The sequence below is a fragment of the Saccostrea echinata genome, unplaced genomic scaffold (assembly GCF_033153115.1).
Source record: "Saccostrea echinata isolate AGI-Se365-2 ecotype Australia unplaced genomic scaffold, CSIRO_AGI_Sech_v1 ptg000029l, whole genome shotgun sequence".
Classification (NCBI taxonomy): Eukaryota; Metazoa; Mollusca; class Bivalvia; order Ostreida; family Ostreidae; genus Saccostrea; species Saccostrea echinata.
This window is the reverse complement of record NW_026889778.1, coordinates 7,550,110-7,694,288: the sequence shown is the minus strand read 5'-3', so window position 1 is coordinate 7,694,288 and position 144,179 is coordinate 7,550,110. Positions and strand designations below refer to the sequence as shown.

Genomic DNA, 144,179 nt, shown 5'->3' with positions numbered 1-144,179 from the left:
TGTCACAAGTAATAGCTTTTCAAAAAGCTTGCCTGACTAATCAGTCAATATCTATGGAACGTATAAGCAAGAGAGGTGCTAAACGTTTCCGTCATCAAGGAGCGACATAGTTGCGATACTTCATTACACAAGATGTACAATTGACTTTCTCAAATCTCATAACCAAATACTACAGATTAACTAATATCTAAGACATGCCACTGTTCAATCGTTTACTAGTTAGCCCACGGGCTGACAAGTTACGTTGGGATGAAACTCTACGTGCACTAGCGTAGATTATAATTTTGGGAAAAATAGTTAGATGATTCTAAAGAAATTCATATTACATGTACTCTCTTACTAGAGGGCGCGCTTCTCTGGTTAGTGATAGATTGATGAGACGGCCTCTTTTTATAGACTGGTAGACTGGTCTGTTTTCCGTCGTTCTCGACGTCGAAGTAAATTATGAACAGTTTTAACTGCCTTTTGTTGAAGTGTTTGAGACAAAAATGCTTCAATGTTGCTCTAGAACTCAAAGTAAATGGACTGTACACTTTATAACTAGAGCAAAACAAGATACTAATAACACCCCCCCCCCCCCCCGCCCCCGGACGAAACTCACGCGCTGATGGTCTTACCATATACATGTACATGTATTATAAATGAGTTTAAAAATACATCTTTATGGGTAGTTTTAAAATTGTCTAGTTTTTCTTTTCAATCGATTTCAGGACCTTTCTCATAAATATAATAACATGCTTTTATATGAAATGAAAACTAGTACAGATCATGATGTCTTCTGCATTTTGCCGATTCTTTGCTTAGAACATTAGGGGAGTTAAGCCCATTCTTCTATGGGTACTGACCTACTCTTGTCACTATCCTTGCATGTTCATCACAAAGCATGAAATAATATGCTACTGGCTGACTTTCTAAGCTTTTTTAAAAACCTAACCTTGTAACGTACATCATTAATAAATGGAATATTGAAAGAAAAGGTGGAAAACAGACTGAATCAAGAAGGGATGTCCCATTTACTAGGTCGAGGGAGTTTGTTTATGATTGGACTAGTTCACTTATGGGATAAATAATATGAATAATAAGCAAATCCATTGCTTTAGCGTTGCCTGCCCATATACAATGTGTTCTTTTAAAAATGAGATAAAATTTACTGTTAATAAAAAATCTGAAGCTTAAGAATCAGGTTAAAAGTTATTTATTTCCATAGAAGTTATCACACCCATTCAATAGAACAATCCAAGAAAAAGGCGCGAAGATAATTTACGTGACATTTGGCGCGAAATGATTGTGTCACTCCTTTCGTAGAAGGCAAATGGACTGATACAGTAGTTTAGAAATGCAGAAAAAATGTTACGCGGACATGTCCGTACAAAGAATCACAAAGAATAAACATGTGCATGCAAAAAACTTAAGGAATTAAACATAACATTATTTTGCATCAGTAATATGATTCTTTCTTCTGCAAACTGTATTTGTTTAAATGCAGGTAACAAATTCCTGTGTAAATCAGCTTCCAGAAAATCTAGTTCATTAAGAATGATCGCTTAGTTTCGGATCTTGAAAAAATTAATCCTTATACTGCCTGACGCACGTGGCGTCAGGCAATAAGCGGTCTTTTTAAAAAAAAAAAACAAAAAACAAACAAAAAAACGGCATAGCTGGTGACTTCACAGGCACATATTTTTTACTTGAAACACAACTGATTCTTTAGAATATTGAAACGAAACAATCAATGACGTCAAATGTAAATACGACTGCTACAAAATTATAGCTATTGAATCGAATTTTGATGTAGCAATGGCTATTGCTTGTTCCAACAAGAACTCCGTATGTAGCGTGGGTAAGGTCGGTGAAGTTATTAAGAAAAAAACGAACTGGGCAGACCTTGAAAAGAAGGTACTAGTGGAGGAAGTGAACTCCCGAGAGAATATTTTGTTTGGAAAGTTAAAGGGCGCTGTTGGTGGGGAAGCTGCCAAGGAAGTAGCGTGGAAAGAAGTAGCCGACGCAGTCAATTGGTATGTTCAACCGGAATTCTCTCCATTCATCATGTTTAACTTTTTTAGGGCGATGAATGTCAAATGAATGGACTATATAAATTGAATAATGACGTTCTACAGATGTGATGGAAAGATAACAAAAACGGAAAGTAGACAATTTTAATTTTGTTGTTTAAGATTATAAAATCGAAAAATTATAACTTTGTAGTGTAATGTTTCTGTGTATCCAATGTATTTAAGAATGGTAATACTGTGGTGGTTTGATTTCTATAAAAAAAAGAATTGTTTTCATAAATTATAGATTTTGAATATTTGACAACTGTTTATCGTATTTTTGTAGTAGAGTTCTACTTATCTTACCTTTTCAAATTTTACCTGCGAGGTTTTTTTTATTATTTGTCTTTTGTAAATTATGTTAACATTCCACATTTTTAAATGATTTGTCAAAGTGAACATCATTTAAGATTTTGATTGATAAATCACCCACTATTTTGCAGAACTATTGGATATGGAATAATGCGAGCATCAACAGAAGCCTGTAAACAATACAGTAACCTGAAACAGAAAGGTTATAAACAAGAATCAGATTTTGTTTGAATGATTTATGTATGAAAAGAAAATGCAATGATATGCATATTCTACCAAAGGCTAAAGGAATGACATATGTTTATTACATGAAAAGGTTATTACATGACAACTGAGTTTTAAAGTTACATACTACAAGATCAAATTGAAAATATTCTCTAGCATCTAATTTAGTCTGTAGAGTCTACTCAGTATATTTAAGGAATGTTTTGTTTTTAAATTCTGTGAGTAGGCCTAATATTGGTATGTAAATCACACAGACTTGTCACAAAGGCATATTCCATGAATCAGTCTATTCCTACATGAATAATACTCACAAAACTAAAGAAATATTTCTCATATTCACATTTTACATGGAAAGCAAAAAGGAGGAATGAGTAAAAATAAATATGGCTGAACCAGGAATCAAACCTGGGACCGCTGTATCACTAGTCCGGTGCTCTATCCACCAAGCTAGACAGGCCGATATCAAATGTTCATATAATTATCTTAATCTACTACACATGTTTAATTTGGACAATTTTAAAATACAGTCAGGATTTGAATTTATTGCTACCTCATTATACATTTTATATCTTTATTACATATCTGGATTCAGTGTGACATCACGTTAGCTTACATTTCTCCAAAAGGATCCTATTCCATTTCTCCTGAAGCCCTGTACTTAGAACGTGCCCCCGGGTTTCATTCAATGTTACACAGCATTATATTATATAAACATTTGTATATAAGGCAATGAAATGCAAATATGTAAGAGATTTGTCAACATATTTTGACACCAAAGGTTGATTGTAGGCAAGAAATGGTTAGCACGCATCTGCCTTGCTGGAACTCTATTTGTCACCAAGTTATTTAAAAACAACGAAAACACTTACATAAGTTTACATGTTATGTAAAAGAAAACTTTTTTTTTTTTGGTCCGAAAGGTTTGTCGAAAATTAGGTTGTATGCAGATCTGTAGGTAATTAGATTATTTGAAGATTTATTTTGAGAGCAATGTTTACCGGCCTGTTTTAGCACCTGGAATAAATTAACATTAATTTTCTATAATGTGCATTTAAAATTGTCTGTTTTTCTTCAAAACTATTTTGCTTATTTTTTATGATTAAGCGTAAACAATTGATAAAATTATAAAAATAATAAAATTAATCGAAATGTTATTCGCTGCACTAAGTATCAAGGATAAAGGGAATTAATCCAAATCTCTTTTGTCTCTTTTGTCTCATGTTTATAGCTCATTCATCCCTGATATAATTTGATACACTCTAGACATTTGGTCATTTATGGCAAGGCTTGTGAGGAAACGTGCGCCCTTCTTATTACATTAAAAGTTTAAAAGACATTTTGACAGCAGAGACATGTACCTCTCTGGTCATCTTATTTTTTTTTCAAATAAGCGCGCTACAGATGTTATTTATGTTAAAATAAGTGTAAAGAACATTTTAATATACTGAAGGACAATTGAATTAATGTATGAAGTATGTGTGCATATACATGCTTATTTCGTAAATCTTATCTTCTTATGTATGACATACATGTAGATCTACATGATCTGCATTTTGTTTGAAACGAAATCGGATTTTAAAAAAGGAAGGGATTCAATTGATCCCCAAAAATCGTCACGAATGCTACATGTTCTGTATATGCTTTTGTCGGTCGTTATTTTTTGCAATTGTTTATAAATTGTGTATTGTTTTATTTTTTGGCAATTGTTTATGTGATTGTGTTGATGTTAACAATTGTTCATTTCACCCCCACCTGAATATTTACGATTTCCATTATTATGAATCACTAGTAATTCTGAGATTCTCCTTGAGCTACATCAATAATGGTACATGTAACCTTAACATATGATATTTGAAATAAAATGATTTATCAGCATATATCAGCATCAAAGGACAAAATAAATAGCACTTGTAAATTAAAAATCATATTTAATCAAGAAAGATGTCAAACTCATATTCCAGAACTCAAGGAAGAAAGAATATCATGTTTTTAGCTCAAAACGTGACTATATCGACGTAGAGATATATTATTTGACCATTCAGAAAATTATGTCCCATAAAAATATTTGGGAGAAAGGTTGTTCCAGAGGAAACCGTGATATACATCAGATTTTGTTTAAGTTTTAGTCAATTGCAGAATTTGTAATGTAGATCGCTAACTTTTCGTGTAACAGGGGTATGGAATAACACAAAACTCCTGTCAGGGTTCTTGCAAATATTTATTCCACAGTGGAGTGACATCATACATGTAACTATTTAGAGCCCTGTAAATATCATAAAACAACAATAAATATAATGTAAATAATTATCACACACAATGTTCATTATTTTACATGAAGATAATAATTGAATTATCGTCGTTTATATTTACATTGTCATCAAAGGGGGATAACTCTCGAATATATGTCTTTATATATTTCTCCCATTGAAGCCATAAAAAATATTCAAAATTAAAAACATATAAATCTCAATCTCACCATTCTATGGGAATAGGCTTTCCCACAAAATTGTCTAATGTACAATGTCTATATACTAGTAGATGGTGATCTGTAATTTAATACAATGATATTTAAAAATACTATCTCTTTAAAAATATATCAATTGCTTACTTTGAACAATATAATCAGAAATATATTTGATCATCATAAAAACATATAATCTGATTAACATCAAATTACTTCTATCAAATAATTCATATTGAATTGTAATCAGTAATAAATAGACATCATAAAATAACTTTCTCTCAAATTCATTCATTCACTTTAGTAAGTACAAATGGAAATGGCTTTTGCATACTATAGGATGAACATTTAAAATATGAAATAATATTAGTAACTTACCAGAGATGGAAATCTGTCTCAAATCAAAATGTCTTTTGTGAATATATAAATCTGGCCTGATCAACCATTGAACAAAGAATAGTCATAATAAAGCGGGAAAACTCCAACCCAGTCAATAAAACCAATCGAATCAGACCTTTCAAATCAATGACCAATAAAAACCAAAATAACAATGTCCACTTCAAAACACCTGGCCAATGCCCTTAGGTGTATATATATAAGAATGTACAGGTAAGGGAGAACTAAGGGGTGGATCTAGGTTTTGAATAACAAATGTTAATAAAAGTTAAAATATATATTCTGGCAAGTTCTGTTACTTTATTTTAAACAAATCCAACACTACTACATTCGCGACACCTTATTTCCGCGAGATTGTTGTTTGGTATTTTTAAGCGAAACGAAATTTTTTTATGAACAAAAAGTAATATAAAATATATGAACACTTTTTGCTTATGTTTAAAATTGGCCATTTTAAAGTCATGGTAGGCATTGGCACGATAAAGAGCTCTGAGTTCCTAGTAAAGGTTTTAATTTGAAGCCCATCACAGGTATATGGTGATGTCTCATATGAACGGATAATTCTCACAAGGGAGGTAAAACAATCAACCAATCAATCAAAAATGTTTCCGATTTTCTCATCAAAAATATTGTTTAACATAAAATATCTAATCAAAAATATATGCTTTTTTTTCAAGTTTTGTCTTACTTTTAAAATAGCATATAATCGGTATTTTCTGCGGTTGGCGAACGCATATTTTTTTTTTATGAATATAGAGTAAGGAGATATGAAATAACATTACATCATGTTGATTGACATACACACCACTAATCAAAGACTTACATGTACAGAATATTTGAATCAATATTTAAGAAATGTGTAGCGATTTTTTCTGTCCAAAAAATTCTGCATAAATTGGACAATTGCAGGAAATGCCTGGTATAATAGAGTTTTGTTTTCCTTTTAGTATACTGTCAAGTACTAGTATATTCTGTCCAGTGTTCAAGTACTTTGATACTTTTTAAAACATTAGTATGACATCATCCTTTGTTCTTTTCATACTTTCTATTCCTTGAAAAGCCTAAGACAGTCCAATAAGTTACCTGTAACCGTCCAATAAGTTAAAAAAAATCTGTCCATTATTAAAAATAATGGACAGAATTTAATAACTTATTGGACGGCTACAGGTAAGTAAATGGATTAAGAAAACACAACAAAGACACAAATAAATATTTGAAGTAATGAATCCAACATGTTTCACAATATAATGAAATATATATTCCAAGTCACAGAAACAAAAATTGAAAATGATTAAATGTATATTCCAAAATCACTGAATGTCAAAACTTAACTTTGAAGGAAATATCTCCGAATTCTATGTAACTTGCACCAACAACACGTCGGGGATATCACTTCTCCTTTTTTAAAGCCTTCCTGACAAGAATCAATTGCTACTTCTTTCTCACTAGAACTCCGAATAATTTTGCTCACTTTCTGCAGGAGCACATCGGTTCTTCTGTTATAGGAATGCAAGGGTGTTTGGTCAATAGCCTTTGTCCGATTCGTTTCTGACTTTAGCGATGAAAAAAATAATATTTTTGTTGATTTCTTTATCACCCAGCATCGTGATGTCTTTAAGCATGAAAACATCAACGTTGGGTACTGTGCAACATTTTCCCTGACAGTTAAGGAACACAGTCCCCATTTACATTTCTCCGTTTTCTGCAAAAAGCCTTTTCTAAATCATCTAAATATTGTTGATTTAATTAAGGAAATCTTTCCACGTCGTTCCCTGTTTTTCTGCATCCTTGAATAGCATTGGCCGAAAATTGAGAAATATTTGGAACAAAATGTCCATTTGGTGTTCAAAGTTCATTATCTTGACAATCCTAAGCTCAAAATCCAAAAATCACTTCAAAAATGGCATCTGTATTATTAGTAGATTGCCCATCCTATCTGAATATGATTTGCATAAGAAATATGCTTTCTCCCTCGGAAGAAGACATGCTTTCAACATTGACAATCACAAGAAAAATGATTTTGGAATCTCATAGCATTGTGGTTAAATATTCTTAATTCGTTTATTTAGAATTAGCACTTACCTGTAACTGTCCACTAAGTTAACAATTACAGTGAATGTAAGTTTCTTTTGATTGTAAGCAACCTTTACCTGAGACAGTCCAATATGTAGACAATGCTTACTTAATACAATGGATGAGAAACAATTCTAAGAGAGTACATTATGAACACAATAGAGTAAATGTTTTAAGTAGGTTATAGGCCTCAAACTGTCCATTCTGTGAGAAGAAAGAACTATTGTCGGGCCTTACGGCCCTCCAACAGTTCTTTCTTCTCACAGAATGGACAGTTTTCGGCCTATAACCTTTACTTAAACTACTATTCATGACAATGTATGAGATTTCGAAGTGAGTTTTTAGTGAGTTTCGAAGTTAATCGAAATGCAGATTGTGGGCATCGACACATCTACCTAATATAGAAAAAAATAGTGGCTGGTTTAGGCAAAATGCTCATTAATGAAATAAAATTGGGAATAAAAAGAATCTAAAACAGGTTTAATCGGAGTCAAAGCCATGGTCTTTCAGCAAGTTTTGTCGATTTGTCAGAAAGCTATGAATGTGTGCTAAATCTAAAATTTTGCAACCGATGTTACTGTTTTTTTGAAAAATGAAATGTATGGAGAGAACGAAAAGTATTCAAGCTTAAAAGTCAATTAAATAACACAAATATTGGAGCAGAGCAAACACGGACCTCAAAAACATCAGAGGTGAGATCAGGTGCCATGCATGGAGGAGTAAGCATCCCCTGCCGACCGGACACACCCGAAGTTTGCTCCTTGTCAAGATCGAGAAATAACAGAAAAATCCGCCGACAATTCAGTGTGTAAATAATGGCCTAACAATTAGTATGAAAAACGTCAGTCAGCAATTGACTTAATGATTAATTGCATTTGCTGATAATAATATTGTATCGACCATAGAACTTACGAAATGACGACTTTAAACGAGACTGCCGACATTCTTGTTTCATCAGCTTATTTGTTAATAGCTTAGAAATTGTTCTTACATGGAGCATGATCTTGCGTATCAAATCAACTGGGAGATATTAACCCCATATGCAGGTTATAAAAGTATATTGCTACATAAGTAAGGGAAGTTGACGAAAGAAAAGTCAAGGTCATCACGTGTATCATAATTTTTTTGCTAGGTTACCATTAACGTCTTTTTCTAGTAAAATATCCAGATATAAAACAGATGTGTCAGACTCTGTGGAATTTTTTTTCAGGTTCACAGGGATAGATCGAGTCGACACATGAATGGTAGTAACTTTAGTTAATTGATTGTCCTTTGTCGATATATGTGAATGTCGAGATGAAGGCCACAGCAAGTGTTTTCTTCTCAATTATACGTTTTTGAATAAATTCTGTTTCATATGAATGCAAAAATGGGTCTGGTAATAACGTGGCGCAATTGATACCCATGGATATACTTTGTATTTCTATACTATGTTACGAAATAATAACCCATCACTTTAAAGAATTTCATATAACTTCAGATTACATGTATAAAAAGAAATCTATGTAATAAAAAGCTAATTTCTGAAAAAAAGTTGTTGTTGTTTTTTATCCCTAAAATCACTAGCTTTTGAACATTGTTTGAGAAATATGCTTTGTAGGATGACAATGAAATTAACTGCTTCCTATGTCTGCATGAGAAAAATAAATCTCAATTGATGACGATATTAAAAAACCAACTGATTTAACGAACTGAATTTTCCCCGTTAATGGAATGATCAAAATATCAACTATGATTATTCTTTATTTGAATTATTTTATATCAAAAACTTCTTTATTTATTAGTAATGCTTTGAAATTTGACCATTATAATTACTTGTTTTGTTGATGAAAATTTTATGGGTTATGTTCATAGTTAAATAGTTATATTGTGGTTTCGTTAGTTCCCTGGAAATTTCGTGTGTTTGATAAAATTACAAATTCGTTGATATGTAAAGGTGTGGACATTTTTCTCATCCTTTTTTTTCTATAATAGAAATTTGCTATTATGTTCATCACTCAATTTGAACAAACATCCGTTGGCGCTTTACGAAAAATAATGGAACCAAAAATATACGATAACCAATCTGAATTCTACCTCGCTCATTACTAGAACATTACTAGTATCGTGTCGTACTAATAAAGAAATATACAAATTTGTTGGCTGTTTATTGATTCAATAGAAAGCCAACAACAAAGGCGGAATACTTATTGAATTTCCTTCATTCAAAGCATTTTCTAAACACACCTTGAACATTTAACTCTAATTATCACTGTTAGTTTTCCAATATTTCACACACAGTGGGTTGGGTAATAAATGTATGTCTATAATGTGACAAAGGAGTATCACACATGTAAGTACAGGTGTTTGAGAAGGAATACCTGTCCTATTTTCACCGGATATATGTATTTGGAAAAATACACTTAGATCAATTTATATAAGTATATGAGTGGTAACCTTCAACAGTAACCTAAATAAAGCTATAGAACAAATAGAAAAGAATTCAAATGGACGGCATTAGCCTTGAAGAACTTTATTCCATTTTTACAGCAAACCCTCCCAGTTAAAATAGGCACAATGTTCAACTTCATTATCAGGGGATTTTTTTATGCATGGCCACTTATTTTGAATTCCAGAATACAAATTTCACTTTGTGACCATTAAGTCCAAGGAATTTTTTTTACGCGTGGCCACTTATTTTGAACTCCAGAATACAACTTTCATTTTGTGACCCTTTAGTCTTATTTCTGTGACCACAAATTGTTAATTTCTACCCATGTATAAATACATGTAATATATAATCAAATCCCATGTCCTACTCAGGTATTTGAATGCAGCACACAGATCATTTTCAGGAAATTCACACAATTGATAAATCATTAAAGCCACGGATAAAGCATTTACTATTACAATACATTGTATAGAAGTCAATGAGTCTTAGGTTAAAAGAGGCACTCCTCTACGACGTCATCACGTGACGTCTATAAATAGAAAAATATGCCTTGACGAAAAGTGGAAAGCTCACCACTACCCCGGGGATAATTCATTTACATTTGTAAAAATAATTATTTAAAAACACATCTGGGTAATGTAAAGTGCTGATGGAATCCTACTCTCCTTGTTCCTTTTGTAAAACTTCATTTATGGTATATCGGAGATCAGTAAGATCCAAAAATTTAAATATGTTTTATAGGCTATTTCCATATGCAGAATTTAAGTTTAAAAATGTTTTCACACATGTATCTTACACATACGTTTATCATATTAAGAACATATTTAAAAAAACATATCATACACTGTTTGAGAAACATATCTAGCTCATAAAATGGGTGAAATAACGAAAAAGTATTCGATTTAAAAAAAAAAACAAAACAATTAATACAAATCTGTGAACATATCATATCATAACACAACACGAACTTCCGTAAATTCCTGAGATGAGATTAGGTGCCTAGAAGATGTTAGCATCCCCTGTCGACCGGTCACACCCACCGTGAACCCTATGTCATATGAATATAAAGAATAATTTAATTTTGCAACAAGCCTGCAATCTGATATTAAATTTACAAAAACCTTCATCTTACAATCAATTTTCTCTTATATATTCCTATGTTAAACTTTGATCAACTATTGTAGCCCGATCCTAACCCCGGAGGTCATGAACTAAATAACCTGAGTCTACACTACCTGAGGAGGCTTCCATATTCATATGACTAAAATGGTTTTGCTATTCTCTAATAGATTTTTGGAAATTTTTTCCCAGTACAGTTTTTTTCCCATATAAAACTTTAGTCTCATATTTTGGCCCTATCCTTGCAAGGGGTTACTGTCATGAATTTACGCTACCTAAGGAGCCTTCGATGTAAATATGAAAAATCATAAGTTTGCTGTTCTTAAGAGGATTTTTCTTATCTGTTCCTATTTAAAACTTTGATGGCCTATTGTGGCGCCACCCTAGCCCCAGGGATCATGTTTTAAATGAAATTAAATCTGCTCTATCTGAGAAGGCTACCATATAAATAATCACGGTTTGGCTGTTCTTGAAAAATGAAATTGCTTTTACAGTATATACACCTGCATATGTTGTTTATATCTCCAATTTGATTCGTTACGCAAGAGCATGTTCACGTACGAACAATATCTAAAACAAGGCAAGCTACTGATAAACAAGTTGATGAAACAAGGATATCAACAGTATGTTTGAAGTCAATATTTCGCAATTTTTATGGTCAATACAATGACCTTGTCAGTAGATACAATTTATCATTAAGTCAAATGCTGAGTGACGTTTATTCTTACCAATTGTTCGGCCATCATTTACAAACTGAATTGTCTACGCATTTTTCCGTTTGCTCGAACATGGCAAGGAGTACAAGGCGGGTTTGACTTGTGGATATTGGGTGCTTACTACCTCCATGGCACTTGATCCCTTCTCTGATGTTTTAAAGGTTCGTGTTTGCTCTGCTCCCGATTTGTATTGTTTCAATGGACTTTTGAGCTTGAATACTGTTCGTTATCTCCATATTTCATTCCTACGTAAAACTTTTTTCGGCAGGCCCTAGCCCCGGATTCATTATTTGAACAAACATGAAACTACCCTCTGTATTGAAGCTTTCACAAAAGTTTTGTCTTTTGTTGTCTAGTGGTTGTTGAAAGGATTTTTAAATGATCTCACTCAATTTTTAGTACTTCTTTATCATCTTATCTTATCGAATATATTTGTCCTGTTGAACCAATTGTGATTCCCTTCACCCAAGGATCCTCTGTACCAAGTTCGGTTGAAATTTTCCTATAGGTTCTGGAGAAGGCGTGGAAAATGTAAAACGTTTACGACGACAGCAAGTGCGACGTAGACGGCGACAGAATGCACAGATTTCGATAAGAAAAACTTATCTGAGGTGTTCAGGTGTAGTTTCTCTCAAAAGTTATTTCTTAATTTGCCATCACTTTATTAGCATTGTCAAATGTGTTTGCGAGACCGTACTAAGTTTTGCTAAATAAAATTTCAACAAGATAAAAAGAAAATACACAAATTACGTTTATTTTACATTATTTAAAAAGATTTCCATGTTTAAATGTAAAAACATCTTTATATCCACTTTGCAATTATTCTAAGGATATGACGGATCTTTTTCTTTTTCTAAAGCACTAGCATATTACTTTTCAATAAGTGAGTTACCATGTGGAAAGTGGAAAGTGGATTTTTTTTTTATCAAACTGAGGTTCCGATCAAAGTTTGCAGATATAATAAAATAATTAAATCGCACTGGAAGCCAGGATATTATTAATCTCTTTTAAATTTACATTTGCAGTGTCTTCAATAAAACATACACGTGTTTAAGAATATATTTTAAATCTATGTTATTTTAACTTGGCGAAATTTCTACAACGTTTCAAATACAATTCAATATCAATCTAAAAAATAATTAATAGCGAAATTATTGTTATTCAAAAAACAAATTTTCCATAAGAGGATCAGGAAACCCTTCATATTATTATTGATTTCCTTCTATTATAAAAGGATTTTTTTTTTCATTTTTCCTAGAAACTGAATACTATATACTTAATCACTCTATATCAACTCTAAGTTCATTACAAACAAAATTTCAACAATCCTCAACTTCAATAAGCAATCTTATGTGACTGCTCTTCTGCACTCGACAGTGGAACTGGACAATTATCAAACTCATTCTATGACCAGACTATTCTGAAAACGAATTTTTCTCGTGTGGACTGCTCTTACATTCACATAACGTGGTACAACGATATACAAAAATTGAAATTGTCAAAACAACAAAATTTTAGACATCTTAAAATTGATCATTCAAATTGATTTTCAATTAATTTTTACAGCAAGAAGAAATTGCTATTTATTCTCAAAAAACACTTTATATATTTATTCATATATTTATTCAACCAATATCTGTAATATCTACACCTTTCTATTACAAGTTAAAAACTGGATACATATATGATATCAAAGTAATACTTCTTTCAGTTCACTGAGGTTTAACATAATCCTAGAACGTAGGCGTCAGTTTTGTACAACATATGACGTAAATATGTTTCCTGCAAACCCATTGATTGTAGTTCAGCCAATGCAACAGCTTTCTATAAGTAAATATTAAATTAGCATAGCGATAATAACTCAAATTATCAGATTATTTTTTCCATGGTGTAGGTGTTTGCAATATTATTTTGTCTGTCACAGCCGTTTTTTTTTTTTTTTTTTTTTTTTTTTTTTTTTTTTTTTTTTTGGTATATTCATTTCAGAATTCCACATAAAAAGTCTGGGACATTAATAAGGCCAATCAAAGTTTCGTCTATTCTTAGCGTCCGCGGACGAATTGGTTTTGAGGTAATGAGGTAACATTTTTTATGGTTTGTACCATATATTTGGATTTTGAGGTAATGAAGATTAAAACACACACACCAAAACATTAAAACAGTAAGTTATACTGATTTATTAGGTTCTACTTAACCTCAAGCCTGTGTAAAACAACTTAATAACCCTAAGGCCCAATCTGAAAAAACTCACAAAGTATCAATTTGTTGACAATGTAATCTTAACTTTTCATATATTGTGAATGGTCATCTACAATTTTTTTTGTTAACGGTAATTCTAAGTTAACAAACAATACTCTTAAAGTTGATTTTTAAAAAGATACTGGATCTCTTCATTGACATTGTTACCGTTCAATTTAGAGACCAGGTCCTCGAATAAAAATTTATATTGGAATTTCAATGGGCAATAATTATGCACTTTTATTAGACGACCTGTTTTTATATTCCTATGATGTCGAATTTATTTTTAAAAAAAACTATACGTGAGAAGAAAACTCTTGATGTGATCTTCAACTCAACATTTAGCGATCTCGACGATTTTTTATTATTTATAAATAGCTGTCGAAGAATCTTTTGTTCAGTTTAACTCTAAATAGAAGACACCACAGAGTTTGCTACATCTGTTTCATGTTTGGATGTTTTACTGACTATAGACGATAATGACCAACTAATAACCTAACTGTATGACAAACGGAATGACTACATACAGCTCTTCCATCGTCATCTTCCCTTATCAATGTAATTATAATCCACTTTCCTTTGCATATGGTGTTTATTTTCCCCAGATGATTTGGTATACACAAGAGTATGTTCTGAGTATGATCAAGTTTTAAGCAGAGTTAAGCTTCTGACAAATAAATGTATGTTACAGGAATTTCAAAAACCCTGTTTTATGCCATCATATCACAAATTCTTTTGTAGTATATTGGACTACTTTTCAAATATTTATTTTATCTGATATTTTCATACCGTTAGTTAGGGGGTTGTTTCTATATTGAATTTCACATCGGATTACTCTGACTACCAGGGCTCAACACATATATAGGGATCATGTTTATACTTAAAATTTATTTAATTCCAAGTCTTTAAATATCAAGACTCATTTATCCCAGAGTAGTTCTGAATGTTCAACTTTTTCAGAATAAAGTCCCATATCATTTGTTTATATCAACAAAAACGAGTTCCGTGACAATGGATCATAAGTAAAGCGTTCAGACTAAAATACAGTCATTTCAAAGAAACTAACTTAAGATTTAACGAAATGCCAGATGATTCTTATCCTTGGAAAAGGACAAAATTGTTTCAGAAATTATCGTTCAGCTGCCCATCGACTACAATGCATGATATTGCATCATGATACAGGGTTTTATAACAGTGAATTTTAACCTTGGAAATCAACTTTGGATACCTTTGTCCAGAGTTTATCTTTTGAACAAATTACGAAATTACTAACTGTACTCAAGACGGAATTATGAGTGTTGCGCTTTCCCCTGCCAGGAATATGGAATATTTCCGACATTCTTTCATATTGTATAAATCACTGGATACTCCTGTGCGGAAGCACTATAAACTGCAAGCGGCTTTGCTTCAAAAATAGCAAGAGTCCATTAATATATTGGCACTCTGACAACAGGGGTGACACTATTTTTTTGTTCTGGAAGGCATGGTTTTTGAATGTACGATTAATTTCTCAAATTACAAATGCTTTTATATTGTTTTTCGTATTATAACAAAATTGTACAATTTCTTACTTAGAAATAACTAAGATACTTTGCTTTGTGTATAGTTTTGCATTTTTTGTCTGATAATGCTGTTACATGTGGTAAAACAAAGAGGCACATTATATTATGAAAATCACTGTATTTTTTTTTTTACATTGGAATATTTAAGAAAAAAATCTTTAAAAACAGTCTCAAGAACAACGAGGTAAAGATACGTTATATTAATATGAAAGTACCTTTATAGATAGTGCATATTCAAGTCTGTTCAAATAATGTTTCCACGATTACAGAGTTGCGCTAAAATTTGGGATAAAAGTTTACAGAGAAATATGTAAAATATATATATATATATATATATCTTTAGAAATCTACTTCCTAGGACAACCAGGCCATGATAAATCATTCATGTAGTGATATACAAGGATCCCCAGGTCAAGTCAATAATTGGAGTTTTAATTTGGAATATGTAGGAAACAAAATCCTATCTCTTAAAAAAAGAAATAAAAAAATAAAGCAAGTAAAATATAAATAATATGTTTTGTAAGCATCCTAAGGCAGTGTACATTCAAATCTATTCTAGCCCTGGTCCATGATTAAGGTGGGGCCGCAAAGGAGATCATATGGAGTATATATATATATATATATAGAGAGAGAGAGAGAGAGAGAGAGAGAATCTCTTGAATAATAGACTATGGAGTTAAAGTGAGCTAATATTGGACATCAAATTTAACTGTATGTAGGAAACATTCTTGAAAAAAAAAATATCTTCAGAAAAGCAAAATAATATTAATCATATGATATTCAGAATATCCATGTAGGCTGGAGTCAAGTTGAGTCATGTCAAGACCTCTTTGGAACTTGGTTGGCATTTTAATTAAATTGATATGTCTCTACAGATAGAACACATATTTTTATTCTCAACTAAAGAAATGAAAAAAATGGCTTTGCAGTTTTGGAGAAGATTTTTAAAGCATTACCAGATTCCCTCTTGTGGCCCCATCCTATCCTCAGGGATTAGGATATGGACAAACTTGAATCTAGAGTATGTAATGGAGCTTTCACATAAGTTTCATCTTTTCTCGCCCAGTGGTTCTGAGAAGATTTTTAATAGATGCCTTCGGCTCAGGTGAGCTAAAAAGCTTCAATTTTAAAAGACCTACCGTACATTGAATTTATTTGAGACCTCTGTTATTATATATTGCATATGAAATACTGAAGTGTAAGTAAAATCTATATAAAATGGCACAAATCTCTGATATCATGCATCCAAATTATAAGCAAATTTTGAATTTCATCCTTTCCCTCAATAAAATATCATTCTCATTTTACATTCATATTCAGTATACTAACACGCAAGATCAGGACGTCACTCTAGGATCTTCTCGTATTACGCCACAAAAATACCATTGTGATGTCACAACAAAAGTTTTTTTTTTCTTTGCTGCTTTTTAATGATACTTAAAACATCAACTTCTGTTAAGCTGTTAGGTACAATGCATATTATTAGACAATATTCAGAAAAAATCAAATGCCCCAAGTAGGAAAAATAAAGATTAACTCAATAGATATAGGAATGTTTATAGAGAAAAACTACTTTCTGAAACTACCCGTTTTATCCATCAGTGGGATGCTTCGCTTTCACGTTAGCATATCTGACTGAACGAGACCCAATCTAGCTGGAAATAAGGAAAATGGACAGTCATATGTTTTTGAATTTTGGATATATGTTTGATTGTACTATGGTCAGAAAAATAAAAATGCAATGTTGTTGTTTTTTAAATATATCGTCCTCTTTATGTCTATAAAATTTCGTTTAATGATCTGACTTTATTAATGAGACTTTTCTTGTTTTCAAAAACAAACCTGATACTTCCGAGTTTTAAGCTGCATACCAAAATGATGATGTTCTTATGATAATCAATAATTAAGTGATCATAGTCAACGCAATACAACCGATTAAGTGATTATAGTCAACGCAATACAACCAATCAGCCAATCAAATAGCCTAATAGTCAACGCAATACAACCAATCAAATAGCCTAGCTAATATCCATCATTGGTAAAAATCTTAATTATAACACCGAATCATATAAATAATATCAGACCGCAAATTTTACCTTGATCTTGTTAAAAATTTGTGCAAATATAATAATCTTGTCTCACACATACGACTGTATTACACTTAATAGGTTTAAATTTACTGAAATTAAATTATCAGTGACTTTTCCAAAAGCTTAATTCTTTTTCTAAGTCAACAAGAATAATTTAATCGGGAAACCCTGCATGGTTTCATTTCCATTGCGTCCATTTTTGCCCAATATTACAATCAAATTCAGCAATTGATATTAAAATCACAAGCAGATTTGATTTATTTTCTAAATGTAGCCTGAATTTGGTATGAAACATCATTGTATTGAAAATGGTTAACACTTTGTGGTACACCGGAAAGTCACGAAATAAAATCAGCTTATAAAGAAGAACCCCAAGAGACTTTTGTGCATTAGGGGAAAATTTTGGTAAGCATAATTAACTATTTGGAAAACATTGTAAATACGTGACACATTTTAAAGATAATGCGGTGTAAAACTGTTGATATTGTCTCTATATAATATATGAAGGCAATGGTGTGTTGTGAGATAATTCCTACAGTAAGTGTTAATACGACTAAAGGTGCGGTCACACGATGTGATTTTTCATTCGACTTGCTCAGGTAATTAGATAGGTTTGCTTCATTGTATGCTTGTATAAATGTATAAGACTTGTATGCTGATATACCTGTAGTCTGCTTCATGTATTCTCCATTTAGAGGACTAATTTATGTATTTCGTGCTACAACCAAGTAAATGCAAAGGCACACTTATGGAAATGTGTTTTGCTTTTTCTTCGCCTCGTAGCTTATGACTATCCGTTTTTTTCTCCATGAAGCAAGCTATTGCATTTCTATGGCCGCAACATTAAACCTCCTATTGACCTCTAAAACCTGGGGATTTTTTCCTGCTGAACTTTCCTCATTTCTGATGTTACTTCCAATGAAATCATTTTTCTTTTCTGATGTTACGAATTTAGGCTAAATTTTTCCTCTTTTACATTTCTTATATCAAGTTTTACTTCCTTATAAATTTTCCTTTTATCTTGAAATCTCTTCTTGCTAAATCTTTCTCCTATCAATTCCTGATGCCATTTTGTTACAAATTTTTGATATGTTGCTAACACTTAACTTTATACTTCCATTTTTTTATTAATGTCTTCCCACCCACCCCCACTCCTGAATGTCATGTCTGTTTAATAATTCCTCTATTGTACGAGGGTTGATTCAAAAGTTCGTGGAATTTCTTCATATTTTATTTATTTATTAGTGAAAGAGGTTGAAAATTACAAATAATAATATAGACACTTGTTGAATTTTTGTTAATAGAAAAATATTTCAAAAATTTATGAAAGTAACTCTATGGCAGTTGCCATAGAGACGGATGTTTGAAAATGCAGGGGAGACATTTACTCGTTCATTATCATTTTAATACATAATACGTGAAATAAGAAAAAACTTGCGCTAAGTGGCAAATAAAAGGACAATTATGTCATTATTACGATTGCTTGACCACTAATATACCTGTATGTGAGAGTTTTACTGATTTAACTTGATATTTAGGTTATTAGAGGATGACTTATTGTTCATCTTTTAATTGTTAGAGAACGTCACATTTCGGTCAAGTTATAAGTTTTGTTAAAATCTTGGGAACACTCTGACTTAAAGGGGTATACAACTGATACAGGCTGGAGAAAAATGCACTGAGCAACTGGTTTTCCAGTGGCGTGAGAAATTTAAGAAAAATAGAACTTCCATTGAGATTGATCAGAGGTGTGGCCGCCTTTGGGAGGGTCTTTTTTTCTCGTAGACAAATTAAGCGTTGATGGACGTTGACCGCTGATCATGACGTACTGTGCTTGACTTTGCTACTAAAATTGAAACATCAAATGGAAAGATCGGGAGTATTTTTTGAAATATGAGTGTAATATGAAGATAAGTCGTTCGGTGCGAGAGGATACCCAGGCTTTTCTTGAGAGAAAGAAGGAGAAAAAGGCAGAATATTCCGTAGAATTACTCGAATAGAACATGAGGGTGAGATGCTTCTATAACGCTCCTATAACGTGACATGACATACTTAACTTGACGTTATGTCGAAGTCTTCCCCGGATTTTCCAACTATCAATGTTCAATGTGACCTTATTGGTAACTGGAACGTGGGGAAATTTTCCAGTATTGTTGCATAATGACTCTATATTATAAATATGCCTATTATGTGCTTTCATCAAATCACAATAAAATTTTATAAATAAATTCCACGAACTTTCGGATCAACACTCGTATAGTTACTTTCTCGTGTAAACCTATCCTTTATCCTTGTATTACCTCTTTTTTAGTATGACTTCTCATTTCTTGTTATCATTCAGTTATGTTAGTTTCCGACATTTCTTGTTATCATTCAGTTATGTTAGTTTCCGACACTTTTATTGAAGAATTGGACAGCAACAAAAATTTAAGGTTGAAAAAGGATTGTTTAATTTGGATTGATTGGTTTTTTTCCGGAATAGGTATTTTATAAATGTTATCAGGTTTCTGATCTCATTATTAACAACACATTATATATGTTATGTAAGAGGTGTGAATTATTTCTCTTCAGAAAGAGCAACTTATGCTGGGCAAACCACAATACATTTTAAGCTAATGTATAAACCTCAAAAGTTAGCAAAAACAAAATTGTATTTGTGTGTAACTTGAATTAACTTAAGCCTGCAAAATTATCCAAAAAGATGTTTAGATGTTTAGACATTTAGATATATCAACGACGTATTGTCAATTAACAATGGTTATTTCCATTCTTATGTCGATACAATATATCCCAGTGAGCTTGAAATAAAAGATACCACAGAGTCTGACACATCTGTTTCATATTTGGATAATTTACTAGAAAAAGACATCAATGGTAATCTAACAACCAAACTTTATGATAAACGTGATGACTTTAACTTTTCAGTCGTCAACTTCCCTTACTTATGCAGCAATATACATTCATCACCTGCATACGGGGTTTATACCGCTCAGTTGATTCGACACGCAAGAGCAAAATAATTTTGAAAATGACCAATGACAAGGTAAGTAAATTTACGAGTTCCATTTTTTATTGGAAAAGCAGCTCTCAATGATATCGAAAAGCCTGGACTTTAATTTACCGTGGGGAATGGCTGTGTATAAAGTTGAGAAGTTGTTGATTTCAAATTTTCCAAAAGTTCCTGGGAATTTTTAAGTATCCACATCTGATTTTTTTACTGACTTTATACATAGTCAGCGTATGTTTGTCTATTGTTCTCCGTTTAACAGTAGTTGTATATTTGCATTAATAATGTGTCAAAGGTAGATTAATAGACAAACATGTGCTCATTGTTTAAAAGCGAAAAAAACTGCTTCTTCTTACATTCGCTCTCTCTGTTCTAACCAAGGCTGTGGAATGTCGAATATTATAATTCACCACATGATTTGTAAGATAGCATGTTTTATGCTAACTATAGGACACCGTGCTCAAATACGTTGAATTTTCAGGCATCGATTGAGAATATTCTTTACTTACATGGACATGCTGATATTATTAATTTTCGTTTTGAAACCTTTGTAAATAGTGTACTTGTGCCATACAGAATAAAGGGAGGGGGATGAGAAAGAGTAATTTCCTATTTTTATACACATCATTGTTATTTATTTGGTCTAATTTTAGACCCATTCTTACAATACTTATATCCACCTAGCTCTCATGCATACCTAATGTTTAATCAAGGGCAGGTACATGTAAGTGTATATTCCCTATATTTGGAAAGCAGTACTTAAGGACAAAAAACATAGGATTATTTTATTGTATTACAGTCTAAAATCAGTTTAACATTTAAATTCGGTGCCAAATTGACAGGATTCTTTAGAAAATAAGATTAAGATATAAAAACAACAGAAGCAACGTAAAAGACCCAAAACCCAGCGTTAAGTGCAGTTATCCTTTTAAAATATCCGTATTGTATGGATATTGAATTTTTACATAATTTTATATTGTAGCGTGTAAGATAAGAAATTCCGACCGTAAATTTGGGCTGGTATTCCATTTGTGAGAATTTATATAAATTCTTGTTAACTCTGTCTACTATCTTAATGTAACCACAGGTACTTGTGGACAGGACCCCCCCCCCTCCAATATGCCCCACAGGTCAAAAAATATTTTTATGTATTTTTTCCATAAATTATTCTTCTAGTACACATTTACAATGTATTCCATAAGAAAAATCCAAAAAAATAACGCAGAATTACCGTTTTACTAAAAAAAATCATACCCGCGGTATTATAAAACAGAGGTACTTGTGGACAGGACCCCCCCCCCCCCCTCCAATATGCCCCACAGGTCAAAAAATATTTTTATGTATTTATTTAAAAAAATCATACCCGCGGTATTATAAAATACCGCGGGTATGATTTTTTAGTAAAACGTTAATTCTACGTTGTTTTTTGGATTTTTCTTATGGAATACATTGTAAATGTGTTCTAGAAGAATAATTTATGAAAAAAATACATAAAAATATTTTTTGACCTGTGGGGCATATTGGGGGGGGGGGGGTCCTGTCCACAAGTACCTGTGAATGTAACTTCCGTTTACATGTAACCCTTTCTCCTAGCTTCCGCTTTGCTCTTCCATCCTTATGTAACCTTTTGCAAAATCTCCTATCATTATGTAATTCCCTTTTAAATCTGTTTGCTATTTTTTATGAGCATTTTTTCGTATCTTGTCCAGGATCAAGAAACAGGTTAATTTTGAACAACCTTCAAAGTTTGAGACTTCTATATATGTTTCGATTTTAACTGTTAACTGAAATTAAAAAAATTCAGACGGCAGAATTTTGGAAGTGTTGTTCTAAACACATTTTTTTTTGTTTTGAACTACATGAACATGACCTCTACAAACTTTAAGCAATACAGTTTTGACTTAAGTCTAAGATGTTTTGTGTTCCCAGAACCTGAAGGCAATGTGTTACATAATTATATTTGTTAGAATATTACATTATCACATTTTGAGTTCAGCACTTGTTATATGCCATTGCTTTCAAGGACATTGGAAAATACGTTTTTTTTTTTAGAACAAATCATCCGATTCTGACATTTAATTCAACAAATGAAGAGATAATTGCAAAAAAATATGTTTTCTACTGACAAAATAGAAAGACCTGAATTACTTATTTATCATAAATAGAATTTCTGAATTAAATCGCGTGTTTAAGCATTCTCTCTGTGTGTGTGTGTGTGTGTGTGTGTGTGTGTGTGTGTGTGTGTAAATATACGACAAATTTCTTTACCATTCTTCTTTCTTTTGCCTAATGACAAATGTGCATAAGCCTGCATAAAAATGGTAACATTTTCTCTAGTTTCTAGTGACACCTTTTCTTCTTTTATTTCAAAATCCTACCTCCATTTTAAGGTGGTTCAATCCTGCTATCAAAAGTCTGAAGAGTTTTTATTATTATTATTTTTGAAGAGCATGGGCAGCGGACAGGATAAATTTACGGAATTTTCATTGTTGAATTCACTTCACTTTTATTATTTTTTGCGCAGTTCGGGGGAGGGGGGGGGGGGGAAGGGGGTCACAAAACCGTATTTGTAGAATTATTAAATGTATACATGTATATTGAAGCAAATTAGAAAAAATGCCAATATGGATATAAAGATTTGATTGCTTATTCTTTAATATGTGTGTAGAAGATTCTTTTTAATATACAGAATATTTATCACACTGTTATAATGATTTTATAAGTTTGTACACGCCAGACATCATAACTTTTTCATTTCACATGTTGAATAGTATCATTTAGTAAATCAAAAAAAAAAAAAAAAAAAAAAAAAAAAAAAAAAAAAAAAAAATTTAAAAAAGAAGAATAGAATCGATCGGGGATTGAACCCGGGCCTCTCGCTTGCTAAGCGAGCAACATACCTGTAGACCACGGAGGCACTTGATTATACAGCAAATTAAAGGCAAACGCTAGGTCACACACAAAAATCAGTAATGATAATGTCGTAAGAGTTATGCTTCTTTGACTATGTAACAAGACGTTGATCTACTCATTTCCATAATATGACTCATATTGAGTTAAGTCTGATAAAATGCAAACATTAGGTCACATATAATGTTTATATTCACGTTCGATATTGTCAAAATTTTACACATTACGTATTGTTTAATTTAGAGTTTACTAAACAGTTCTAATAGATGTAATTAGAATATAAAGTCGGCCGACAACCTGTATTATACGTAATAACTCTCCACATGCCCCTGTGCTAATAAAAATAGTGCCAAGCGACTTTTAAATATACAATAAAAAAAAAAAACGGGGCGGGACACTTTGAGAGGGGCGAGAGATGCCATAGGGAGTTATGGTATAAAATTTCTTTGCAAAAGCTCAAAAGCTTTTTGAGATATCGCCCGGAAATGAAAGTGTTACACACAGACGGAATTGGTGAATTTACGACCTTGAACTTTGACCTTTTGACCTCAAAATCAATAGAGGTCTTCCTTAGACCACAGGGAGTTGTTATGTAAAATTTCATTGCAAAAGCTTAAAGAATTCGCGAGATATCATGCGGAAACGAAAGTGTTAAAAGAGACAGAATTTATGAATTTATGAAGCTTTCATACTTCAAATGTGCAATCCTTGTGACAAGACCTTCCTTTGGATACCAATAACTTTGACCTTTTGACCTTGACCTACATTTGAAAAACTTTAACATTGGCCATAACTTTTGAACGGTTGGTGCTAGGGCTTTCATACTTTAAGGACATACGCAACGTACCTTACTTACTGATAATTTTTCAAGATATTCTTAATTTAAGATTATAGTGCCATTAGATGTTCGTAGACAAAAAATCAGCATGCATTACCAGGGGTTTTGAAAAGATATCAATTGATGAAAATTCATGTCTAATTCAAAGAAAAATATACAAAAAATACTAAACATATATTCTAGATGTTTTATTTATCCAAACTTGTTTTAGAAGAAGTGTACACCAGCATAAATAGACATTAAAATGTAGCACACAGTTCCTTTAAGTATTGGAACTCTTCATGATCAACTCCAGGGAAAAAGACAATAAAGTTCAAACTACGTTGCGTATGTCCTTAAGGGAGTATGGTACTGACAAGTCCTAATTTCAGAGTAATTAAAACTCTAAAACATCCACATAAAATGAAAGAAGTACCTTTATATATTTCATAAAATATTATAAGAAAAGGTTCTAGTGAGTAAATCTAAAATTATGATGCACTAAAATAAGGGGAGTAACTCTGTATGATAAAGTGATATTTTTATAACCAATTTTTAAAAAATTGAGAACAACAATAAAAACAACATAATTTTTTTTTTTTTGAAAAAGATGTCATCCACAATATTGAAATTTTAATTTCAAAACAAAATAGTGCAAGAAAAAAGCCAAAAAGACAAATTAATTTTGATTCATTTATATCATGACAATTTATTGGGAAAATGGGTTCATGTATATGTACAACGTATTTTTTAATAATGAAAGAATAATTAAAAGTTTGATATCTTATGCTATATTTATAGTGATTTGCTTGCTTTACAAATTGCTAATAAAAAATTATAATGTTAGTGTGTAGTTTTGGAGAAATGTGCTCCCGAATTTCCTGACCCGAATTTCCTCTGCTCAAAAAGCTGTTATAAAATGTTAAAATAATGAGATTGCAATTTATTTACTTGCTTATAGTTTCTAACTCTCCTGATTTTGTCGTTTTAAACTCAAATTTTTATTATAGTTATTATTTTTCTCTTGTGACACGGCGGGCAATGCTTTTCACCAAATTTTTGCCGAACAATCCGAAAAGCTTCCGATTTCCCGGTTTGGTTTTGTACATTATCGTGTACACGTCACTTCCAGTTTGCAACTCGTACACAAAATGCCGAATCGGAATCAAAGTTGAAAGTAGACTTGGAGGAGTTGTTTACAATTATCTATGAATTGTTTTGAACAAAAAAAAAATAGAATTTGAAACTCCGGCTTATAATTTCTAACGTTTTAGTGGAACGGATGAAATAAAGTGAATTGACGAAGACAGAATGCTCGAGGCTTATTGTACATTCGTTCTAGTATATCTGATATGTCTCCATGTTTAATTTTAATTAATAATAAATCTTTGTCTTGAATGAATATTTTCCATCTTCAGCAATATTGAAAGATTAGATATGATTCAGTAACTATTAATTTACCAGCTATTAAACCCAGGTCCGTAGAATGCGGGGGGGGGGGGGGGTTCTGAGTAAAGTATATTGTTCTAGTAAATTTTCCCTTAGATGCTAGTTGCTCCAATGTCAAGCACTAGCAAATTCCAGGATTTGGATAGTGAAATTAGGTGTTTTTTTTAATATTTGCTTGTCAGATTTTTGAGAAATATTGCCCCCTTTTTTTTGGTCTTTTTTTCCTTTATCAGATTTTTTTGGGAAGTTGCCCCCCCCCCCCTTTTTTTTGAAATTGTTGCTACAAGTCTGACTAAACCATCATACATGCTGTTGAAGCGAGGGAAAATAGTGACACCACCACAATATACTACACTGTACTTTGCTATGCATGTGTACAATATGGTGTAGAGTAACAGCAATATTTAACAAAATCAGATAAAGTTTTAAGAGGTAAAACCACAAAGTACAAAAATAGTCCTTCACTAAAATAGATGAACTTATGTTTTATAATTTGAAGGGTTTTAAACTATTTATCTTAAATATCTTTTTCTAGTTTTCTTTTTATGGTTAAAATAACCTTTGTTTCTCTAATAATAAGTATCATAAGTTTACAAGTCAAGCAGCAGGCTTGTAGCAACGGTTTCAAAAGTTGGGGGGGGGGGGGGCACCTTCCCCCAAAAAAATCTGTCAAGCAAAAAAAAAACTAAACTCACCAAAAATAGGGGGAGGGGCAACTTTCCAAAATAATCTGATGAGCAAAAAAAAAAACAAAACTAATTAAATGTCCATTTCGTGGAAATTGACAGTGCTTGACCTTGTAGCAATGGGGGGGGGGGGGGGGGGGGCGGCAATCACTATAGCAAACTACTTATACTCGGAAAAAGTAGGTCCCCCAGCATTCTACGGGCTTGAGCAGCTTTGTAATACTGCACCTGACATAACTCTCACACACTGACAGGAGCTTATAAATGAAGATAAAAACTTACAGTACATGATGTGAGGCAGCTTATTACCTCCTCAATGTAACCATATGCATGAGGGACAGGAGATTATTAATACAAGAAAGTTGTAGGAGATTATACACTCATGACATTGGGTCAGATTATGACACAGATTTGAGTCATAAGCAATTTTTGTGTCTAGTATCAACTACCAATTAGCCTCCATTTGAGAGTAATAGACCAGGTACAAATAATAACCTTTTCTGCCAGAAGCCTTGAACTTGCTGGAATGACCTTGAGTCAAGGTCAGTTACTCAATACACACATGTAACCTTAGGTTATATGCAATATTTATGATCAGTATGAGCATCTCATGTTCTCCATACAAAATACAGGAATTCAATGTTATTCTTAAAATGACATTTAACTTGATAAAAGGATCTTGAGTCAAGGTCATGGCATGCATTTGGGTCATTAGCAGTCCTTGTGTGCCATTTTCATCATTTTTCCAATGGAAAACCTTGTTAAAAATAAGGAAGATGAATTTCCCAGGTTCTACTCTTTTTTTTAACATGCAGTGTATTTAGCATCTGTTCATACAATGATATGGTAATGAAATAATTTTTATAATGAAACGTATTTAATATTGCAAAATTCATGAGAATCAAAATACATTAACATATTGAAAACTTATTTGCTCTATCTACAATTAAAAAAAAAAGAAAAATAATTTGTAATTTGACCAAACTTAAATTAATGAAAACTTATTACATTTAGTACCAAACACTGACATTGTATCTAAAAATGATGCTACAGACATGGCAAATTCTGATAACACCAATAATGTATCCACAACTGATGTCATGGACATTTCAAACAGACTGAAGATATATGACTCTTTTCATATAAAACTCTGGGGTCTTTCAACTGAAAAAGTCTGCATTCTGAGATAGAATCCACTTTACTTTTTATAACGAGTCACACACAGTTTTCAATTCATTTCTTCCATCAATAACTCCATATCGAATTTGTTGATAATGCCAGTTTTAAACTGCATTCGATAATACTGGGACATCATAGGAAATGGTAGTGTATCCAGTGACTACACTTTTCTTGTCGTTACTCAAAACTTTAGTCTAATTCTGATTGTTACAAGAGAAACTTCTATGTTCACTTGTTATTGTACACCTTCATTCCATTTATTTTTAGACCTGTAATTTTGTCTGCCTGTTTATTGATTGTTCTTTGTGGAAAAAGTTGAAAACTTTTCTCGTCTCATTGCTGATATGATCATGATGTTCCCGCTCTCTGTAAGAAACAATAATCTTGTTTTAGTTATTAGTTCAGGTGATAAAATAATTTTCATTTTAATAACAATCAAATGATCTTGTCCACCTGATCTAGTCAATACAGGCTTACAGAATGGCTGTGTGTGTTGGGGGGGGGGTCTGTCCTCCTAACTTTTTTCTGAGAATAGTATTTGGCTATAGAGTAAATTTTCATTAAGATGTTGGTTGCACACACACACACCCCTTTTCTTTTTTACTAGAGGTCTGCATCAATAAACTTGTTACATGTATATGGGCAGTTAGTGATTTCACATACCTAAACCTGTTGGCTTTATTTCAAACATGAAATGTTTAATAAGTTAATAACTATGAAACATACAAGTTGTATGTCCCTATGGTACTATCACCAAGATTTTTGAGTTGTCATGGGTGATAATTCTGAAAAAGATGACCAAGGCTCTGAATAAATTTTACGTTCTTTATTGTTGAGTTTCCAGCAAAAAGTGACGCGCTGGGCACTCGAAACAAAAATCGGCCTGGTCAAGGTAGGGCTCCCCAGAGGGATAATCATAAAAACCACACAGGTAAACAAAGATACATATACCCAAATTTCCTCTCGAGGGCCTCTTGAAGAAAACAAACTTAAAAGAGCAGTTTGGACAAAGGATCCTAATCCAATGACATGACACTAATTGAGTCGAGTGGACATCAAAAGAATCACTTAATTGAATTGGCTTTGCGTAAAAGTTATTTGTTGATAAATAAAATGGAATTTCACCTTGCCTAAAAATGTGTGATTATTTACAAAACTTCTTAACTTTATGGCTTGGGGATAAAATAAGTGTAAATGGTTCTTTGCAAAAATGAAGAAAGGATTAAATGAGGAAAGTTCTGTAAGATGTCAAATGGAAATAAAATATTCATAATAAAAAAAGTACAAATTATTCAAAATATTAAATTAAATTTATTCTAAAAATATATCAAAGGGTCAATGAGACCTGATGATAGTACTATAAATAAACAATAATTAAGTATGTTTGTGTTTATGTATAATTCATAATATTTAATGTCAAACCTAATATACCAGTTAGTATTCATCAAACAGTTACAATTCTTGCATATGGTTAGTGATGGGAAATTGGGATTTTTTCATAATTGATTATTGGAATAATGGGATGCACTATAATCGAAAAAAAAATTGATTAATTTCAAATATTATATTTCTTCAATTTCAAATGTAGAATAAATTGTTTAGAAATTCTGGAGTGATTTCCAAAATACATTTTTGAAATAATTTGTATCATTGGGTTCATTTATTAGATTATTATTTAGGATTTAGTTAAAAATTCAAAGAAGAATGAATCAAAAATCAAAGGAATAATTTGCTTTTAACTAATATTTTGAGTAATCGATTATCTATAATCGGGAACCATTTTGATTAGATAATTGATTTAATCGATTAATCGTTACATCACTACATATGGTACTTTAAACTTTATCTAAAACTTGTCATGGGTATCAACTATGATATACATGTATTTGTCTAAAAGTGACACATAGGTCTAATTGACTGATTACATGTATTTTTATGTTTTTCTTCATACTGTAATATATCACTTCATGTATAAAATACAATTTACTTGCTTACTAATTGTGAAATCTAGCCAATTATCAAAGATAATAATCTAGTAAGTAAAACCAAGAAAAATGATTGGTTAAACCTGCTTTGTTTCCACTTTTATCATGTTCATGCTGGAAAAATTTAGAGTACCAGTTGGTACTGGTAGGCATATTTTTAATTTTTTTTTTTTTGCGTGGACTTTTTAAAATAAAACAACCAAGTAACACTGATGTCCAGTCTATGCGAAAGTTTTTTGGACCACACAGGACATTGGGTCCTTTGTAATCAATGAACACACAAGACCGAATCAATTTTTGTTGGACCAAAAAACCTAATGTAAAAAAGTGAAACACATGAAAATGCAGAGTAGTAAGCCTAACACCTTTTCTTTTACAAGGGATTGCTCCCGCATAGTACTGTAGATGGTCCATACAGTTTTAATCACCTTCATTTACGTATTTGGATTTGTGAGAAATTTTTTACTTACAACAAACATTTACATGACTCCCCATCAAAATAATAATGCTCAAAACTGGACATAGACACATCGGACATTCTGGTCCGGTGTAAAAAATGACGCATCGGACCAGAGGCACTGCACATCGGTCAGGTCTGACGGTCCGATGTCTTTTGCATAGACTGGATGTCAAAGAAATAGTGTTTTATTTATGGTGGAAATTTTTTATACATGCTATTATTGGGGAATTTAAAATGAATATTCATATTTTTCTTGAAAAAGCATTTTGAAAAATTAGGGTCAGCTACAAAATAGGACGGGTTCACTGGGTTGTGAAAGTGGAAACAATTTTGCCTAACAACACCACAGCCTAACATTTTGACAAATGTAAATGTACCTTAATGATAGCTGATGATCCATAAGTTAGGATATCCACAGCATGAAAGAGCTGCTGAAATGGCATGGACATTTTAGAGCATCTGTCATATCACTCCCAGTTCCATAACCCTCCTTCCAAGTTTCCAGATAGCAGATATTAAGGGTTCCAGATCCTGTTCCATCTCAACTTCATGTTCAATGTCCACAATATTAGGGATACCTACATGTATTCAAATAATATACATGTACTACTAAATCTATAAAGCTGAGATTTCTTCCCTATCACTGCATATATGTAAATGTAGATGCAGTATATACAAAATGAGTGTTTTATTTTATTTTCATATTGTGTGGTCTACATGATTATGATTGAGTTTCACATACTCTATAATATGTATTGATGCTTTTAGCTTTCATGAACTCAGAAGAAAATTCAATTAAAAAAAATGATTATAGTCAAAATTGCAATTCAGACACTCCGCCATCAACATAACTTGGAAATTAATAAGGAAAGAAATAATCTTAATAAAAAGAAAAGTCCTGTTTTAGGCCAAAGAATTTAGTGGTAAGTATCTGGTTTATGGATGATTATCTTCCTTCATACAGAGCAATACTTAGAGCAATGAAAAATAACAACTCATGTGATAATCTCGCTTTACAAGAAAAATCTGTCTATGAAAAAGTACATGCTAGATATTGTAAAACAGTTCTAGGACTCAACAAAACAGCATGCAACATTTCATCATTGTGTGAACTAGGTAGACTTCCAGTTTCTTCTTTTATTAAAACTCAAGTTATGATGTACTTTGTACGACTAAACTCTCAGAATGTAAACCCCATGATTGAAGAATCATATAATATCAATATGTCTTTGCATGAAGAGGGATTTTACTCGTGGCATACCCTCGCACTGTCTATATTTAAAGAAAATAATTTAAATAGCAATGACTACAGGAAAAAAAAATGATAAATTTGACAACATTCGAAATTCGGTTAAAAAGAAGTTGAAGAAAATAGTACTAGATAATTATAAAGGCAAAACTATGGAAAAAATATCCAAATTCACAGAAAACTCCAAACTGTATTTGTACAGTAAATTAAAACACAATCTTAATATGGAAGAATATCTTATGCTTGAAAATAGTTTCAAGAATAGACAATTACTAACCAAGTTTCGAACAAGTGACCACTGCCTACTGATTGAAACTGGTAGACATAAGAAAATACCTCGACAACAAAGATTATGCACTTCATGTAATACTATTGATGATGAATTTCATTTCTTTTTACAATGTAATTTGAATATACAAGCAAGGAATATACTTATAAAAACCATGTTAGATAATTGTTCCTCATTCTATCTCAAATCACCCATACAGAAACTTGAATATATACTTAGCCCAACAATTGAAGTTATACCGGCTGTTTTCACTTTTATAAAACAATCATTAGAATTAAGAAATAAAAGGTCCACATCGGTGTAATATATAAGGAGTGAATTACTTAAATTGCGCCTATTGTATAAATACATTCATTGTTCTTTGTTTTGTTTTTTTCTTTTCTTATTATGAATTGTATTGCTTGACCCATATGGGTGTATTATGCAATAAAGAATAATAATTATTTTGTGTTGTAGTGTAGTGAATTTTTTATCTAGTATGTTTTGGAAGAAAATATTGTCTAGACAGTGTCCAACACCTTGCATCTGGTTACCTTCAAATTTCATTGAGTTATAACTGTGTCTCATATGACTTGACATTTATAATAAATTATTGTTTCTTTTAATATATTTTCTGTTTGCTAAATTTAAAAGCATCAATACATACATGTAGACATGATACAGTACATAAAACTCGAAACGTTTTTCCAAAATCAAGCGCACCTGAATAACATCAATAACTTTTTGAATTTTTATTGATTCACCAACATTCCGGAATGCAATCATGTCACACAATATAAAAATAAATTACAAAACAGAATTGTATATAAATCATGTAAATTACCCCTTCATGTGTGCACTGGTAACCAGTGTTATTGTTTTTATTATAATATAGTGTAGTGCTCTTTATTTTTTTTTTCGAATCTATATTGCAAACAACAACTAAGGAAGAATATAACAATTTTTAATCTCAAAATCTCTGGGTTTTTTTTTTTTTTTTTTTTTTTTTAAAAACTTTAACATGAATCGTCACTAATTGATAATGTTGTGTGTTCAATCTTCTTCTTCTTCTTCCTTTAAATCACAAGCCACCTTTTGGTGTAATGTCGTGATTGTCACTATGTACACTTGCCCAAAGGGAAACAACGGTCTATTTACAGTACATAAAAACCATTCATGCCCCCAATTCAGAAAAAAAGTACCCAGTTCACTCATATATATATATCTTATCTAATACCGGTATTTAGCTGAGCCACAATCACTTTTACTGAATTGCTGAGGTAATGTTAGTTAAATGGTGTCAAATACTAGAGACAAACCTGGGCAGATCGTTTTTGCTAGGCTAGAGTTCTCATGCGTTTGTGATTCGAATGATGGGTTTAATCTTTGCACAGTAATTTTCAGTCAGACGCAGCTCACCATCGCCTTTTTGAGTCAAAGAAGCCTTGCTGTACCGCTGAATAGATTTGGTTGACGAAAATCCTCGTTTTCTCCGCATTTCATTCTTTTCGAAACATCCGTTTTGTTAACATTACCGAAAAGTAAAATAAGTCGTAAAATTACCTCGACTTGTTGTTAGTTTGAATCCAAAGAAATTTTAGTCACATTTTATATGATTTTATATCAAGTATATCTTTAAAATAAGTTGCATTGTAAATTTTATTTCCAACTCTACTAAAGAGATGAACGACATAAGATTCATTTACGTCATTCGGAGTTGCGCGGTGGATTCAAAATCGTCACTACCATACGTCCTTAAATATGTAATCTTACTTAGGATACCAACAACTTTGACCTTTTGACATTGGAGTTTGACCTACTTTTGGTAAACTTTAACCTTGGCCATAACTTTTGAACGGTTGGTGCTACGGCTTTCATACTTCACATATGTAATCCTTGTGACAAGACTTTACTTTGGATATCAGCAACTTTGAACTTTTGACCTTGACCTTGGAGTTTGACCTACTTTTCATAAACTTTAAACTTGGCCATATCTTTTGAACGTGTGGTGCTAGGGCTTTCATATTTCACAAGTGTATTTCTTGTGAAAAGACCTTTCCTTTGGGCACCATTAATTTTGACCATTTGACTTTGACCTTGATGTTTGACTTACCTTTGAAAATTTTTAACCTTTTCCATATCTTTTTAATGGTTGCTGCTAGGGCTTTCATATTTCACAGGTAAATTCCTCGGGACAAGAACTTACCTTGGGTACCAACATATTTGATTTGCATTTGAGAAAGTTTAACCTTCGCTATAAATTGCCATACGGGGGCATCAGTGTTTCACAAACACATCTTGTTTTTCTATAATAAATATTTTTTCATCCAAAACAACTTTGGGACCAAATATGGTCGTATTCAATTTTGAATAGATCAATAAAATTCTTAGAAAGAAAAGTTTCAAATTACTTCGCAAGATCAATTATTTGATCTTTCTGTACTCAAAAAAATAATAATTTTCTGAAATTAACAATTTATAAAGCAATAAAATCAATTGATAGTCTTTAACGTTTACTGAATTTAATCAGAAAGACCTACGTTATCTTAAATATTCAGAAAAAATTTTAAAAGTGGGGATTTATAATGTAATTTTTTTAGATGCTACTAAAACAAGTTAATTTAAGCTAAAATTAGGGGTTTTTTCTCGACTGCACATATATATTTAATTTGCTATATTTGTTACAATATGATAATAGAATTCATGATATGTAATTGGGGACCAGAATAAAACATTCTTTCTGCACAACAGAACTTTTTCCTGCATGGAAAAATAGCGGTCCAAACTAAACAGTAAGTAAATACTTAAAAAGAGAAAGAATTGATCATTTTCTACTAAAATAAAAAAAAAACCTTCCGCCATGAAAAATAGTTCCTCACCTAATGCCTTTCATATAGAATTTAATCGTGGATTTTTAATTGAATGTAGTTTAATTGGCATTATAGAATTCAAATTTATTGCAAGAGCTAACAGTACGATGCAGAATTTTAAAATTAGAGTTCTAGATAAAAATCTGCTCAAAACAAAAGCTTAGGATCGAACATTCTTAAAAGTTTTGATACATTTTTCACGTAAAAAATATCTTTGTTTCTAGTTTCTGAGAGCATGCTTATAAACACAATTTTCATGAATATTTCTTTTTGCTACTTTAACGAATTATCTGCATAACGCAGTTCTGGTCATGCTCCTAGAACATTTCCATGTATCTACGCATACAACAGATTAATACATTGTACAAATATTATTTCATTGCAAGATAGATTTTGACTGAATTCTGTTAGGATATAAACTTAGTATACACCAATTTTTAAGCAAGTTCTTTCTCCTAGATATTACCCCTAGTGTTGTGTTTATGTTTTGGCTGATGATAATTATGTGACAGACATTTCCGTTTTTTTGATTGTTTGTGATTTAATGAAGAGTACCTTATTTTGCAGTATTTGATGATATTATGTATATTTAAAATCAGCACATCCAGCAGAACATAAATAGAGCATGTGACAAGACTTGAATATTAACAATTAATGCAAACATGTGTTATAACGTACTCTAATATTCAGAAGGGTCTTTTTAAACTGCTTTTGTTTATCGAAAGCAAAATACATTGAATATTCTGAAATAATGATTTTTTATAACTCAATGTACAACGTAAATATTTCTACTTACAACATACTGTTGTAATACTTGTATCTAGTCATTTTATATCCTTTTTATCACAATAAAGACGTGTGTTGAATTACAGTATAACAAGCTGGCAGGTGGACGATTTACGGAGGTTATGTTTTTCATTTAAAGCTTACAGCTACATCTCAAATGTGTGCGAAATGTCCTTACATTTATTTATATTTATGAATTTGATACAGGCTCAGGATCTATAAAACTTAGATAAGCTCACTTTTGATCTCAGACTCACTTTTACAAAATGAATATTTAGTGGAAAAGTGAGACTGAGATCAAAAGTGAGCTCGTCTAAGTTTTCTGGGCCTGGGGTGTGTATCGAACTCATAAATATAATGCAAGTTATACTGATTCGGGGCCGGGTCTTTACAACAAACTTTTAAGGTACTACATGTAGCAGAGACAGTAATATGCAAATAAAAACATGACAAATAAGAAAAAAAAATCTTTACGCTTATATACGTAGAAAATAATTTTAAGAATTGCGCAATTGCACAGTGTTTTTAGTAAACTTCAATATATATTTACAAAAACTGACGAAGAATAAATATGTGTGATCACTGATGCATAAGATCCAAATTTTCAGATTTTGAAGATTTTTTCTTATATATTCCCATGTTAAAGCTGATCCACTGGTGCGGCCCAGCCCTAGCTTTGGGACTATGATTTGAATAAAAATGATTCTGCTTTACCTTAGACTACTTTCAAAATAATATGGCTGATCATGGTCCTGTTGCAATTATCGCAAATCTCGCTTGAAAGTATACACTTCGACCGAAATAGCGTTGCGTTGAGTGATGACACAATTGGATTTGACAATTGAACAATTTGAATCACGGGTTACATTTTATAAAACATGCATTTTAATTGGTTGATTAGGACCCGCCCACTCTCGTGTGGTATACGCATCCAACGGCCTCGCCAATAGCCATGTTTGATGGTCAAAAATTGGTGTTGACTTTTTGAACTTAAAAAAAGAAACAAAGCACAAAATCATATTTCAGCATGTGATATTCCTTTCAAATACGGTGCATGTAAATTGTTCAATGACAAAAACTGTGTTATCCTACATGTATCTGCCGATTTCCTCTGCAAAAAATTGACGGCATTTTCCATTTTCGGTGTTCGTTAAATTGAATAGTCTGTGCGACTTTTCGGCGCACTAAAAATCTTTTTCTCTATGTTTTAGTCCCTAGTGATTGTAAACAAGTGAACTATTACACTGGGTAGGCCAACCCTAGTTAGAATAATCTAACTGTCTCGGGACAAGCCCTCACCACAAACCGGGTCCGTAGGACAATATCATTTTAACGATAGAACGTTCTATCTAGGGCTCTAGGCAAACCCCATCTTTGCCAGCCAAGGATCTACTCGGATCGGAAACCCTTGGCTAGCGAAGATGGGCAAACCCAAGTAAATTGAAAACTCGGGTATTATTGTAAAGCATTCCCAGGTGATACCGGAGCACTTATTATTGAAAAAAAAATACTAAGGGCTAGTCTATATTCATAGCTGGTAAAACACACGTGAAACATCGGAATTATTCAAAAGTTTACTGTTTATTTGCCACAACTGTCAAAAAATACCATGTTTCAAATGTGTGTGTGCTACTGCATTCCCATTTTAACGGCCGTCATTGCAATAAACAAGAAAATTCGAAATCCTTGTGTTTTTTTTTTCAGTGCAATTTTTACTATAAAGGAGAATATTATTTTATATATTCATTATAAAATAATAAATATCATATAAACTTCCATGTTAAAAAATAAATAATTAAACAATATATTCACCGAATCTAAGTACGTTGTTTACGTATTTATGTACTGAAGAAGAAAACGGGGGAAAAACGGCCGTGTTTTTCAATCGCAGGATTAGGCCCCGGGGTACATGTACAGATGTATGAAGTCAACTCCTGCCAGTCCTGGCACAGATTTTATTTGCAAGACCATTTTACAGTTTACCAACACTCACAATCATTTATTAAGATATTGCATCGTCCCACTTATTCACCAAAAGAAAATATTGAAGCTCTTTTGCCCGTTTTCTATCTTGGAAACATTCCACGTTTTCGGCAATACATTTGAGAATATGGGCGGACCTATTAAAAATGCACCAATCAGATTCTTTGTTGGATTTCGCAAGGGTATGTCAGTCAGATTCAATTGTATTTCAGTCAGATTCAACAGTGTCGTCACTCAACGCATCACTATTTCGGTCGTAGTGTATACTTTCAAGCAAGATTTGCGATAAAAGCAAAATATTGTTCAAGGTTTTTGTCTATGTATTCCCATGTAAAACTTTGGTCTTCTATTGTTGCCCCCACACGACACCATCCCCCCCCCCCCGTCATGTTTGAGCAAACTTAATGAATATGCACTAACTTATCATATTTTTATAGTATAGAAACTTGTTTTTCTCCATCCATTTCTTCCTATCGTAAAATTTTTAAATGACAGCTAACACATTTCACTATATTTTCTTTATCTCCCCTGATAACGGACGTGGCTCTTCATTTGAGCAAACTTGAATGCCCTTTACCCACTGTTTGGTTGAAAATGGCCTAGAAGTTAAGAAAAAGATAAAAATGTGAAAAAGTACAGATTTACGGACAGGCAGACACAGAGAGAGACAGACAAACAACAGACGACAGCTGATCACAAAAGCTCAATTTTTGAGTATATTTGGTTCAGCTGCGCTGAGCTAAAAATTGCAGAGACATTAATAGCAATGATATTTTAAAGGTTTGAAAACACTAAATAAATAATGCAGTTTTCAGATTCAAATTATTAAAAATAATAGTAAAGCCAAAAAATTTAATGGTACAGAAGAAAAAACAGCATTATTGATCACAATACATCTAGTATATCATAGTAACTTTAATTTTGGTTCTGTCTTTAAATCAATTGTCTTTTGAGAGTTTAAAATACAATTGATGAAATATATGGAGATAACGAACAGTATTCAAGCTCAAAAGTCCATTATACAATACAAAATAGGAGCAGAGCAAACACGGACCTCTAAAACATCAGAGGTGGGATCAGGTGCCATGGAGGAGTGAGCATCCCCTGCCGACCGGTCACACCCGCCGTGTGCTCCTTGTCATGATCGGGAAATAACGGAAAAATCCGTCGACAATTCAGTGTGTAAATAATGGCCTAACAATTAGTATGAAAAACGTCAGTCAGAATTTGACTTAATGATAAATTGTATTTGCTGACAAGGTCATTGTATCGACCATAGAACTTACGAAATGATGACTTTAAACGAGACAGCTGATATTCTTGTTTCATCAACTTATTTGTCAATAATTTACCTCGTTTTAGAAATTGTACATACGTAGAGCATGCTCTTGCGTATCGAATCAACTGAGAGATATGTACCCCGTATGCAGGTGATGAAGGTATATTGCTGCATAAGTAAGGGAAGTTGACGATTGAAAAGTTAAAGTCATCACGTTTATCATAAAGCTTGGTTGTTAGATTACCATTAACGTCTTTTTCAAGTAAAATATCCAAATATGAAACAGATGTGTCAGACTCTGTAGTATCTTTTATCTCAAGTTCACCAGGATATATCGTATCGACATAAGAATGAAAATAGCCATTGTTAATTGACAGTACGTCATCGATATATCTAAATGTCGAGTTGAACGCCACAGCAAGTGTTTTCTTCTTTCCACGTACAAGATTTTGGACAAATTCTGCTTCATATAAATACAAAAAAAGGTCTGCTAATAACGGGGCGCAATTGGTACCCATAGGTATTCCAATAGATTGTTGAGAGACCTGGTCTCCAAAAACCACATAGATATTGTCAATCAGAAACTCAAGCATTTTATTAATGTCTTCAGAGTACTTGTGTGTACAATCAGAATGTTTTTTAACAAAATAATTTTTTTGATAACATTTACAGAAAATTGGATAATTTTTATTCAATAATTTAAATGACGTATACCTGACGTATAACGTATCATTATTAATACTATATATGTATGTGCGTGCAAATTGCCTTAAAATTTAATTTAACAATTTGACAGGCACTTGATGTGTAGATAGTGTGAGATAACCCCCATTCTCACCCCAATTTATTTCATAATTAGCTTTAAAAAACATTGACTGGCAATTTTTTAATGCTTACTAAAATAAAAACTGACTGTACAGACCGATTTATGAATACGATTGGCGGTGAAATCATACATTTTGGAGAATAAGCTGTCTAAATTTATTTCACATGCTATGCTATCCACTTATTGCATTAGTTTTGATGTTAGTTTTAACTAGATTTAAGTAAAAGGGTCTTTAGTTATAAATAAGTCATGCGTCAATAGAGTTTGACATATTAAAATTTTATTTTCAGAAAATGTTCCCAATATTCGACTATCGTTCGAATAATGCAAACAAATAATCGACTTAGAAAAATAAATATTTTGACATCCCAATTTTTTAAAGTTATATTCTTTGATTAACAAAACATGGAACAAAGACCCATTATACCTTAAAAATACACCTTTTGACACAACATTCGCATTTTTCCGAGAAATACAGAAGTCCATTTAGTCAAGGATCATATCACAAACATGATTTAAATGCCAGCATTTATCAGGAGTCGGGTGGTTAGTGGTTAGTATGTAAGTCTCAAAGGAAAACAATACTGATAATTTTTATTGCGCGGGTTCTAACCCAACGAATGCCATATTAATTTTCAATTATAACAAAATAATTTTTGACAAAAAAAATTCCTCAAAAGATTTGTAAATCATAATTTTATAAATTTCAATAATGAGTATTTTACTCTAAATACTAAATACACCTAAATACACGAATTGAATTAAACCTTTTAAAGTATTTTTCACAATAATGAGTCAAAGGAAAGCACAAAATTTGCGAAGAAAAGAAGGTATTAATACCTTTATTTTAAAATTCGCATACAGAGCTAAAAACAAAAATACAGGCATTGCAAACTACACAGGAGTGGTACGTATTACAATTTCTTTAATTTTTAGTGCATTCCCTATTCAAAATAAATTAATTTCGTTGATACGAAATCAAAGATGAATTATAAGACACGAACTGTTTTTGTTGAGCGATGATGGTGATGATTGCTGCACGGCGCGGTGATGGGCAACACAATAAATGCAAAGGATAGAAGAAAATACCATTGTGTCATTCGCAGCTGTAGCATAAACAGATTGAACGAGTTCTTCCAACTCTTATTTATCACTTTTGGCATAATATGATTTTTATATATCTGAAGCTATAGGCATTCTGCACGCATTGTTCATCCATCTCCTTTACAAACATAATGTTTGTTTTTAATCACATTCTCTCTAGATTCAACCATCTCCATTCAAACTTATGTTTTAAGTGCTGTAAAATTAGGTAACTTACTAGCCTTCGTCATTTTACTTTGAGTAAGTCAAGATTAGGAAAGCCTTACTCGGCTACAGAACTACAGCTCAAGTAAACCTTACTCATCTGATGTTCAAACCCGGCTTACGTGATCCAAGAATCTGGGCTTGAGCTGTACGTATCTGAGCCATAGATTCGCAACTGACCTATAGAGTTTACTATAAATCTGAGACTGCAGATTAATCCCCCACAATTCCAATTTAGATTTTCCAGTCTATCTAAATGTATGTTGACCGATTTTAGTGCTACCTCTAGAAAACAGAGAGAAGTTTTTCCTTGTGAGATTTTTAATCTTTACAACTATGCAAGTAAATACTTTCCATGAACTCTGTTAACTGCGAAAGGAAAATGTCATTTGATTTGGAAAATTGATTTTTTTTTTTTCATATTGATACAATAATCTGCAAATTGGTATTGAGAATTGTCTAAATTATTTCCTTTAAGTGAATTTGAACGTCATAGCTATTAGCTCCTAATTAACAGGTGTTTCGTTATCATGTATTTAATTAGGAAAATTTTTCATAGTAAGGTCGATAGATATGATTTGTTACAAAATTCGTTTTGATTATAGCCTCATTTACAGTATTCAATTTTAAGTGAATCACAAACTACAGTGTGGTACAGTGTGATATGTGTCTTGAAACATTGAAATGGAAAAAAAGGTCAACACACAAAAGTTAACATTCATTTTCCAATTATATAAAACTTGAGAACCATCAGGACAGTGTGATATGTGTCTTGAAATATTGAAATGGAAAAAAAGTCTGAACACAAAAATTATTCTTCAATTTCCAATTATATAAAACCATCAAGTCTGTGTGATATGTGTCTTGAAACAAAACATGTAATATCTTTTTCTGTAATTTCTTTGTGATACTGACAGCGCTCCGCCCTCAAATACTCAATATTTCATCATTTTATGACTTGCTTTAGAATTGTTTTCATTCATACATGGGCTCAATATATATTCCAGTGAATTCTAAATGAAAGACACCACAAAGTCTGCCACATCTGTTTCATATTTGGATATATTATTGACTACAGACCTTAATGGCCAAATAACAACTAAAATAAAGAACAAACTTTTGCATCACCAACTTATCCTATGTGATTAAGTAACATTCTACTATCACTTGCATATTGTGTTGGTCTCTACCAACTGATTTGATCCAAAAAATACTTTGTTAAATTTCACTCTATTTATTTTAAAATTTCAATATGAGAAGGAAACACTTGCTGTGGTCTTCAGCTCGTCTAGTCGTCAGGGGATGCTTACTCCTCAAAGGCACCTAATCTCTGGTATTTCCGGTAGACCCCGTTTTATGTCCGGTTCACAGATTTATATTGTTTGAAGGGTTTTTTTTTTTTTTTTTTTTTTTTTTTTTTTTTTTTTTTTTTTAGACCGATCACTGTTCATTATGATTTCATCTTTTTCATTCCCTCTTGCCTTATTCCACCTTTTTTTTTTTTTTTTAGATATCCTGTCTTGTTTTACCTATAACCTTTTTACCTGGATATACCATTATTGTGCATCCATGAATGATGCAGATATGTACAGACGTAACATGCATCTTGTTTACTTGTTCAATTCTTCCATTAGAAAATTAAAAAAAAATAGCATGAGCTATCTTCCATTATTACAACCTGCATTGTAATGAGTTTTATAATTGGTTCGTTTGATATCACGTGTCACATTATAAAAATTCGGATAGAGCGGGTCTTTAAAAAAATAAACATAAAAAACACGGATAAACCGATACTTTCTAATAAAAGATTGGGGAAATTTTTTAGCGTGTAAAAATGAACGTGATTACCTGGAGTATATATCATTCAAACCAATCAAAATTTCATTTTCAGTTAATGTGGTTAATCAGCGAATAATCGGATTGACCAGTAGTTTCCAAAAATATGTTTTTTCTCTTTGAATTTTAACAATATTCTTTTTGATATAATGTAACGAATTGGGCCTTTGTAGAGAATAATATAACAAATGTAGCCCTTTCATATAGTCAATCTATAGAAATACCGACTACACAGAAAATGATATCGATCTTTGTACTCGGTCGATATGCTTTTCTGTGAAGTTGATATTAAATAAATATTGCATGTAGTTGATTGTAACATTGAAAATTTTCACCCCAAGAAAACCATTACCGTATCAACCTAGGCGCAGCCGAGGTTGACATTGGTTTTCAAGGGGTGAAAATTTTTCAATGTTACACTCAACTACATGCAATATTTATTATATTATACTGAATGTTTTATACAAATACATATTACAGTGAACCGTGCGCGCATAAATTCTGCGCATGCACTCAATATTTTTTGGAATATCACATGTCGTCAAGCAATGTTGACTGTTGTTACGCTGGAGGGCGTGGCTTCATTATTCAGCGGGTAATAGTGTTTTTTAACAGATGTTTCTCGACGAATCAGATTCAACTAATTTACATGAAAGTATAATATATCTTTGTATCAACTAGATGAAAGGGCTATATTTATAAAATTAAATATTTTCCATTAATTGTAAGGAGCATATTTTTGGTTCTCTCTCTTTTTTAATTGCTTTGATATAATTTATGTGTTGTCATTTCTATACATAAACATTTAACTGATCTTTAGAGGGATTAGTTCTGTATTGCGTTAATTAAAAAAAAAATAAAACAAGTTCAATGCAATCTAAGGATCGTTGAATTCTAGCAATAAATGATAAATTTAGAACTAGTTTTCAGTACGTTTATTTCCGTAGTCGGCATAATGTGATGATTTAAAACACCTTAACGTTTTGTCGTTCATATTGTCATAAAAATAACGGTGTCTTCCCACTTAGCCAAAATTCTGAAATTGTTACAGGTGACTGGTTTTGGCTAGGTGGGAATGTTGTACGGGTAAGGGGAGGGAGAGAACAAAAGAAATTAATTACAGGTGACCTATAGTCTGTTTTAGATTATCACAGAAAAAGTTTTAAAATATAAAAATTCTGATAATGCGGTGAATGGTAAATGAAATATTTTAAATCAATTTGTGTCATTTTTTAAAATTCTATATTTATTTTATTTTCGGTAGTGTTAATTTAATGATATTTTATTTTGAAATTTGACAAATGTTAAATGATAAGTATTTTATTTGTCTTCCTTTTTTAAAAAAAATAATTTAATCATTTTTATTCATTTAATACTCTTAAATAAATGATTTGATAATATTTTAACTTATTAAAAATGTTTTAGTACCAATTCTATTTAACTATATGCATCACAAATATTTACATACATGTGAAGTAAAAGTAAGGTACTGATAATAATGCTTTTGAAATCTTTAATCTCTGCTCCGTAATAAAAAATAAATAAATAAGAAAAAAAAATTAACAAGAAATAAACCAAAAAGAATGGAGTAAGATGACTGATAACAATAACATGTATACAAAATTATTCATTTTCAATTAAATATTAATAAATTATTCTAATATTACATTATTTTGTTTGAAAAATATGTAACAGCTGAAGAATCTTTTATCATTTAAAAATGTATTCATTTTAGATGTGCATCTGATGCTTTGGGGGAATGATTCCTTTTCTGATGCATAAAGATTATTGACAAGCTTTTCTAAACGAATGTGGACATCTTTCTAAAAATCCTAGTTTTTAAGAAGAATTATTTTTTGTAGATTAAGAATTTAATTTTTTGACACTAATAATGTTTTCCCAGTATACTATATAAATCAAATTATATCATGACAATTTTCCAAAATATTGCACTAACAGAAGATTTTCGAAGGTGTTTCTAATCCTTTTGACTTTTTTTTGTCAATAAAATATGTTCAATTCTTACCAGACATAAAAATGTATCATAAAAGACTAGATCTAATACATGTGTGGAAAAATTACTTATAAATGCATGTACATGTAAATGTACAGTCACAGCCAATTTCTGTCTTTATATCATGCACTTTTGATAGTTCTTATTACTAGTATATCTGCAAAAATACATTAGATTTTTTTTTCTTTTCATTGTTTTCATCTCTTTTAAAATTGTATTAGTAAAGTTGAAATCAAAATACATTCAATTGTTCATTGTCAAAAAATTATTTATCCCTGTGTTGATGAATTAATTTAATTATTTATTCATTTATTTAGTTATTCATTTGCAAAAATCATTTTAACATTGTCTATTCTCTTTTCATCTAACTTGTGATCCAAAAATGTAAATTAATTAATTTTTTTTCTTTTAAAAATGGTATTGATATTTACGTATGTATTTTAAAATAATTAATATACCTGATTTATTAATATATAATAAAAGAAATATTTATGATAGGTATTTTTTTGATAATGAACTTGTACAACACAGGTGAAAATTACAGGTAATAAGCTTTAAAGGCCGAGGTTTTCAACCGGTCGGTTTTCCTCAGGTAAGTTTGGTGTGGGGTGGAGCTTAATCGAAGCGGATGAGAAGCCCCGAGGGAACGACGCTGGCTTGTGTATACCTATCTTTATACACAGGATGTTACCTGCATGTATTACCTGAATACGTTTTCCTACGACACAGTAAAACAAATTCATTGTTTTTCTTGTGTAGGTCAATTGAAATGTTGACCGTAACATTCTGAAATAAAGCATGCGAAATGTTTTTGTTGCGGACAGAATCCTACTCAAATTCTTTCTTTTAAAATTAATCTTTTGTAATAATTTGTCAATCTCAATTATACTGTATGTTTGTTAATTAATTTCACATGTTATAACGAATATTATAGGACCAAAATTTGTCGTTGTAAGTTGGCGACACAAAGGGAAGTAATTCAAATTGCACGTCGTGTACGCAATACAAAAGAAGAAAGTGGGTCATAAATAAGTCTCTCCGTAATAATAAAACTCAAAAACGCTGTTTGGAGGCTAAATTGTGTAGAAAGATAATAAACTAAATAAATACTAATAGAAGATAATTCCTACGTGATTTTTTCAATGACGCATTGTCTGTAAAAATGGCCAGAGCTTTGGACCGGGGGTGATTCTCTCGGCAGCTATAAGTGAAACGGGAATTGAATCACCTGCATTGTACTTTTTTCCTTTGGGATTCATAATTTCAAATATTACATGCAAAGCAAGATGTTATAATCCGAATAATTGCTTTTCTAAAACTGGTTATTATACTGTAACTTCGTCACCATGTCTTGAAGAAAAGCGACACGTATTTGTCTTATAAAGTTTCACTTTAGCAATATTACAATGTTGTCATACTTGTTTTAAAAAAAAATTATTTTATTTAATTCCTTGATATTTCAAACGCAGGTCGGTATATTTTGTTAAGGTAGAATAAATGTACGTTAGTTAAATTATGTTTTGACAAATTATAATTATCGATTGTAATCGTGAAATGAAATCCCCCTTTTTAAATTACAATTTTAATATATAAGCATGATTTTTCTTATCATTTATTTAATTATTTGACAAAATGATTATATTTATGGCATATTCTTATGAATTAAAAAAAATGCCTTGATTGCTTCTTGGCATTTGCGGTAGGCATCAAAAGCCTGAATGTAAATTCGATGGTCGGTACAAGCTCCAGACAAGGTACACAAGATATACACAACGGCAGAAAACTAAATGTCAATCAAATCCAAGTATCCAATCCCAGGCTTAATTTCAGATGATTGACAGGGGTTCTAAGACCAGGTAAATTTGAAGGAGGTGCTTATTTCCTCCCCCTTTAAAACAAACTATACACGGGTGACCACCCAGGTGTGAAAATCCCAATTTTGGCTAGTTGGGAATAAGAAATTCAAAATTTTGGCTAGGTGGGAATAAACCAAAATAACTAGGTTATTGAAAATGTGCAGGGGGTGAATGTCTAACTTGAAAATCCCTGGATGGCAACATACGCATCAGGGTTTATATGGGGTAAAATTAAGGTGAATTTCTGAAGAAATATTGCGAAATTAAGCATGTCTTTCAATGATGAAAATATTGTGTATTTCAACAGAACCTTCTTCAGCTTTATTATTACATGCAGAAACTGCGGGGGACGCATTCCATGCCATCATGACCTGGAGGAGGGGTCACACGTTCATAGACGGTGCTTTTCATGCCTTTATGGGGATGTTTTTCATGCCTTTATGGGGACACTTTGTACGCATTAATTGGGAAATACTTTTGACCTTAAAATCTAAAATTTCCTCTATTTTTATGTGGGAAATAATTTTATTTCTAAACTTTAAGATATATGATATTATAACATTTAATAATTGACTAGACATTTGACATTTCTCCTTCTTTTCACAGTTTGAATTTTTTCCTGTTAACCTTTCCGACAATTTCGAGTAGTCTTAATGCAATTTTTTTTTTTCTAGAACTACGTTTATACGTATGTGAAGGTGCACATTTTAATGTTTTTAAATTTTGAAATAAAATTGCACATTTTAATGTTTTTAAATTTTGAAATAATTTTATATAATCAATAATTATCAATATTTTTATCTTCATTATTTTATTTTTCTATCTAAATTAAAGTTTTATTTAAAAGTTCATGATTTTGAGAATAGGTATTTTTCAGAATTATAAGAGTGCCTTCTAAATAAATAAATTAGTTTGTCGGATTAACATTCCCACACAGGTTCCCTTTATTTCTTGTCCAAAAATATGTTACAATTTATTTTAGAATAATACATTCTCACATATCGGCAATTATCAGATGGTAAAGTTAATTTGTAATATAAACATTTGCCTATCTATCTATTCATCTGTCAGTACGTAGATATTTGAGTTAATTTACTATCACTTCGGGATTAACTCTTAACAGAAAAAGTGAGAAACTCTTCGGCAAGTTGAATCAAACTCTAGGTAATAAGGGACGCTATCCTTGCGAGGCTCCGTTAGGGATATCAATTAAATTTCATTAATGACAATTGTAATTAAATATAATTAGCCCCCTTGAATGACCTCTCAAAGGACAGGTTGGAGGTTTAAGTTTGTTCTCCCGTCTCCCTCCCGTCACTTACGCTCGAGACACGAGACAATAAACTTTGTTAAGCCTCAACCTTGTCATATTTTAAGGTCAATAAGGATCATCCAAAGGACATAGGTGTTGCTGGGCGTAAGGCACACGCCGTAGAGTTATTCCCCAGGCGTTAGCGAATCCCACGCCGTAACTCTTTCTATCAGTGGAAATGTTAGCATAATTGCATACTTTATTCTATTGCATATCGTGAACTTCTCATGCAACAAGTCATTGTGTTCATTGTCATTTATGATACATGTACATGTATATCAATGACCTCTCTCCTCTCTTTTGAAAGAGTCATTTTCTCTTTTTTAAGGTAGACAGACATGAATACATGTACGAGGATTGATCCAAAAGTAATATTTGAGGAGTTGCGGATAAGAGATGGATAACCCTCAACATTAGAGAAAAGAATGGCAGTGTTTTATGTTGTGTTATTTGAAACCCGAAATAAAGTATAATAGGATGTACACAGTGGCACTATGTAACAAAGATTCTGTGAAATGAAATATGGAGATAACGAACAGTATTCAGTATTCCAGGGTGGTGGTAATATTCAGAGAGAGAGAAAAAAATCCTACATCATAGAGGGATTGGTGGAGGGCTAAATTTTTTGATAAGCTTCTCAATAAAACTGATTAATTTTTTAAAAAAAATTACTTTGTGGAAGGAAAAAGAAAAAGAGCGTTTGAAACATTCTTGCTTTATATTGTTTTAGAGGATACAGCACTGACATCATTAAACTACAAATCTACTATTGAGTCAGTTGCCTACGTTTCCTCAGTGATAATTGTCGACATGATACGTCTTTAATTTGTTTACGTATATAAAAATCCCCGTGTGTATAATCAAAGGAATATTCAAAGGAAATATATTTTGCAATACCAATATTTCATTTATATCTTTCATATATGAAAAAGAATAATAAAACAATTAAAAAAAAGAAGAATTGATTTAAGATTAACAAATGGACAAAGCGTTTAAAGAACTCAGATTGGAAATTCCAGTCCGTTTATGTCGTTTTGCTTTGAACCTCTGTAAAACAAGTAGCAGTGGTTTTTCCTTTCTTTGATAAAATTCTGAATCATAAGTCCTATATCATATTAATCTAAGCAGGAGGTCCAAGTAGATCTGTTCAAACACTGTAAGTAAGAAAACCAGGATTGTTAAGATAAATATATCCAATATATAAATATATACAGTAAGTCAGTTTTTCTATGTAAAACATTAGATATATTTTAGAATTCATTGATTTAAAGTCATTTCTGAAGCACTTCTCAAGACTATAAATATCACTGCCATATAGATTTTTTTGCTTCTTTTTTATACCACAATTGTATTATTTTTTATCCAACTAAGGCCTAATTGTTTTTAAGATCGCTTCAGCTAAAAGCTCAAGTGAGTTTGAAATGTCTTCATCAAACTCTCGACCTATGGAATATGTCTCCTAACAGGCCCCAAGACCATAAACTGAGAATACTAGACTTAAGTCAAAATTTTGATTTTTAACATCTTGAGTTTTCTTTAATGTATTTGCTTAAAAATTTGCAATTTTATATAACATTTAAATTCAAATATATGATGAAAATTTTGTTTCAATATCAAAATTATTTCAAAAATTAAATTGGTTTGAAATTTTTACTTAAATCTATTCTCAGTTTATGGTCTTGGGACCAGGTGCCATAGAGGAGTAATCATCCCCTATCGATCGGTCAACCTGCAGTATGCTCCTTGTCATGATATGGTAAACGGAGAAATCCGTACAATATAAAAACCCTAATTGCTAGAGGGTGTGATTTGATTAATTCTAAATCAAAAGTTATTTGCCAAAGGGCGAAAACGTTTAGTCGCGATTCGTCGTTTTAAATCAATCTAGGACTATTATTTTGACGACTGACGAATTGTTTTACTTAATTACACAATTCCATATTAAATGATCTGCGGTGAAAAATATTTGTTTTTAAAATGAAAGAAAAGCTAGCTGCCAAACTCGCGAATATTTCTTGCACGCAAATAAATGTTTGCTTACAGTGCTTGGGAAGTGCTGGGAATTAAATTTTCCCCTTAGATCTATATTTTTTACATGTACATTGTTTCAGTGTGTATTTGAAGTCTTTGTGATTGTAGATATTGAGGGCTGAGATCCAGATACTCTTTGAGAATGTGGAAGTTTCTTCCAACATCTTTCAAGGTAATTCGTTAACATACTTATGTAATTCTTGTATCTTTAATATGCTTATTTGTAATTTTATACGTAGTATTGTGTAAGACAAACTGATTGCAGCCAGTGACGTCATTTGTACCAAATTCAATCGATTCTATGCAGAGAATGATCTCGGAGTCTTTTGGCAGTCATGTTTTCATGTTTTATTTGAACCAGAGACAATTACATCTCATAGGTATACAAAATATGTACATAGATATTTAATTATTTATACATAAGATTTGCACAGGATAAGTGTAGCACATACTGTACAATATACATTAGCAATTAATTTAATTTAATCAGTATTTTATTATATAAAGTCAAACCATATGATTGGATTGGACTCAGGCATGGCCTATATAAGTCCTCTCCAAGAAGGACAAGGTTACAAATGTTAAGAACTGACAATAATCATATGTAATGGTTTACAATTAATGATGAAATTGTTTATAATAAATTATATATTAATTTCTTATGTAAACTAGAAAAGGAAGAAATGAAAAAAGATAAATTATACACAAGAGTTATTACCTAGCATATATTCTCATTATACAATACATGTATAATGAAAAAATAAATAAGAGAGTACAACAAACAACAAAACTGATTAAGTAAATAAAAAAGTGCAAGAGACAAATATCCATGGAAATTAAGATACAAAATAAATAAATAAATAAATAAATTAATTAATTAATTAATCAATAAAATTGGAACAAACAACAAAAACTAAATAGGTAAATAAGGAAAGTGCAAAAGACAACAAATATGCAAGGAAAATACACTCATATACATTGAAATGCTGAGATTTGAAATAAGTATGAAATATGAAGATAACGAACAGTATTCAATCTCGAAAGTACAATGAAACGATACAAATTTGGAGCAGAGCAAATACGGACCTCAAAATTTAGAGGTGGAATCAGGTGCCATGGAGGAGTGAGCATCCCCTGCCAACCGGTCACACCCGCCGTGTGCTCCTTGTCATGATCGGAATAAAAACGGAAAAATCCGTAGACAGTTCAGTGTGTAAGTAATGGCCTAACAATAAGTATGAAAAATATCAGTCAGCATTTGACTAATGATAGGTTGTATGTGCTGACAAGGTCATTGTATCGACCGTAAAACTTACGAAATGATGACTTCAATCGAGACTGTTGATATCCTTGTTTCATCAACTTGTTTGTCAATAGTCTGCCTCGTTTTAGAAATTGTTCATACGTAGAGCATGCTAGCATGCTTCATAATTTCTTTTCAAAGAGATTCAGACCATTTTCAGATCAGTGTAAAATAGAAAGTTATTAGCAGAATTTGTCTTAGTCGTAAGTCCTTTTGTAAAACAGACCCCAGTTTATTAAATATGCATGTTTAAATTAATTTATATCAGCACCCAGTGTATACATTTAAACAGAGACGTGTAATTAGACAAAAATAAAATTATTCATAGAAAATACTGGATGGAGAGGGCTTAACCCTGTACTATTACCATATTTACGTATGCACGTGTCTTCTTCTTTTTTTTTCTTTTTTTTAAAATAAGACAAAAGGATACACGTACATACTTCATTAGCTTGTTTCAAATTTAATGTATTTTTCCGGAAATATTGTAGTCGTCTCTTTTCCATAGCTCATTAGTTATCATAACATGCTTCCAGTTGTGAATTGGGGATTTCCAAAACGTAAACAATGTTGAAATACATGTAGAAATAATTCAAATTCCAGATTGTTAGAATTTTTTTTGATGTTTATTGATTTCTTCATATGAATTAGATATTCACTCATATGATGTGAAGGTCCTCAAAGTGGCAATGCGACTGGTTGATAGGTCAGTAGAATGACATTCTGTATACTGGTATAATATTAAAATAGATCTATGAAGTCTAAAGTTATATCTCTTTTACTTTTTTATACGAGAAGAGGTGGACCTATAGTTTTTCAGCACAAATGAAGATAGTGCCAAAAAAATCATTACACTCAACACAGAATAACCAATCAGGATTAACAGGAACTCATGTTTTAATGTTTAGAAAATTAAATGTGCTTCGTAGATCTAGATCTATTTTAAAAACTTCCTCAAGATCATTTTTAGCTGACATAGTGAAAACTTCCTTTATTTATTCTAAAATTGGAAAAAGAGAGTATTTCTAGTTTTTCTTTCATTTAAGTTTTTTGGTTTTTCTTTTCAGCATTGTTGAAACAATGGTCATTCCTTGGCATATCTTGCTTGACCAAAATTGTTTTCTTTGAACAACCCTTAATGATAATTGCAACTCAAGGACTTGTAGCTGGGAAAATTGTCACTCTCATGGGTTAAATTGTTTTGTCGTTAATAGCTTGTGTTTGATCATTGAGAAGGAATTATTGTGACAACACGTATATGTGTACAGTATATAGACAAGGAAATGGACTCTTAATTCAAACTTGAAAATCAAGGATGAAATGGAGTGATTCAGAACTGTACAATCATGTATATTGCTCTTATTAATCATATGTTTAAAAGATGGACAGTGTGTTTATCACAATTGATATTTTGATTACATGAGGTCATTTTAATTTTTTTTTTCAGAATTTAAGAAAAGAGATGTCAGCTGAGGACTGTGTCCCACTACGGCAGTCTCAGAATTACCTGTGGGACGTCACCAAAATACTGGGTCAGGGAGCCACCAGTAAAGTGTACAAGGGCAGAGAAAAGGTAAAGCTGGTTTTTTATTATACACATAGAAGTAATATTGATTTGTTAAATTAACAGATTTATTTATAAATATCATATATTACTCTTTCATTTACTTAATTAACATGCTTAGAATGAAAATTTGTACAACCTTTTGGCCTGGTTGTTAAGAAAGTCAAGCTAATATTATTAGAAGAAATTATTCCACTCGGATTGAATCCTTTTGTCATATTTTCACATGATTGAGAAAAAAAATTATAATTATATATTTTTGAAATTAAGTAACTTTTTTTTATTTTAATTGATCATTATATATTAGAATCAACTGCAGAAGTTGATTTTGCTGTTTATTTCAGAGAAATGGAGAGGAGGTGGCTGTTAAGGTGTTCTCGTCGGCAGCGATGCAGAGAAGCCCCGAAGTCCAGGTCAGGGAATTCCAGGTGATGATGCAACTCAAACACGAAAATGTCGTTCAACTCCTGGGAATCGAGGAAGAAGTAAGTTCTCCCTGGTTTGTTAAGCTGATGGTTAGAGTTGAAGCAATATATGTCAGATTGATTTAATCTATTTTTGACCAGATTGTGAAGCAAAAATTAATTTGGTCTGTTGATAGATGATGCCTATATGCAGTATGCATTTTAGAAAAGATAAATAAAGCCTGCTAGCTTTTTGGATTTAAGTGTTTAAATATACAGTGGGGCACAAATGGAAAGGTCGTAACATTTTAAATTATTAGAAGTATTGTGCCAACATTGACTTTAACATCATGTTTTAATGGAAAACAAAATACATGTGTTTTAACAATGATAATGTTAATGGTTATCATGGTTAGTAAGTGCACAGCCATAGGTCTACTGATTGCTTTAATTTGACTGACTTTCCAGGAGTATAAAAAATACCCCACAGTCAGATTAAAGTCATCTGAAGGCATGTGAGTGTGTGTATATAAACATGTATTTGTTGATATAATTATGTAATAATCAAGTATGTAACTGTACATAGTGAATTGAAGTACAATATAAATGATGCGGTGTTTCACTGTACATTTATTTACATTTCCAACTGTTTTCTCTTTAATAACTCTTTGAAAGTTAAATGTGTTAATTTCTCAATATTTACAACTGAATGTAAATTTTGCCTAGTGAAAGGTCAAGTGCCTAATATGCATGCCAATTTTTAGCTAGGCTGTCATTGTGTCTGATGTGAGTGGGCAGGGATTATGGAAATTAACATGAATGCTTGTTGTATTTCAATTCGATTGGAAAGCATTTTCGATTTTTCATTACATATTTATTTCACAAATAAATGTAAATGTAAGGAATCACTGCCTAGTTTGTTGGGTATGCCAGGGACATTAACGACAGTTGGAAACATGGAATAATTATGCATATGATAATGTTATGCAAATTATTCCATATTTTCAACTGTTGTTAATGTCCTGGCAAACCCAACAAACTAGATAGTGATTCCTTAACCTATAAATGAAATCTTGTTTTCTATCATGCAGGATGTAAATAACCACAAGGTTATTGTGATGGAGTTATCGCAGTACGGGAGTCTGTACACACTGCTGGACGAGCCCAAAAACTCGCTGGGACTCGAGGAAGATGAGTTCATTATAGTCCTCAAGGATCTCAGTATGGCACACTCTATCTATCGTGTTTGAAGTTTTTGTTAAAAGATATGGAATATAATCATTGAAAAGTGTTTTAAATTTTATTCTTTTGAACATTCAAGATCCAACACTAACATATGGTTATCAACTGGACAGAAAGATACAGGATGTGATCGGGGGGCATCTTGTTGAAAAATTTCTAGAATCAAATAAAAGAAATGCAGTGAAATTAATTAAAAGCTATTTTATTGATAATTATTATTACAACCCCTTTGAAGTGATCATTAGTATAATTAAAATTGTTGTATTTAACATTTATTTAATTAGTGCAATGATGATGTCTGTGTTTCACAATGTTCCCTTACATTTTATTCTTGTGTGTTTTTAGCTGCAGGAATCCAGTATTTGAGGGAAAAAGACATTGTTCACAGAGACATCAAACCAGGAAACATTTTGTTGTTCAAAGACGACGAAGGGAGGTGGGTAAACAAGGTGTAATTTATACATTTCTTTTGTGTAAAGCATACCATGACAATTATTGTGTAATACATGCAGTTGAATCTTTTATAGCTTATACCTTGATATGTCTAATACCACAGAAATGTCAATGAAAGCAATTCTGCAATTCTGACAATGTACGTCATATTAAATTTGCTGCTAACTTGAAACTCGATTGAATTCATTTCTTTGTTCAGTTTTGCTGATGTCAATTCAATGATAACAATAAGAATTTGAATGTGTGTGCTTGTACATGTATGGTGTTGCACATTATAAAATGATGACAATGAGTATTTCTTTTCATAGGTCTGTTTATAAACTGACAGATTTTGGTGCTGCTAAACAACTGGAAAGTGAGGACGAACAATTTATGTCCCTCTATGGCACAGAAGAATATCTGGTAAATCTCTAGATATAGATTTATGTCTCTCTATGGCACACAAGAGAATCTGGTAAATCTCTATATATAGATTTATGTCCCTCTATGGCACAGAAGAATATCTGGTAAATCTCTATATATAGATTTATGTCTCTCTAGGGCACACAAGAGTATCTGGTAAATCTCTATAATAGATTTATGTCTCTCTAATTCTCAGAAGAATGTCTGGTAAATCTCTATGATAGATTTATGTCTCTCTACGGCACAGAAGAATATCTGGGAAATCTCTATATAGATTTATGTCTCTCTACGGCACAGAAGAATATCTGGGAAATCTCTATATATAGATTTATGTCTCTCTACGGCACAGAAGAATATCTTGGAAATCTCTATAATAGATTTATGTCTCTCTAGAGCACAGAAGAGTATCTGGTAATCTCTATAATTATAAAGATTTATGTCCCTTTACTGCACAGAAGAGTATCTGGTAAATCTTTACATATAGATTTATGTCCCTCTATGGCACAGAAGAGTATCTGGTAAATCTCCATAATAGATTTATGTCTCTGCACAGAAGAGTACATGTATCTGGTAAATCTCTACACATGCATTTATGTTCCTCTGTGGCACAGAAGAGTATCTGGTTTATCTCTACATCTGGAAGGGAGAAGTTTGACTATAACTATTTTTGAATTACCTTCTCTCTATTAATCACAGCATCCTAACATTTATGGCCGAGCGGTGATTAAGGATGGAAACACAGGTCCATTTGATGCCACCGTTGACCTTTGGAGCTTAGGGGTCACGATTTATCATGCTGCAACGGGACACCTACCATTTAAAGCATATGGGGGAAGAAGAAACAGACACAAAATGTAAGCAGTTCTGATGGAAAAATTATTTTACAAGTATCAATGGTACATTGTTGCATTTTGATATACAAGTACATGCTCTTATTTCAGATTAAAAAGGATAATTAATTTTACATGAATACAATCAATTATTAAACAAGATTCCTTCATAATAATTGGAGGTAAAACATGTAAAACTGAAAGCACAATTTATAGTTAGAATGTTATTCTTTTGAGACAGGTATGAAATCACGAAGACAAAAGAGAGTGGGGTGATTTCTGGGGTACAGAAGTATGAAGACGGACCGGTTGAGTGGAGCCGTGATCTCCCACTTACCTGCCTGTTGTCTGTGTAAGTCACTAGTGGTAAATACACATGTAATAGATGTTCATCATTTGTTTCTTCTAATTGTTTTTTTAAAGTAAGCTTGATTACAAATATTGATGCAATACATCAAAAGCTTGATATGATTATGAAAATGTTTCATACGAATAGACATAAAATTAAGATCCTGGCATATCAATCATATTGTTACCCATCTTCAGAAGTTATGCAAATATAATTTAATTTTGTTTGTATTCTAGCCTCTGATTGGTTAATATCCAAAAAGGAACACAAATTATTTCTGTATAACCTGGTTTGGTATGGGGACACACCCCCCTGACAACCAGCTGAATCGTCTGTATCCATGCAATCCTCTCATTTCCAGTCCTCGGGATTCATGGAAAATTCCAGATTTAATAAATGTACCTTTAACTTCAAACAGTAACTCGGATCTTACCACATGTAAACAAAAAACATGGCTGCTAGAGGATTATGTATCAGTTTTTACCTCCCCTCGCTTCCCATCACTTCCGTTACTATGGTTGTATTATTGAGCGGCAAATTTGAACTGATAAAAAGCAACGAAATTTTACACCCAGAGTTGTTTAATGATTTTAGAATTAAATTATAAGGAATGACTCTAATTCTTGGCCAAATTATTCGAGGATAACCTGGTTTGGGTCAGTTTACGCTGTTTTATAATCCGCTTCGCGGATTATAAAGCGTAAACTGACCCAAACCAGGTTATCCTCGAATAATATGGCCAAGAATTAGTGTCATTCCTAAAATAAATTTGAATTTTATTCTCTTTTTGTGTGTGTGTGTGTGTTGGGGGGATGTTAAAATTTGAATACTATAATAAATTTTATTCTGTCAATATAGAGGTTTGAAGAAGTTCTTGGTTCCACTACTCGCCTCACTGCTAGAGAGCAATGAAAGAAAACGGACAACATTCGACAGGTTCTTCGAGAAAGTGGCAGATCTTCTTGACAAGAAAGTTCTGAATGCATTTTGTCCAGTAACTTGGTCCAATATGAGAATTTACGTTAACAAAGACACCAAGTATGTTGATTCCCCAAAATGATAATTAAATACATGTACTTCATGAAGTTGATAAATGCTATGAAAATTATAGCAATATTTATCAAATAATTTGTACATTAATTTATGAACATGTCTCATCCAAATGAAGCAGCCTCTAATAAATTCATGCCCCTAAAATTGACAGATATATGTAAAATGTACTAAATTTATTTGATACTGAGAAAAATAGAAAAAAAATATTCAACTAGGTTTTTTTTCTGTATGCTATATGTACTTGCTGCATTAGTTAAAATGAAATTTTATTCTGTTATAACAGTAAAACAAAAAAAATGGCTTATCCGATACATCTGTTTCACCAGGAATTCTGACCTTTAGGCCATCATTGAAAAATTTTTGTTTTATGTACTCTGACCCACATTTTTTAAGATGGGTAGGTAGGTAATTTTTCTTTTGTAGAATTATTGTACACTTTGATAAACATTTAAACATCATAAAAAATCACAGACTAAAGAAATTTACTGAATGATGTTTTCATAAAGGCCTGACAACTAGACAGATTTATTGCTACTTTCAATCTAAAAAGCTTCTTAGGGAAATGATAATTCTAACTTTAAGAATGATACAGACAATCTGCATTTTCACAGAAAGCAAAAAAAAAAAAGGAATTTAAAGTACTAAAAATATGACCGAAAAAAATGTTTGGGAAGGGGCAATTTGATGGGTCAGTCGGATATGGAGTACAACAAACAAATCATTTTTTATCGTTGGCCTAATTTTCATTTCCATCATATCATTTTCCACAATATTTACACTGTGCAATCCAACTTCCCATTTCTTCTGACACAGAATTTTATCCTGGTGCATGTCGATTAGATTTCACTGTATATTGTTATGTTTTTAATAAGGCTATTTGAATAAGTTTTTGTGATATGTACCTGCAGTGCAGTGCATTGCACATTTAGTGGACATTGAATACTGTATAACTTCCTTTAATACAACAAAATTTAACATTTTCTGCAGCCCTTTATACTTCTTATAAATATACTAATTTAAAATTTAATGGCTGACTTTTGTTCCAGACTGTCGGGCCTGCAGGAAGTGATCGCTGAGCAGTGTGAAGTGGCAGCTGTCAATCAAATCCTGGTTGTTGACGGAGAGTTACTGGAGCATACAGTTGACCCCCTTGACCCTGTATCAGAGTATCCAAAGTCTATCACAGAGGACAACCCTATATTTGTGTTCCTAAAGTCCTATCCAGATCACAGATATTTCCCTAACTGTGTATATCGTAAGCAGTTTGTTGTTTTCTATGTCATGTTAATTTTAAATTTGTTGCACTATAAAGTGATTCTTAAAGGTACAAGGCATCGTGACTTGTATTGTCAGATATGTAAACCAACTTTTATTTGTCTGCATGAAATATTTGCTAGTTTCATAATCTTCTTGATTTCTTAACTATAGGCTGGTACTCATGCTGCAATTAACCTCATGCAATTTTTATTACCTAATCAAATGGATTTTGTTGTTTTATTAGAGATTTAATATTTTCATATATTCTGTATGTGTATTCAGTTTTTCTTATCTTTTGAAACAGATCTATTGAAATACCGGTCAATAGACTGTGATCTATTGGACCGCCGGTCAATAGACAGTGATCTATTGGACCGCTGGTCAATAGACAGCGATCTATTGGACCGCCGGTCAATAGAATGCGATCGATCTATTGTACCGGCAACGTATTTCGGAAAAACCGATCCGGGTTTTGAATTCGTATGAAACATTGCGCAGACGTCAGTGGTAAACAGTCATTTAATGTGATCTTTTGATAATAATTTTTAAAAAAGTAAGATTTCAATGGTAGGATATTTTATTCTATGAGAGTTACTTCAATTGTATGAAAGATGCACCACATCTAGGTATTAATTTACAATGATTTGAATGCATAATGGTATGGAAACCTTCTGTAATATACAATTGTAACACTAAAAACTGAATTGAGAAAATGGAATTAGGTAATAAAACAATTATTTAATGCCTGAGCAGTCAATAGACCAGAATTTTTTTCCCTTGGTGCAGGGAACAGCTCAGTGTGTTCTATTGCCCTCGGCCATTGGCCTCGGGCAATAGAACACACTGAGCTGTTTCCTGCACCTCGGGAAAAATATTCTGGTCTATTGACTGCACAGGCATTAAATAATTGTGTTTTATTGCATGCAATTCTCTGTACACATGCAACAGTTAATTGCTTACAATTCTTCACTTTCTCTCATAAAACATACAAATGAAACAAGAGTTGTATTGAAGGTATTACATCCTAACATCCAGACTAGTCAAACTTATTGAACCATATACTCTTAATGAGACATTTGGGCAATTACTTGTATTTTGCAGCTAATTAAGAATCTTTTGTTGGTATTAATATCACACATCATTTCAGTGGTTTGGGTTTGTAGTTAGGCCTTTCTTTGTAAAAATAACCTTCATATTCTGCAAATGACCCCTCTTTTAAAGTTCCGATTGGTTACTGTTGAAAAAATGGATGCAACTTCACTTGAATATAGAACAGTGATCTATTCTAGAAACAATCTCGTGTCACTATGAAAACTTTTGCATGCAATAATATTTACCACATACACACATTGCAATTTACCCCATGAGATTATCTGCATGGGATTAATTGTAATATGTGTACATGCCTTAAGAATTTCATCTGATAAACTGCAAGTATATGAATTACTCTATGTAGATATCTTGAAAAAAAGAACTGATCTTTCAATTGAAATTTTATTTTATTGTAGCCGAGTTTCCGCGATTCAGCAGCTCTGTTCATATCAGCAATGACTACCAGCTGTCCAAGTTGTGTTGTACAGTGATGTCATTTCATCTCAGGCTTGTCAGACAGTACCACAGGAAGTTACAGCTATTACAGAGGAGTGTCAGGGGATATATGTAATTATAGCAACACTTCTTTTTTCAGTGTCTGATCAAGTTTATGTACAAAATATATGTATATAGGTTACAAGGAATTCTAAGACATAATTCTGTAGACAGATATGTACTTAATTACATGAAAATGAAAATTACATTCATTTGAAACAAAATATAAACTCAGCATTACTGGCTCACCATGAATTGTTTTATATAATAGCAGTTTATTATTTAAAAAAAACAAAGTATACATTGCCATCTTAAGTACTGCATATCTAGGAACTGTGTGTTCAGACATAATTTAGACAATTTAGACGTACCAGTGTGTAATGACAAGTATATTATGTTTACAAAAAGAACATACTGGCTCATCATAAACAGTTTCATAATTATATTTTTTACTGGAATGGCAACTTATCATAATTAAAATTGAACACTCACATGTGAATTGATATAGTTCTACCTTTTGAGTATTGCACATTAAGTAAACTTTCATTTCTGGGTTTTACCCCCAATACCTGTACATAACCAAATACGATTATTTTTTTTGCTTTTAAGACATGAGCTTCACCATGAGATTGACCACTTAGTAGACTATCTCAGACATCAGAAACAACATAACCAGACTTGTCAACTGTGGACAAGGAACTATAACCACTCCGTGGCCCAGAACATGGCACTAGTCAGGGGGACCAACCAGGGGCAAGGGGCCAAAGAAAGGGAAATACTGCTAGAGGGAAATCAGAAGTATATCAGGGACCTGGAAAAACAGGCAAGAACCAGAGCTTAGGTGTCCAATCACAGGCCTTGTTACAAAATATTAGACCAATAAGGAGTCCTTTTACAGAAATTATCCAAATAATCAGTGGATAATTTAATTAAATTTAGGAATGCAGAACTTGAATTATTATTTGATATTATGACAAAAAATTGATATTTATTTCCAGGTTGACAACATAATGAAGGGAGCAGAGGAACAGCTGAATCAGATCCAGAGAGATGAGCTTCAAAATAAGAGACTGGAGAGATACTGGGGGGACGAGAATCTGGCCTGTCACTCTGATACTTATAGATGGTATACACTATATATACGTCTGTCACTCTGATACTTATAGATGGTATACACTGTAGAGCCTGTCACTCTGATCCTTATAGATGGTATACACTATATATACAGCCTGTCACTCTGATACTTATAGATGGTAAACACTATATATACAGTCTGTCACTCTGATACTTATAGATGGTATACACTATACAGTCTGTCACTGATACTTATAGATGGTATACACTATACAGTCTGTCACTGATACTTATAGATGGTATACACTATATAGTCTGTCACTCTGATACTTATAGATGGTATACACTATATATACAGTCTGTCACTCTGATACTTATAGATGGTATACACTATACAGTCTGTCACTCTGATACTTATAGATGGTATACACTATATATACAGTCTGTCACTCTAATACTTATAGATGGTATACACTATACAGTCTGTCACTCTGATACTTATTGATGGTATATACTATATCTGTCTGTCACTCTGATACTTGTACCATATAAGCAGAAAATTTATTCAGGATTCAATTGTGGCTTTTTTAGAGAGGCCGATGTTGAGATCACTAAATTAAATATTGCTTACAATTTATTCTGCATTAGAGGGTAATGTTATCTTTGTATGCACCATAAAATCATTATGATTACATCTCGCTAAAATTAAATACTGATTTTTAAGGACAAATCCCTAAATTTGTGTCTTGCTAAAAAATTCCACTTTTGCGTTGTATGGTGTACACTCAGATATTTATACAGCCTAACTGTCACACTGATACTTACAGATGGTATACAGCGTATACTATACACTAATTCAGACATTTATCAGGCAATTCTTTTGCCTCTATTTTTTAATAAACGTCAAAGGATGTACATGCACATGTATCTGAGATACGCATCCTTGAAAAAATAAATCTTTTAGTAACTGCATATTCCTGAAACCAGAAGTCAATACTGATGCTGAGTGGAATATATAGCTGAATGGGAGCTTCAGTGTAAAAGATGCACTGAAGAACTGTATAACTTTCAATCCACCATGGAGCTGGTTGTAATGTTGTGCTGTTTTTGCTTGTAGTGGAGAGAAAATTGAAGTGATGCTGGAATCAATGCGGGGGATCATGATCGCATTTAAAGAGGACAGACACAGAGTGGTTCTAGGCAAACTGGAGGAAAATATCCATATGGTAGAAAAGTAGGTCCATCAATTTAAAACTGTTTACTAGTGAGGATATAAACAATATAATCTGCCTTGATTTACAGCAACTTGTTCTTTAACAAAATTAAAACATGTAATATGTGCATTCTCCTTATCTAGACACAAAAAGTGAAAAATTAGGTAGTCAGTTTTACTATTAATACGATTACTGTTCTTAATGACATTTTAAATTAAATAAATGTTAACTTCCAAGTTATAGATAAAATCTCTTTTTAAAAATTATAAATTTTGCAAAATTTAAAAATATTGCAAAGAGGTAGAAAATTTTTTAGATATGGTAACCATTTTTCTTTTATGATAGTTTGATATAATTATTTTACTATTAACCTGTTATATTTAATGTTACAGAAATCGACTGCAGACACTGTGTTCTAAATCCCTGTCCATATTAGAGAGTTGTAACCGCTGTACAGAAAAACAGTACAATGCATACTACATGTGGTACAAGTAAGTCTACACAAAAACAGTATAATGTATACTACATGTGGTACAAGTAACTTTGTACATTACAAGGAAAGTTAAATTTAAGATGATAAAGCCTTAGGAAGAGTAAAATCATGTAATTCTTAATCACTGGTTATTAAAATTTTAAAGTTTCAAGTAATTTTATCTGTACATAGAGATATCAAATATATTATTTGATAAAAAAAAAAAAAAAAATTCAGTCTTACCTGTTTTTAATTGATATTCCAAAGTGTTGTATGATATAAGAATCGCATAAAGTCAGTTTCAACTTTTAAGGGAGCAAAAAACAACAAACAATTATCAGTGCATGATATAATAACTATTAATTTTATCAACTGACTATATATAAATTTAGTTGATAAATGTAAAATTGAATTTTGTCAGAACTTGTTTGAATTTAAATGTTATGTTTGTACACCTGTATTTATACAGTCAGGCAGTGGACACTCGTAACAGGTGTGATAAAGTGAATCTGAAACTGGGTCACCTGGAGAAGAGACAGACAGAATATGTCAGTAAATTAGACGAGGTAAGAAGTAATAAGTTACAGAAATTACAATATGTCGGTAAATTAGACGAGGTAAGAAGTAACAAGTTACAGAAATTACAATATGTCGGTAAATTAGACGAGGTAAGAAGTAACAAGTTACAGAAATTACAATATGTCGGTAAATTAGACGAGGTAAGAAGTAACAAGTTACAGAAATTACAATATGTCGGTAAATTAGACGAGGTAAGAAGTAACAAGTTACAGAAATTACAATATGTCGGTAAATTAGACGAGGTAAGAAGTAACAAGTTACAGAAATTACAATATGTCGGTAAATTAGACGAGGTAAGAAGTAACAAGTTACAGAAATTACAATATGTCAGTAAATTAGACGAGGTAAGAAGTAATAAGTTACAGAAATTACAATATGTCAGTAAATTATGAGGGGTGATCAGAAAGTTCGCAAACTAGTTGAATTACTTCTTTAAAAGAAATAAAATGAGGTTTCAGTGTTCATTACTTTTTAAAGTAGTCCTCTCCGATTTTAATGCACATCTGCCATTGTTCTGCCCATGCACAAATCACATGATCCAGGCGGTCATGTGACGTGCTCAGTAGCAGTCTGTTCAAAGAGATTTTTCCGAGTCTTATATTTCTTACCCTGCAAGTTATTTTTTATAACAAGAACAGACCATCTGTCAAAAAAGGCCAATTCTCGGCAATAGGATGGGCGGATAAGGATATATCTTCCCAGAATTAGCATGGTAACCATCACAACCCAAGTCCTCGGTTTTGGGAGCGTCGTCTATCCAATGTGGAAACAGTATGGGCGCCTTCTTTTTTTCATATTTCATATGTTTAAAGTCTAAAGTAAAGGATATTTTAGGGATTTGATAATTATATTATTGTTCAGTTATTCAACTATTTTTCTAATTGTAACTTGGCGTTCTTTCAAAACAAATTGCTCAACTAAGGACACATCTTTCTACCAGCTTGCTTTCGCTGGGCAACAGAACAAACATCATTTTTAACCATCTCCCTGCCTTCACTAAAACAATCAATCCAATTAATGATTGAACTTCTTGTAAGCATGAACTTTGTACAAATTGTCATATTCTACTGCAAAGGAATTTCTGAGATATATGTTAAACTTTACAGCCGTTTGTTGTCTGAGTACGACTGAGTCAACCATTTTTTGTCACAAGTCACCTACATGTTGACATAATTTTCACATTGTGACATCACAATCACGGAGCAAAACATTATATAATATCTGTTATTTATAGAACATGTGTATGACTATATGTGTGCCAAATTTCATTCTGATCTGAATTGTGGTTCTGTAAATATAGAGATAGTTCGTGAACTTTTTGATCACCCCTCGTAGACGAGATAAGAAATGATAAGTTACAGAAATTACAATATGTCAGTAAATTAGACAAGGTAAGAAAAAAATAAATTACAGAAATTACAATATGTCAGTAAATTAGACGAGGTAAGAAGTAATAACTTATAGTAATCATAACTTATAATTTTGATAAGCATATCCCTTACCACATATAAATTTTTGCTTACTAGGATATTTTTGTTTTTGTTTCAGTTTTCTAAGGTGATGATAGGGAGTATGCATGATATTGTATGTGAGCCCAACTTCACACCTAATAATAAGGAGCAACAAAGACAAAGGATATCTACAAACCTTCTCAACCAACTCAACAACAGGTAAGCCTGTCAAATCAACTACATTAAAGGGCAGAGGAATTCTCAATGTATAATGAGAAGGCATGACTATTCTCATAATGGTGATTAAAATTTTAGTTCGTATTCACAAATTCTTGGTTCATCTTTATTGCATTATTGCAATGCACACTGTACACTTGTATCAATCAATATATTTATCCAATTATCAGATTGTCAAATGTCATAGGTGTGAATTTGCATAAATGTATACAGATTAAAACCATACTAGGGTTGTCTTCTTTGAATTTTCCAATGTTCCTATATTCATAGAGGTTAAATTGATCAGAGAAATTCCTACAATCCTTCATTTGTAAAAATTTCTTATGTAATGTTCACGTAGCTGTGTCCTCAGTGTTTTGCTTTGCATAGTCAAGGAGAATGGGATTTCAGAAATAATGCATCTGAACCCATCAAACATTACTTTTACAACACTGAGTGAAGAATTAGTGAACAGATAGGTAAAAATGCAACATAAATACTGAGCAATGGTTTGTGAATGAAGTGAGTGATAAGCAAAAATGCAAAGGGCAGATAGAACAGAGTGCAAATAGAACAGAGTGCGAACAGAACAGAATGCAGATAGAACAGAGTGCAAACAGAGCAGAGTGCAAACAGAATAGAGTGCAAACAGAACAGAGTGTAGATAGAACAGAGTGCAAACAAAACAGAGTGCAAACAGAACAGAGTGCAAACAGAACAGAGTGCAGACAGAACAGAGTGCAGATAAAACAGAGTGTAGATAGAACAGAGTGCAGACAGAACAGAGTGTAGATAGAACACTATCTGAATAGAAAACAGCAGCTATAGAGTTAATAGTGAGTGAACATAGAGCAGCCTGTGAATGAAGAAAATAATATAGTTCTATTAAATGTGAAGGTACAAATGCTAAGGAAATGGAAAGTATGATGATATGAACAGTATTACAGTCAATAAAATGTTTTTGTAGAATTGCTTAGTCATTAATATTGCATTAAATTTTAGTGATAGATTGTGGAATGTCAGAATTGTTTTATATTGTAGATTGGAATCGGTAGAATTGGAGGTGATAGCTCTAACACAGAGTGTAGATGAGAATTCCAAAATAATAAATAGGTAAGTACAGTGCTGTATATGTAACAAGCTATCAAATACTTGTACAGTACCAGTTACTGTGCTTCATTCTCATTAAATTTTCATTTTGTTAAACACATTTCATTAAATGCATACATAAACATGTAAGATTTTCTGTTGGTTTGAAAAAGATGTATCACTGTTTACTATATAGTAAAAGATTTGGGGGTAAATAGTTTTTGCCCTGTCTGTCCGGCTAGCTGTCTGTTTGTCCGCAAAAACTTTAACCTTGCCCAAAACTTTTGATTGGTTGGAGCTATGGCTTTCATGTTTCACATGTGTATTCCTTGTGACAAGACCTTCCTTTAGGTACCAACATATTTGACCTTTTGACCTTGGAGTTTGACCCTCTTTTGTAAAGATTTATCAACTTTAACCTTGGCCATAAATTTTGAACAGTTGGTGCTAAGGCTTTCATATTTCACTTGCGTATTCATTGTGACAAGACTTTTCCATAGGTGTAACTATTTTTTACCTTTTGACCTTGACCTTAGAGTTTGACCCACATTTAAAAAACTTTAACCTTGGCCATGACTTTTGCACAGTTAGTATTAGGGCTTTCAAATTTCTCAGGTATATTCCTTGTGAAGACCTTTCTTTGGATATCAACAATTTTGACCTTTTGACCTTGTTCTTGGAGTTTGACTTACTTTTGAAAAACTTTAACCTTGTTCATATCTTTTGAACAGGTGGGGCTAGGGCTTTTATATTTTGCCTATGTATTTCTTATGACAAGGTCTTCCCCTGTGCACCATTAATCTTGACCCTTTGACCTTGGAAATTGATCCACTTTTAGAAAACATTAAATTGACCATAACTTTTGAATGGTTAGTGCTTGGGCTTTCATATTTACCAGGTGTATACATTGACATAAGTCCTTTCTTTGGGTAACAACAATTTTGATCTCTTGACCTTGGAGTTGGGACTTGCATTTGAGAAACTTTAACCTTCACCATAAGCTGCCACACAGGGGCATCAGTGTTTCACAAACATACCTTGTTGCTTCTAAATTTGTATATATTGTTTATTGTATTTCAGCACTGAACAGCATATAAATGAAGGTGACTTTTGAAGAATCATGCAGTTAAAAAGTGTAAACAAAGCTCAGCGATGTGTGAACAAAGCTCAATAGAGTGTGAACAAAGCTCAACAGAGTGTGAACAAAGCTCAACAGAGTTTGAACAAAGCTCAACAGAGTGTGAAAAAAGAGTGTGAACAAACTGATCAGATGTGGACCTTGTTTAAACCTTTGAACTAAAGTAACGCAACAACATTTTACCTCAGCACAGCTCTTTCTTTAAAACAGGAGAACTTTAAGGATTAATGTGATATATCTCTTCAGCACACTTCAAAACCGTATTCCCCAAGATTTGTTGACTAGTTGTGTATACACAGTAATAGCTGGTTTATAGACTAAGCATGTATATAGAGTAAGACATGTAGATGGATTGTGAAATAATTGTGTAATGGTTTGTGTATATACAGTAATACATGTAGATGGATTGTGAACTAAAAGTGGATACACAGTAATAGCTGGTTTGTGTATGTACACTGATACTGTACATGTCGTTGGGTTGTGAACCTAATGTGCATACTGTAAAACGTGCTTACAAAGAAGTGCTAGGGATAGAAAATTTTGCTTTGTTATAAAAATAATTTGTTATTAATATCTTAAGTTCACAATACATTTTAAAACCATGGGGAATTAAAATCAAACAGCTGTAAGCATGAATCCAGTATAAGAGTGTTCACTGTAAGCTTGTTTTACTGTACACAGTAATAACTGGTTTGTGGACTGATTATATATAATTATGTACAGTAATGCATGTATATGTACTGTATACACAGTCATGAAAGATTAATACTGAAGAAATATTGGATTACTCCTTATGTTTTGTGATCAAGCATCCATTGCCACCAAAATTCGATGTATTATATGAATGTAAATTATAACAGTACAAAACCTATTACATATAGAAGAAAAACCTTACGTGGCCAGACACATTACAGCTGTAGAAGTCAGTTAGTTTACCTCATCTCCTTATTGTATTATGTCAGACTAGACTAGATATAGAAAAACAGATAGTATAATTATTACCTTTTAGTAGCTAGCACTGTCTACTTTATGTATTGGAAGGTGGAATTTTTTGTGTTGATATAATGATACGTGAGATTTAATGTTCATATTATGTATGGAAGTTTCCATCCTGGAAGTCTGCAAGCAATCAAAACAATCAGTATTTTGTTAAGGTTGTCATGAGCTACAGATAATAGATATTTTTGCTCTGTAGAACAAACACTGAATGTGAAAGTGAGAGATTTTATAAGTGTATGGAAATAAACACCGAGAGAGAGAGAGCGAGAGCTTTTGTAGGTGCATGGAAATTAATATTGTGTGTAAGAGAGAAAGCTAGAGCTTGTGAATGCATGGAATTAACATATAAGTGCATATCATCAAATTTATTAATTGTTAGTTATATACAATTTTGTTAAATAACTGTTATTGACATTTATTAAATTGTACATTATTTGTTTCTGCTCGTAGAATATATATTTTTTTATTAAAAAAGAAACACTGATGCCTGTACATGTGTAGTTGTGTGAGTAAATGTATAATACTATTTCAATCTGTATTTTTATGCTTTATCTTTCAGAAAATATGAATTTGACAGCAATTCTTTTAATGTTTAACATCCCTCTCGAGAACTTTTCACTCATATGGAGACGCCACCACTTTCCGGTGGAGAGCTGCAAATTTTTACCTATACTCGGCACTCAGGGCCATTGAGCAGTGATTGATCTTTTTCATGCCAGCACCTGCTGCGACACGGGACCTCGGTGTATATGGTCTCATCCGAAGGACCGGGACAGCAATTCTAATTTTTAATTTATTTCTATACATATGTTTTGCCACTCAGATACTAAATGCAGGTTCATTGCATGCTATAGCCCAATGTCTTATTTAAATTTGTTTTATTTTATTTGGTTATTAGTATAGGATTTAATGATGCAGCTGTTGTAGAATAAAATACATAACCTGTGTAAGCAGGTTATGTATTTTTTTTTTTCCTTTTTTTTTTTTTTGCAATGGCTGCAACAAAAGCAAACCCACCCCAAGGTTAAGTAAACGGACAGAGATCAAGCTCATTAATCCCAAACAAATCGTGAACGGGGCAAAAACACGGACCCCTGGTAACATCAGAGGTGGGATCAGGTGCCTAGGAGAAGTAAGCATCCCCTGTCGACCGGTCACACCATGTATTGATCAGGTAGAGGAAGTACAAGTTTTGTCTTTACTGGTCCTCTGGCTTTTGGGAAGATTTTAAAATAACACATCCATATTTTCCATTCTCTTTAGCTACGAGAATAGCGAGACCCGTAGCCTTCTTGGTACCAAAAATTTTACTACTGAAGTTGTCATTTGTCTCTGAAATTCTGTTAAATGCCTTCAACAGTCTCAGAGAGGGAAAAAAGAACGGCTTTGTTTACAGGTAAAAATAGCGATCGTCGACTCGCAAGAGTTTACTACACTTAACTTTTTTGGGAAAAAAAATCCTTCTCTAGGGTGTTTTGGAAATAAAAATAATTCCAAAATTGCCAATATTTTTGTGCGCAATAAATTTCCAAGATATTTGCATACTATCCAGTCTGTCGACCAATTTTTCCCTGGAGAGCTGCATCTAGTTGTGAACGAATGTCATAAAGCAGTTTAGATAATTATATGGTTCTATGAAATTTTAAGATAATGAAAATAATTTGCGTGACTGATTTTTAGCTCAACTGAGCTGAAGGGTAGAGTGAACTTTTCTGATCGAAGATTGTCCGGCATCTGTCCGTCGGTGTCGTCTGTTAATTGTCCGTAAACTTTTCACATTTTTTGCTTCTCTAGAACCACAGGGCCAATATCAACCACGCTAGCCACAAAAGGGTCTTTGGTGAAGGGGATCAAAGTATGTCCAAGATCCACAAACTTTTTCAAGGGGAGATATTTAGGAATTGGTGAAAATTCTTCGGCATCTTATCGCATGATCTTTCAAAAATCGTAATTTTTATGAAAAATATTATCTACAACCTTGTTTATTAAAATACTGAATACAATAAACGTTATTGAAAGCATATTTTAAGAGATATTGAGAGCTGAAATTCAAAAACGGCAATATGCATATTTCAGTCAGATTTCGGCGAATTACTGCTCTGACGTCATAGGCGACAATTCAGTGATAGAGAGATGAGAATATGTCAACTATTTACGGAGTTATCAACGACAAATGCAGCTAAATTACGAAAAATGCTGAAAAAATTAATTCCTAGCGTGCTTTTTAATTACTATAGAAACATTAACTAGTTCTAAGGTATAAGGCTTTTGAGATATATTCGTTTTTTATTCGAAACATTCAGAATCTGTACAGCTCCGATTACGGCAATGTTTCGTGATCGGAAAATTATTTTTCAAGACTGCCATCCTTTACAAAACATAAGTAAATTAATGTTATGCTAAAAACGAAGAATAACAAAGTTAAACAATATTAAATTTGTAAATCAATTAAGTTAATACATGTGATAAGATGAAAAATCAAATTGTATTGTGATGGCGAGTTTCTTTGTCTTCGCCGCGTCTCCTTCGATATCGTCGCTGCTATTTTTACAATGTTAACAGATTTTTCAGATTTTTTCTTGCTGACAATTCTAAACTATAAGGTTGGATATTCAATTTCGTATCGATAAAATCAGTGATGTGGTCGTCCACAATGCAGAATATTCATGTCGTATCGCGTATATTTTAGTAAGATTAACTATAGAGCTGATCAGCCATTGTCGCCTTTGACATCACAGGGTCACATGATCGCTATCTAATTAACTTAGATTTTTAATTCAGGGGTTTTCATTTGAGTCAATAATTGGTTAATTACCGCGGTTTATCCGCAGCAAAACACAAAATTTATAAACTGTGGTCATAAGGAACGTTTTACGCTTTTAATTTCAAATTATTTAGAAACGTGCGATTAGTCCTTTAAGATTCACTTGGCCAGGAAAGGAGATCTACATTGCATGGGAATTTTTAGGAAAATATCACCTTTTCAATATCTTCTAAAGAACAGCAGGGCACGGATAAGTCATATTAACAAGTGTATATAGATTCAGATTTGTTCATATCGTGTTCCTGGGTATAGGATAGGGCTACAATTATAAGGGAATATGTAGGAACAAATATTTTCAAGAATAGCAAGCCACTCTAAATCATAATAATATGCAAACCTTCCTAAGTTTTGTTCTGCCTTTTTTAGCTCTTCTGAGCCAAAGGCTCAAAGAGCTTATGCTATGGCCATTTGTGCGGTGTGCGTAAACTTTAGAATATGGGCCATAACTCAAGAACCCCCAATTATTGTCAAATTTGTCACAGGGTATCCTTGGCCCAATGCCTCCCATTTATACTAAAACTAGGGTTGTGACCCTTAAACAAGGGGAGATAATTAGGTAAATAAAACCAAAAGTAATGGTTGCTAAAAAATCTTCTTCTCAAGAACCACTGGGCAGATTTTCACCAAATTTACACAAAAGGATGAGGATAGGTTGTAGATAAAAATTTGCACGGGGAATCGCCCTGGGGCAAAGGGCGTGGTCTCAAGGTCATTTCAAAATTGATCAAAAATTACATTTTATTAAAATGTTGGTATTTTGCTTACTTTAAGGACCAGGATCATCAAATCTTGTCAGTTGATGCATCTAAGGACCTCATATCATGATGACTCAAAAGTAGGTTTATGATCTACTTTTTAAATTTTGCGGCCATTCTTTTTCAAAATGATTTAGAGGCATATTTTAAACAATTTATGGCCTATGATCATCAATCTTTGTAAGTTGATGCATCTTGGGTCCTCGAAAAATGTAAACTGAAAAGTAGGTCACCGTGACCTACTTTTGAAATTTTATGGCTATAATTAATTATTTTGGGCATTATTTGGCTTAGAATCATCAAACTTTGTTAGTTGATGTATCTTGGGTCCTCTGATTAGGTAGACTGAAAAGTAGGTCACCGTGACCTACTTTTAATTTATGTGACTATAATTGAATATTTCGGGTACTAATTGGCTTAGAATCATCAAACTTTGTCATTTTAGGCATCTTGGGTCTTTGGAATAAGTCGACTGAAAAGTTGGTCACCGTGACCTACTTTTGAAAATTTATGGCTTTAATTAAATATTTCAGGTAATAATTGGCTTAGAATCATCAAACTTTGTCAGTTGACGCATCTTGGGTTCGCAGAGTTAGTCGACTAAAAAGTACGTCACTGTGACCTATTTTTGAAATTTTATGGCTTTATTTAAATATATCAGGCTTAGAATCATTAAATTTTGTCAGTTGGAATTTTATGGCTATATTTAAATATTTTCGTTTACTTATTTGCTTAAAGTCATCAAACTTTATTGGTTGGTGCATCTTGGATGCTTGGAGTACGTCAACTGAAAAGTAGGCCACTATGACCTGATTAAATATTTTTTCAGGTACTAATTGGCTTAGAATCATCAAACTTTGTCAGTTGGTGCATCTTGGGTCCTCAAAGTATGTCAACTGAAAAGTAGATCACTGTGACCTACTTTTGAAATTTTATGGTTATAATCAAATATTTTAGGTATTAATTGGCTAAGAATCATCAAACTTTGTCAGTTGTTGCATCTTGGGTCCTCGGAGTACATCAACTGAAAATTAGATCAACATGACCTACTTTTAAAATTTTATGGCTTTATATAAATATTTTAGGCACTATTTGGCTTAGAATCATCAAACTTAGTTAGTTGATGCTTCTTGGGTCCTCAGAGAATGACAAGTGATAAGTAGGTCACCATGACCTACTCTCAGGTACTAATTGGCTTAGAATCATCTGGGGTTCTCAGAGTATAAAATATCTAAAATGTAGGTCATGATGACCTACCTTTGGAATTTCAAGGCTTTATCTAAATATACAGGATACTTTGAGGGTTCAAATAGAAGTGATAGGTTTTACAGTTTATCAGAAGAGCTATTCAAGGTCCTTGAGCCTCTTGTTAAATCATGGACGCTGGGGTTGGGAGGGGCTCAAAATTGGAGATTAAATTTTACATAATGTAGTACAGGAAAAGAATATTTCAAAAAAAAGTCCTCTTCTCTAAGGAGAACAGCAGGGCCATGATAGTGATACTGATATTGAAGCATCCCAATATGTGGATTCAAGTTCGGTTAAGTTACATGTATAACCCATGGAGGTTAGGTTTGGGCTACAATGTGGGGTCAAAATATATCATTAGAATAAAAAAGAAAAAAATGAAAGGCCAAGATGCCTCTAGTGAGGTTGTTGCTCATGGGTCTCTTATTCTTAAAGTCTTCATTTTTTCCTAAAATTTCTTCAACAAAATATTTGAAAATCTATGATTCGTACATAAATGAACAAATATTGAGGCTAAACAAGTTTTATGTGCACACACAATGAAGTGGGGGAGAGGGTTAGCAAATCCTAGAAATATAACATGAGGGATTCAGAACACAGTTCAATGTGTCCCCAAGCCACCTGCCTCTGCAAACATTTTTTTTCAAAACTTGTGAAATTCCTAGATCTGTCCCTGACATCGGCATGAAGAACGTCCGCAAGTCAATATTATCAATAACTGGTAGTTATGTACAACTTGTGCCTGGAAGCTTAACAAAGAAGATTGTGCCGAAAATGTATAAGACGATTACAATATCCTACTAAGATTTTAATGTTTTCTAATGGTCACACATCTTTGCTCATTAACAATATTTTAAATTGAATATATTTATAGATATATTTTTAAAAATATTATTCTGTATTTTACACTTTTTACGATTTTTATGACAATTAATTATTTTAAATACGTGTTTTACTTAAACAAGAACATCAAAACAACTCTTGCAACTGTTCCTTCGCCATGCGCTCGGCACTTTGAAGTGAAAGTTACGGGTCCTTCGGATGAGACCTTAAAAACCGAGGCCCCGTGTCACGGCAGGCGTTGGCACGATAAAGATCCCTCACTGCTCAATGGCCCTGAGTGCCGAGTAAAGGTCAAAATTTGAAGCCCTTCACCGGTATAAGGTGACATCTCTATATGAGTGAAAAATTCTCGAATGGGACGTAAAGCAACATACAATCAATCAATCAATCAAAACAACTCTCATCGTTTCCAACTTCGATACATGTTGTATGTGAAACCAGTTCAAATACTACTAAACGTAACAAAAACACACTCAATAACACAATCCATCATCTGATATGTTTACTTGGAGCGTTAATCTATCTTGAAGTCTTGTTTTTATTTCCTTTTGGACGCCAAATTGTCACCAAAAATAATTCTTGATTGTAGATTTTATTAAACACGACGATTTTATTCTTTGCCCTGAACACTATCAATTTTTATTTCCGATTGACTTTAAACAGAAGCTTCCGTATCTTGTAAAAACTACACACAAATATTCTAAGACACATAATTCCCCCGGTTTTCCATACTTGTGGAGGAAGTGTTCGATTAGAATCACGATATATTTTTACATCCTTGAATTATAATGATTGGAAGAAAAACCCTAATAGACGCGTGTTTACAAATATTTTCTATTATGTCTAATAGAACTGTTTTTAATTTAAGTATAAGTTTTCATCTCCAATTTACACCCTTTGTCTTAATTAATCATTGTTTTCCTGTATTGGGTGAATTAAACTGCCTTTTGAGCACTGTTCGAAGTTATATATACAGAAATTAAAGCTTGCAAATGGTAAACATAGAACAGAAATGATTAAGAAATTAAGTTTTTTACATACTTCAAACCCTAAAAAATACTGGAAATTTTTAAATATAAACACAAACAAGCAAAGATTTTGGGCTGACTTAAACGACCTTATAATTTTTTAAAAAGATGGTACATGTAGCAATACGCAATTCAGTGAAGCAAATGAGAACCATGTTTTAATAGTGGAGGAACGCCTTCTAATACGACTTTTCAACTTTATATACCACCATTCCCCACCATAAATTAAAGTCCAGGCTTTTTGACATCATTGACAGCTGCTTTTTCAATACAAATGTAACTCGTAAATTTACTTACCTTGTCATTGGTCATTTGCAAAATTATTTTGTTAAAAAACATTCTGATTGTACACACAAGTACTCTGAAGTTGATATTTAAAAGATGCGTGAGTTTCTGATTGACAATATCTATGTGGTTTTTGAAGACCAGGTCTTTCAGCAATCTATTGGAATTCTCATGGGTACCAATTGCGTCCCGTTATTAGCAGACCTATTTTTGTATTCATGTGAAGCAGAATTTGTTCAAAATCTTCTACGTGAAAAGAAGAAAACACATGTTGTGGCCTTCAACTCGACATTTATATATATCGACGACGTATTGTCAATTAACAATGGTCATTTCCATTCTTATGTCCATACGATATATCCCGGTGAGATTGAAATAAAAGATACCACAGAGTCTGACACATCTGTTTCATATTTGGGTATTTTATTAGAAAAAGACTTTAATGCTAATCTAACAACAAAGCTTGATGATAAACGTAATGACTTTAACTTTTCAATCGTAAACTTCCCTTACTTATGCAGCAATATACCCTTAGCACCTGCATACGGGGTTTATATCTCTCAGTTGATTCGATACGCAAGAGCTTGCTGTACGTATGACCAATTTCTAAAAACGAGGTAGGTTATTGACAAACAAGTGGTTGAAACAAGAATATCAACAGTCTCGTTTAAAGTCATCATTTCGTAAGTTCTATGGTCGATACAATGACCTTGTCAGCAAATACAGTCTATCATAAAGTCAAATGCTGACTGACGTTTTTCATACTAATCGTTAGGCCATTACTTACACACTGAATTGTCGACGGATTTTCCCGTTATTTCCTGATCATGACAAGGAGCACACGGCGGGTGTGACCGGTCGGCAGGGGATGCTGACTCCTCCATGGCAACTGATCCCACTTCTGATATTTTAGTGTTTAGTGTTTGCTCTGCTCCAAAATTTGTATTGTTTAATGGACTTTTGAGCTTGAATACTGTTCGTTATTACCATATATTCCATCTGATATGCAATTTAATCACTATACTAATCAACAAATTTACACATGATGAAGTTTTTTTTAAGTATTAGTTATTGAAAAATAAATCTAGTGGTGATGCCAAAATTATAAATGAGTACATTAAGAGTACATCTGACTGTTTATTGAATTTGTATGTAGAGTTATTTAATTGAATATTTGATTCTGGAATGATTCTCTGACAGTGGACTTATGGCAATATAATCCTAATATATAAAAATAAATGTGATAGTTCTGATCCCAATAATTACAGACCAATAACATTGATAAGTTGTTTGGGAAAATTGTTTACTGCCATTATCAACGAGATCTAAACTACATAATTATGCTGACAGAGCCCAACTTATGTTAGAGAACCAAGCTGGTTTTCGAAAAGACTTCTCTACTCTGGATCATATTCGAATAGGTCTCTGGAATAAAATTTTATTAAATAATAAATAAATATTAAATAATATAGATTGCAACTATTTTAAGGTTATAACCAATATGTATAAGGGTATTAAATCAAGAGTAGTAGTTAATGGAGCATCATCAGAAATGTTTTCATCTACTGTTGGAGTAAGACAAGATGAAAGTTTATCACCATTTTTATTTGCACTTTATTTTTAAAAATGATCTTCAAGGATTTTTGTTTAACAAAAATGTAAAAGGTCTAAAAAAAATTTATCTGAGAAAACTGAAGATGAACTGAAGATATATTTACGGCTTTATGCTTTACTTTATGCAGATGCCACTTTCTTCAGAATCCCCTGAAGATCTTCAGTATCAGCTTGAGATGTTCTATGAATACTGGACTAAATGGCACTTGAAGGTTAATAGTACTACATGTGTATCAAAAATTGTTATATGTGGCAAATGTAAAATAAGTAATAATATTTAATATATTCAATTTGAATATCAAGGAAATGTATGAAAAAGCTACGATAGCAATGTTTGGTGTTCTTGGAAAATGTGGAAAACATAATCTGTCAATCGATTGTAAATTAGATATTTTGACAATACATGTATAATGAAACCAATTCTGTTATATGGTTGTGAAGTATGGAGTTTTAGTAATATCGCTCTAGTTGACAGACTTCATTTAAAATTTTGTTTACATATACTAAACCTTAGGTCTTCCACACCAAATTTTATGGTATATTGAGAACTTGATAGATGCCCTTTGAGCTATTAATATTAAAACTCTTACGATTTCTTTCTGGGCAAAACCTGGATCACAAAGTACTAAAATGTTATCAAAATTATTTATTGTGTTAAAAAATTATAATTCACGATGGTGTAACGCTGTTAAAAATATTCTGAATGATTGTGGACTTGCTTATGTATGGCAACAAAACTCTGTTCATGGTTAAAGAAAAAAGTGCATAATGTTCTTGTAGATCAATTTAAGCAAATGTGGTAGAGTGACTTGTATAATTCACCAAAAAGTCTTAATTATAGATTGTTTAAAAAAATCATTTACTTATGAAAAATACTTATTGAATTTACCTTCTAAACTTTCTATGAATATTGTGTTTTTAGAACTGGAAATACTAAGCTTCCAATTGAAACAGGAAGATGGTATAATAATGCAAGAGAAAAAAGAATTGTCACTTGTATTAATATAAGGAAATAGGAGATTAATTCCATTATTTATTTAAATGCACTGATCCACACATTCAGAATTCTAGACTCGCATGTCTGTCCAAATATTATTGTACAAATCCTAATGTTTTTAAGTTTGAACAATTATTTAATTTGAATAGCAGAATTCAACTGATTAAGCTGTGCAATATTATTGAGATTATGATTGAGAGATTTGGCTCTCTTGGTTTACAACATTGTCTTTTTTTCACTGCTTTTCTTTTATTTTTTTTTCTCCCTCATGCATGCTTTATTGTAAATATTTCATGTTTGTAATATCCCCTCTATACTGTTGTTACAGTTTATGAGAATAAGCTATTGTTTAATGTCGAAGGAGCAACTCCTCTCAAAGAGTTCAGGTAAATATAAAATCTATAAAGTTTTCTGAACACATATACTGAGATAAATTAAGACAATGTTAGTTATTTTTAGAAAAATAAATTGTTCACCAACGCTTTATAGCGCAAGATACACCTTGACTGTGATACTGAAAAGTTTCATTAAATCTACTGGAGCTTTAATCAAGATTTAGAAAACAAAGAGTATAACCACAAAGATCTGTGGTATAATTGTCAAGGTATTCAACTGGTCTATCTCAATGACATCAAACAGTGTAGTAGTTTACATGAGTGTTTATTTAGTCAAAATACGTATCCCAAAGACCCAAAATTTTAGGTGATATGCCAAAGTCTCACCCGACACATCATTAATTATTTGCAGAAAAAAAATAAAAGAAAGGGGGAAAAAAAAGAAAACTGAACTGCAAGAAGAAACTTACTTAGTTTAATTTCCCATCAAATCCCAACTAGGATGAAGATATCTGTGCTTCTGACAGCAGTGCATGTATCCTGATTTTGGTGGATAGGGTAGATAGAGAATAAATCCAATATGAGGGTACACCAGCGAGAGGCCTCTAAAGTTTGGACAGTTACTGACCTGCTATATACATATATATACCTATACAATCATCTTAATCACATTATTATGGAACGCCATAGCTGCCTTATGTCTTTATTTCATGTGAAGATGGTGCTCTTTTATGTTATGCTGTGGTTATTTTGTGTGAAGATGGTGCTTTATTATGTTATGCTGTGGTTATTTCATGAGAAAATGGTGCTTTTTTATGTTATGCTGTGGTTATTTCATGAGAAGATGGTGCTTTTTTATGTTATGCTGTGGTTATTTCATGAGAAGATGGTGCTTTATTATGTTATGCTGTGGTTATTTCATGAGAAGATGGTGCTTTTTTATGTTATGCTGTGGTTATTTCATGAGAAGATGGTGCTTTTTTATGCTATGCTGTGGTTATTTCATGTGAAGGTGATTTTTTATGCTATGCTGTGATTATTTCATGTGAAGGTGGTTTTTCATGTGAAGGTGGTTTTTTATGTGATGGTGGTTTTTCATGTGATGGTGGTATTTTTTGTGATAGTGGTTTTTCATGTGAAGGTGGTTTTTTATGTGAAGGTGTTTTTTTTTAAATATTTTATGTGAAGTTGTCACTCGGAACTCCTCATACTTTTTGAAGACTTAGTTTAACACTGAGTTTAACAGCTATTATCTCGAAATTTTGATAGTGAAACAAATAGTCGATGTAATTCAAACCAATTTAATACACCCTTGGTAGTTCCTCTTTTTTTCCATAGGCACTTGGTTTCAAAATGGTGTATTATGTAGTAGGTGTGTCTGAATACACTCAAAAACATAAAAATAAAAAAAAAATCACTGAAATTAGCACATTTAAAAAATGTCGTATTACTCTATATAGTTAGAGTGTACCCTGCCCGAAACTGGTAAGAAAAGTGTAGATATTGATTAAAAAAATATAAAATTAAATCAAAAAAATTAAATTAAAAAATTATAATCATACCAGCATAAATATTTGCAAGAATATTACAATTGACATAAATAATAGAATATTGAAGTGTAGCCACTTCAATTTTCTATAATTCTTGTCAATTTTAAATAAGAAAAAGACAAGTACAATTTAATCCACCAATATCTTTACTCATAAAGGTTTTGAATTGAGTAATTATTTCTTTTTGAATATTATTGTTTTGTGACACGTAAGTCTAGAAACTCATCGTCATTTCAAAATTCCATGTTATGTGGAATTTTTTTATAAGAATAAAAAATGTAACACACTAAGACACAATTTCCATACTAATTTGTTGTTATGTTAGAGCGTAAATCTATTTTGAAGTCTTGTTTTTATTTCCTTTTCGACGCCATGTTGTCATCCAAAATAATTCTTTGTTTTAGATTGCATTGATCACGTTGATTTGGAACACATTCAATTTTTATTCTTCAAATCACTTTAACTAGCAGCTTCCGTGTCTTGTAAGTGAGCCAAGCCAAAGATCAAATGTATTTCCTATGTTCTCTTAGACGCTTGAAGGAAGTGTTCGATTGGAATTACAACATTTCTCTGAGTCAACCAAAGAGATAAACGTCATCCTCTCCCTTCAGTTCAGGGAATTCCTCGTCTGTCATCGCCAGCATCTTTATGTCTGATATCAAGTTCATCAATCTTGTTTAAAAAAAAAACAACACAGAAATAAGTCAGTTTTACGTGTTTGAATTTATGATTGGTAGGAACACCCGACTTCATCATGATGACGTATTTTCATCAATATATCCATAATCTCTAATAGAACTGTTTTTAATTTAACTCTCATGGTGTTTTACCCTCCAATTTACTCCTACGAATAAGATGTGTTTTACGTAATCCAGACTGTTATTTGTTCAACAAAAGTAATGCAAAAATATACAAGCTTTATAGTTTCGTTCCTCGATTGGTTATCTTTCAATAAAAGAACTATATTTGGCATTTAGTGCCAGCTCTTACCTTGATTATGTACAGTACTAAAGATAAATTTATAGTTAACTTTTCAGAGTTATAGATCTATGTTTACACATTATTTACTACTGTTATGCATCCAATGCTAGATCTCAGCTTTATTACAATATTAGATCCATATTTATGGAGGGTCATCGTGTTCAAAAATGCAGACTAGTATGTTTGTAAATCCAAACTTGTAAGTTTGTAAATCCAAACTTGTAATCGTATCAGTTTCATAGTCTACATATGTACGTAGGTAATTCCGACATCCTAGGATGTAGTTCCGAACATACAACTGTGTTGACTTTGAATTTATACTATGAATGTGTGTGTTTTTGATGTTGTAAACTTGGTTTTCCGGAATTTATATTTCCGCGCTCTGAATAAAACACAAAGGCAATTGACAAGTCTACAAATGTAAAGTCTACATGATTGTCGAATTTTGATAATGAGAAACTATGGAGGGGCATCAGTGCCACAATTATTTTTAAATGTTCTTATTTTCTTTTTTATTATAACTTTTTGTTTTCCAAATCAAATTCTTCATTTTTTATTTCTTATTTTAATTCTTACTTCTTGAAGGCGCGGATCTAGAAGGGGTCCGGACCCCCCCCCCCCCCTGAAATTTGCAGACTTATTAAATGTTTATACTAAACGAACTAAAAGTGATCTTGCCCCCCCCCCCTTTCGAAAACGCTGATCTGTGTTAAGTTGACGACTAGTCCCCCCCCCCCCCCCAAACACACACACACGCGCGCGCGCGAAATAGGTTTTTCATGCTTGGGAAAGGAGTTTACTTTTTTTTTTTTGCTTGTTAAGAAATATCTGGGTTGGATTTTTTGGGACTGGGATGGAACACCCCCCCCCCGGAAAAAATCCTGGATCTGCGCCTGTTTTTGTTTATATTTTCCAGTTTTATTTTATTTTAATTATTTTATTATGGCAATTTTGATTCCTTTCGAATTTTGATTCTATCTTAAAATTTCAATTATGTTTCACTTCACCTAACTTAATACTTTTTTTTGGTAACAACTACTAGCAAAATCGAAAGATTGTTTAAGAAGGTAGAACTTACAGAGTTAAATTAAGAGATCCGAGTAAAATTTAAACGAAAAGGGGCGCCACGGCCTTTTATGTACAGGTACATAGAGATCTTGGCGAACAGTCTAGCTACGAAACGTAGAAATATTTCCCTGGAACAATTTTTTTTTCATTTTAAACCATATGATATCATTCTTGCCTGTTCTCTCTCGTTTTCAGGCCCGTAGGAAGCATTTTCATTGGGTGGGGTGGGGGTGGAGCAGTGTGCACAAAACAAAAATTTATTGATAAGCCCCCCCCCCCCCAAAAAAAAAAGAAATGACACATTCCTGTTGAGGGGGCATAACGATAAATTAGCCTTATTTCTTTTCTTATGTATTTACCGACAAAGTATTGAGGGGACACAATCAGAAATTGCCTTTTTTTATTGGTATAGTATATACTGGCACTCTCACCCCACTCGCTGCCTATGGACCTGGTTCGGGGTCATAAAACTTAGATGAGCTCACTTTTAATCCCAGTCTCTCTTTTCTACATACTATTAATTCCTTTGGTAAACGCGAGACTTTGATCAAAAGTGAGCCCTTCTAAGTTTTATGGCCCTGGAGATATATGTTTCAAATATGATAAATATGACCGCCATTTTTGATTGCCCGCTTATGGTACACAAATATCAGGTATCTTTAAATTGATATTGTCATCATACTCGTATTATTTTTTTAAAGTAGGACATAGAATTTTTTTTACTATTAACAAATCTCAGGGCCGAAGTAGAAGGGAGCGAAAGGTTGGGCTCCCAACTTTAACTTTTTTGTGTGGAGAATAATCTTTTGCAGCTGTTTTGATATGAAAATTCATTTATAGGCTGTATGCCCAACCATCCACCCTCCTTATTTTGCAGTATCATTAAACTCTGGCAAATTCTTGCGTTGGAAAAAAGTGACTGAAAAGTTAAAGAAATCCTAAACATCGCCTCCCACGAAGGAGGAGTTTTGGCAGTTCATTTATTTATTTTTTCATCGTCAATTTTTTTGGAGCCCCCCCCCCCATTCGATAAACATTGATACGGATCTGCATCTACTGAGTGTTTTTTTTTTTTTTAATATGATATCATTGCAGTTACATTAGTTCTTAATAGCTTCGTAGGCCATGGGAGGGTAAGAGTTAGCTTGTCCTAAATTCCTAATTCCGGCCGGCAAAATGTAAGACGTTTAACATGCAAGTTGGTAATGACTATTCCTTCGGCATTGAAAGTCAAATTGAATGATTTTTCGGTTGAGACCTTAAAAACTGAAGCCCCTCTAGATTGCATAAGCCGTGAATAAGCGGGTAATGATTCATGTCACATCGTCAAATGAAATAAAATTAAGAAGATAAAATAAAATTGGAACATTTCAACGAAAAATTAGAATTAAAATTAAATAAGAAATTCAAATGAAAATATTAATATAAAATTGGAAGTTGGAATTAAAAAAAAGAAATAAAATCTAAATAATTTATTTCAGTTGGAAAAAGAAGTTAGAATAAAAAAAAGGGGAAATGTGGCACTGATGCCCCTCCATAGTTTCTCATTATCAAAATTCGACAATCGTGTAGACTTTACATTTGTAGACTTGTCAATTGTCTTTGTGTTTTATTCAGAGCGCGGAAATATAAATTCCGGAAAACCAAGTTTACAACATCAAAAACACACACATTCATAGTATAAATTCAAAGTCAACACAGTTGTATGTTCGGAACTACATGCTAGGATGTCGGAATTACCTACTTACATATGTAGACTATGAAACTGATACGATTTCAAGTTTGGATTTACAAACTTACAAGTTTGGATTTACAAACTTACAAGTCTGCATTTTTGAACACGATTACCCTCCATACATATTTACCTCTCAGTGTCGATATAAGTTTGCCATTAATTCTTAGATTGATGACTGTACTATGCTTACTTTACGGTAATAGATATATGTTCAGTTTTCAGTTCAAGGTCTATTTTCTATTCATTTACCTTTCGGTGTTAGATCTGTGCTCACTTAGGATACCTGCCGTGACTCCTTTCCTATAAATAGATTATTAACTGAGATTTAAGAGTTGTTTTTATCTCTGGTAGTTATTAAATAAATCTTGATTTACAAAAGTAAAGTTGAGTTGGCAAAATCAAATTAATACGTATATTACATAAAAAATGATAGTCCTTGTAAAACTCGGATAATTAATTGAACGTTAACTGGTACTATTATAACAAGCAGTAAATAAGCATTATCGTACAACTACAAATTAAGACTCCTATACAATAGCATATTCAATATACCCCCAGTATCACGTAACAACTTTAGTTAAACTTAATCGGTACATGTATATTTCAATAAAACGATTTAGAAATCATATCTCAGATATAGTGTACATGTGCGATGTATTTGAAAATTGCAGTATGAAAAAGGTTAAGATAACAAACAGTGGTCCAGCTCGAAAAAACCTACAAACAATTCAAATCTGTGAACAGGACATAAAACACGGACCCCAAAATTTCCAGAGTTGGGATCAGGTGCCATGGAGAAGTAAGCATCCCCTGTCGACCGGTCACACCCGCCGTGAGCCCTATGCATTGATTTTTATTATTATCATTATTATTATTATTTTGGAAGATTTAGTTGAAAAGCATCGTACGGATTATAGAAGTTATGACTTCAGTCAAATCCTTCAGAATTAGAGTATCCCAGGGTAAAGAAATACCTGAACATTTAATTGTTCTAACATGAATTTTTATTTTCCAGTCTGCTATCATTACTTATTTCTGCACTTTTGCCATACATCAGATTCAATAGTCATTAAATATTGAATTGTGAACAATAATTAAATACAAGTAGGCTGTAATCTTTCATTTTGTGTTTCTATAATTTTCTCAATTTACGTACAGCATTTGCTCAAAATGGTGCAGGGCACAATGAAATGGAGAAAAGGCAACTAACAGCTTATTTTTAAGCTTTCACTTGTACAATGTATCTATTTTAGTGCATTTTTTATCATTCCATCAGAAATAATTAACTTTAAATGAATTTAAAGACTATTATTTATAATGTACCCTGATGCTAGAAGATTCCTCGGCTTCAGCGAATATGTAGATACCTAAAAAAAAAAAACACAAAAATATGCATAAATGAAGAAAATTAAATTAAAAGATGTAGTGTCTATGAGTTGGAATAATTTCAACTTTTAAGGAGACATCCAAAGTTGAATATACTCACAAACACGATATCTTCAGTAAATTTATTTCGTATATTCGTTATACTTGTGAAGTATATCTCCAAAGTGTTAAGTTTTTCCTGGCAATGGAAGTAGTTCCTATAAATTTAAAACACATGGGCATTAGTAACATTGTTTGCATTCAAACTTTAGTTTATTTTTCATTTCATAGAGTTAATGCGATTAAAGACGTTAAGAAATTTGAGGTTCATACCTAATCCAGCCCCGTATATGTTGAACGATATCATCTTTAAAGGGGTTAAATGCAGAATTCCATTCGTAAGTTATACATCTAAAAACAGTCTGTAAATGATGCCTGTAAATGCAGAAATTATGTTCTCTAATGTTCAATTTAAATAACCAATCATCGAATGGAAAAAAGGATAATAAAGCAAAAAAGTTATGATTTCTTTTGAAATTCTTCCATAACTAAGTGTTTCTGATCCATTTGTAGTGCAAGGGATTCAAAAACACTTGGCTAGCAAAGAGCAAATGCAAGATCTTGATGGATAGAATCTTGAATCATTGCTAATCAAATTTCGATTTTGACATTGTGCGCAAAGGTATTAAGTTTGTTTTTGATTATCCTTTCTGCTTACCGCTCTGCCTTTCGGAGTTGATTTTCTTCAATGCTCACATTTCCAAATTTTCTGTCACGCATCTGTCTCCAAATCTTGTCCACTTTATGAAAGTAATGAAGTGCTTTTTCTTTTCTATTAAATCAAATATATCTATCTCTCATTTTCACACACTGCTAGAGATATCAATTTCTCAAAAATCCACAAAAAAGTAATACAGAAATGCATTCAACTATAACTTACATTTCGTTGAATTTAGATTCATTAGTATTCCAGTATGTACCATCCTGTAGCGATGTAACCGTGGACCTTAGGTTGGTGTACAATGATTTGATTTCCTGCCGTAGTTTTCCTATCTATATTTAAAACATCGAATTACTATTAAGCTTATAAAAAAATCTTGATCATAAAGAAAGTGTTACTCTCAGAATTTTTCAAAAGCGTCATGAAGAGCTATACATAGCTGCCTTGCCGACGACACGGCCGACTCAAGAATTCAAAAGGAAATCACCTGTTACTATTTATAGATATATCTTTTCAATTCCAGATCAACCTATGTAATATCGCTTATGGATAAGTGTTATATTTTCATAGTTGCAAGTATGTCATATAACAATCATTTTACATGATCATTACTCTAATTTCGAGACAAGAAAAAAGTGTAACGTGTTTATTAAAACGGTTTGAAATTATGTTTATTATAAAACGTTATCAAGAAAACGTAGAAAAGATATACAAAGAAAATTTGTTTTAAAAAAGGCATAAATGAAAAATGTACAGCTCGAACCCTGAATCACATTTATACAACTATACCACGAAGTCATTGATGTCGACTGGATCAATTTAAGAAAGATTGATTAACCTTAAAGTAATATGTGAAGGAAAATTGAATATATTTTTTATCATTTTCAATATGAAGACCACCTTTATCCAATTTTTTTTAAACGCAATGAAGTGCAGTCATATCCAAATAAAATTATTCAAATGTTGTTTTCTTGTTAAAGGTGGTCTTTGGCAAGAGTTTGTTATAGTTTAGGTAGATACCTCAATATTTCCTTTTTACTCCATACAAAACTCGATGATTTTCATACTCATCATATAAGGGAATTATTAACATTGAAAAAACATTATTGTGTGATTTGAGTTTACAAGTGTTTTAACTAAGAGTGTACAAAAAAAAAATGGTAAAAAAATGTATTTAAGAAACTATTAGAGTAGGTAAAAATGCCTATCAAATGGCTCTTCATTACCATTCTATTTAATTATAAAGACATACGTGTTTTTTCCTTTGGAGAGCGTCTCGTCTTCTTTTCTCTACATAATCAGCCATGGACGGATCTAATGGGAGTGTTTGACACAAATTCAAACGGTCTGAATCGGCTGTAAACAGTTCATCACAAGTTCCGAGTTTTTTCTCGTATGTTGAACACATTTTAACCAGAGAATCTCTACAAAACAGCCAAACAATTAATAATTTTCAGGTTACATACATTAGTTGATTCATTTATTGACATGATTGAGAAGAAAGAAAATGAATAGAAATTCAGCATATATATATTCTGTATCTTCTTAGTACTTACACTATGTTGTGGACGGTCTGTCGAAGAACATTTATAATTGAACAGAAATGCTCCGTCATTGTCATGAATATCCAAGCTGTGGTCAACTGTTTTCTGATCTGCTTTCTGTCATCCACCCCATTGACAGAATCCGGACAGGAAGGATCAGCTGTATTACAAAATCAGTACAATATATATATGTATATATATATATATATAGAGAGAGAGAGAGAGAGAGAGAGAAAGCTTTCAAAATTGGCATGGTACCTTTTGGAAATCTTAAACATTTATTCATGTTTATTTATTCATACTTTGAATATATAGAAAGCATTAAATTCTAAACCTTTTCAAATCATTGTTTTTCAATAAGTAATTGAGTATTCATCAGAAAAAAGTTATTTTTTATGTAGATGTAGCTATGCATTTTCTATATATTGAAATGTTTAAGTTTATACAATTTAAATATGTTATTATAATTGTATATGTTTCTGGAAGTCATTAAACCTTCGTAAATATAAATCTGACTTACGTATCATAGTGTCTGCACTGGACCATTCAGAGGGCTTAAAAGTGGAGGCCATTAGAACGAGTGGTCTCTCCTTTGAAGATGTCGGTAAAGCAGTCACGGAGTCATTACAATTCATTACAATATCACTCAATAAACGACCATCGTAATAAATACACGATTTTATTTCTGATGTGCCTATACCCATTTCGTCTGATAAAGACTTCAGAAATCCGTTAATGCTGAAAAACATATTATTATGATTATGCGTACCATTTGATGATTATTTGGTATAAAAACATGGAGTATAATTTGATAAAATGTCTTTAGTACTTCAAATTCGAGAAAGAAACCGTTTAACTTCTTTGAATAGAATAGTTTGTCTTTTATAGATTGTAATTTAAGTTGCATCTAAGAAACTGTAACAGTTTGAGATTGAAATTGTAAAAAGTTTCATCGCAGAAATTAATTAATAGAGGAAATCAATATATTTTACACACGTTCGAGTGGATTCTGTATAAAAATGGTAACACGTTAAGGTCTGTACTTCTAAAACCACTTGGAGTTTCAAGCTGCTCACGTGACTAGCTTCCTGACAAAAAGTATCAAGTGTCCACTGTGACGTATCTGTTCTCAAAAGACCCCGGATAATGGAGACCATATACTTCCTCAATCCCCTGAAAAGAAATCGTCTTTTCACTAAAAAGAGCCTAGCTGCTGCATCATAAATATATCTTGTATACAGACAACTTTGAAAATTGAGTTTGATTTCCTTTGGTATAGATTGGATAGTAAAAATAGTTTTCGTTTAGTTTAGTTTAGTTTGCAGTTAATGTCTGTCTTCAGTATATTCCTACAAATGTCATGAAATAAGAAACAAAATAAATATAATAACGCTCATGACAGAATTGTATTTTAATTTCCCTTTTTTAATTGGTAGCATTTACTAATTTTTTACTCACCTAGAAATGTTACAGTAACTAGGAATTTCTTCATAATATTGGATCCGCCCATTGGGCGTATCCTGTCGACCAAATATCGCTTTATCTGGTTTTCTAGAGATCATTATAAACCTAGAATGAAATAATGAATTTATCTAATCATTACTATAGTTTACTGATAATAATAAAATAAAATTTCGAATCACAACCGTGCCAGAATTTGTATCAAGGCAAAGCTTTGACATTTCTGTTTCATTAAACGGCATCAAGGATCTATATTCATGTGTTGTTTTTTTACTATTCTTAAGAAGTCATTTAAACTTTCAAGTGGTTTCACAGTTAGAAAGTTTTTGTACTATAATCCTCTTATCTCATATTTCGATCTAGTGATATCAGGAAGTAAAAAGAATATTGACCCGTGCTCTTGGTTACATAATATTTGGTAGTTTCTATTTTTAACGTCAATGTAAGAATTAACAACATGTTCCAAGGAAAACTGAACTGAGAGTGTACATGGTTCATCTTATGTAATTCATTGTATGTCATGCTCATGTGCATGTACTGTACAAGTATATAGAGTATATAGTAAACACATTTACTGAATTTGTTTTCGAATAATAGATTATACAATGTTATTTATATATAATAAACCCTAAACCATTGCAGAAGTGTTCATATAATTTTACAGAAGGAATTGTTTAAACTCTGAAGAAAATGAGCATTAATTGACTTTGTTAAAGTCACGACTTCAATAATTCACTATATATATGCTAGGAATATTTACACGTGATGTCCTAAGATATATGTGTAATGGTATACCACAGTAAAGCTTTTTTTTTTTCTCTCTTGAGAATCTCTGTTTCGGAAATCTCAAATGAGATCTTTACATTTCATCCAATATACAATGTAAAACTAACATTTCGTTTCGGTTCTTTCGAGATCCCTCGAATGGCTTGAAAGGGACTTCTCCCAAAACCACGTGAGCTAAGGTGGCACCAAGACTCCAGAGGTCAGTTGAAGACGTAAAACGTCCCCGTAACCCACGGTCAATAAACGCCCGCTCGTAAATAATAGGGTGCTATAAATAAAATTAGAGAATTCTAGTTTTACTGTCATTACAATGTAAAATCAATTTGTTTCATGGTACTTATAATTATCTACTGCCGAAATATGGCTGAAATATTGCCGACTCGGCGTAAAACAACAATAATCAATCAATCAATAATTATCTTAATATTAAACAAGACTAGTGTTGAAGAATATATCACACTGTTATGCACTGTATTACAACATTTCACAATAATTTTTTTGAATGAGGAACCATTGTTTCTTAAGATAAAATCATAATTATAAGGTTTTCCAAATTCTTTTATGTAATGGGCGTTTTCTTTTCCTTATTAATAATTATTTTTAGCCCCATACCTAAGTGTAAGAAACCAGGGAATTCTTACCAAATATTCCTCTGTTCCTGTTAGAGACTCGTACTCGTTTGATTCTTGTACGTACTTAGACGATCCAAAATCACTCAGTTTAAAGAGCTTCCTGTATAATTTATCAAATATAATTATCATTACGCTTTTAGATATTCGTGTCAATTTATGTCTGCATAAAGCTTTACAATTGACCTTTTTTCAATAATTAACGGGTTTATTTTATAGAAAAGTGTGAAGTTTGCTCTTTGGCTCAAGGTATAAACAGAATAAAACCATGTTCAGTCTCAAAAAAGAATGTTCTATCGATATGTATAAGTCTGTATCCTCTTGATTCAAATAGAAAAACCGCCTCTTCGTTACGATAGGATTTACTAAAATTAGCGCATCACAGGACAACATCGACTATTTTTACTTCACGGATTTTACAAATTGGTTGATTACAGCTTCCTTAATTAAATTCTATTTTTTACCTTCCTAGTTCCGTTTCGGAGACAAGTATATTTCCGGGTTTGATATCTCGATGAACAAAGCCCATAGTTGTCAGGTATTTCAATGCGGATGCTGAAAAGGGAAGTAAATAGTCACATGCATCGTGTTTGATGCGTATACCTCAGGTGTTACAACACAAGCAATTCGAACAGCCCCGTTTCTAATGAACAAGAAACCCATGGATAACAAGTCAATATGATACAAGGGTTTTTTCAGTTGATATTGTGTTTCAGATACAACCTACTGTGAAACAAATTTGAAGGTTACGATTTGAATAATACAGCTAGATCATGACTTTAACACAATGATATGTATACTGTATAAATGTTTAGCATATCACTTTAGCTGACTACAGTCGTAACAAATAAAATTACGATGTGTTTCAATGTATCCATACACTGATGAATTGAAGAGACAAGAGCCTTTGATCCCTGATAATCAGAGACTTAGAGTACATTATTAATGAAAAAAGTGAAGATAACCAACAATAATCGATCTCAAAAAAATCTACTAACAATACAAATCTGTGAACAGGGCATAAAACACGGAACCCCGGATATTCCAGAGGGGGATCAGGTACCTAGGAGGAGTAGGCATCTCCTGTCGACCGGTCATACCCGCCGTGAGCGCCCTATGTATTTATCAGGTAGACGGAATATTCCGTAGTCAAATTTAGTACAAAACTAAAGGTTTAAATATAGGTATGAAAGACATCAACCAAACTTCGACCAAATGATAGGTTATATTTGCTAACAAGGTCATTATAATGACCATAGAATTTACGAAATGCTGACTCTAAGGGTTGTTGAAATCACTTTAACATCAACTTATCTGTCAGTAGTCTGCTTCAGTTTGAAAGTTGAACGTGATCTAATTTCAATGTTAAAGTGTAGAAGTATTCTACACTTTTACATTGAAATTAAATCACGTTAAATCAAAATGTATGTATTTTGCTATAAATCTGCAATATATATATAGTTCTTATTAGAATTTGAAGACTGTTCACTAACTTTATTATACAAATATGGACTCAATATAGGTCAATGTGCATTTATAATGACCAAGGATGACAGATATTGACCGAAGACACATGGAGTATATCGAACGAGGGCGCTACCTTCCTATATTACTGATGAATGTTATAGTGAGGATATGTTAACTACCTATATTACAGATAAATGTTATGGTGAGGATATGTTACCTTCCTATATTACCGATGAATGTAATAGTGAGGATATGTTACCTACCTATATTACTGATGAATGTAACAGTGAGGATAGGTTACCTACCTATATTACTGATGAATGCAATAGTGAGGATATGTTACTTACCGATATTACTGATGAATGTAATAGTGAGGATATGTTACCTACCTATATTACTGATGAATGTAATGATATCATTATCGTGAAGTCCATTGTGATTTTCCGGTTCCTCTAGCAGGCTCAGTACTGATCCTCGTGGACAATATTCCATTACAAAAACCGTTCTTTTACTATCAACCTACAGTTTTAAAAAACCATTCAACCAATTAAATGTAAATATAATATAATATACATGATACTACAAAAACCATTCTCCCATTAACAACCTATAAGATTGAATAATGTACTGCAAACAACATTCTATCCCTATCCATTTTCTACAGGAGAAATTTAAACTTATTAGAATAACAATTCGACCACTATTAACCTCCAACAGAAGAATATAAAATGTTATATACCTCTGCTTGTATATCGTACAATCTGACTATATTGACATGTCGTAGTGTAGTTAGTGCAATCGTCTCTCTTTCCAGCTCTAACGCTGTATTTCCGCTTCTGGGAACTTTGAATGCATATATTTCACCAGTAGTCTTTCATAAATAAAAATATGAATTATAATTACTAATTACTGACGACTAAAATAGATGACGAATTGTCTATAAGGACAAGAGTGGTTTGAAGTAAGAAATCGTTCTATTTCATATTTTTATTGTCGTTTTGACCAAAAGAATCTAGGAGCCGAATACTGTGCTTTATGAAAACGTTTGTGCAGAATGTACTGAATATTGTCGATATACAACAATTAAGCAGACCCTTAAATAAAAATTTAAAAACCAAGTGCTATTTTTTTTAATCTTATGGACTTTAATACACTGTAATGTCGAGCAATTAGAATAAATCGAAAATGAAACAAATTCAATCAGATTTTTAACAAATTTATTTTTCTTCGAACGAAAATAAATAAAAGTTCAAGTTTGTATTTCTCTCATGGATGGAACCAATAAACTCAAGCTCTTTGGAACGTAATCCAGAAAAATACTGCACCAAAGAGTCTAATGTACCAGTTTAAATATAAATTTAAAGAGTACTTGATTGCATATGAGTCGATCAGATTTGAACATTGGGAATCGCTTCATTACCTGTTGTGTCAGTAATACAATATGCATATCGAATAATAATTAAAAAATTAAGTTGAAAATAGATGATGTGTAATATTTCTCTTGAAAAACTACACCTTACTGCTACATGTACATAAAGTCCCTAATATCTGTACTTATCAAAATTAACAGAGAAAGAGAGAGAGAGAGTACCTTATGAACACCCTTATAGACATGGGAGAATGCCCCCGTCCCTATACGGTCCCTGGTTCTGTAGATATAATCATGTGTTGTACAGATCTGACGATTGTCACCCATCTCTGTATGTCAAACCTGTAAAAAAGGGAAACTCCAGTTTTTCTATTACTTTTTACAATCTAAAACTACATCTGTAGATGTTAAGATCACTAGCTACGTAAAGGAAGTTTTAATTTTAACATATACATTACTTTTGACAAACATGAAATTTGTTCCGTATCATAAACATTAATTATTGAGGTTTCCAATAGAACTAAGTTTATTTCTATTTATTCATTAGCTTTTCAATAGAACTGAACGTATATACTCCTATTCATTTTATTATGTTCATTCAAACAGGGAAATGCATATAATTTTGAGATAAGTGTTACCTGTTGAAATGAATAAGCATTTTTCCTGTAATATGATGAGGAAAAAACAATGGTGTACATGTACCTTGATCAACACATCAAAACTGGCAACAAATTAAATCTTTAGTTACTTTAAAACGCTCAGAATTTACTATCTGTATATTGTGTCTGTAATTTTTTTTTTTGTAACAGGAGTTTCATTTCATTACATTTACCCTTTGCCCTGGCAGTAATTCAATTAGAAGATTGTCTTGAAAAACAAAGACTGGAGCTGATATATTTCATGGCTTCCTCAGATAAATAATTAAAAGTTAATTTAATTTGAATAAAAGGAACCTGAGAACAATTTCTAGGGGTTGAATGTAAAGTGAATCTAAAGCATCTTAAAATGCAAAGGGCAATCTTTAAAATTTAAACGACATTTCACAATACACATAGGCTTTTGTATATATACAATGTAGTTTTATTTCTATCTAACCTACAAAAACACTTAAAATCACAAATAGTGCATATGTTAAGAGATCTGCAAGCGTTCATGGAACAGTACATTACTGAAAATTATTTAATAATATCAAAATGAATGTTGAAATATATTAAAATTTATACGAGTTTCACCGACTTTACAAATTTTAAGCAAACAAACCCTACCTGACATTGAGATGATAACCTGACTTGAGTGGAACATTGAACGACGGGGAAAACCAGAGTTATTTAAAGAGTCATTTAATTATGTGTATTAGGTTTTCCCTGTTTCTATATTGTCAATGCATCAGTATGCTGAATAGAAATTTAAATGTCATTTCTTAATAAAAGGCACCCTAATGATACAGCAGATTGTCTTGTAACTGAATCATTGTATTTATTAATTCCATGATAGGCATAGGGTTAACCTAACATACAGAAACTAAGTGAAAGTACATGTAGCCTATTTTCCTAAGAGATGTACTGCATTGCTAAATTCATTTTTTTCTCATTGATTTTCCGCCAACAATCGATGAAAATATTGCAATTTGTTTTCTTTATCAAGTTAATAAAACATTTCATTGTTGCCCGTAAAAAGTAGTTAAAAATCTCTTATTAACCACTCAGCGACTGTAAATGTACATGTAAATCCATATACTAGTATTCTAACAACAAAAATCTCCCAGAATTTATATGCAGATACATCTGATGCACGATACCTTGGTTGAAATTTTTATCATTGGGTATGATTAAAATCTTCGGTTGTTATATTGAATGATTTTAAAAATCATCAAATATTATGAAAATACATAACATGTTAACATAATAATTTGAAAGGAACTGGTCTAAAAAGTACAAAGCAATTTTTATTCCTACCTGATAAAATGTTGGTATCCAAAAATATACAATTCTTCCTGGTATATGGATATACAAATACATAATCGCAAAGCGAGGTCTTTAAATGCTCATTTAAACTTATGAATGTCAAATGTACAAAGTCATGGTTATAGTGCCGACGGAATAGTGTTTTATCCAACCAATTCAACTATGTAACTATGTATACAAGACAGCGAGTATTTAAATCACGTTATACCGAAAATGAAAGTCACAAAAATCATTGACTCTTCCGAGAAATACTGGAATCAACACAGCCATATTTTTACAAAATCGTATACAATAACTGTACTGTCTTAAATTAACAGCTTTGAAAAACAGCAACTGTGACTTAAATTAACCCAGTCTTTGATAGGTGACAATGGCGTATATCAGGCTTTCCAACTGTTCAGAGAAATACTTTTTTCCCACTTTGTATTTGATGTCGCCATTTCTTGTACATTGACTTGCAAGGACTGTACGCATGTCAGATATAATTATAATTTCGTCTCATAAATTATGACGTCAGATTTATATACATTAATTTACGTATCCAATTATTGTTATTTTAGTTCAAGTCATACCTAAATATATGAACCGCCTTCAGTTCAAGTGACCAAGAGAAATATCTGCTTTCTATTTCTACAGTGAACTCTTTTTTTGTTCTGAATTCGAAATGACATATACTTAGAAGTTCTTTTGATAAAGGTTACATTTTATAAATTTTACAGATAGCTAGAGTTTACGATACTGTATCGAAGGAAAATTCCTCTGTTTTCAAAAATGGCAATGTATCCCTTAAATAGTTCTTTATTTCCTTCACTGATCAACAAAATTCAATAATGTGAAATGGGAAATTAATATACTACATGTACATGTAGTAATGTTTAAAAGTCCAATTAAACAAATTGAATACAAATTGCGATCAGGGCAAACCGGGAGCCCTGAAAACATCAGAGGTGGGATCAGGTGCAATGCAGGAGTAAACATTCCCTATCAAATGATAATACCTACCACAAGCCTCTTGTCATGACCAGGTGAAGAGAATATATAATCCTTAAGAAATTTTCTATAAAAAAAAGGGCATTAAATTTGTAATAAAATTTCACTAACGGCGGAAGGTTTTGTATCCGCTTGTAAATTTGCAAAGTGTTTTAAAATGAGGTTGTGAATATCTTTGTATCATCAATTTATCTGTTAGTACCTTACCTCATTTTAGAAATTGTTTAAAAATAAAGAACATGCTCTTATGTTCCGATTCAACTGGGAGACATACTAGTTAACACCATATGAAGATGATAATAATATATTGATAAGTAAATAAAGGATGCTGAAGAATAGAAAAACTGAAGTTATCACGTTATAAAAGTTATATATAGAAAATTGAAGTGACTTTGTGTTGTCTCGGATTTTTGCAGTTTCAAAAGTGGTCAAATATTTGAAGTTTAGCAAACATCCAATTTTCTTATCTGATAACAAACATAAGATAACAATGGGCCTCTATGCTCATATATATATGTGTCATAGACTTAAATTTAAAAAAAAATCAATCAACTGTAAGATGTTTATTAATAATGAAACGGACCCATAAAATAGACGATAACAGACAGCTTGGTGATGCAATATTGAACAACACTTTTATTTAAGACTGTTGGACTGGATATATAAATAGATTTTAAACTTAAACTAAAGTTGTGTCATGATCCTTGCATCAGATTTCCTTTGAGTTCTGAAGAATAGTTGTGTACATTAAGTAAATGGTACTTATCAACCTCACGCACATGATTTTAACAGTTTTGATTTACAATCATTTGATCCTGAATATCAAGTTTGAAGTTTGTATCATTGTGATTGATAGATTGTATGTTGTTTAAGAGAATTTTTCACTCATAGAGAGATGTCACCATATACCGGTGAAGGGCTTAAAAATTTAGACCTATACTCGGCACTCTCGGCCATTGAGCAGTGAGGGTTCTTTATCGTGCTAACGCCTTTCATGACACGGGACCGCGATTTTTTTAAGGTCTCATCCGAAAGACCCGTGACTTTCACTTCTAATTCCGGGTGCTTGGCGAAGAAACAGTCATTACCTATGTCTTAGTTTATGTCTTAGGTTCCATGAACCCTATGTATTGACTAGGTAAATGGTGAAAACTCCGTAGTCAAAATTACATGTAGTACTAAAAGAATGGCCAAAGAGTTGACATGAATGTCAGTCAGCACACGACCTAATGTAAGGTTGTGTATACAAACATGGTCAATTTTTTTTCTGCCCTACCCTAACCCTAGGAATAAACAAAATATGGAGCAGTTTAATTGTTGACTTACTGTAGCACTTCTTCTCTGAAGAGATTATAAGAGATTCTCCTACAAAAATATTTTAACAAGAAATAATACTTTATTCATACAGAAAATTTTAATTGTGAATTGATCACCAGTGCTAAAATGCTTGATCACAGCTCTTCAGATTTTAAAGCTTGTACTGCTGATTTCCCAAATATTGTAATGCAATAATGTAATAATTAAATATAATAATTAATACTGACGAAAGAAAACAGGATCTTGACTATAACTCCAATATTTCTTACGAGTGTTTGGCCTTTTCCCAAACTTAGTTTTATTTTCTATTTCTTTTCTCCGATTTTTACATTGTACGTAGTTTTTCGTATTCATGTTGAGGTAACTGTGTACGGTCAATTATTCATCACATTTTTTATAAGACTGTTTGCATTCAAAAAGCATTTCATGACAAGGAATTGGAATACACCAATGAAAAGTAAACTGAATTCAGGCTAATTTCTATATTCAGATTATCTTCTACAACTGGGTGGCAATGATAAGTTACTTGCAATATTCACTTTCAGAAATCACCTATACATAGTTATCATATGTACGAAAGTAAGATAATCGTGAACAAGAAATTGATCAACATATTAGGCACATGTATATTAACATTCCCATGCATTACCATGAAATTGAAATCTGAGGTTATCAAACTCAAATAACAGGCAGGAAAAATTGCATGTGTTACTTAGAATATGAAAAACACGGTCTACTCACCACACTATATCATATGAGTAAAAATTTTTTTATAAATGTTTTGTGTTGTTTGAAAAATGAAAAGAACCGGTAGTTTTTGTAAAAAGAATTCTTTTTACAGTTCTTAATTATACGTAATGTCTTACCTAAGAAAACCTCGTCCTCTTTCTAAGCAATAGGACTACAAGCAGACTAGGCAGATTAAATATGTAGTACATTAAATTACTTGCATGACATTTTTTAGTATTCTTGTCATGATTTTAGGCCTCACTAATATGCCTGTTTGTAAATCAATAGGAAACCTTATTTTGCGCTACCTTGTCCAAATGACCATATTTGAGGATAAAAATCTATTATATTCCTTCCATTAATTTGCATTTGATTTCTAATTTTTAATCCATTCTCAGAACATAATTTTGAATTCAGTTATGTTGTATTCAATTAGTGGTGACAGAATAAAAACAATCTTTGACTGTATTGTTGAACCACTATTTCAAGGGAGCTCAGAAGTTTCGTGGGTCTCTTATAATAACCTTTAGAACTGATAACCTAAAAAAAATTTGGTATTCCGACTGCATTCCCAAAGAAAATTTACTATAGTTTACGAAAGTAAACTATAGTTTACTATAGTAAACATTTTGAAGCTTTCCTTCTGTACTCTGATTTATTATTCCTTGAAACGTAACGATGATACTTTGGTTTACTTTTAAGAACTTTAATCTTGATTTTTTTAATCACATACATGTATAAGGGAAAAATATACCAATGTGAAATCCATACTAAAAATACTTTGATTTTTTAATGTAAAAACCTTAATTTACTGTAGTTAAAACTTTAAACTGTACTTAATTAAGTGTATTAAGATATGGTTGACTATGCTATTTTTGTGAGGGATTCTTCAAAACCATACGTTTGTGCACATAAACAGAATGAATGTGTAGGTTGTAGCAATCTACTAAGTTTTGCTGCTAAAATTAATAGGCTTTGTGTAAAATGCGGAGGATGATGCAAGATAAGAAAATGATGTAAGAGGAGGAGCATGGTGCTTGTTGCAAATTTGGTACTTGCTTATTAGATCTGTCATCCTAATTTCCAACATTCAATGAGAACTTGTTAGAGTGTCACATTATCCAAACAATTTAAAAATAATTCCTTTGTATTTTTTCCGACCATTTGACAATAACATATGAAATATGTTAATGAAAAACAAAGAAACAGGAAAGAGTTATTAAACAATTATTAACCTTCACGTGTCAACAAGAGGAACAGTTCTGCTTTTGGTTTAAATTTCTAAGATAACGGGGACTGAATGAAACAAAAACAACATCAAAAATATCCTTTAGTGCATTGTTGTCATTTTTTTTTCTTAAAGAATAAGAAACGATCGAGAAACAACAGAATCAGATTCAGCCAAAAAATAACCTTTAGATTAAAAAAAAAAAAAAAATAAAAAAAAAAAAAAAAAAAAAAAAAAAAACCAACAACACAAGAAAAAAACAAAAACAAAAGGGGTATTATGGCTTGTGCTTTTTTTTTTTTTTTAAATTTTGTTAGAAAACAGATGCTCATCTAAACTTACGTAAAATTTATGTCTCGCGCTGCTATCTCACAGTAACCTTTGAAGTCTTGAAAGATTTAACCAGGTTTTAAGGTCTTAAACTAAATGACAGATAAAATAGGCAAATGTATTGAAATTGACGTTAGACGCTCCACCTCCTTCACTCTGTGACACTCCATTTTGGAGCCTCCATCCTCCGCAATTTACACCAAGCCAATTTAATATGACTCAGAGAAAATTTCAACTTTGTGCTTCAAACAAAGAATGGTGCGCAAAAAAAGCATCACTATCTCTTATCTACATCAACCAAAGCTTACAGAAACTGATAGGGGTAATATAGCATGACTTAGAATCGCAAAGAAAATTGGGGATCACTGTGCATATAATTATTGTCGAGAATTTTTCACTCATATTGCGACGCCACCACTTGCCGATGGAGGGCTGCAAATTTAGATCTGTACTCGGCACCTATAGGGCCTCTGGGCAGTGAGGAATCTTTTTCCTGCGAGCATCTACTGAGACTTTTACAATCTCATCTGAGGTACCGGTCTCCACGTACCGCAGTGGGATTCGAGCCTGCCACATAAGGATCAACTCCTTACTCCGTGACTCTAGAACAAACACTCTAACCACTGCGCCACGCGTGTAGCTTTGAAGAATTTCTTCTAAATATCCTTCCATCACAAGAGATAGTTCCCTATAAATCTTTTTTTATTTCTTTACGATTTTTGGAGAAGTTTTTAAATTGAATATTGTGTAATTTGCATGTTTTATTCAAATATACTTTGAAAATAGAAATGTAATTGAAATCTTGACATACATGTAAGAGGTTCTGTCTTTTTTTCAAAAGCTTAATGAGTCATGATCATATATATGTGCAATGTCAAGATAGTCATTTTTTTTAAGCAGTTGAGGTTGTTATTTAGTTTACAAGCTGAAGTCTTGATGAACATGTTGAGAAGGTTGTATCTTAGCTGATATTTAAATATTGAATGTAGTTGAAGGGTCGGTTAACATTGAAAATCATTACCTCGATGAAAAAAGTATATGAGTCCGAGGCAAAACTGAGTTTAAGAATGGTTTTCCAAGGGAGATCAAATTAATTCTTAACCAACTAAAAGCTTACTATTGATAACGAAAAAAAAATTACCAAAGCCTATTAATAAGGATCATTTCACGAGAAAAAGAATATTTCTATCGTTATAATGCAATACGAAAAGGCGTTATAAGGCGAAGTGACCTCAGAAAGGCACAAAAACAACTTTTTGCACCATTATGCATTTTGATTCGCAAAATGATATAAAATGTGATTTCCATTTAAGTTTTATTTAACGTCTTTACACACCTTTTTATTTCGCGTTAATTATTCTTTTTTGAAAGGTATAATAACATCTTTTTCTCGTTGTCATGCCTAAAATATTTTACTGTTTATGCCTTTTCACTTTGCCCTATTAAATTCTTTTAATTTTTTACCTCAGTGTATATCTTAATCGGCTTTCGTAAAAGAGAATACCTTATAAATAAACGAAAATATGGAGTGTTTAAAAAATTCTGTCCCCATTACAAACAGGTTAAGAAATACAATAGATTCAATTTTCAGCAGAATTTAATGATTCCGATATTTTAAAATTTAATATTGTTTTCTGAGATATAATGTAATCATTGGGTTTTTTGTTGTTGTTGTTGTTGTTGTTGTTTTTTTTTTTTTTTTTTTTTTTTGTTTATTTATTTATTTATTTTTTGCAATATTTAATGCTTTTAATCAATCCATCTTCAAAAATATTTTCCTTCTCTCTTACATGCACATGTGCTGCAGATGACTACCACTTTTTGATTAAAGGCGTTTACCATGAAATCACTGAATTGTACTGTTGCAAAAATCCTTTCTTTTCTTGCCTTTATCTCAATTTTATTTTTATAAGAATCTGAATCTGTTGACAGGGCTCAGGGCTTGAACCCTACGAGTTTCCAGGTTTCCGTGTTTTATGCCCTGTTCACAAATTTCTATTCAAACATTTTAGATCGAACTCTGTAAATTATTTTCACCTTTTTCATTTAGATTATTTTTTTCTTCAAATTTCGATATATTCTATGCATCGTTCTTTAGACAGAAAAATTGAAATACCGATTTTTTTTTAAAGCGTTATCCTCTTTTTTTTTTTTTAAATAATGCTTTATATAAAATATGCTTTTTTATAAAGCTTTACCCTTTAAAAATTTTTGTCAAAATTAAATATATAAGAAGTGATTGTAATTGGGTAGATATTATGAAACTCCCTGAAATACTGGTGAAGCATTAAACAGGTTCTAGAGATACACGCCTCAAGGGCATTTGACTTATATATGTATGGTCATGTTTAGTTCTATTTTCTGTTTCTTTTCCTGGGCATGGTTTTTTTCCCCCATCGCAGGTACTGTACACGTTATGACGCCATTGTGTATATTTAGCTATTCATAATTTATAAAGATAGACTGCTGTTGAAGCGCAGTTTCTGGACTAAGAATTAATATACATTAGATAATAAGTATAAGAAACCATACTACCATAAATGATGTATTGATAACAATTAGGTGACAATAAATATATAACTTGTAGTAGTGACTTTCAGAAATCACCTTTCTCTTTATCAGAAATATGTAGAAAAAATGATACATAATCAGTGTATGCTAACATTTTCATTGCCATGACCTCAGAATTAAGGTTATCAAAATCACAGCTATTCGAAAAAAAAAAAAAGAATACACCTGATTAGTTACAATATAAAATGTTTAACGAAATTTACTGCACTGTCCTATAAAATATTTTTTTTTTTTTTTGCTATGAACGAAATACTTTATGCATTTCTTGTAAATACAACATTGTACAATGCTTTCTCAGTTAATGTTATAAGTCCTTCTTGAACAAGACTCGTGAACTCCAATGCTAAAATCTGAGTAGCATGATTCTTTTTCGCGTTATTGTCTTTCTGACATAGTTTCTATTTATCAATAAAAATCTGCATTATGACTACTTTCCGCTACACTTTTGAGTGATACTCCTACACTCTCACAGGACTTGTGTGTCCAACAGAGGAGTGCTACTCCTACACTCTCACAGGACTTGTGTGTCCAACAGAGGAGTGCTACTCCTACACTCTCATAGGACTTGTGTGTCCAGCAGAGGAGAAAGACCTACTGTCATTATAAATAAGATTAAATATTGTCTATCAATTGGGTGAATTAAATTTGTACTGCATCAGAATACTACGTACGAGTAATATAATACTAAGAGTAATGAAATACGCTTGCATTTGAGAAAATTTTAATTTTTCTGTTACCTGTTTTGTGAACAATTTTGTTAATGATGTAAGGAAGAGTCGAGGTTCACTTTCATCTTCACATTTATTTGTGAAACAGTTGAGAAAACTTTTTCCCATTCTATCAATGGGGCCATTATTTGCAGATATAAATCTATAATATACCTTTCATAATCATAACTTTGATCTTAGAATATAATACAAGTAATAGCTTTTCAAAAGGCTTGCCTGACTAATCAATCAACATCTATGGAATGTATAAGCAAGAGAGGTGCTAAACGTTTCCGTCATCAAGGAGCGACATAGTTGCGATACTTCATTACACAAGATGTACAATTGACTTTCTCAAGTGTCATAACCAAATACTACAGACTAACGAATATCTAAGACCTGCTACTATTTGGTCATTTATTAGTTCGCCCACGGGGCTGACTAGTTACGCTGGAATGAAACTGCAAGTGCGCTAGCGTAGAATATAATTCTGGGACAAGTATTAGCTTTCCTAAAAAGCTTGTCTGACTTGAGCAAATTTATTTTTACGTGAAGAATCAAGAAATGTCAAATACAGTGTAATCAACATGAGTCTTAGTCATGAAATGAATTCTTTTGCTAAGAGACAAGAAAATTTCAATTCAGTGGCATCAAAATAAAATAAAACTTGTCATGAATTTATTCTGTGTACATTATATTACTTGTAATTTCTTTTTTCTTAGATGTAGGAACGGGGGGGGGGGGTGCCCCCCCCCCCCCAATAATTTTGTCGATTTATATACATAGCTATTTTATGATTGTGTCACCTAAATCATGTAAATATTAACTTCTGATAACTTTTGTATGCTCTGTAAGGAATTTTTCCTTGATAGTGTCCACCCTAAACTGCAAATTTCTGAAATTTTCTTTTTGAAAGAAAAAGTTGCAACATATAAAAATCTAAACATCAATTGGTGAACAATTTTGATAGTTAAGAAATGTCTTATTTAAAAAAAATGAACGTAGCTAACATCTTTGCATTTAAAGACAAATGATACAAACAAAAAATGGATGTCTGGATAGGTGTATATTTTTGAACCTATTTTGATTGCAAATGATGCAAATAATAAATTTCTAAATTATTAAGAAATTGTAAACTTTCTATGGTGTTCAAAATTCTACCTGTCTTCAACCATCCTTATTAATCCTTATTAATCTATACAATTTTTGTCACTTTAAATCTTATTAATGTGAAATTTCGAATGAAAAATTAAAAACTATGCGGTTAAACTTATTCATTTTACTTATATAAACATGGCTTTAGTTGTTATTTTCAAGATATTCAATAAAAGTTTATTTGTATCATCTGTCCTTAAGCAAAAGAATATTCAACATCTATCCTTCACTTTGATCATTTTTATGCCCCCGGATCGAAAGATCCCGGGGGTATATTGTTTTTGTCCTGTCTGTCTGTTTGTCTGTTTATCTGTTTGTCTGTTTATCTGTTTGTCTGTCCGTCTGTTGTCAACTTTAACCTTGCCCATAACTTTTGATTGGTTGGAGCTATGACTTTCATATTTCACATGTGTATTCCTTGTGACAAGACCTTTCTTTGGGTACCATCATATTTGACCTTGACCTTGGAGTTTGACCCACTTTTGCAAAACTTTATGACACTTTAACCTTGGCCATAACTTCTCAACAGTTGTTGCTTGGGGTTTCAAACTTCACATGTGTATTTTTTGTGACAAGGCCTTCCTTTGCATACCAACAACTTTGACCTTTTGACCTTGACCTTGGAGTTTGACCTACTTTTGAAAAACTTTAACCTTGGCCATAACTTTTGACCAGTTGGTGCTTGGGGTTTCAAGCTTTACATGTGTATTCCTTGTGACAAGACCTTCCTCTGGATATCAACCCCTTTGACCTTGACCTAGGAGTTTGACCTACTTTTGAAAAACTTTAACCTTGGCCATAACTTTTGAATGGTTAGAGCTAGGGCTTTCATACTTCACATATGTAATCCTTGTGACAAGACCTTCCTTTGGATACCAACCACTTTGACCTTTTGACCTTGACCTAGGAGTTTGACCTACTTTTGAAAAACTTTAACCTTGGCCATAACTTTTGAATGGTTGATGCTAGGGCTTTCATACTTCACATATGTAATCCTTGTGACATCACCTTCCTTTGAATACCAACCACTTTGACCCTTTGACCTTGACATAGGAGTTTGACCTACTTTTGAAAAACTTTAACCTTGGCCATAACTTTTGAATGGTTGATGCTAGGGCTTCATACTTCACATATGTAATCCTTGTGACATCACCTTCCTTTGAATACCAACCACTTTGACCCTTTGACCTTGACATAGGAGTTTGACCTACTTTTGAAAAACTTAAACCTTGGCCATAATTTTTGAATGGTTGGTGCTAGGGCTTCCATACTTCACATATGTAATCCTTTTGGCAAGACCAACCACTATGACCCTTTGACCTTGACATAGGAGTTTGACCTACTTTCGAAAAACTTTAACCTTGGCCATAACTTTTGAATGGTTGGTACCTCACATATGTAATCCTTGTGACAAGACCTTCCTTTGGATACCAACAACTTTGACCTTGACCTTGATGTTTTACTTACTTTTAAAAAACTTTAACCTTTGCCATAACTTTTGAACAGTTGCAGCTAGGGCTTTCAAATTTAACTTTTTTTTATCTTTTGGCCTGGATTCTGACTTGCATTTGAGAAACTTTAACCTTCGCCATAAGCTGCCATATGGGGGCATCAGTGTTTCGCAAACACATCTTGTTTAACTATGTCATAGTTACATTATAGATATTAACTGGTTATTGGTAAATACACTCACAATTTTACGAGGGGCGGAAATCAAACATCTGCAAGTTATGAATATGTGTAGATTTATAAAAATTCTAAAGGTAGAGAGTCTTAGTATGTATTGAAAATAAACATCCATTAGTTAATCTGATAAAGATAATCGACAAGTGTTGACCTGATCAGCTTCATTCCTGCTGTTTTGCTGGACATAAATGATATGCATTCGAGAATGGCCAAATGTTATGTAACCTGTAATGTATAATGTGATAATAAATAGGTCCAGTACTCTCGCTTGTTTGGGTGTTTAGCATGATTGTTTTCTGTACTCCCCATGCTCTCCAACTGAGTATGAAGTTTCCAAGATCAAGTTATCACATGAATTCTATTGGACGACGTGACCAACAAGCCTTGGCTAAATCTAATACTGTCTGACGCCATGACGTCAGACAAAAAGTAGTTAGATGACGCTCTGGTCAGTGATAGATTGATGAGACGGCCTCTATTTATAAACTGCATGGTCTGTTTTCCGTCGTTCTCGACGACGAAGTAAATTATGAACAGTTTTAACAGGGAAAGTTGTCTTGAAGTGTTTGAGACAAAAATGCTTCAATGCTGCTCTAGGACGCAAAGTAAATGGCCTGTACACTTTATAGCTAGAGCAAAACAAGATACTAATAACCCGGACAAAACTCACGCGATGATGGTCTTACTATATATAGATGTACATGTATTATAAATGAGTTTAAAATACATCTTTATGTGCAGCTTTAAAATTGTTTAGTTTTTCTTTTTAATCGATTTCAGGACTTTTCTCATAATTATAATAACGTGCTTTTTTATGAAATGAAAACCAGTACAGATCATGATGTCTTCTTCATTTTGCCGATTCTTTACTTAGAACCTTACGGGAGTGAAGCCCATTCCTCTACGGGTACTGACATACATGTACACTCTTCTCACTGTATTAAAAGGAAACCCTTGTTCATCACAAAACATGAAATAATATGCTACTGGCTGACTTTCTAAGCTTTTGTAAAAACCTAACCTTGTAACGTACATTATTAATAAATGTAATATTGAAAAAAAAAGGTGGAAAACAGACTTAATCAAGAAGGGATGTCCCATTTACTAGGTGGAGGGAGTTTGTTTATGATTGGACTAGTCCACTTATGGGATAAATAGTAAGAATAATCAGCAAATTCATTGCTTTAGTGTTGCCTGCCCATTCACAATGTGTTCTTTTAAAAAATGAGATAAAATTTACTGTAAATAAAAAATCTGAAGCTTAAGAATCAGGTTAAAAGAATATTTCCATAGAAGTTATCACACCCATTAAATAGAACAATCCAAGAAAAAGGCGCGAAGATAATTTACGTGACATTTGGAGCGAAATGATTGTGTCACCCCTTTCTTAGAAAGCAAATGGACTGATCCAGCAGTTTAGAAACACAGAAAAAATGTTACACGGACATGTCCGTACAAAGAATCGCAAAGAATAAACATGTGCATGCAAAAAACTGAAGGGATTAAACACATCATTATTTTGCATCAGTAATATGATTCTCTTCTGCAAACTGTATTTGTTTAAATGCATGTCAGTCATTCTACGATAAATGGACCAATTCAGAGTAAAAAAACATGAAAAAAATAATTGTTTCAAATAGCAAAATGAACATCATAATTCTCTTAAGGACCCATCAGTGAACTTGAAAACAAAGAATTGTCCACAAATTTGATACCGTTAACTTTTTACAACAATTTCAAGATACCATTAATTTTAAGGTAATGTTACGGAAGTATTAATGCTTGATCAAGCCTTATTATTTTTAAATAAAGCTGAATTTGACCAATTTTTCATTTCTGATGTTCAGTAAAGAACGCTAAAGTATGATTCATGAAGTCTCGCACGAATCCGAATTTAAATTAAATTTTCGGGAAAAATATCGTTACGGAAGTTAATTCCCAGCAATTAAAGTTAAAATTCTCTTCAATAGTTAAAATCAAAGTTTGTTTTAGGGTATTAAACAAAAGTATGAAGCATTTCGCTCCCAAAATAATCAAATTTTTTTTTTACCTTAAATGCAAAAATTTTCCTGAATTACCGTTACGGAAGTTATTTTCATTCGAGACAACTGTTTTTGTTTAATTCATTTTGTTATGTCGAAAATGTAATCGTGTAAAATTGCTGACTCGCAACTAGAATCGATGATATAAGGTTCCGTGGTCACTTTCAGATAATTTCAGTTCTTTTTGAAATCTGCATTCTATGCGTGAAGTTTAAAACAAAATCGTTACGGAAGTTAATCGATTTTAAGCGACATGCTTATAAATCCGCATGAAAGGAGATCTATGCATTTCTTTGCGAGAAGTGGTTTGGTTTCTTTTTATATAGGATAAAAGACATTTTTTAACATTCATTGCACTCTATTCGAAACGATTTTACGGCTGAAAATTTCATCTTGAAATTTGTATATAAATGAAGCGACATTAAGATTTGCAGTGGAATACGTTTTTCAACATTACATTACGTTCATATCAAAACTTTAACTGCATAAATATCGGTGAATATTTACAAAACCATGTGTGTGTATTTTAAGTCTTAGAGCTGAAATCACCTTTAAATTTATAATTAAGATATTACAACAGTAAATTTGCAAGCGACATGAAAAATTCTTAATTGGTCATGTTTTTGTAGAATGACTGATATAACAAATTCCGATGTAAATCAGCTTGCACAAAATCTAGTTCATTGAGAATGATCGCTTAGTTTCGGATCACGGTAAAATTAATCCTTATACCTCTTATACTGCCTGACGCACGTGGCGTCAGGCAATAAAATTCAGTTATATAGTTATCAATTATCCACCTCTTTGTTAGAGAAAATTTTGTTACCTCAGAGGAGATATAGTGCCATTTTTCTATATTTCTTTCTATGGAAATCTTATTAGGAAATTTTAATTGTGTAAAATGAAAAAAAAACTTTTGAAAATGTTCAAAGCAACTTCTTCAGTAACAAAACTATATATTTCTAAAACTTATCAGGAATTTTATTGAATCGATAGCAGCATTTCCCCACTTTTCACCAAATTGTGTGGCCTGGACAAGCATTAACTTGTTAGTGAGAGAGGTACCTATTTAAGCAAAGATAGTTGAATTTTGGAATAAAAAAACTGAGTAATTTATCCTTAAGCACCTCTCTATACTCTTCAGAATAAAGTCAACTGCTGTGAAGAGGATATCTTCGTCGCGCCAGTTACATCATATTCAAGATGTAATATCAATCAAATGTGGAATTAAATTTGAAAGAACATTGTAAAATAAAAGTCCCTCTACAAATCAACATCATCAAATCGTATGACTTTTCAACACGTAAATACAAACATTCCTCACGATAAATTACCATACACCAGGCTTTTTAACATGAATATTTGATTTTTTCAAAAAGAATTAAATCAGAAATTATATATCTTTTGATATTAATCTAAAAAATTAATTTGTTAAAACTTATTACTCGCAACATTACATACTAGAAAGTTGATACATGTATTAAAAAGATGTTGGATTTCCTTGTTGTCAATAGACAATTTCTGTACGACATATTTTCAATAAAGGTCAAGCTGGTGAACTTCTTTTATTAACCAAAGAATGGAGGCGTCCGTGACGAGGATAATGCCCCGCTGTGAGACCAGATATTTCTCAGTTCTAAAAGTTCAGAGAAGTTTTTTTTTCTTTCGAAAATTGTGTTTCGTATCATCTTTAACACATTTGATTCCCTTATTACATTGATTTATTTATTGATAAATAATGTATTTTTCAGTTATGTTTCTATGATACATGTATGTGAAAAGAAAAAAACAATAGCCTTATGCATGATTTGGAACTCACTGCAGAGCTAGTGATGGCGCGTAATATTCAACGCCTTACCCGGAAATTTACGCATTCTTAAGCTTGTAGCTTGTGTCAGTGTGATTTAAATAAATGAGCTTGTTGAAAGTATAATTTTCCCCCGAAATTTTCAATTTTCATATAGAAAGGGTTCAGGCTTTAATTTTTGTTTTAAATATAGATTTTAGTACATTCATTTTTCCGTATTTAAACGTTTATGTAGAATGGAGACTTGACCAAATAGATTTTACATTCATTTTCCCGTATTTAAACTTTATGTAGAATGGAGACTTGACCCATATTAAAAAATTATCTTAAATGGCTCCAACAGACCCATTTTCCCCTGAATATCCTATTTTGACTATTTAGCAGTCAATTTATTAAAAGAAATGAATCAATTGTATCAAAGATGACATTACTGACAACATAATTCTTGAAAAATAACTTTTCAATGAGCTTTGAAAATTGAAAAAAACATATTGAATCAAAGTGGGGGATTGCCCGGTTTTTTAAAGATACATGAAAAAAATTCATATGGTAAGCATTAATTAATCAAGGATAAAACTTTGTAATTCATGAAGATGTACTTGAAAATATATTTTTGACTTTTATGAATGCAAGACCAAAATCAAAATTTGTTGCAAAGGGCTCCAAAATTCTATGAAAGAAATCCAAAAATCTACGAAAAAACTCCAAAAATCTTAAATTTCCCTAATATCTAAAAATGGACTTTGAAGTTTTTATGTCTTCTCTACTGATCTTGAGAAATGCCAAACTGCCTGAACAGATGTGATGTCCATCAGACTGTGCAAAACCAGGGGGAGGGAGGAGATGAGAAGCCCTGCTGGAATAATCAGTTATAATCATGTATCAAATATATCACAGTCTGTACATGGTCTCGTGTCATCAAGTCAATAAAAACTTATCATGATATACATGTAAGTTATTTGAAAGCATTTTCACTTAAATATACTTCTACAAGATATAGGCATTAAAACATTTTGCTTTGGGTTGAATGGATCAATAAATACAAATTTAAAGTATATACTAATGACAGAATTCAAAAATTATTTCACGCTTATTTAATATTGCTCTCAGACATCTCATAATATACAGATACAGCTGTACTTATAGAATTTATACAGTCTCCTCCTAAATGCTGCCTTTACACTTATACTGACAAAATATTATACAAAGATCAATATACATTTACAAAATGTAACACAAAAGTTTACGCTTCAAAACAGAATATTTTCAAAGCAGTACACAACTTCAACAAATACCTATCACTTGACAATGAACACAATGTTTATCTGTTTCACACGTTCCTGATATACAGGTAATTTCCATTAGTCAAATGATACATAAACATTTTTCTTAAATTCTTGTTGGTATGAATTTTGAAAAAAACATTTTTTTAAATTCCATTCTTAACTGTCTTTTCATATTTACATCATCTTTTTCTTTCCTCTACCAGGCCCCCTACCCCTTCCTCTCCCCCTTCCCCGTTTGGAGGGCTTTTTGTTCCTCCCCATACACTTGGAACAGTACCAGTGTTCCTCTTCTGCTGGCTCCTCCTTAAGTCCAACACACGGCCTGCAATGAACCAACAAAAAAAAAAATGTGAAAAATTATCCAAGTTAATTTAAAAAAAGACTAGTGTGCTATTTGAAAATGTTGGTATAATCTGAATAAGGTTCATCTTCAATGAACATTAAAACCTGACTTTGAACCATTTTTCAATAAATATTCTGGATAATTTGTCAAAGAATCCTAATTTAACCTGGAAATATGTAAATTTGTTTGAATGAGGTACAGGAAGGATAACTCCTGCTTACTCTAATACAATAACAAGACACTGACCAATGATACCAGTCATCACAGATGTCACAGCCAATCATAGGGCTCCCATCATCAGGCATCTTACAAGCAGGGCAAATCCAAACCTTCTGTCCAGAATCATCCTACAGTACATAACATACAAGCTTCAGGAATGTATATGTACATGTAAATAGCGTATCAACCAACTTAGTTAAAGTATGATTTCTGGAAGAATTTGACAATAAAATCAATTTGTAGAACATTTGCTGCAAAATGAATACCTCCTTTCCCCTTTTATAAAATATTAACAAGAGAATAAAGTTACATGCATCCGAGTTAATTTTCCTGCATTTTTTTTTGTTTTGTTTTTTGTGGGTAAGACGTGGGGGAAGCTACATTATTTTACCGAGTTCATGCTTTGTAACAAAATATTACTTTTTATTTTTTTTTTTTAAATCAATTTTAAGCAGGTTTAAAATTCTCTCTGGTAAAAAAATGATAATGGATATTGAATAAATTTGTCTTCTGCAACATTCACTTTTTCTTAATCTCATGACATTGCATTTTTTTTAAGGTATGAATTTAATAGCTACCCAGTTTATACTGTATGAAATGGGTTGGGGCAGTTTATGGTTTATAAACCCCGAAGCCGTTTATAAAAAAGCGTAAATTGTTCTAACCCACTTTATACCGTATAAATTGGGTAGCTTTTAAATTCATTCCTTATAATTTAATTTTCTTTCACTTAGTGTAAAAAAAAAGATAATGTCCTTAGAAAATGACTTCAAATATTGTACAAAATTTAAATGTAACGTCAGGCGGATAGATACGTTTTTGACGCAAGTCATTGTGATGTAGGCAACCCAATTTATACAATATAAAGTAAATTTTTTATCCAATCAAATGGCGCATTACAATCAGAATTAAATTATAAACATAAAACTTACGATGAAGGTGGTTACTGTTTCAGCAATGACTGTCCTTTGTACCCCTGGTTTGGCAAAGCTGGTGCCTGGCATGCTTGGAGGGGGCATGGGAGGGATCACCTCACTTTTAATAGTAAGGGGGACAGGAGAGAGACTTGGAGAATGGGAAGGACTCCTGGAGATCATGTGACCAGGAGTTGATGGTTTAGTATTTGATGGGGAAACAGAAGCCCTATATGGACTTGGAGAGGGGGAAGGAGGGGGTGAGGGCTGTGGGGAGGGGGATCTCCCTGGGGAGGGGGTCCTAACAGGAGACTGTGAATTGGACTTAGACCTCATGTAGGAAGAGATGGACTCACCTGCAGGAGATGGGGATCGAAGAGGGGAGTTGGAGGGGGAAGGGGTAAAAGTTTTACGGGTTGAGGCAGGAGAAGGGGTAAACCTCTGCACCTCTTCTTCGTCCTCTTTCATGGGCTCAGTCTCATGATCCGAGTCAGGTTCAAAGTCAGTTTCAGGAGTAGGAGGTTTGATGGAGGGTGTTGGAATTTTTGGGGGTGGTGGGGTGGGTGATTTTCGTGGAGGAGGTGGGGTTGGGGTTTTCCTGGGAGGAGGTGTTGGGGTTTTTCTTGGTGGGGGTGTTGGGGTCTTGATAAAAGGGGTGAACAGACCTGGAGGTGAGGGTTTTCTGGGTGGTGGTGGAGTAGGAGATTTGGAGGAAGAGGATGAAAATGGGGTTTGTTGTCTGGAGATTGGAAGTGGGGCAAAAAGAGGCTGATCCATGCTCTCCTGTTTGATAGGAGGATGTGTTGAAGGAGTTGGGGCATCTTTTTTCTTCTCCTTGTCTTTTTTCTTTTCCTTTTTTCTCTCCTTCTCTCCTTGTTTTGGAGTCGATCCACCTAAAGACTGGGGGGAAGCTGAGCCTCTCTCTGACAAGGGTGGCAATGCTTTTATAACTCTGAAAGCAAATTATATTAGGTACTTTCAATTTCATTATACATGTACATGTACATTGTACCTCTGGTCTTCATCATAACCATTACTATTCTTTTTTGCAGAATGGGAGGATCTTGATTGGGGTGGCGGTGTCTGAATAAAAGTTTTGTTTAAGTATAGATGTAGAGTTATTACTTGCATCAACCCATCTTAAAGTTGTAATTTGGAGAGATTCTAAGTGAAGAATGGGGGGTCTTACAACTAGTAGCCAATGGGAGGAGAGAGTTTGAAACAGGATTTAGCTAGTTGAGTTAGTAATAAAAACTAACAATCTGAGTTTTCATCCACTAAGAGAAAGAGGGGTGTACTTACAATTTGAGCTCTGGCCTGGGGGAGTTCTGTGCACTGTCATTGGGAGGAGATTTTAGGGTTCCTTCAGACATGTAATTTACTGTGGTTGAGGATGGAGAACTACCAATTCTGATCTTAAGCTTGGATACAGTGGGGATATAATCCGGCTAATGAAAAGAAAAAAAGTACTGTAGATTTATATGTTTTCAGATTTTTCACTAATAATAATCCAACTTGGAATATGATACAAATCAATACAGCATGATTAAACAACAAAATGAATGTAAAATTAATGTTTATGTGTAGATTTAAGGCAGGAAAATAAATTTTTATTTCGGACAAAATTTTACAATTATTTGCTAGAATTAGAAATATCACGGTAAGCTGAGCTATATGCATTATGCAAGTGTTCGTCAAAATGAAATATTCTTTAACACATGAAACCCTGCCCTACATTGACATTACCTCTTTAGTTTTTTCTTTGTCCTTCTTTCTTTCTCTGTCTCTATCCTTATCTTTATTCTTCTTTTTCTTCTCTTTATCTCTCTTCTTTTCTTTCTTTTTCTCCTTGTGTTCCTGTAAGAAATATATTTTTTTTCTCTCTAGACTTCATAAGACTCTTGTATATCTTACAAAAAATACAGGAAAATGTGAAGAAAATTTTTATAATCTCACTATCTTAAAACTTGCAGCTTCTTTTGCCATCAATCTCTTAATGAAATCTTATTTCACACAATGAACATTAAGATTTAGAAAAATATATCTCTGAAATAAGCTTTCTTTACTTTTACTAAGATATAAATTAACAGATCATTCTGTTTTACAACATTCAAATTTATGAAATCTCAAAACCTTAACATATACATGTAAATGTACACAGATACCTTGGATCTCTCCTTCTCTGGTTTATCTTTACTTTTCTCTTTGACCTTCTCTCCGTCCTTATTCTCCACTTCTTTATCCACGAACTCCACACTAAACATTTTCTGTGGTGACTGAATGACCTCCTTTTTAATTTGTTCTGGAGGTTTGGGGGGACTTTCTGGGAAGTCATATACATTGGGGGGTCTAGGGGCCTCCTCCTCCTGGGGCTCTGTCTTGACTGTCTCACTGATGAAATCTTTCCCCTTCAACTTATCCTTTAACTTGTCCTTGACTTCCTCACTCGGCTGCTCTTCTTTCTGTTTTGGTGTCTTCTCCTTCTTCTTTTTCTTCTTCTGCTCAGACAAGTCAAACGATGGACCCTCCTCCTCAATCATTTCCCTTTTAACTGTCACAGAGGGAGGAGCATCACTGCTGTCCTCAATAGCTGGATTCGTGTCCTCTTGATTTGATTCTGTCAGCTCCTCTGCTATCTTCTCTGATTTCACTTCTTTCTCCTTCGTCACTTCCCCTTCAGAATCCCCTTCTCTTGACATCTTTAACACAGCTTCAATACAAAGATCAATGTTCATTTCCCGGGCTCGTTTCTTCTCCGGACTTAAAGGAGGCCTTCCTCTTCCTCTTGCTGTTTTCTGTGCTGCTGACTCCTTGCCTTTACTGAGATCGAGAGGTAACTCCACATCGGCTGGTTTCTTCTCTACGTTCTCCTTTGCCGTAGACGCTGGTGGTGGTTTCCTGGACAAGTCCAACACATCGCTGGCAAACATCTCCTCCATAGTAGATAAAACAGGAATATTTTTACTCTCTTTCTTTTTTTCAGGAGTTTTGAGAAGGGTTTTGTCCTTTGGTGGTCTTCCTCGACCCCTAGGGCTACTCCCTGGCTGAGCAGGACTTTTTCCTTGCCCTGGTGACTTTGGTGCCCTAGGAGATTTTGACCTAGACCTTGGTCGACCCACTTTCTTTTTCTTTGGAATAACTTTTGTTGATGGACTTGGGACTGGTATTTTGTCCTCAGCTAAAACTGGAACAGAGGCAGATTTTGACAAAGTCTCCAAGTTTGATACTTCATCCACACCTCCCTTCTGTCTAGGAATTTTCTTACTCGTTCCGTCTGGGTAAATCATTATCTCCTCCACCTTTTGTTCCTTTTCTTTTGCCACTGTCTCCACTCTCTGGACTTCTCCACTCTCCGTCACTTTTTCTGGTCGGCTTAATGGAGTAGATGGTCGCGTATCCACTTTTTCTTTCCTGAAGATCTTACCAACGGAAGGTTTGTCATGACTAGTTTTCTTGAATCCCTGGGGAGGGGTCCTGGCATCGGGCAGTTTCCCTCCCTTGGTGGGGGTCAGGTCACCAGTGTGTGTGATTGCAATGCTCTTCATCTCGTACTGAGAGTGCATGGCTTCTTCTGGCAGAGCTGCATTTGTCAACCTACAATGGTGAACATATACAGTATAAATATTAATAGGAAACTTCTAATAACTTACTAAAACAGAGACTTATGGCACAATTCTTGTAAGATGAAAACAGTATAAGGAAAATTCAATTAATATTCACAGAATACATCATTAAGAAAGCATTTTTTTTCTATAAAAAACTTTATTTTGTAATCTTTTTAAATTAAATGGATAAATGTGCTTTCACTAAATTCCTTTTCTCTAAAAATGTCCCCTCCCCCCAACAAAAAAAATACAGACATTGAAACACAGGTACACACAAAAACATAAGATAATTGTCACCACATATGCGAAATATTCTGTGTCTATATTCAAAAGTTAAATCTCATTTAAAATTCTTTGAACAGTTATAAATTGACCTTGGCCTTTTCTTTGGCAAGCCTCCCTCCAGCGGGCTGGTCAGGGGTCGTTTGTCTCCTGGGATGGCCAGGTTACTGCCCTCTGTAACCTCAGCTTGACCTCCGACCCCATTTTGACCTTGATCTGTCTGCATGGCTGATCCATCTCCCTGATCATGTGACTTCTCTGTCTCATTGTCCACCTCATCTATCAAAAAAATTCAGCATTGACAAATATCCTTGTGTATCAACATGTTCAACATTGCCGAAATTCGGATAGAAAAAAAAATTAAAATAATAAAATGTCTATTTCTTCTTGTTACATATATGAACAATTGAATCTTTCAGAATAAATATTTCAGTTTCTTCCTTCAACATTAATTTTTTTGGTCAGAGTGAAAATTCATTTCAAAACAAATTATGTACAGCAACTGTACTTCTGGTTTTTCATAACAAAAGAGATATTTTAGATGTGTTCAATGTATTTTCATTACATAACATTAATTATATCAAACTTTAGGTTTTACTCCATACCCTCTGGGGTTGGATAAAGGAGGGGCATGTAATCCTCGATGTGCTCATCCCTAGTCAGCAACTCCTTGTGACCCGGTTTTGGAATCTGTAAATTACAGCTCTTAGGAGCAGGAAACTGAACAATTTCATGGGGGAAAGGCACTGGCTCCACGTGTCGGACATACTCCTCCAGCTCACTGACACTGACCCCCATATGACGAAAAGCAAGTCCCACATCATCTAAGTTAGGGTTTGTTCTTCCGACTGTAAATGACACCTCAAACATTTATTTTGCAGATAAATACATATTTAGCCATATGTCATTGGATATTTTAAACATTTTTTCACAAATGTTACTTTGGTCATTGAAAAATCAAAGGGAGGGGGGAAGAAAAAAGAAATACACATAGTGTAATATCATCAAAAATGAAAATAAATCTTAAAATCAGTTATACTTCAAATACAGTCAAACCTCGTTATCTCAAACTCGATGGAACCGAGAAAAAACTTCCACATATCCGAGGATTCAAGATATCGAGGGTAAAATACTTAAAGAATAAATAGTTGGGACTTTTAAATCACTTTGATATATCCATGGTATTCAAGATATCAGTGTTGAAGATACCAAAGTTCAACTGTATTATAAAATTTTGCCACAGTAATGAAAAAATGGGCTTTCAGGCTAATATTTGCATACCTCTTAACTATTTTCAGTGCTACATGTACCTATGTATATTGCAATATTGATTAAAACACGTATATATAATTATTATAAATATAACATAAAAGGACTTTTCATCAATTCTTTTTTAACCTTTAGGATTGAATGAAAATTTAAAAGACAAATACAAAATGTTGGGTTTCAATCCTAATGTGCAATTGAATTTGCCTTAATTTCATCACATCTGCTTTGAAATACGTACACTGTTCGGAATATCTGTGGGTGACTTTGGCAAGTTGTAGCATGTAGCGTCCCAAAACGTCAGTGAGAAGCTCCAGGGGAGTTGACTGAGCAGAGTTCCATCCCACGTTCTGACAAATCTGAGCCAGAGCTATTCTCAGAATACTCCGACTATACTGCTCGGACATCTAAATCAGAAAAAATGCAATGTCTGTTATACTTCATTTATCAATGTGATCAAATAACCTCGAGCTTGCAGTGTCTAACTTGTGGGATTTAAACATTTTGTAACTTTTATGTATCTAAGAGTGTTATTCCTATGCTTTAGAAACCTGCTTTAAAAGTATTTTGCAATTAAAATCTTAAAACTAACTCTTGATTTGTGTAACAAACTCTTAAGTGATGAGGATCTCCTCAATAAACACATGATGAAAAAAAGGTCAGATTTGATACCAACAACATTTGCAAGTCTTGCAGAACAAAATGAAAGAGAGGTGAATTTAATATTATTATTAACAAGAGCAATAGGTGAAGTAAACAGTGATAGACATTAACTTTGAGATTCACTTGCCCTTTGGGCAAGTGTTCTCAATCTTGGATTTGTATAAATGCAAAACTTGGATGCCCAAAATTAGGAGAGAAGACAATAACTTAATTTATTACTGTTAATAAGAAAACGTGTGAACATGCAGATATATTTCTGCTAATTTGGAAAGTTGAGCTACCTGAAAAAAATTTGATGCTCAGTTGTACGAAAATGTATACCAGTGTCCTTGTCAATTTAACCTGTTTAATTTCACACTGCAATGCAGCAATAACCCTCTGTTTCCTTTATAATAAAATCAATTGGATCCTTCATGAATTTGTGAATTTTGATTTTCAGAGTTTATGTGAAGCAATGTGAAGGATGATAGTTGCTACAAAACATAAATATCTTGTTCAGGAATCAGGATTCGTCATGTTACTTATACCCTGTGAGTGAATAAATAATGCATTTCCTAATAAGTTGGTAACAAAATAGTTAGCAAAATACATTGAGCGTATTTACCACAAAGAAAACATAATATTTATAATGAACCCAATTTTTAAATGAATGGTATACTTTAGAAACACTGCAAAGGGATTCCAAAAACAAAAACAATGTCAGTCATGTACCTGGCGAAAATCAACTGTTCAATCTATTGTTTTATTTATAAGTTAATGTAAACTAGATAACAATATATAATTCTATCAGAAAAATTCACTTGCTCGACCTGACAAGTAAGTTGACAGTTTTACTTGCCCTAATCTGAGATTCCTCTGACTCTAATCCCTGCTTTTATATTAGGACATGTGCAAGGAGTCTCCCCTACACATGTCCCAATATAAAAGCAGGGGTTAGAGTCAGAGGAATCTCGGATTATACTTGCCTGAACTGAGAATTTACTTGCCCCTGGCAATCACTTTATCAGACAACCGTTAGCTACCACAATGATCGTTATAAAGTAAGGTGTAAAAGTTCATGAAATTTCAACTGAAATCTGCACTGACCATCACAATTCCTTGCAAACATTGATAATGGTGGACAAAAAAATATGGCATTTTATAATGATTCCAGTTTTGAAATTACCAGAATCCTACTTACTTTTTAATTAAGCAACTGTCTCTTAAAATTAAAGAACCAAAGAGGCCATGATAGCATCATCTTATTTCGATGAAACGTCATATACCAAAGCACGAATTTTTCTGATTGGGCACATCATCATGGATGGAGTGCACTTATTGCATTTTCACATTTTGAATCTTAAGATGTTGTATAATGCATAGACGATCGTAAACTACACAGCTGCTTCTTAAAAAAGGCTTCTTTAACTCTGTCTGCCTCTCTGTCACAACAAAATAACCATTTACTGCAACTGGAAACTATCCTACTTCCATTTTTTTTTCTAAAATCAATGTTAAGAAAATGTTTGTTATTCTCAACTTCTGATCCCGATGTATTTAATTTTGCTATTAACTTTCAGGATTAATCATCCCTTTACAGTTCAAAGCTAACTGCCAATGCTAGGATACAAAAATATATTGCAATGATACCTTTCATAAAATATCGTAACGTGCAAAAAAAAAAAAAATAATAATAATAATGATAGATCGAGTTTGATATTCTACAAAATTCAAACATTTATTTCACTAAGAAGACAAGGAATCCTGGGACATATTTTTCGATGGTGACGGAAGTGTACACACAGTAAAACTTTTAAAGACATGATTTTAGGTAAAAATGGTTGAAAGATCTGTATTTTTGTTTATTGTAAGCTTTTTGAAGTTATAGAACTATTTGTCGTGTCGATAAAGCTCAAAGAATGCATTGTTTTCATTTTAGGCATCAACATGACTGCATAAAACTTGACTGACAAGATAAAATTTAGTGATAATATTGGGTTGAAGAAGAGAGGAAAAACCATGGGAATATTTGACTCTCTAGCAAAGTGGCTTGGTCTTAAGAAAAAAGAAGCCAATGTTCTTGTGGTGGGACTTGACAACAGTGGTAAAACTACCATCATTAACCAGTTAAAACCAGCTGAGTCAAAGTCCCATGACATCGTTCCTACCATTGGTTTTACAGTGGAGAAATTCTCAGGAAAGTCCTTGTCCTTTACTGCCTTTGATATGTCGGGTCAGGGTCGATACCGTAACCTCTGGGAACATTACTACAAGGAATGTCAGGGCATTATCTTTGTAATTGATAGCAGCGATCGATTACGTATGGTCGTAGCACAGGAGGAATTAGAACAGTTACTAAATCACCCTGACATTGTAGGTAGACGCATTCCAATACTGTTTTATGCTAATAAAATGGACATGAGAGATGCCTTGTCAGCTGTAAAAGTTGCACATCTTCTAAATTTGGACAAAATTAGCACGAAGCCGTGGCATATATGTGCATCTAATGCCTTAACTGGTGAGGGTTTAAGTGAAGGTGTAGAGTGGATAACTGGGCAATTGAAAGAAGTTGTAAATGCTAAATGAAGCACCATTATATCTCCATTACACTTAATAGTTGTATTCTGTATGTGTATAAAAAAATGTTCATTTAATAGACATGATAGCAAGTAGCAAAACTGAAATTTTACTCTTGTTCAAAAGAAATAAGTTCATTTAAAGAATTGCTGTACACATGTTGAATAACTTAAATTACTGATGACAACATCATTCATTATGCTTCTTTTTTTTTGGAAAAAAAGGGGGGGGGATTCATCATGCTGTTACTTTTCTGTTGTTCGAATACTGTACATATCTCTTATTATGGATCTTTACAACTTATTATGAATCAATACAACTTCTAATCTAATGGATATTTAATATTTTATTATCCATAAAGTATGTCTTTAATGTTCTGGAATATACCTTTGTTGATTTGCTCCGGTTGTGAGTTAAAGTGTTGATGATTGAAACATTTAAATTTGTACCTCAATGATTATTACATGCATTTTTTTTTAAAGTGGATGAGTTGTTTAAAGGGAATCTAAATTTTTATGAATTCCAATAATATTTGTGTGAATTGTTCAGTAAATCTGAAATAATTATTTTAGGAGGCTTTTACACAGAAGTTTTGTTCAGTCCGTCCTAAGACCATAACATATCAAGTCTGTATTATGTGTTTACACATACAGGTGAAAATATTACATATATATTTGTTATATAATGTTGTCATAGGTCTTGGTTAAGTAAGTACCTTTAAAATAAAAGTTATGTACATTTTTTATTAATGGTTGTATGATCTGTTTTCTGTATGAATTTGAATTTTTTATTTAGCGTATGAATTTGAAAATGATACAATATAGGAAAGTCCAAAGCATTGGTGCAGATGATATGTTCATTCTCTGGAATTTAGAAGATGTAACTAATAAAATAGTGTCTTTAACAATCAAGAATAGAAGTAATTTTATACATCGAAGAATGTATTTTGAAATGTAAAATATTAGAAAAATTGGCTAGTTTTAATAGATAAAGTAATTTTTAAAGACGACTTGCAAATGCACCGCTGAATAATATATCTCTAAACATAGAAAGTGGATAAAAAATGGACTTATTCATAATACAAAGGGAAATAAAAAAAAGAGAAGAAAATAGGTTTGTAAAAGAAAATCAAAATAAGTCTTCATATTCATTTAGTAATAAAATATGTTGACGTACCAGTATTGAAATATTATGAACATTCACCTGTTTTTGTCAAACTAAATGTTGTTACTGATCAGTTGCACAATGACTCAAGACCAAATTCAGTGTACAAGTTATTTCCCTTCATACGTACGCAATATAGAGACACGATGAAAAATATATGACTGCCTCTGATGTCAAATTACTTGTTACATTGTTGAAAAAACTATTGAATGCATTTAATGTTTCTGAATAAATTTTTACTCAATTATTATGTGTTAAAATTTCAGTAAGTGTCTCTTGAATTTTTTTTTTTTATTTTCATGAGCATTTGCTGTACATGTACATGTATGCATATGGTAAATGTATTAAGTTGTACAAGTAGTTATCATTAATTCAAAATTTGAATGATTGTTGTCCACAATCACGGTTCTAAATAAAGTATTGCCAATTCAATTGAATATTATTTTTTTAATTATAGTTTATGAAACTTTATGCTTCTTTGGTATATGCACAGCTGTGGAGTGACCACATAGGCAGGGGTTGTGAGATAAATCTCCCCCCCCCATCACTATTTCTCCTCCCCTGATGCTTCTTTCATTTCCCTCCGGGAGTCTGCATTTACAGAGGAAGACACATCGTCGGATACCCACGGCTAATCTCGTCTGACTGTTACTCATCAGAATAGTGAAAGACGAGATCAGACGGAGAGTACCCGACGATGAGAAAGCAATCTAATATGGAGTATGAGTTCATTAGAGATTGGAAACTTGACTCCCGGGAAAATAATCAAAAATCTTATTTTGGGTGAGTTCACAGTCACTATAGAAATGCATATGATGCATACTTACAAATTACAGTTAGCAGCCACCTTAATTTGCATGTACTAGTATTTGTTTACCCCTCCTTCTTTGGAGGGGGTCCAGATCACCCATTACAGCTAGTGGTAAAACATACAGCATTTATAATCAGAACAACGCGTAGAATCAAACCAATTCCCTTAAAATCTTTTAAAAGTTTAACCTGTATATAAACAGACCGACATGATATCAAAAGTAGTAACACCTTTATAATAACAGATAAATGGTCATATACATAGATAAGAATGATAAAACGCCATTTTATTTCGAAATGTACAGACTTTGGAGAAACCAACGATACTCCATTACTTGACAAAAATGTTCAGTTTCATACACTTTGGTAAAGTTTGTTTTGATTTTTGTTGAGTCTTATATAACTTTGATGTCCAGTTTAAAGAAAATCTCGCGCCGTTCTGAATGTCTTTATTATTTATATTGTAAATAATCAGTAGAAATAATACCTTTCTTGCAGTTATCTTTGGAGTATTGTGTTATCTATCTACTGTACGAGGTATTCTAGTTCTTTGTATTTTAATTTCCAGTGAAATTGAGTGTATTTTAAAAGAGGAATATCTAATTATTTATTATAATACCACGTTTTCTTTTGTTAAAAAAACATTTTTTTTAAAATCCGAATTAATATGCTTTTTATACAAGTACACTGCAGATCAAATTCTCTTTTATATTTTGATTTTTTGATCTACATAACATTATTGATGCACGTGTTTTTTTGTTTGTTTGTTTGTTTGTTGTTTTTTTTTTTTTTTTTTTTAGGTTTGCGTTGTCTGAAATGCTCTTCCATAACTGAACCCCGTCTCTGTACCGAACTGGAGACGTGTCAGTCGGGGGAGGTGGGTGTTTATATTATATATAAATATTGTTATTGTTATAGAAGGGACCCCCTCCCCTTACCCCAACCCCCACCCAACGACCAAATTGAAATTCTATAACAGAAAAAAAGGTTAATGAAAATGCATGTAAAACTACGTACCCTCTCAGAATTTTTTTTATAGTTTTATAAATGGAATTCTTTCAATTTAATACCTCAGTCCTTTCATGTTCAATAAAATGCATAGAAGAGACTAGCTGTATTTATCTTTTTGAAATGGCACACATAACTTCTTCTTTTTTTACGTTCTATATGCCAAAAACTTCTTTAAAATCGGGCACTCATGATAACTTAAAAATATATCCCTCAGCCAATATGATTTAAGTTAAGCCAGGACGGAGAACTAAATGTTTGATCCCCCCCCCCCCCAACTGATATGATATTGCTTCCTACGGGGCCTGCTAGATAGAATTAATTCTATGGAAATATGGTAAAACGTTGCTTGATATTTATGAAAGCTGAGAATTTAATCTTTGAATATTCACTGCTTTATTGTAGATATGTGGAGTACGATACCTGAGGTCGGACAATGGGGACTTTTCATACTGGACGGGCTGTGTCCCCCAAACAGTAAGGACCCCTTCTTCTCAACCCCACCCTCTTAACTTTCCGTAATCAATCAGAAATTACTTTATACAGGTTGCATTCCATGAACAGTATAATATGTACACTGTATTATCTTCCATATCACACTTTGTCCCAGTACATGTAACGATACATGTAGATTTGCATGATTTGCCCCCTAAAATTTTCTATAACTTTTTTCATCTTGACAACGATGTACGTTATGATACGGATGTACATGTGACATTTCCACAATGGCATGAAACGGGATCATAAGGAAATATTGCAGATGTACAATAACACAGGAGATTAAAAAAAAACAACAAAACAAACAACACAAAACAAACAAACAAACAAAAACAAAAATTAAACTATGCTCACTATAATGACGACATTAAAAGTTAAGATTTGTCAATAGACAAAATATCAAACGTCAAGGGTTAAATGTTATGTTCATTTAAACACCAAAGTTGACTAAACAAGCTCCCACACTATATATTCCTTATCATCTTATATCTATACACGGTCATTATACAATAAGATTCAAACGCAATCAAATTTTCGATCTGACACTTGAATTTAATTCTCCAGAGCTGTGTTTCCGTAGATACCTCGGGAGTTGTCATTGGTAAAAGGACCAGTTACTATGACAACGAAGTAATCTGTCAGCACTGTTGCTCGAGCGACCTTTGCAACTCTCAAGGATGTGGTGCACTCGGTATGTACGCAATAAAGACTGACGATAAATTCTCCACTTCTGATAAATCTCTTAATACATGCTCATACGTCAGGATATGTTTACATAAATTGGGGCCACGATTTGGCGTTAATCTTGATGGAATGTTTTACAAGATCCATTGTATTTCTGTGATATTACATTAAGTCTGAAAATTAACTTCTTACATATAAGAGATAAAACTTTATGCATGAATTCTTATATGGCGAAACTACAGCATGAATAAGTATTTTAATGTGTAGGCTTACGCATATTTGGTGGTGGTAACCTATATACCCCCCCCCCCAAAAAAAAAAGAAAGACATAACCCCTAATTTTAATGCGGGGAGAGGGGGGGGGGGGAGTCAGTTAAACTTTCTATTCAAACTCAATGAAAAAAAACCCCCTTGGGTTGGGGAGTTGGGATGGGGAGGATTCCTGGTTATATCCACTCAGGGGCGGATCTAGGTTCTTGCAAGAGCTAGGAGCTTAAGTTTCATCACCCCTCTGCTCATTTAAGATTTTATTTTGACGCTTAGTACGGGTGTATGAATTTTCCAGAAGAAATTAAATTTATAATTAAATTGAACACAATTTCAACTCACGTGTACCATGAGGGCGAATTGACAGAAATCGCCTTTTGACTCGTTAATTTTTTTCAAAAGAATTATACATGTTTATCCCAGTAAAAGTTATCTTTCTATTTAGAGGGTCAATGAATCTTAAATTAGCTTCGTAGAAACGTCCTCCCCTCTTATCCTCTCCCCGTCCGATTTTTTTTTTTTTTTTTTTTTTTTTTTTTGGAATAAGACATCGAGCAAAACCGTCCATTCTGACAAAAAGCACCACGCTGTGCAAGTATATATATAAATTCTCCCAGCAACTTGAATTTTAGTGATACTCACATGACTAAAATTGTTTCTTGAGTGTGTAATTGAGCTATATTATATTATCCATATATTATACATTTATCACTAATTTATACTTGACAATAGGATTTTTGTTTTTATAAAAGAAGGCTACCCAAATATTCAACTGTTCTGCATATAGAATTGTAATAAATACCATTTTCTTTTCTAACATGTAAAATCTGTTGACAAAAAGGGGGGTGTACGCCCCCTTTTAATCCGCCACTTGCGCTTGATACACATAGCAAGAACAATGTTATGTTTTCTTGCTTCCTGTTACAGGTTACCCTACTGACCGTGGTCCACTGTGTTATGAATGTACAAACTTAGCTGAGCCTGCCAGCTGTCACAAAATCGCAATCTGTAACCATAACGAGGTAAGATAGTCCTAGTCAAAAACTGATAAAAACTGAAAATTTTTATCTTAAATCTATAATATTAAGGGTGGAATTGAAAGGTTCCAATCGAGAGCAGTAGATAGAGGTTCCAAATTTTATATTGGACTGAATGTTCTATTGATATAATCTTTATGTAAGATAATAATGACTTCTGAACGGGAATATTCTCAAAAAGTTGTGTATAATATTTCAATGAACTTCAGTCATGCTAAACTTTCAATTTTAATATTCAACTATACAGACAAACTTATGATATACAAATAAAAATCACTGTGGTCAATACAGTGATGAATGCAGGATTCCTAAAAAAAGGAGGGAACAGGTCGGGGGACTGTGGGCCTCCTAAAGGCCCCAAGTAGGTCCAGGGTAAAGCCCTGGTGGAGGCCCAGGGGATGAAGCCCCTGGCACCTCCCAGGTTTATGTATACTTTATGTACATTCAAAGCAGCATCTAAGACAACAAAATTGATTTATTAATTTTTTATTAAAATTGGGATCACAAAGTCCCCCCTCTGAATACGCCAGTGCAATATGCGATATAAATCATCCTTCACAATTCAGAAATGCTACGTAGGGACCGAGTCTCACTTTGGACAGCTTTACTACACCACACGCTGTGAAACAAGACATGTGAGTAAATATAGTAATTACTATCTACGTGTAGTTATTTCCCTTTGGAAGTGTTCGAAGTGGTTGATAATACGAATTACATCATGTAGACATTTCCAAGCTAAGTGGACTGATTTATTTATAGGCTTGCACGGCTCTAGACCATGCTAATCCGCTGGGGAGGAGGGCCGTGGCTTGTAAGCATTGCTGTGCCGGGGATTTGTGTAACGCCGGCTGTACAGGATAAAAATCAACACGTGATCAAGTGAGCTGCATGATTTTTTTGAATATTATCGATGTAGAGTTACAGAACCGATTCGTAGGAAGCAATTTCAGTTTGGGGGCACAACCTAAGTAACAGAAATTTCTGACAACCTTAAAAAAAATCAGAAGTTTTTGAAATGGGAACAACCGTAATTAAATTATCCGATTCCTTTTCTAATTTAAACTAGAACAATTATATTTATTGGTGGGGTACGACTGCAGATCTGTTCCCTATAGTAAATTATATATACGGGCAAACTTATGGAGGGGCACAACCCCTGTGCCCCCATATCACCCTTCACCCGGTTGCTACGGGCCTGCAGGGTATAAAAGTATTCAACTATGATTCTTGTCACAACTTTGAAAGAGCGAAGCATTAGATTCTTATAATTTCAGACATGCAGAGATTGCTTTTTACCAGAGGATATGACCTCAACACTATTAATTTGGACAAGGTCAAAGTCACATGTTTCAGAATGTAAAGTTCATGCCTTCATAAAACATTAGAAGATTATACTTTCGTTAGAAGATTTAGCCGCTCGCTTTAGGCTACGACTTTTTAATATCAGAATTAACTTTGGTGAAATATCACGGAACTGTTCGTCAAAAGATGTTTTACTGTATCAACGTTCACTAGCTGTATCGAGTTCAAATCATTTTCTGCAAAATAGGTACAGTAACCGTTGTAGAAATGGTCTTTCTGACAGAATTATTCACATAAGATCAAAAATATTTTAACTACGCAAAACTCTCAATATAAAGAAAAAAAATGTAAATATGATAATGTTTTAGCTGCGTTTGTTTAAAGAATAATGGCTAGAACTTCCTACATTAACTAACTTTTCCCTTCTTATTTAGATTCGTCGACGTTCGAGATTTGTCATGGAGAAGGAGTGTCTGAATTTGCTTTTGAAACTTTATTTTTGAGAATAAATTCAAAAATACTTATTATTTAACTAAAAATCTTACACAGTAATTTTTTTTATTTCATGTCTATAGCAACATATACTGAACTTATGTATTATCACCAGCAATGAGACAGCTATATGATTGAAATGTTAGAATTTCTAAGTTCTCGGATAGGTACAGTCTCAGAATCTCTCAATGATAATTACAATTCAAAAGTAGACTTAAATCTTTTTCAGATTCAAATTCTTTAATCTAACATCGTATATTCTGTAGTCTATTTTATAGAATACATGATAAAACCCGCATGATGAATCAATCGCAAGTTGTGCTTCTGTTTGTAGAAGTGGTTTGGGTGGAAAGGCGGTCATCGCTCATATTTCACCACCAATCTCCGGGGATCTATGCCTAGTCCCCATCCATGCTCGAAGTTATCGCGGAAAACTAAGGACATTTAGAAATGATATTTAACTGACAAAGTTAAATCAATGTTGTATTTGGACCAACGAAACAAATGCATATAATTTCAGTTAAATATTATATACTTATCCACTGGCTGTGAGTGGGATAGCTCTTTTATCAAACCCGCGACAGGGAACAATTCCGAAGTCAGGATGACATCATAAGTCTATAGATTAATTACAGAAAATCAAAATTGGCGGCAAAAATTGCATGAAAATTTTCCGAGGGGTGGATAGCAAAAACTATACTCGGCGTATATAGCTTTGCTATGAGTGGAAATTTTCAGACTATGAAAGATAGTTATTTTACCTTCTTAACTTTTTATAGGAAACATTTTAACAGAAGTATAATAATTTACACTGTCGTATGTCTTGTGATATCAATTTACATTGTGGTGCTTTACAAGACATGTAGGGTTTGAACTGACATTTAAAAATGCACGTTTCCTGGTAGCAGTAACAACATAGCAACAAGGAGATAGGGAAATTATTCCCCCCCCCCCCCCCGATAAAAGTACTAAGGGACACTTATATATATATATATATATATATATATATATATATATATATATATATATATATATATATATATATATATATATATATATATGGGAAGACTAATAATATCAAACCTTTCGATGTGACTGACAGTTTTTTTTTTTGGGGGGGAGGGGGGGAGAGAGAGAGAAAACAAGAATTTAAGACTCAATTTAAACATGTTTAAACTTTCGTATTTCTACACGTTTTTGATATTTAAAAATATGTTACCTTGTACCAACTTAGCAACAAATCAAATGGATAGGGAAATAATTTCAATTTTCTGTTTTCTCTCAATTATTATTTTTACATATGTATTCTTTAATTTAATTTAAACATATTTTATTGAATAAATCAATAAGGATCGGGAAACAGGCAAAGCCTATACATACCCTCTCCTTGTGCAACAGGTCAAGTCAAGTTCAAGTTCAAGTTCTTTATTTCTTTGCGTCATACGACACATCAGATTACATATATTGATAACTAAACATAAATACAATATTATAAAATATAACAATATGAGAGTGAGCATAATCAATAAATAGCAAGTAAACTATGTAGGACGTGTTTTCTAACAGGCAATTGTAATTACATTTATAAAATACTTAAAAATTTACAAATGTTTCATTCTTCTAGTGGAAGCTTGATATAAATATTTTCCAAGGTTACAAAGTTCCTTTATATTTTGTACACTTAGAAGTTGAATTAATTTCCAAACACTGGATTTCTTATAATAATACTTTTTCAAATACTTAGATCTAAGGTCATAATAAAAAGGACATTGTAAAATAAAATGAAATTCGTCTTCGATAACATTCAAAGAGCACATTTTACATAATCTGTTTTTTCTAATTTCATTAACATATCTACCAGTTTCAACATTTAGATTATGTGCAGATAGTCTAATTCTAGCAATTTGTATTTGTACATATAATTAATAGGTTTACGCAAGTAATATTGTATACCAAAATTATCAACCAAATGTTGGTATAGCGGGCTACGGGCATTGCTACAAATATTAGAAATCATAGTATGGTTATTCACCTCAAGGAATCTTTGTTTTACTAACATGTAAGTATTATCATTGAAATCTGCATCAAATATATAGCCAAGTCCCAGTTTATTAAGTTCATTTTGAATATCTCTGATCCAACTATCATTATTCCTTAATCTTTCTTCCAAGCATGATTTTAGTAAAATATTTTGTGTCCCCTTTAGTTTCAAAAAATATTTTATGATTTTCAATTTTCTAGATTCCCTCATAGGCATTCTTCCAAGTTCGAAATACACAAGATTGTTACAGGCACTTTTTTTTAAACGAAGTAACTTTTTACAAAAGAGACTTTGTATTTTTTCTACATCTGGAGCTTTATGAAATCCCCACACCTCTGCTCCATAATTAAGAATACTACATACATACATTTCAAAAAGTGATATTTGAGTTTCGACATTAAAATCAAAGTTGCAGAATTTTTTGTTCAACGCATAAAATGCTTTTCTTCCCTGTTCAGCTACGTGCTTTTGAGTTATATTAAATTTACCATTATAATTGAAACACATTCCTAGATAACTGAATCTATCTACTATTTCAAGTTCTTTTCCATTGTAAACCCATTTTTCTTCATTTCGTAAACTTCTACCATTTCTAAAAACTAAAAATTTGGTTTTATCTGTATTAACTTCAAAAGATATTAAATTAATAATACTTGTACATGATAATAATACTAATAGTCAAAAATAAAGATTCACGATCAAGTATCATTCCTCAATATTGTATAAAAAACAGATTATGACCCCCTGATTATGTATAAATTATTTACTTACTGTTCCAGCTTTAATATGAGTATTGTAAAACTGTACATTTGATATAGTATTTAATTTTACAATATACTTAACTTAAGTAAAGTTTATAGTCTCTTAGTAGATTTAATAAATTCATGTACATATGAAAAAAATTTAACAGTTCTTATGATAGGAATATTGACATTCTCCTCTTACAAAGTGTCAAGATCAAAAACAACATCAATATCAATTAATATTTTTACCAGTAAGTTTCTTTCAACAGTATATGAAAGACATTTGATAAGATAATGTTCATTATCCTCAGTATAAAAGCCACACTTTTCACATGATTGAACATCTGATAAAAAATGATTTTTTAAGTGGGCATTTAGATTGCTGGCATTGTTTCGCAACTGACAATGTAAGATATTCTCTTTTCTATTACCAAAGTTAAAGTACCTACATGTACATGGGTAAATTGTTAGTTGCTCCCCACCTTTTAAGCTTTGCTTTCTTATTCTGTATTTTTTTTTTTGGGGGGGGGGGTGTGCAAAAGACGAAACAAAACAAGAATTAATTTAAGGCCCAAATACAACATATTCAAACTATCATACTGGTACATCTTTACATCTTTTTCAGGAAGTAAATTGATAAAATCAGGAACAATTTCCGTATTTATGTCAGGGGCAGGTGTTGCAGTGAATAGCGATGAAAGAAATTAATCAACTCAACAACTGTGTTACATAATACCATAATTGGTACTCGATAACGGGATTTGTTTTAAGCTTTGATAAAGGTTACTTGCTGTTACCTGAATCTAAAGATTTACAGCATCTGTTAAAAGAATACAGTTCTTTATATAATAATACTGTACGTACTTTTCAAAATTAAAACAAATACACATAAAACACATTGATGTCCTGTGAAGTCATTAAAATTTAAAATCTGACATCTTTTTTTTAATTTTGTTTCAAATTATTATCACTGAAGTCATATTCAGTTTATAGAATATACAACTCAATGAATGTCAGTCCACCGTGTACTTAAAAAGAGTTCATCCAATAGATGAGGCTCTTCCTTGATCTGTTCTTTTAATATAGAGAAGCGATTTAGGTAGTAAATCTTCTGTCTTAAATGTTTATAAAAGAACGCTTAAGCGAAAAGTTAACGGTGCTGTTGGATAGAATTTCAATATAGGTCCACACTTAAACGTTATCTTCGGGAATTTTTCAGCGTTGCTCATATCTTAATTTGTTGCATACTTATGGAAGACCTAAATCCCTGTTTTGTTTGATTATGCCTAAAAATGCAAAATTTTCTATAAAAGAGAGTTCTTAATCAAAAATATGTAATAACTGTCAAATTAATGGTCGCTTTAAAGCTAGACGTAAACATGTAACCACTAGGAAGTTTCCCTTTATAGTACATGTACTTCGGTCAAAAACAGTTCATGACCTACATATGTATAAAGCTGTATTATTTTAATATATAGATACGAAGAACAAATTAAATAAATAAATTAATTAATCTTTAAAAATATATTTATACTTATCTAAATTAATTTATAGTAGCATATTTTGAGCACAGTTCAGTTTATTGAGAATTCTACTACGATTATTGCCGAGATCAAAGAAATGCCGCGGACATTATTCTCCAATAAATCACGAACGTCATCAAAAAATTATCAGATCAGAAACACATGTCAAATCTGTACAGTTGAAATAAATATTTCACTGTATAATCAAATACTTATTTAGACCACATCGATGTGTCGTCTTCCGCAGTCTTAACGTGTGCATTGCCTGAAACAGCTGATAAATATCCATTTTTATAGCCAAGTGGGGCTGTTCTACGGACCTCCCCACAACATTTACACTCCCGTGATTTTACTGATAAATCAATGAAATAGTCAACTGGTTTTGTTATTTTCCATTCATAAAAATTAATCAATATATGTTACAAGCAAATTTATAAATGATTAAAGGATATTTTTAATCCTGGATTCCAACAAAAGCTGAAATCGTCTGCATTTTATGCAATCGATTGACCCTCTGGTGTTAAATGGAACAGCGAAATTGCGACATGGTGACCTAATTCGTTTCTCTATAGAGAAAACGATCAAGTGTATTTTAGAGCCGTTAGTAGAATAGAAATAAAGTCCTTGTTGTCGTGAATGATGCAGGATAACCTCCTCGGTCTCGAAATATTGTCTGAAATATAAAAGCCTCGGCTAACGCCTCGGCTTTTATATTTCAGACAATATTTCTCAACCTCGGAGGTTATCCTGCAACATTCACGATAACGCGGACTTTATTTCTTAAACATCAAACATACACTTTATTAGGTATGTACATGTAGGGATCTAATTCTGTTACAGCACCTTTTTTTTATCCTTTACTTGTTGCTATAATTAGCGGAAGTAGATCATTTCAGCATTACAGTTACAACAACAACAACAACAACAACAACAACAAAAAACAACAACACACACACACACATTGAAAATTTTATAGGTAAGTTGTTATTCGTTTTTAGAATAATTGGTTTTCTGACCATATTTTCTTATACTGAAATATAAAACCGGCCAATTCCTGATGATACATGTGGGTCAATGCTGATTTTAAGTAGGTCAGAGCTACTACGTTTTTAGGAGGGGGTTGGGAATAGACTTCTGTTTTAGATATTTTCTTTTGATATCTAAGAAGAAATTCTTGATGACTGAATTTCACTCTTGCAAGCCGACTGAACAAACATTGTACATGTTTACTGTGTTTTCTGATAAAGAACAGAATTATTAAAGTCCTGCATGACGGTAGCTAGATATTATAATTTGCCTTGGCTGAATGTGATGTTGGGTTACAGGCGGAGTTTGACATTCAAATTAAGTTTCAGGATTTAATTTTCTTCAGAAATGCTATAAGTCTCTTCCTTTTTGAGTTTGAAATTGAACCTACAACAGAGAAGTTAAGATATCAAAGTACACTTTGTTCGAACCGAATGATCTTTTAGGAACGATACAGTCAATAAGAAAATATTAAAGTGAGAGTGGGGGGTCTTTTCAGATAGAAGGAAGTTTAATTTTATGGGATGAAAATCCTCTTTAAGTATATTTTCCCAGCATTTATGGATTGAGATGTATGTATTTAACCATAGTTGTATCTAAGATTTACGACAGTTATACCTAATATCTACTAATATATCTAATATCTGACTAGGGAGTTTCTTATTAACAAATATAGCACAAAAAGGAGATGGATCAATAATTGATATGTAAGGAAAATACATGCTAAGAAGAATATTTTGCATGAATGGAATATACAGGGTTGTAGATAAAAATGTCAAGAAAACATTTTATAGAAACGTAGTAACGGGACGGCGCACTGTTTTTTTTCCAAATACAACTTTTTACTGTAGGAAATGTTTATTGAAAGCCCCCCCCCCCCTTCCCCATTTTTGTAGAGGCATAGTTAAATTATGGTAATTTGGTAATGTACTAATGAAATTTGGTTGTGAAAAAAGTCCGAATCTAACCCCCAACTCCCCGCCACCATCAACCCGACGAAACAGGAGTTTGGACAATTTACTTTTCTTTCTTTTTTTCGCTTGTCAAAGTTTTTTCCGGTAATTTAAAAAATACATCCCCCTTTTCAACAACGATTGTGCCTCTTTTATAATGAATCTTTTGATCAATCGATCTGCAATTTTTCAGTTTTACAGAGATTATACATGTACGTACAAAAGCGCGGGAAACGATTATTTGATCAATGAATATTTTTCCGAGTTTAGTGACATAATTCTCCCTATTCTACTGACCCTTTTCAACAAAATTTTCAATTCCGGTATATTTCCTACATCGTGGTCTAAAGCAATTATTATTCCAATTTATAAAAAAGGAAAAACTGACGATCCCGGAAACTACAGAGGTATCAGCATCACAAGTAGTCTAGGAAAACTTTTTACATCAATTCTTAACGAAAGAATAATGAAATGGAACAATTCAGAAAATATTATCACTGATGCGCAATTTGGATTTCAGACTGGCCGATCAACTACTGATGCGATATTCGCGCTTCAAAGTTTAATATCACAAAAGTTGAATAACAACGTTTATATTGCTGTTTTATTGGCATTTGATACAATTAACAGAGAAAAATTATGGTATAAGTTGATTAAATTGGGGATTACCGGAAAATTCCTTCGAATCATCCGATCGCTTTATGTCGACGTGCGCGCTTGTGTCAAGAATGCTGGAGAGATATCCGTAGAATTTCCAGTAAACACCGGGTTGCTCCAGGGGGAAGTGTTATCACCAATACTATTCAATATGTATGTTAACGACTTGGAAAATCACTTCATAAACGACAAATGTCCATCCGTAGAATTAAGGGAGCTAAATCTTTTTGTTTTAATGTTCGCAGATGACACCGTAATATTCGCTAACTCACCCGAAGAATTACAGTATATGCTTGACGCGTTACACGGATATGTTACCTCGTGGAATTTGACTGTTAACACCGAAAAAACCAAAATTTTAGTATTCAGAAAAGGAGGATGCGTTAATTTTTCATGGACATATAACAATGAAATTTTGGAAATTGTCGACTCTTTTAATTACCTAGGATTATGTTTAAATTATAACGGTAAATTCAATGTTACGCAAAAGAAATTAGCTGAACAAGGTCAAAAAGCATTATTTGGTTTAAACCGTAATATTTACATTTCCAATGTCTTTGTCAGGGATAAAATTACAAATTGTTAAAATACTTTATTTCTATATAAATCTACTGGTTCATCGATAGGCGCGGTTAAAAAAAATCACGTGCGGGGCGGGACAAATAGAGACAGAAACGGGGCTATTAGCACGGGAATTTGCAGAATCAGGAGCATGTAAATATAAGGAATATCTGTCAGATTTTTTGGATTCATGACGATGATCAATCGATTGGCTTGCGTGATAATTTTATGCATAAACGCCTTCGGCGTTTATGCAAATTATCACGCAAGCCACTCGATTGATCACATCATGAATCCAAAAAATAAGACAGTTATTCCTTAAATATACAGAAATTTGAATTCAACGTCGAAACCCGATGTCAACTCTTTGATACATATGTTGGAAGTGTTATCTCGTATGGAAGCGAAATCTGAGGTTTTCATAAATCTCCGGAAATTGAAAGACTGCATTTATCCTTTTGTAAAATTACCCTCGGTGTTAGGCGCAATGTATGCAATTATATGATTTATAGAGAATTGGGACGATATCCACTTATTATACAAAGGAAATTGAAAATTATGAAATTCTGGTGTAAATTATTAAAAACAGAAAACTGCATTTTAAAATCTTCTTATGAATACCTGCGATCTGATGCAGAGAATGGGTCGGGAATAAGTATAAACTGGGCGCGTGATGTAAAACTGGAACTATTTAGATTGGGTCTGGGAGAATTTTGGATAAAACAGCAAGCAATAAACTTTGCTCATTTTATGCACGTGTATAAAAATAGAATCCTAGATATATACCTCCAAGAGTGCACTGCATTTATGGATAATTCGTCAAAATGCTTTATATATAAACATATTGTCCAATCTGACTTCTGTAAAATGCAATCCTATTTAACAAAACCTTTTCAGAGTAATTTAAAAAAACATATTTCCCGCATTAGACTTTCGTCTCACTATCTTAACATAGAATGCGGAAGGTACCAAGGCAAAAGTAGAGAGGATAGATTATGCGATGTTTGTAATACACGTGCACGTGAAATAGAAGACGAATTCCATTTCATTCTACAATGCCCTAGATATCTAAATTTAAGAAAAAAATATATAAATGAATATTATTACAAATCGCCAAGTACTTTTAAATTAATCCAATTGTTGGGTACCAACCGCATATCTACTTTAGTTGGTTTAGGGAAATATATTCATTATGCTCTAATATTACGTAACGAAGATCAATCAGGTTAACCTAATTTCTATCTATGTAAGGTTTATATTTTCAGATGTCTGTACATTAAAACATCATTGCTATATATTGTATTATAACTTTGAATTATGTATTGTGCTGCTTATTGTATTGTACTTAATTTGTTCAATATATATTATTGTATACTATAAATGAGTGGAACTGTGGGACTGAGGAACACTTGACCAGGGGTTTCACCCCCCAATTTAGGCTCACTGAGAGTCTTAAATTTTGTAATATATGTTATTATATGGTATTTTTGTCAACTGATGGGCTGTATTGCCCAAAGTTTTATCCTGAATAAACTAATTATGTAAGAATGCGTCTAAAAATAGTGAGGATTTTTCTGCATAAACTAATATCAATGTACATGTATTATGTTGAAACTAAATTGTAATTACTTTATATAGTATAAGAGAGCATGCAATGTAAAATACGATTTTGTGTTAAGGGAGAATCATATCGAGCTTTCTTTTTACAAATACCCCAGTATAGCATCATTCTGAAAACATTCAATTTTCCATGAATTATTGATCAGAGTCCTGCGTGTGTCAACCGGAGAGGGGGAAACTCCACAAATACCTATGATGGATGCGATGATGTGATGATTTAATCCTTGATCCAATTAAGGATAAATGCTTGCTTGTTTCTGTTTTCAAAATAATGTATTTGCCCTTGTTTTAATTCTGTTTGATAACAACGATCAAGAGTTTAATCAATTCCACGCGTTTCATTTATCAAAATATCTTCCTAACTATTTGAATGATTCAAACACACTTGTGCCGATATGAAAGGTTTATCCATATCACATAGAAATGTGTTTCCGTAAGATATCTGATCACTTTAGAAACTGATAATAACGATCATTTTCTTCCTGTTAATCAGTAGATAATTAATTCCCATTTTCTTCCTTTCAACCTTTGGATATGGCATGCATTTTGTAGTTCTAAAATTTGACACTATATCTTGACATCAAACAAAAAAGAGTTACTTTCATTAAAATGCATGTAATGTTCTTTTTCATTTACATGTATTTGTGAACAGACATTCAAAATATTGGATAAAACGGTCTGCTCGCGAAAATTTCATTCTTACATATATTTATATTAGCATAAGATATAACCGAAAAATTTGTTTCGCTTAAAAATACAGAATCAGGGATTTTCCACTTCATTTTGGGAATGGGGCCCAGGCCCTTTGCATTGAGAATTAAACGACATTAATTTTTTATCACTTATTTGGGAAATGTTATTGCATGATGTTTTTCAAGATATAAACACATGATGAATAAAATTGATCTTTTACTTAATTATTCAGAACTGTAAATCAGAGAATATACATCAATTATAATAAAGTTTTAGCCAAGTTTTTTAAAAATTTGTTCATTTCCCCTCAGTTTTCCAAACGTGGTCATGTTTTTTGCTTTTACCAGATTTTTGATCAAGTTAACTTTATGAGTTCATTCTTTGGAAAAGAGGAGGGATTTTGCATTAAATAAATTGGGAATGGGGCCCATGTTCGGCCCTACGCGGGGTAGTGGAAAATCCCTGAATACATGTGTCTTACTCGCAAAATAGGGTGTCACAATTTTTTTTTTTAAGACGCGGGTTCTTCCATCAACCCACAGACCAATGGTACAATACCAGGTATTTTACGTACTTTCTCCAACTTTATTCGAATAATTTAAAAAAGAGATAAGTATAAACAATAAAATATCTTTGCTTGTTAATTTAAATAAGGTATTATATTAACTGTTACGCCGGTTTTGTATTTTTTCTGCAAGGTACCAACCGTTATCCCCGCATTTACTAATGAACTCAAAAGCCTTTTATTAATTGTTTACATTAAACACAAATTAATGGGTAAGAAAAATGAAATAACGATATACAGAAAAGTCTGCAGTTAACTGAGAAGACATAAATTTTACTTTAAGTCATATCAAACAATCAGGGACTTTCTATGTATTTTGATATTTTTGAATTCTGCGTGAATTTCCTAAGTGCTAAATGCCACACTGGAAGGTTTGATTAAGTCTACAGATGGCTTCTGTAAGCTCGGGGGATTGATTTGAGAGAATGTCTCAAAAGCAGTCTCAAATCCAGGATGAAATTGCGATTTAACCAACATCATGTCACGATGCAATGTAACTTGATTAAAACTATTGACTGAACCCGACCTTTTTTTTTGGAATACAGGTAGATTTTCGTTATCTGTCGCAGTGAATAAAAATAGCGGACAGCGATTTACAAATCTATGTGTCCGAAGCTATGTTGAAGGTGAAGTTTGGAGAGTTTCCGTCTGGTGACATGACGCCGAGTTTTTGCTGAGTATGCTGGGTCTAGTGTTTATGTGGACGTTTATTTTCCCTGTGACCAACAGCGTGGGGTTCCGGACCCGCTTTGGTTGTACCCTGGGAGCGGACTGTACTCCAGGAGTAAGTTCATTTCTACGTTACCATTGAGATAAGACACAGATATGGCAGCCCTGTCATTTGTGACAATTCAAAATAGACCGGCTTCTCAATTTCTAAATTTACATACATTTTTCAAAAGCAGTCACTGGTATTGATAATTATCGAAGTTTATAATTTTCTACGAATTGGTGATGTCATCCATTTTCATTTATTTGTTGTAGTAAATTTATTAACATAGATTGTTTATACTGTAGATGTCTAGGTTCAGGTCTTTAAATTCTTGTAAATAAATTACTATATAAAGAAATTATCTACAAATTTAAATTTATTTCTTAGAGTGACTTTCTGATGGTTTCTGTGTATCTTTTGACAATATAGATAGTCGTCAATCTTTTTCTTTGATTATTTGACAATTGACAGGTCCTGTATGTATTCTTGGGGAATCACCTATATAATTCAAAAATGCCTGAACCCCGTTTTATTGTAAATATACAAAGAGAATGATTAAACGCAATTTCTCATAAAGGCAACATCATTTAAATTAGAGTATGCTGTATTTCACCATGTATGCGTTTTAAATACTCACACGAAAGACAGCATTGGTAAGGTTTAGGAACCCATATCTTATCTGATAAAATTCGATAATGCCTATAGCATATTAATGTTTGAGTTGTTTATTGTTTTTAATCTTGTTCTTTCTTTGAGTATTTATTTAACAGTGTTAATAACAGGGTTTTATTCTGTGTTTTTTTTTTTTTTTTTTTTTTTTTTTTTTTTTTTTTTGATAATGGATCAGAAACAGGTATATTAGAAATTAAGTACTATAGTATGCATCTTTCCGGAATATTATGAAACATATGGGGGTGGTGGTGGGGAGGATAATCTTTTCTACTAGAATTTTAAAATACAATGTATTTCTGTAGCGGCGATTTATTTTTAAGTTTGTTTAAGGGATTGTAGTCCAAATATAATCATTAAATCAGTTAAATTCTCTTTGAATTTTAATGAAAAAAGTGTTTTAATTTAACAAATTTCTGTGTATTTGGACTAAAAAATCCAGTTTAATATGCTTAAACTGATGAACAGTTTTCCCAAGAAAATATTGCATATTTTAGAAGAGCTTTGATCCACCATGATTTTATACGATATATACTCTATTCATCCCAGTTTTTACTTAAAATCAACATTTCTCTTAATTTCATTATAGAATGATCTGAAATGCAGAACAAAGTACTTGGACGAAATGGAAGAAGAAGAAAGTAGGTGGGGCTAATTACAGAAAAAAACAGTTACGAAATTCAGTATAGGTATATAACGCGTATAGGAGATAGATAGTAGAAAATATACTTGAAACTTTTTAAACCTTTTAGCTATTTAGCTCTTAGTTGCTTCAAATTCATTTTAACTGAATAACTCGGGTAGAGACACAACTAAACTGAAACAAAAGTATAACTTTAGTAAGAAAGTCAATTCTCGTATACGTACTTTGATGTTGGTGTGCTTAGAAATGCTTTTTATGATAAATTTATACATGTGTATTTAAAATTTCAATTATGAAAGGGAACAATCAATTTAAAAGCTCTTTTCAAGACTTGATAATGAAGCTTTCTTTCATTTTTTATGTTTGGTGTACGTACTTGTTTGTTATTGCCAGTGCAGTGGGAGTGGACGGAGGGCTTCGGACCCTCCGAGCCGACAACGCTACAATCTACTGTCCATCGAAATGGCGACGTTACTGATTTTACACTTCAGTGGAGAGGCCCGGACGATTGTAAGACCAAATTCTATAATTATATTTATCAGGAATATTTCTGGATCGACTAGATATTTGAACATTTTCATATTGCTAGCTTTATAGAGACTCCTCTCTCTCCTACAGAACAAGATATATAAACCGTTAACTTATCAAAAATGATATTTCAATGACATATTTTGTGGCTAGTCATTAGATAAATTATGTAAAGATATAGGACATGAATTTAATTTTTGAAAATCCTTGAGGTACATAACTATAACGTTTTACGCCTGCATATTTATCATGAATCGTGAATTCGTAATTCATGTTCTCATCAATTTTCAAAAATTAAATTCATTTCTTAAATTGGGTTTAACTGACATAAAATAGACAGTGAGTGCACATGCACTTAAATCAATACCCAGACAGACTGTTCGGATTTTATTACATTAACATGAAAGAATGGGAATTTTCTACATCAATATTTATACAGGAAAGGTAACAAGGTTATTTAAAGAAATGTGTCCAATATTCACAATAATCTCGGAGTGTTTCATCAATGATGTTAATAATTTTACATTAAATGTTGACTTTTATTGTTTCGCAATAGCTTCCGTTCGAGATCTGCAGGGATTTCAAATCGAATTCGAAGATGGAGATATCTTTCACGAATATGTTATGGATCTTCGAGGAAATGATTTAGTTTTCCAGAAACCCAATGCCACGGTAGGACAAATAACAGTACATATGATAATCTTTACATGTACATGTATGGTTAGTTTTTCTTAAAGAATTCAGGAAAAAAAAAACAGCAGCTTTAATCAGCATCAAACATGAACAAAAATTTCAGATGTAATTTTGCGAAGCTTTGAAGCTTTATTCACTTGACCATTCCGTTCTGGATAGGATATTTCCTCTTATTTTAATGAGTGGTACTGTCCAATTTTTTTTTTATTTATTGACAAATAAGTGTACTCAATATTTCTTATGGGTTGTAATGCTACATATGACTTTAAAGCGATCAAAATATACCATTTTGCAATCTTTTTTATATAAGGGTACTTTGAAATTTTTTGAGGCAAAAAAAAAAAAAAAAGTAAATTAAAGGTAGGTGTGCTCTCGCTTCATAAAATCCGTCCTAGCTGGTGTAAACGAAAAGCTCTAGGAACTAATTCTAAGTAATTTGATACTTCAAGAAAAAAAATCGCTTTGATTCAAAAGATTAAGACGTGATATTAAGACAAAGATTATTCTCAGTTTGAAAAATTATTCGATAGCAATTCTTTTAAAAATATTTTCTTTCCTCTTTTATAGAGGATAACCTACCATATGACGTGTCACCATAGCAACCCCTTCTCAGAAGCCGTGACACTGCGTGTTTACGTCACGAGTCTACCGAAGTCCTTCAACCCTGACCTCACTGACAAGGTCATCAGGGGCAACATTTCCATTTTCATTCCAAAATGTAAGCCACATTTTACTTATTTTAGTTTTCTTTACCTCCAATTCTATTATTTTAATTTCCCCAAAAAACTTGTTAGGATGTCCGTCACTTATATCCTTGGGAAATGTTAAGGCGTATACAACTTTTTTGTTCAAGTCATAGCTCCAAACATTCCCAGAGATGTCCTGAGTACCCAGAGCCTCAGAACTTTAAGGAACGAAGAGACATCTACGACAAAAGGAGTCGGAAATATTCCATTTATCATCCTAGCTATTATTTTGTCATTTATCGTCTTTGTAGGAATTCCGGTGTTCCTAAAGTTCAAAGGTTAGTGACAAAAAAAGTATAGTTTCTTTCCAAAAAGCTTTGCCGTCCCTAGCAACAACCTTAGACAGTAACCTGAGGCCATCATTAAAAATATCTTTGTTTCCCCTAACCCGACCCTAAAATCTGAAGTTGGGTACTAGGTAGGTAGGTAAATTTTTTTTCCTGACAGCAGCTTTGAAAATACATTCTTATTTTCTGATAAGAACAGGTTTTGATGAAATTGTATTTTATAAAAGTTGATAAACTTTAAAAAAAAAAAAATGAATAATCTTCTTAAAAAAACTTTTCAGTCGGCCGGATTTAATTGGGTCGGTCGCGTTAAATTAGGGGAAACAAAAGTATATTTTATTTTGGCCTGATATACACCTATAAGGCCGTATTATTCTAGGGTAGTTTTTGGATCTTTATTTCCAGACAATTGCTTTACCATCATTCTCAATCCAGAGTTGTTTTCCGCTACGCTCCGGAGCGGCAACGACAACTCTTTACAGAGAATGCCTCTGCCATCTGCAAATCAGTGCAAAACAAAGAAAAAAAGAAGCAATAATTTTGATGTTTGCATGCAAAAAGAACACTTCTCTTTACCTTGAAAATATAGAAACTCTTTTTAATAATTGCTTATTCTATAAAAATTCAAAGTATCAGTTTCATTTTCAATTTTCTTTTGTTCTTTTCGCGGTCGATTTTTTTAAAGATTGAAATTAAATCTTGAAAAATTGTAAAGTTGCACGAAAATTAGATCACAAGAATATTATCTTCCTTGCCTTGAACAGCATTTCAACCTTTGAAATAATCGAAGATTTTCACATCATGCATTTTATACCAATCACAAAAGAGAAGAAGTGCATAGTCCGAATACTGTACAATAGTTCAACTTGTATAGAATTAATCAATTAATGCTTATTATGTAATACAAGATATTATAATAATTATATAATATATTTAATTATCTACCTTATAGGAAAAAAAGTGTGGATGAAGATAAGAATTCTCGGTAAAAAACAAGATTCCGCCTGTTTAGCGAGTCCAGGTATTTGTTTCTTCAGTTTTATAATGCTATAAAAGAAACTGCACGTTACCTATATTGTAAAAACTTTAAACATGTATGTATCATGTTTAAAAGATATTTTATTTTATTTTTTTTTTCAAAGGTCGCACTAAAGAGAAAATCATAAAAATGGAAAACTGGATTGAAACTTAAGTCTTAAAATTAATTTCATTGTCATTACATATAACTGAAAATTAAAAATTAATATTTTGATTTGATTTAAGGCTCCGAAAAGGAATTTGAAGACTGTGATATAAGAAGCGGCCTTAAAGATACAACTCCAAAGAAAATTTTGATAACTGAAGAAACACAGAAAAGAATGTGCCAGGAAGTCTGTGTTCCATTTATTGTCGAGTACGAAACAATGACGACGCTTCCGCGTTGTGAACCGTGCTACCAACATATGGACAGCTACGATTCCGGTTTTCATTCGGAATGCACGGTGCCTTTCGCTATTGATTCAGATTCAAAATGTGAAACAGAGAATGAAAT

The 144,179-nt window shown here is 32.5% G+C and overlaps 5 protein-coding genes and 1 long non-coding RNA gene across 6 annotated transcripts in view; 4 read left to right on the top strand and 2 right to left on the bottom strand.

The window, feature by feature from the left end:
- Positions 1–27,482: 27,482 nt before the first annotated feature.
- On the bottom strand, positions 27,483–33,138 carry LOC133194437 (uncharacterized). The gene is made up of 3 exons (XR_009722084.1): positions 33,004–33,138; positions 30,545–30,745; positions 27,483–28,088 (listed from the first exon to the last, which is right to left on the bottom strand). It is a non-coding gene; the product is annotated as an uncharacterized LOC133194437 (long non-coding RNA).
- An 18,561-nt stretch (positions 33,139–51,699) lies between these two features.
- On the top strand, positions 51,700–68,230 carry LOC133195540 (serine/threonine-protein kinase TBK1-like). Its single transcript, XM_061331413.1, has 19 exons — positions 51,700–51,794; positions 52,536–52,661; positions 52,997–53,137; positions 54,148–54,277; positions 54,644–54,734; positions 55,060–55,153; positions 55,850–56,007; positions 56,225–56,335; positions 57,191–57,370; positions 58,432–58,640; positions 60,151–60,301; positions 60,839–61,052; positions 61,228–61,355; positions 62,421–62,537; positions 62,910–63,008; positions 63,459–63,555; positions 65,117–65,238; positions 66,277–66,348; positions 67,405–68,230. The coding sequence occupies exons 2-19, from the start codon at positions 52,551–52,553 to the stop codon at positions 67,436–67,438; spliced, it is 2,259 nt and encodes a 752-aa protein (XP_061187397.1). The 5' UTR covers positions 51,700–51,794; positions 52,536–52,550; the 3' UTR covers positions 67,439–68,230.
- An 11,930-nt stretch (positions 68,231–80,160) lies between these two features.
- On the bottom strand, positions 80,161–119,613 carry LOC133194915 (uncharacterized). Its single transcript, XM_061330814.1, has 28 exons — positions 119,351–119,613; positions 117,749–117,914; positions 116,847–117,089; positions 116,334–116,520; positions 114,520–115,948; positions 114,101–114,211; positions 113,657–113,802; positions 112,373–113,306; positions 111,468–111,568; positions 111,057–111,200; positions 93,289–93,400; positions 92,437–92,568; positions 92,087–92,216; positions 90,695–90,785; positions 90,243–90,333; positions 89,709–89,869; positions 88,813–88,923; positions 88,351–88,527; positions 87,875–88,092; positions 87,367–87,514; positions 87,063–87,234; positions 86,030–86,142; positions 85,808–85,921; positions 85,423–85,524; positions 85,211–85,307; positions 85,048–85,091; positions 83,974–84,024; positions 80,161–80,612 (listed from the first exon to the last, which is right to left on the bottom strand). The coding sequence occupies exons 2-28, from the start codon at positions 117,912–117,914 to the stop codon at positions 80,516–80,518; spliced, it is 5,622 nt and encodes a 1,873-aa protein (XP_061186798.1). The 5' UTR covers positions 119,351–119,613; the 3' UTR covers positions 80,161–80,515.
- A 304-nt stretch (positions 119,614–119,917) lies between these two features.
- LOC133195545 (ADP-ribosylation factor-like protein 6) lies at positions 119,918–120,949 on the top strand. Its single transcript, XM_061331418.1, has 2 exons — positions 119,918–119,980; positions 120,089–120,949. Exon 2 carries the CDS (start codon positions 120,169–120,171, stop codon positions 120,733–120,735), a length of 567 nt encoding a protein of 188 aa, XP_061187402.1. The 5' UTR covers positions 119,918–119,980; positions 120,089–120,168; the 3' UTR covers positions 120,736–120,949.
- Positions 120,950–122,612: 1,663 nt separating this feature from the next.
- On the top strand, positions 122,613–127,055 carry LOC133194914 (uncharacterized). Its single transcript, XM_061330813.1, has 8 exons — positions 122,613–122,673; positions 123,199–123,237; positions 123,501–123,577; positions 124,114–124,185; positions 124,771–124,897; positions 126,085–126,179; positions 126,761–126,829; positions 126,954–127,055. Exons 1-8 carry the CDS (start codon positions 122,613–122,615, stop codon positions 127,053–127,055), a joined length of 642 nt encoding a protein of 213 aa, XP_061186797.1.
- Positions 127,056–139,049: 11,994 nt separating this feature from the next.
- LOC133194913 (uncharacterized) overlaps positions 139,050–144,179 on the top strand; it is a 5,406-nt gene continuing 276 nt past the window's right edge. The window contains exons 1-7 of the mRNA XM_061330812.1: positions 139,050–139,154; positions 140,341–140,392; positions 140,788–140,904; positions 141,479–141,594; positions 142,183–142,333; positions 142,469–142,639; positions 143,912–144,179. The exon at positions 143,912–144,179 is cut by the window's right edge and continues 276 nt beyond it. Of these exons, the coding sequence (XP_061186796.1) occupies positions 139,050–139,154; positions 140,341–140,392; positions 140,788–140,904; positions 141,479–141,594; positions 142,183–142,333; positions 142,469–142,639; positions 143,912–144,179 (980 nt within the window). The remainder of the gene's footprint in view (positions 139,155–140,340; positions 140,393–140,787; positions 140,905–141,478; positions 141,595–142,182; positions 142,334–142,468; positions 142,640–143,911) is intronic.

Coding starts and splice junctions, on each gene's coding strand:
- LOC133195540 (XM_061331413.1), top strand. CDS start 52,551: ATGTCAGCTGAGGACTGTGTCCCACTACGGCAGTCTCAGAATTACCTG. Junction 55,154..55,849: donor ATGGCACAGAAGAATATCTG/GTAAATCTCTAG, acceptor TATTAATCACAG/CATCCTAACATTTATGGCCG. Junction 66,349..67,404: donor AATTCCAAAATAATAAATAG/GTAAGTACAGTG, acceptor ATTGTATTTCAG/CACTGAACAGCATATAAATG.
- LOC133195545 (XM_061331418.1), top strand. CDS start 120,169: ATGGGAATATTTGACTCTCTAGCAAAGTGGCTTGGTCTTAAGAAAAAA.
- LOC133194915 (XM_061330814.1), bottom strand. CDS start 117,914: ATGTCCGAGCAGTATAGTCGGAGTATTCTGAGAATAGCTCTGGCTCAG. Junction 111,569..112,372: donor AAACAGTAACCACCTTCATC/GTAAGTTTTATG, acceptor TATGTACTGTAG/GATGATTCTGGACAGAAGGT. Junction 85,525..85,807: donor CAACTCCGAAAGGCAGAGCG/GTAAGCAGAAAG, acceptor CTGCATTTACAG/GCATCATTTACAGACTGTTT.
- LOC133194914 (XM_061330813.1), top strand. CDS start 122,613: ATGAGTTCATTAGAGATTGGAAACTTGACTCCCGGGAAAATAATCAAA. Junction 122,674..123,198: donor AATCAAAAATCTTATTTTGG/GTGAGTTCACAG, acceptor CCTTTCTTGCAG/TTATCTTTGGAGTATTGTGT. Junction 123,238..123,500: donor TTATCTATCTACTGTACGAG/GTATTCTAGTTC, acceptor TTTTTTTTTTAG/GTTTGCGTTGTCTGAAATGC.